This window comes from Xiphias gladius, chromosome 18 (genome assembly GCF_016859285.1).
Source record: "Xiphias gladius isolate SHS-SW01 ecotype Sanya breed wild chromosome 18, ASM1685928v1, whole genome shotgun sequence".
Taxonomy (NCBI): Eukaryota; Metazoa; Chordata; class Actinopteri; order Istiophoriformes; family Xiphiidae; genus Xiphias; species Xiphias gladius.
This window is the reverse complement of record NC_053417.1, coordinates 16247265-16391124: the sequence shown is the minus strand read 5'-3', so window position 1 is coordinate 16391124 and position 143860 is coordinate 16247265. Positions and strand designations below refer to the sequence as shown.

General features: G+C 40.9%; 9 protein-coding genes and 1 pseudogene across 12 annotated transcripts in view; 4 read left to right on the top strand and 6 right to left on the bottom strand.

The window, feature by feature from the left end:
• Positions 1-19302, bottom strand: part of LOC120803291 (leucine-rich repeat-containing G-protein coupled receptor 6) — a 37350-nt gene extending 18048 nt beyond the window's left edge. The window contains exons 1-2 of the mRNA XM_040151625.1: positions 19058-19302; positions 5026-5097 (exon numbers count right to left, since the gene is read on the bottom strand). Of these exons, the coding sequence (XP_040007559.1) occupies positions 5026-5097; positions 19058-19302 (317 nt within the window). The remainder of the gene's footprint in view (positions 1-5025; positions 5098-19057) is intronic.
• Positions 19303-39215: 19913 nt separating this feature from the next.
• On the top strand, positions 39216-42031 carry LOC120803507 (transcription factor Spi-C). The gene is made up of 6 exons (XM_040152016.1): positions 39216-39296; positions 39477-39505; positions 40315-40528; positions 40641-40759; positions 40971-41127; positions 41313-42031. The coding sequence occupies exons 2-6, from the start codon at positions 39485-39487 to the stop codon at positions 41621-41623; spliced, it is 822 nt and encodes a 273-aa protein (XP_040007950.1). The 5' UTR covers positions 39216-39296; positions 39477-39484; the 3' UTR covers positions 41624-42031.
• Positions 42032-43176: 1145 nt separating this feature from the next.
• LOC120803290 lies at positions 43177-51545 on the top strand (annotated as a pseudogene).
• An 8386-nt stretch (positions 51546-59931) lies between these two features.
• tead3a (TEA domain family member 3 a) lies at positions 59932-76856 on the top strand. Its single transcript, XM_040151622.1, has 14 exons — positions 59932-60071; positions 65699-65940; positions 71669-71733; positions 71975-72037; positions 72143-72205; positions 74030-74041; positions 74423-74533; positions 74644-74687; positions 74790-74845; positions 74934-75067; positions 75178-75348; positions 75594-75734; positions 75840-75992; positions 76743-76856. Exons 1-14 carry the CDS (start codon positions 59932-59934, stop codon positions 76854-76856), a joined length of 1509 nt encoding a protein of 502 aa, XP_040007556.1.
• Positions 76857-82778: 5922 nt separating this feature from the next.
• LOC120803494 (plakophilin-1) lies at positions 82779-98968 on the top strand. The gene is made up of 15 exons (XM_040151992.1): positions 82779-83073; positions 85907-86022; positions 90482-90673; positions 90813-91009; positions 91153-91294; positions 91604-91811; positions 92881-93049; positions 93824-93941; positions 95178-95345; positions 95440-95616; positions 95934-96087; positions 96185-96371; positions 97196-97280; positions 97833-97942; positions 98122-98968. Exons 1-14 carry the CDS (start codon positions 82890-82892, stop codon positions 97905-97907), a joined length of 2172 nt encoding a protein of 723 aa, XP_040007926.1. The 5' UTR covers positions 82779-82889; the 3' UTR covers positions 97908-97942; positions 98122-98968.
• A 3677-nt stretch (positions 98969-102645) lies between these two features.
• On the bottom strand, positions 102646-110607 carry tnnt2a (troponin T type 2a (cardiac)). Its single transcript, XM_040152037.1, is given in 14 exon segments — positions 102646-102919; positions 104114-104154; positions 104252-104342; positions 104445-104554; positions 104652-104762; positions 104855-104932; positions 105038-105154; positions 105438-105501; positions 106763-106787; positions 107002-107031; positions 108107-108163; positions 110029-110039; positions 110249-110333; positions 110474-110607. Coding segments are annotated over 13 exon segments (822 nt in total). The 5' UTR covers positions 110302-110333; positions 110474-110607; the 3' UTR covers positions 102646-102885.
• A 366-nt stretch (positions 110608-110973) lies between these two features.
• Positions 110974-119505, bottom strand: lad1 (ladinin). Of its 3 annotated transcripts, XM_040151999.1 has the most exons (14): positions 119345-119505; positions 118397-118567; positions 117515-117815; positions 116146-116219; positions 115021-115192; positions 114601-114693; positions 114217-114260; positions 114089-114131; positions 113741-113784; positions 113579-113645; positions 113302-113436; positions 112718-112807; positions 111777-111902; positions 110974-111572 (listed from the first exon to the last, which is right to left on the bottom strand). In XM_040151999.1, exons 1-13 carry the CDS (start codon positions 119380-119382, stop codon positions 111810-111812), a joined length of 1365 nt encoding a protein of 454 aa, XP_040007933.1. In that variant the 5' UTR covers positions 119383-119505; the 3' UTR covers positions 110974-111572; positions 111777-111809. The 3 variants fall into 3 exon arrangements, with proteins under 3 accessions (XP_040007933.1, XP_040007934.1, XP_040007935.1); XM_040152000.1 differs by lacking the exon at positions 112718-112807; XM_040152001.1 differs by lacking the exon at positions 119345-119505 and having other exon boundaries at positions 118422-118500.
• A 2456-nt stretch (positions 119506-121961) lies between these two features.
• Positions 121962-129588, bottom strand: tnni1a (troponin I type 1a (skeletal, slow)). Of its 2 annotated transcripts, none has more exons than XM_040152034.1 (8): positions 129557-129588; positions 124853-124884; positions 124696-124702; positions 124500-124541; positions 124128-124259; positions 123581-123670; positions 123246-123422; positions 121962-122614 (listed from the first exon to the last, which is right to left on the bottom strand). In XM_040152034.1, exons 2-8 carry the CDS (start codon positions 124864-124866, stop codon positions 122510-122512), a joined length of 567 nt encoding a protein of 188 aa, XP_040007968.1. In that variant the 5' UTR covers positions 124867-124884; positions 129557-129588; the 3' UTR covers positions 121962-122509. The 2 variants fall into 2 exon arrangements, with proteins under 2 accessions (XP_040007968.1, XP_040007967.1); XM_040152033.1 differs by lacking the exon at positions 129557-129588 and adding an exon at positions 127003-127049.
• On the bottom strand, positions 129541-133529 carry phlda3 (pleckstrin homology-like domain, family A, member 3). Its single transcript, XM_040152035.1, has 2 exons — positions 132506-133529; positions 129541-131373 (listed from the first exon to the last, which is right to left on the bottom strand). Exon 1 carries the CDS (start codon positions 132927-132929, stop codon positions 132507-132509), a length of 423 nt encoding a protein of 140 aa, XP_040007969.1. The 5' UTR covers positions 132930-133529; the 3' UTR covers positions 129541-131373; position 132506.
• A 14-nt stretch (positions 133530-133543) lies between these two features.
• Positions 133544-143566, bottom strand: csrp1a (cysteine and glycine-rich protein 1a). The gene is made up of 6 exons (XM_040152031.1): positions 143275-143566; positions 140066-140175; positions 138990-139158; positions 138775-138904; positions 138590-138686; positions 133544-134823 (listed from the first exon to the last, which is right to left on the bottom strand). Exons 2-6 carry the CDS (start codon positions 140172-140174, stop codon positions 134747-134749), a joined length of 582 nt encoding a protein of 193 aa, XP_040007965.1. The 5' UTR covers position 140175; positions 143275-143566; the 3' UTR covers positions 133544-134746.
• Between the last annotated feature and the right edge of the window lie 294 nt (positions 143567-143860).

Below are 143860 nucleotides of genomic sequence, written 5' to 3'. Positions count from 1 at the left end.
AGTCAAAACTCATTCAAACAGACTTTGACTGCGCCACGTGATGTTTCAATATTTTCTCAGAGGTGAAAGACACAGATGACAGAGAGTTGATCTTTAGTGACTGCAGAGCTTTGACCCTACAAATTCCAATATTCATTCTTTTTCCAAGGCAAAGGAGTTCAATTTGCTCTTAGATTTGATTTTTCGCTCATAAAAGAACGTGCGTACTGCCCATTTGTTGTCCCTCTGAAGACAATATGTCTGCTACTTCAATACCATTTCAGTTTGTGATATGGGACAGGCTGGTCACCAGGGAGCATTTCAATAGCTACTTTTCCGGAGGCAAGTGTTTCAGTAGGACTTGCTGAGGTCCTGACACCAGTAAAATAGATCTAAGCCTCTTATTGCAAGGACCCCTAAGTGCCTTCTTTTGGTTCCTGTTTAAATGCAATGATTGGTTACAGACACACTGGATGGAAAAAAGATATAGGTAGCAGCAAAGAAAAATAAATGTCTTTTCTATGGGGGGGGTGCGAGTAATTTAGAGTTTTAGAAAACAACCATTGTAGTTAAGGCCATGCTATGATGTGCATATCATACTGCCAGCCCAGCCTTTCTTTATTAGCTGCACCATTGGAGCCAAAACAGCATCAGAGTGGAATCATGCTTCTTTTGCCGACTTCATTTGTCAAATGGATAATTATGTCGAACGTGAAGATGGATATTGAAAAAGGAAACAAATGTTCAGACGTTCTTGATAGACATCAACAGAACACCGGCAGTTGCCACTGACCAACTATTTCCATGATATCAGTGTGTATATTTATGTGTGTATGTGTGTGTAAATGATTGTACATATGAGTGAATGTTCCACACTTAACCTCCTAGTCGTTCCACATCAATCTCATTCTAATGAAAGGCGCCTTGCTCTTGTCAAACCGTGGCTCGAACTCTTTTTTTCTCTTAATTTGATTTGGGGATGGTTCGAATTTTTCTTGGCCCCTGGACTGTGTAGATAAAAATTCCACCTCAGCATAATTCATAGATAAAATAACAGAAGCTAGTGTAGTTGAAACATATGGGAGAACAGTGGGAGGGGGGGCCTCTGGTTACAAAGGTGAGACCACCCTGCTATCAGAACTGATCAGTTAGGGTTTTACTGAAGCATACCAACTACTGATTATCCTATGTATCACCATGTCCTATTGCCTCAAAATAATAAACAAAAAGACGGATTAAAGAACTTGAGAGCAAAGACAGCATCATATTTTGGGATGCTATCTCAGGTACTGATAGGACATCATAGTGGCAGCAGGGCTAGGATGGTTGATAGGAGTTGATGATGAAAGAAGATGGAGAGGATTAACAGGTCTTATCAGAGAGAGGGCAGTTCATGTGTGGGTGTATCTGTAAGTACATATGCATGCATGACCTTTTTCACTCTTGGGCCCTCAATAGAAATGCTATCTGTCCTTCTGTCCCGAGGTCCAGCCTGAGGGTCAACCACTTAACCTGGCGTTAACCTCTGAAATTACTGGAGTAAAATATAGACGTGTGGAAACTGTGTGTGTGTGTGTGGGTGTGGGTGTGTATGTGGGTGCGTGTTTTTGGGAGAGAAAGAGACAAGCAGACAAAAACCAATGTTGGCAACACTAAAAGGAAAAGTTTTAATTGACCTAGATAGTCCCAGATGTGTTGTCGACTGGAGTATCATAACAGCCAATATTGTAACCCCTTAACCCTCACCTACGTCATACTCCTGGCCTATCAGCAGACAATCTTATCTCCAAGGGGAAGACAAGCAGGGCAGTACTGGCCTCCACTCACCACTTCTCTCCTCTTACATTTGGATTTCATTTGTGTGATAGTTGGAGAGCACCTCACAGGGCTGGAGAAGCCCAGGCAGTATGGAGATTTCAGAGTTAGAGGATACCGCTGAAATCAAGGCAGATTAATCAGAATTTCAGTCTTGAGCTGATAACAGGAGCTAGCACCGTATTCTACGCACATTCACTTAAGATGGCACTATTGTGCCATTGGGGGGTTTAAAAAAATACAGTGAGATTGTTTTACCTGTCAGGACACTATGAATGGTCTGATTTCAGCTCTGTATTTAGGAGGTGAGTGGTAGCTATAGATAATGATTAGATGAGCATGATAGACTCATTTCATACGGCTGATTATCAGGGTAGTCAAAGTAAAAAGGCAGAGTGAAATGTGATCTCCAGAGGTATGAACAGCATGGACTTTGATACTGATGACAGGCAGAAAGCACTGTCTTCTAGGGGGACAGTTTTATCTAAAACCACCCCCTGCTAGTTCCAAGTTGACAGCGCATCTTGCATATTAGAGCAGAGCATTTAGAGAAAGAGGGTGTCTTTGATATGTCAGGTGGGTGAGTAACCAGTCTCAGAGTCTGTACCTGAGTGTGGGCATTGCTGCCCTCTCATTAATCCATTGAAGTGTGCCTCTCAGTCACCTCTCTTCATGCTCCGTTGGACTGACAGTTGCGTGCAGGTTTTTGTAATTGAATTAAGAGGCGATTCACTGATCAAAGCACTAAATGAAGGATTATTAAGAGGGATCTGAGATCAATAGAAAAAAATTTAGAAATAAGGACTTAGAGTTAGAGAAAGAGCTGGAGGGCGGGGCGATTACACTTACATCTTATTATCAATATTAACGCCGCAATGAATCAAAGGGAGGTTTAGCCTGGCGAGATTTGCTACCTGTTTTGTGAATTCATTTAATAACCTAATTTGAGGTTCAAAGGGAATAGCTGTTTTTACTTTGATACTAAAGAGGTGAGAACTGAGCGAAGAGATCGGAGGTAGCGTGATACAATTTACATTTATGAGCAGTGCTTCAGAAAGATAGTCTGTATGTGGCTCTTAAGTTTTTATTCCCTCTCCTCCCCATAGTGTTAAGCTGGATTGGTTTGTAAGAACGTGGAGAGCACCCAGAATGGCACCCAAAAGTAGAAAAACTATCAAAGGCAGCATCTACAGCTTTCAATAGCCTGCAGTAAAATGGAGATGGGGGGATATAGAAATGAATTCGAAAGAAGGAAGACTGAGTGAGGGAGGGCAGGGAGGGAGGTAGAGCCCAACATCAAACAATTTATCACTCTACCAGTCACAACATGCCTGGCCCTTGCCTCTCCCTGTGCTACCAACAAGTGCTGCAGACCCACATCAAACGCTCTCTCTCAAAACGACCATGCCTGTGTTTAGAGCCTCGGTATGTTTTTCTTATTGCTATAAGTTGTTGTAATTATAATGTGTTTACCATAATCTGCCATGCTTCATCTTTCTAAACATTCTAGACAGGGTTGGATGTCAGAAATGTGCTTTTGCCTTTCTTGGAACATCATCATCATCTCAGCATGTCGCCAGAAATGGTCAGCAGGCTATAAAAATTGGCTTTGGGGCAGGAACCTCCTCCTTGGAAGAGTTACAAATCAACAGAACGTCTCCATAAAATATCAGAACATGAGAGCGATACAGAGGAAGCAGGATCAACGGAGTTGTAAAACACTGGGAGGATTATCTCTGGACAAACGCTGCAGGTGGAGCTGCATTCAAGACCCCCACCCCCTTTTCCCCAATGCAGGCAAATGTCAACCTCAATGTTCAGAATCACTCTGCATGTGGTACCGATTATTACACCATCAGTAATATCTGACCTTTACCGTTTTTACAACAGCAAGAGTCAAGACCAGCATTTCAATGCTGATGACAATAGATCGAAGTCTTGAATTTAATTCTGTAACTTCAAGGTGTCACAATTCAACATAATGGTTATCCGGCTAATCTTTTACTTTCATCATCATTAGCTCATGCCTCACAGGCTGCAGCTGTAAGAATTAGAAAAGAAAACAGTGGACTGTTCAAACACCCCATGCGGGCACACACACACACACACACACACACACACACACACACACACACACACACACACACACACACACACTCACACACACTGCAGGCTTCAGAAGTAAAAGAATCAGCTGAAGGCTGACATACACACATACTGAAAGTCCCCATGAATTACCACACACTTACACACACACATTCAAACCCCCTTAGGGCAAATCTGTGGGCTGCCTTTGTATAACCGCGTATTCTGCTGAATGATCAGATCAGATATTGGTGAGTTCGACAGAAAAAACTTGTTCAAAAAGGTCTGCAATTCTGCTAACGCGCATGTTCTTTCATCAGCCCTGTGAGGATGAAACCAGTACTCACTACTTTGAGAAGTGCTGACCAAACTGTGTCTGTAGCACAGAGTATAGAAGGCAAGAAATTTGGCACAGTGGCACAGTCAAAGTCTTAGTCTTGTTTGCTTATTTTGAGATAAGATATGCCTGGATTCAAATCATGTTTATGTTAATCTTATACAGTTTCTTGGCAACATATTGTTTATTTTGTCAAATGATTTTTTTTTTTTGTAGAAAAAAAAAAGTTTTCAGCCAAGAAATGTATAACATATCATGTCTGTTTTTGCATTTGACTCATTTAGTGTCTCGATACCTATATCAAAACATTTCTAATGATACCCAACCATACATATACTTAGTGCTATAAACAAGAAAAACATAGATCTTTGCTCTTTTCGTTTTCCCTAATCCTGTCCTGACATTCTCCTATAGTGTGTGTTTGTCTTGGCAAGGGCTTGTGTCTACATGTATACTGCTCCTGCTGAGCTGTCCAGCTGAAACAAAGTCAAGGAGGGCAAGGAAGTAGCGGTTTGGATGCTGAGCACAGAACCTGCTCTCTAAACACTTTATGGACCATATATTCACTCTCTGAGTGAATATCAGGTTCCCTTCGCCTCCCTCTTGCAAGCAGACATCCCACGATATACTAGCATACTGCTGCATGCAATTTCTTGGTAGGAGAGATCAGAGGCAATCCAGAGCCATCAATCCCCATCACTGAGGTCTGCACATATCAGGAGCTCAGGGAGCGACTGTTTCTTGTCATGAGTGAGTTGTGACGATGGCAGTTTATTAATTGACCGTGATTTAAATGACTTGGTACTCACAGTTCTGATAACAGGTGCAGTCGGTGAAAGGCTCTGGGCTGGATCTCACTGATGTTGTTCATACTCAGATCCCTAGAGAGAGAAAACAGGGAGCATCAGTATCAAAGTATCAATCAATTTCTACCTTATCAATGATCTTTTAAGGTACTCGGGACAACTAAAATTACAGATGTTTAAATGTTTTTCATATGGTGATTAATCATCAAGAGTGGGAGTGGGAGACACAGTGAGGTTAGAGGGTTAGATAGAGACGCTGGAGGACGAAAGGGAGGAGAAGGAGAGGTAGAAGAGAATTTTCCCCAATGAATCATTGTTGGGCAGCTGCAATTTCCTCCTCGTCCCAGTGACTCTTTCTCTTTTCCAGATGTCTCACACTACCTACTCTTAGACCTGACCCCTCAGTCTCCCACTATATCTATCTCTCTTTCCCTCTTCGTCTCTGTCTCTTCTTTCGTTCTCCCGCAGGTTTCTCAGGAGGCCACCTCCTTCCCCCTTTGTTCAGGGCTGTGACATGGACACACTCCATTTCTCTCTGTCTCTCTGACACACACTCTGACGTGAGAGGGTGTGTTGGGGTGAGTGTTGACGCAGCTGTGTTGCGGTCAAAGAGGGAGAAGTGCAGGATGCTTAGACACATGCATGCATGCACACACACACACACACGCACACACACACACACACACACACACACACACACACACATGCAGACATTCAACACACAAACGTAAAGTACGGGGACAACTTATGTGTCAGCCTCTGGTAGAAAACATATATAACCTTGTAGCCCCAGTCATGTAAGGTCATCTCTTTGATAAACACAATGAAAGCAAAGAGGTGTTACGTCACCCCTTCTTTGCTTTCACAGTCCTTGGGGTCTTGCATGAGTCTTCGAGAGTGAGCCTTGTATGTGCGTGTGTGTCTGTGTGTGTATGACACTAACCATTGCTCATAAAGCCAGACCACCGGGCTAGCAAGTGTAAACTGTGCTCTCAGAAGCCCTTCGCAGTTGGGAGTTTTGACACACTGGCTGTTTGTTTGTCAAGGCAGCCAAGCTGACGGGGGGCTGGATGGATCTATCTGCAGGCGTGATCTATATTCAGCTTCAGGGAAGATGTGGAAAAAACACTGCACAGTAACACTGAGTTCGCAACTTTGGGTGTTTGAGTTGCCGGTCATTTTGAGCAACTGTGACAAATCCAGTATACCGATAGTTTACCCAGTTACCTTGTCAAAGATAACATTTAACATCAGGCTATGGGATGCCTTGAGTGGGAGGACGTGCGTTCTCCATGTGGCGAGCTTGCAATCTTTACCGTGACCTTTTGCCATGAGATTTTGTAGGTCAGATAATTATGTAGTCTTTTTACAGCCTCTGCTGACATTGAATATTTTCCTTATGAAAACATAATAATGGCATGTTAGTTTCCTTGCATGGGAATTTCCTGTTACAGATGCCCCCTCCTGGGAGGTCTGACTGCAGAGAGAGGGGTTCAAGGTGTTACTCAAGGACACATATGCAGGGCGGATGCTTTCGATCAGTACTGAGGGAAAAATGGTTTTACATAACAAAGTAGGGAGTTAATCTTCCAATTTCATTGCTCACATCACCATTATTTGTACCTCATGCTCTGCTTGCACACCATGAGCAAAGGAGTGTCATTATACACAGCTAGACCAACTGCAGAGAATGGTATATATTGATAGCAGGAGCAGGTAATGTGCCATAAAAAGTTAGCAATGGGCAAATAAAAGAGGAGAAGAACGGAATCGCAAGTAAGAGTAAACAATGCCATTGTCAAAATATTCAATAAAGGCTTTGCAAATGTTTTAGCGGGTGTAGGAAATTCATTCAACTTATTTGTAAGGCTTTAAGGATCTAGTCTGGTGTGACAAATTGAACATAATCCAATCCGTGTTACAAGAAAAACTCCACAGGACACCTTTAAACATTATAGCCTCATTACTAATGTATGTTGTAGATTCTCCTTAGTTTATACTGAAAATTTTCAAGTGAATGATACATGACACGACTTAACTAAGAAAATAGTAAACATGGTATATCTAAAATATCTTCTTCCAAGTGCACCTCATCAGCTCCATTAAGCAATGTAATACAGTTCTTTTCTTAAAAAATAAATGAAAGTAAAATAATTCAGAAAATGTAAACAAATTGATAAATAATATAGAATTTATTACTTTTTACATGCGACAACCCCAAACACTGTTGCTGACTTGAAATGCTTTCATGGGACCTCAAGTCTAGCTCTCCACAAAAGTACTGTGGTGATGTCATGTAAATTATATGCTTCACGTCTGTCCCATTTTTTGGCACAAGCTGCTCAGGCTCCAGGCAGTAATTTGGGGACAAATACAACAAGTGTAATGCACTACTGCTTGATTAAAGTCAGCGGTACATATACGTGATAACAAAGTTGCCATGGAAATGACACAGCCAGCAGTAGCAGCAAACAAATTGACATAATCAAGACTGGGTGGCATCACGTGTGACACAGGGAGCACATGAACACCTCATGAACACACCTCAATCCTATTCATTGTCTGTGTGCTAAGATGCTACCGAAAAAAATATTTATATCTATTGGAACATTCAAAAGGGATTGTTAAAGCATAGCAAAACATACATGCGGACACACGCACATCATCCAGCTTCTGGGGATGCGCCCACGGATGGAGACAACTCTCCGTTATCTGGTCCTGATTAAAGAAGCCATAAACAAACGTTGTGTGAAGTCCATAACAGCGGCCTCGCTCAGACGGAATAAACATGCAGCAATGGAGAGAGAAAATGTTTAAAAATAAAGACACACAGTGGTGAGTCATGGGGAAAGGTTGAATGCAACTCAGCTCGGCTGTGCTCTCCAACGAGCTCATTGGGAAGCCGGAGAGAGAGAGAGACAGTTCTGCTGTGCAGGCCAAGGCCTCCGCTGACAACTTGACGTATCGTTGGAAGGCACTGCGCTATGGCTTGTTTTTAAAATCAAATAACAGCTGTGGCTTTTTTAAACCATGATAATTATGATTGATGACTACCACATGTGCATTGTGTCGGCTGGCGCTGTGACGTGTAGATATTTTCAACGCAAATAAACGGCCACAAAGAAATGAGAAAGAGAGCGGTTAAAGATTTTGCAGGCTCCGCAGTGTATTGGAGTTTCACAATTAGATTTGGCGTTTCTGTGTCCACATTTTATAGGCATCTCTAATGTCTCAGTGTGTGTGTGTGTGTGTGTGTGTGTGTGTGTGTGTGTGTGTGTGTGTGTGTGTGTGTGTGTGTGCGTGTCCTGTGAGAGAGAGGGAGACTAAGTGCCAAGTATGTGTGTCAATATCTATGTCTATGCGTTCAGTGCAATATTTTTTCAATTTATAGGTGGCTGCGGTATATGTGGTAAGATGTCTGTCGCTCATTTTCACACCCTTATTGTTTTCCAGTGAGCCTGCAGATGTGTTGGGTACAGTTCCTCGTTGCGCTTACACCACATCATACATGGACGCTGCGGGGCATGGAAATGGATTGCTCTGTGGATCTGTGTGTGTGTGTGTGTGTGTGTGTGTGTGTGTATGAGGGACAGAAGTCAAGTTCATGAGGTTTCCTCTCTTCATTTTTCATGTGAGTATTCAGTAGGAAACTGTCCTGCCTTATCTTGGCCATCACGGCGTCAAGAAAGGAGCCTGATATTGCTTGCAGAACAACCCATCTCTCAACCTAACAGGGGCACACAGGCCATCTCCTCCCCTCAGATCTCCATCTGCCGCTGAATGACGAACTAAAGACTCCTTTGCAGCATTGAGGAGCAAAGGATGCAGACATGGAGACCCATGCTCATCCCTCAACAAACACACCCACAAATGTGCCTCTTAACTGTTCCTTTTATCCCCGTTTTCTCTGAATCTGCAGAATGACTGACAAAGCCCCCGGTGATCTCTTTCTGTTTCCCTGGAGAGGAATTACATTTTCATGTGCGTGCATGTAATTTGTGTGTTTAAGCCCAGTAGCTTCTCTGAAATTGAAGCCAATATTGCAGCAATTGGAGGAGAAAAAATAAATGGACATTTTTCCATTCCCATTCCCTCCATTGTCCGTTGATTTACAGATACACAATGTGCTTTGATAGATCGTTTAGTCTTTCCTCTCCAAAGTGTGTGCATGCTTATGTGCATGTAAATGTAAGTGAGGAAGGTTTGGCATGAGAAGAAAAGTAAAGAACTGGATATTTGACTGCTTTATGCTGTGATTAATAGAGTAACCATGGCAAGGAGCTTGTCTTAAGGGGGGAACAGAAGCATGAAGAGGCAGAGGTACATTTCCATTCATCAGCCTTGGCCTTTTCTCTCCCTGTCTCTTATGCCACTCTATTGCTCACACTCACTCTTTCTCTCCTCATCTCTGTTTCAAATTTCAACCGGAGCATGGAGTTACACAGTCCACTAGTTACAATAATGTGATTTATCATATTTCCTCTTCGCCGTCAACAGAACTACTGAAGTATGTTATCAGGTCTGTGATCAAAGGTAATGTGTGTGAGTGTGAATGTGCCCCTAGCTCCATTGTAGCCTATTTCAAACTGGAAGCATTTCTGACAAGAGCTGGTGATTTAGCGCAGCAAAACAACTGACCACATCATATGAGAAACACCCCTGTTTATGTTCGGAGACATACACACACACACCCACGTTACATCCACAGGCACTCCTACACACTCCAGGCTCCGGGGGGCTTTTGTAGGTTGAGTGATGGACCACCCTGGTGAGTGAATATGCCCTCAGACTGGGACAGATTTGATCAGCAGTCAGGTGTCTATTTCTAGCATCAGTGGTGAAAAGTGTCAGTCAGACAAAGCTGGGCAGGAGCAGCCTGAGGAGAGATGACTTGATACATTTCACTTTGGAGAATTCCATTGTCTCAGAGTGAAAAAAAAAAAACTTAGTATGGAAAAGTTTCTGGCATGTTGTCCAAGCATAAAATTGCATGTACTATACATAACAATGCAGGAAATTGCATATGAACAAACAGGCTTATATTATTGCCCTTGAGAAGGATGTTTTTCATAACTCTCTCTCGCTCTCTCTCTTACATATACACACACACACAAAATCATTTCAGGAGAGCCTGAGGTCTTCCTTCTCACTTCCTCCTCCGCTCTCTCTCTCTCTCTTTCTTCTTGGATCCCCACCAATCCCCTTCTCGCTGGCTCAGGTGGAGACTCTTACCAAACAAACAGCCAAGAATGGCAGTGAACTGTACGACTTTGAAGGCGGCTTATCTGTGAGGAACATTACAGTAATAGATATTTAGTGAAAATCAACGACCAGAGCCTTGCCCAGAGGGCAGGAGTTCTGCACTAGCTGTGCCTGAGCCACACCTTGGCTGTCTTTCACAGTAACTATGACAGTAATGTCTTCAGTCGGATTCAGCCAGTCTGATCCTCTCCGCTTAGTTCTTTGAAACAGTTAAGGCCACGATGAAAGAGGATCTTTTATGCCACACAATGCAACTGGTAGTCAATGCTCGGGCACCGCCTTAAAGAGGGGCCTAAATGGTTGTGTTCATGTCTGTGTGTGTGAGTGTGTGTGAGAGAGAGAGAGAGAGAGAGAGAGAGAGAGAAAATGTGTGTGCGTACTGTGAATGAGGGTGAGGTGTAAGTGTGTTTTCTTTTTTCTATCTGAATAGACTGCCTTGGCATTCAGTTTCTCTCGCAGTCACACATGAGCTTGCACACACACATACACACGCAAGCACACAAAGAGTCAGGAAGGAGGGTACAATGCTGTCCTGCCCTTCTCCTTCCTCTAAAGATGTGTTTTTTTTTTCTCCCTCTCTCCCAGACTTCCTGGGAGGGGTACACTGCCCTTTGTGTCCGAAGGCACTCTCTCTTTATCTTTCCCTCTCTTATTCTCTCTTTCTCTCATTCACGGGGTACAAAGAGTGAGGGATCGGGCGAGGAGAAGTCTTTCACCTGGACAAGGAGGGCCACGGGGAGGACTCGGCCACAAAAGAGCGGAGAAACAGAGAGGGAGGGAGGAAGAGAAAAGACGAGATAACCAGCCAGAAAAGGGAGATGCTTCTACGTTTTTGTGTTCCCATGTTTTGTGCCCTTTTCCGCTCACTGCAGTTTAGCTGAGAGTGACAGGCGGATGTCTGGGTGGAGAGAACTGCTGTTTAGTCTGAGGCCATGTCATGGGAAACATATTCATGCCCTCTGGGACTTATTCATAACCTGGTATACCGCACACACACATACACACGTGCATGTACACACTCCATGTCCGTTCCTTGTCCTCCCACACACACACCCTTTCATGAGACAGAGGGGAGGGGGGGGTGAAAGGTCAAGCACTTCAGTAATGGAACAGGAAGTGTCGGAACAGTCGGCACTACACAACATACAACTAACTCCAACATGTGGACAGGACTGACAGGCAGCTGTTGTGGGTAGGACATAGCTTTGGAAGGAAGAAAGGCATTCATAGCCCTGCCCACAGTCCACTAATCTGTTGTTTGGCATGTATATTTGTCTGGCTTTCACGTATGTCTGTTACATTTCAAGAACGCAGGACAATTACAGTGCCACTGATGTGTGGAAGAGGATTACAAATATGACCACGTTTCCACACATCCTGAAAAGGTATCTCTTACGGAGATGTTTTTTCCTGCACACTGATTCGAGGCAGATTCTCAGCAGTTGATACAACAGTAAATGAAACCCGATGAGTATTAGTGTCAGGCTCTATTATGACTTCATTTGGTTGAATGGCAGAAACAGGAGGACACTGGATCCAGTTAGAAGACTGCTCAAATCCACTCCTGGCTCACCCTTCGTTAACTGCTGCACTCACAGATCTATGATCAGATCATCTGCTCCATATATTTAACAGTACCCATGGATAACATCTAGAACTGAACTTAGATCAGCACTCGATGAAATCTTACCCCATACCAATGAGGACATGTGGCTGCTGTTGGTTTAAAGAGATTTAGTTTGGACCCTGGCCATGCATGTAAAAAGTCCAGATTTCCTCTTTTGCTCCTTCTCAGACATGTAATAGAGACATAAGTAAGTCTGGCTGCAGTTGCAGAGGTTCTGCAGTGGCAGAATTCCCTCCAGCCTCCCTATACAGCAGATGGAAAATACACCTGTGAAGTCCAGTCGTAGCAAGAAGTTATACTATTGCCGTATGCTATCAGAGTGACTTGACTGCTGTTTCTGCATTCAGGTCAGTTAACCTAACTGTCTAAAAATAAGAGTTCTGAAAAATATTTTATCATTCTTTCTCTCCTGTCTTCAATCATCTTTTCACCTTATGTTTGCTACATCCCGCCTTCCACTTTCTGGACATTCCTGTGCAGTTACCCACCTTTGGCTATGCTTTGTGTGCGTGTGTGTGTGTGTGTGTGCGCGCGCCCTGGGGTATGTGCACATGTGTGTGACATTTAAATGTGTCTGTGATTGTTTCTTTGTTCCTTTTAGCGAACTCCCGTCCCAGTGGTCCATTCACCCGACCTAATCCCTCCTAGCATAGCTGTATCAGCACTGCTCTGTGGGATGCTTTGATGCTGCACAGGGGGATTGGATAGTGCATTAACCATCATTAAGTCAGTATGTGCGTGTTTGTGTGTGTGTGTTTGTGTGTGTGTGTGTGTGTGTGTGTGTGTGTGTGTGTGTGTGTGTGTGTGTGTGTGTGTGTGAAAACATGGATGGATGTGTGTAACCAGTGCGTCCATGCTTGTGCAATGTGTTTCCCAGTGTGTAATTTGCACGTGAGGGTCTTGTGGGTACGTGTGCGTGTTGTTTGTGTGTGTGTGTGTGTGTGTGTGTGTGTGTGAGAGAGAGAGAGAGAGAGGAGAGTTTGTGCACTGTTGGAAAGGGCATTAAGTATCATTAGCTCTTACTAGTCATCACCTGCACACTGCCAGCCCCACATGAGCCACTTTAGTAAGCAGGCCTGGCCAGCGATCACACAGATTGGCAGAGAGAGACTGACAGAGACGGAGAGCTATGTTTTAAACACATTGCTATCACCACTCACGTAAAAATTCTCATGTATGCCTATAGCTCATCATTTTGTTTTTGTTTTTTTTTTGTTTTTTATTGATAACAAATCTAGAAAATTATTGTGTTCATTTGAATAATAAAAATGGGTGAAAACTAAATTTTAAAAATAAAGTTTGCAGCACAATGCAATTAAGCCTTTTTTTTTCTTTTTACCAAATCAGCATCTTAATTCAGTTTTCTCTTCCTTTTTTTCTTAACTTTTTATTACCAAAAATATTTTTCTGAATTGTTTTGTCACAAAAGGAAGTAATTTAACTTTAAGCACTTTTCAAACTCTTCGTTACAAAGTGCTTTACAGAAGGTAGAAAAGAAAAAGGAATAGGAGAGACAGACAAGATGAAACAAAAACATGAGAGACACGCCAATTTAAACAAGTGAGTTTTAAGATGATTTTTTTTATTTTTTTTTAAGGTGGGAGGTTCATTTAAAATTCAAGGCGCATCCACAGCAACTGCAAACTGCCGTAAATAGCATCCTCTTTTGAATGTCGTAGACATACAATCTTAAATTTGGCTAGTGTTATGTGTCATCTGACAATGGGTGAGACACAAGCATATACTGATAAAATAGACAGCTCATATGGGTCACGGGTGCGCACGTGTATAGATCTACACATATGCATGTATATCCTCTAGTACAGTTAGGGACATTTGTCATGGGCTGGCCCAGGATAGGACAATGACTTCTCTGTAGTGGAAAAGAGAGGGCTAGTGCACTTGCACAGATTCAAGCACACACATGCACTCACACACACACACACACACACACACACGCAAACATTCCCAGGGTTGGAAAGGAGCTGAATAGGAATCTGGGTCATGCAGGCATTCTGAATCCTCTCAGTCAGAAGCAGCCCTTCACCCTTCAACCACACGTCACAGGGAGCACATTCCTAGCCCCCGTGTCATACTTGCATCACGTTGCTATCACACGAAACGTATAGATTCACATATTCAGTCAGTGAGCATGGCTCAGACCCCAACAAACACCCAACCACTGTTGTTTTTAGTCCACATAGGCTTGTGACATGCAGGCTCATGTGTGCATACAGTCCAAAGACATACTCCACTTTACTTCCCTGATCTCCACCTCCTCCACCCTAGTTCCCTTCAAGATCTTGTGTCGTGATTGCTTTCTACTTTTTTCTAAAGGACAGGATATGGAGCGGTAGAGCACACTATGGTCTCTGTGTCTTCTCTGCCTTCCGCTCCTGAGGGAATTGTAATTGTTTCCATTGTTGTCCTCTACCTGCCTACCTGCCGTCTGTCCCTGAGCGACAGTTAAAAGCCTCCCAGGTTGCTCTCAGGAAACCACAAACCACTGAACTATCCAACGCTAACTGCCTATTCCTTCTCTTCAACACCCTTCTGGCATAAATATTACTTTCGTTGCAGGCGGAAGTGGCTTTTTCTGCTGGTGTTCACCCACAAGGCCTCTAGGGAATCTAGGAGAGCTGGAGGATTTGACACTTTGAGGCCAAACAAAAAGTTTGTGGGAAGGAAGGAAGGAAGGAACAAAAGAGTGAATGAAGGACAGAAGAAATTAAGGAGGGAAATGAGAATGGAAAAAAATTTGTGCTTCTTTATCCATCTTTTTAAGCAGAACAGAATAACTATGATCGCATGTGTCACTGTTTTCTTCCTCTGCGTAATCAGAGATGCGTAACTCTCTTCCCCAACTCTGATCAGAGCTAACAGTTACTTGGCTTGTAGCCAAAACACCTCCTCCACCAACCGACACACACACACACACACACACACACACACACACACACACACACCTTGAAAACATTTACACCATTTGGCTAGGGTACACACCCTTCACTTTTCTCAGCCCACTGCCCTGAGCTATATGCATTCATTTTGAATCTCTACGAGGCACATGGCACACCAGTGACTGTACATTTACACTTAGTGCTGCATGACCAACTTCAACATCTGCTCTGAAGAGACACACACGCTCAAGCACTCAATGTATGAATTCCTCTAACTGGAGGAGGCCAGAGGAAACAGGTGAGGAAAGGAGAATAGGTGGGGGAAGAAGGATAGACAAAAACAGGGAGGGAGGGGATTGCAGTTGAGGTGGGGGGCTACCATAGACTACTGGAGCCAGGACACTGATGCTGGAGCTGATAGCTGCTGTATAGAGGACCCTCCACTGACAGTACACACACAAACACACACACACTGTTCTCTTTTCTCTGCAATTCTCTTATTTTTGTTCATTCTTTCCCCTGTGTCTCTCCCTCAGACATGATGTTTACAGTGCGGTTGCTCATGATAGGAATCGTTCCATCAACATAATGGCTAAATGACACGCACACGACTGTTACAGTCATGGCCACCACAAAGAGGCAGGATGTTGTCTCCTGCATGTGTATGTACACTGTGTGTGTGTGTGTGTGTGTGTGTGTGTGTGTGTGTGTGTGTGTGTGTGTGTGTGTGTGTGTGTGTGTGTGTGTGTGTGTGTGTGTGTACTCCTGCTCAACCTCAACTGAGTCTCCAGATTCTTCCAAAACACATTTTTCTGTCACCAATTTCTAAACCTCACCTTTCTCCTCATCAGAATTTTAACCCTTTTCTTCATCTTCCCTCCTTCCATTTTTTCTTGCTTCACCTCCACTGGCTAGAACCCCCCCCCCCCACCCCCCAGCAGTCTGGGTGGTCTTTACTCACACACAAGCACGCGCACTCACACACTCCTTGGTTTTCCTCTGTCTGGTAATGCGCTAGCTGTGGTTTCCTAGCCTGGGCCAAAACACTGTTAGAAGTTCACCGCACTCACCGCTACCACAAAGCATCACCTAATCGCTGCTCTACTCCAGCCCCAGACTCATATAGAAATGCACAAACACCCTTTTACTCTCACACAACCATGTGCACACTTTGAAGACTGCTGAGGGAATTGAAAGATGTGTAAACATAAGCACTTGATAACCTTCTAAACTAACTGTCTGTACAGGATATCACACCAACAAGATCATTAACATATGAATTATTGTAATACTTATTAAAGGTTTGCTTTAAGTAGATGTAAGTCTATCAGGGGGACAGCTAATCAATTTGCCCCTAGCTAATATTTGTGACTGATAACCTACTTAGCGTGTCACTGTGAAGCCGTCTCTTATGACAAGTTATTTTGCTTGCAGCTACACATAAACGGCACCCATCCCCGATTTACATACAGTACACAGTGTTCTCAAACTCAACACACGGTAACACATATGCACACACACCCATGCAGAAACACACCCTTGGGCAGTGTCTTTCCTTTCTAATCTGTTATCAAAGAGAAAGGTTTTCAAAGCGTCTCACATGCAGTTCATTTCATGCGTTGCCCACGGAAAAGGTTGTCATAAATCTCTTACAACATTGCCCCGAGTTGCTCGAAGCGTCCGAATAGTTCAATTCCTTTGCAGAGTCAACCTGCATTCCCTTCAGTGTTATTATATAACTGTGTTTTTCTGATTATGATTTAATTATGTTTCTACCTATATGGAGTGGGATCGTCCAAGTGTGCAAATAAACACCAGAAAATGGATTGAATTATGCATTGCCTGGATTGCCCTCTCGGTCGATATATGATGTACAGTTGCATTCACTTTGAAGAGCTCTCCGATGACACGGGTGAATGATGTCATATACTTTCACAGCATTGTGTGGATGTGGTTTGTAATGTGGACTGTTCCCGAGCAAATCCCTGTGACCTCGGCAGCCTACAGTATGTGCCGAGAGGCTAATCCATCCTCCACAGCACAGCGGGGCGTGCTGGACGGTTCCACAGATCCTGGTGGGGATTGGACCAGCTCTCTGCTGTTGTAACCTTTTACACTCCAGGTCAAAATGAGAAACTGTAGCTTGCTGTGCTGGGTTATGTGTGTGTATGTATGTCGGAAGGGTTTGGGAGAGGATGTTTTTTTGTTTGTGTTTGATGATTTTTATCAGTCAAGGCAAAAGAGAAATCTGTGATTCTTGTGTGCGGTATCTTAATTTGTTGCAGCATCTCTCCTGCTGTCCCACATTCCCTTCTTCACTCGTCTGAAGTAATGTGTATTTGTGTATGTGTGTGTGACTGTGTTAGTGTGTGGGCGTGTGCGGTTGGTCGCTGAGTTTATTTATCTTATTCTAAATCAGCCCTCAAACTCACTAATTGGTCCGGTTACATCGTTAGGTAACGAGGGGAAATGAACAATTACTCTTGTGTTTGTAGGGAATGGTGTGTGTGTGTGTGTGTGTGTGTGTGTGTGTGTGTGTGTGTGTGTGTGTGTGTGTGTGTGTGTGTGTGTGTGTGTGTGTATACTGGCTTAGTTGTGTGGCATGCCCCACTGTTGGGCCGACCGCCTGATGTTCTCATAGGTAGAGTGATTCCTGGATGGCGTTAGAGACTGTATATCACCACCATAAACTCTACATGTGTTTTAACTTTCAGATGGACACAGTGTAATCTGGCTGTCGCAAGCTCCCTTGACAGCCAAAGGGTCAGGAACCATTCCACTACAGTTGTCTTTTATGTGTCTCTTTAAAAGTCGTTTGCTACATAAACTGTCTTTCCTCACTCCCTCCGAATTCTGTCCCTCCACTCTTGTAATACTTGCAGAGCCCCTAGTGAGCAACTGCTCTATCACACCCTGTTTCCTGGATTTGACTTCTATCACTTCAATATCAGTTATCACAAAGTGTTTCTAATCTGTCCTCAGAGGCTTACGCAGTGAAGCAATTTGAAAGATCTGGCTGTAAGCCACAGCAGGGTGGTGTAAGAAACTGCTAAGATCTCCTGTCTTTTCAATGATATAAATCTAGAGCTTCTCTCACTGCCCTTAAAAATTCCTGGGGGTGAAGTTGGCTTAAATCCTGCAACTCATAACTCATTACTGTATTAGTAAAATATTGTTGATGAATAATGTTAATAATCATGTTTTTAATGGTAATTACAGTAAGTTTATTAATGTGTCCTGTACTCTAGCTGACCTTTCAAACACATCTCACATATCATATCTAAAAATTATGTTAAATTATCTTCAGTCTTTTCAAGTAAGTCTTACAAAGAAATTATTTTGTTAAGTTATCAAACAAAAGAAAATAGAGAATTAAATTACTTTTCCGAGTCAAAAGCCAGCTATTCTTACCCATTTAACTGTTGAGTTTTGGTATCATAGAACAGTAAGATACATATATGTGGAATAAAACTGATCATTGACGCTCAAACACATTTAGGCGTCTGTGTTCAAACACTTCCTCATTTACACACAAAAACATACATATGCTTGTGTTATGTGCTTGCAGCTTACACACACTCATATATATATATATATATATATATATATATATATATATATATATATATATATATATATATATAAACACACACACACATATATATATATATATATAAACACACAAGCACATGCACACTCGACATGCTGGGTCTCCAGTTGGCGCTCGGAAACCTGATACTGAAAGAAGTGGTCCACTCATTTTGCTATAGTGGTCAGCACACACACATTCTCCTCACACACACATGTTCCCACTTGGTCCTGCTGTTTCCTGGTCACACATCCAACTGACTGTTGCCTACTACTCTATTTTTAAAAGAGGATGAAATCCCAGAAACAATTCTGCAGCATAAGTAATAGTTTTCATCTATTTGGCTAGCTTTTTTCATACAAAATTAATGATCAAGACTAATAGTTTAGACTCACTATTAGCAGTCACATTTTCATTTTTCATATGAAAGGAACTGGCACTCAACCATGACTAATGAGAGGAGGTTCAGGGATCAAGGGGAAGGATTCAGGATGACATAGAAAGTGGTAAGATGGGGAAATAATGATTGGGGTGAAGGAAACAGTCAGGACACAGTCAGAGGCCTGGAGGTGGAAAAGTGGAAAGGTGAAGACGAAACAGGACAAGATAACACACCATGGAGGTCCCTAACTGTTGTAATAGTAACAAGTTACTCACAGGTAAGTGGTGAGAGGGCTGAGGTTGGCTGGCACAGACGATAGTCCCAATTCCGAGCAGTCCGCCATGATGAATATCCCATCTTCCTCGCACTGGCATGGAGACGGGCACAATGAGGCCGGTGGCCTCTGCCTGTCTTGGATCTGTCCATTCCCCCACACTCCAGGGGTGGACCCCCAAACACCTCCAGTCACGGAAAGAAGCAGAAGCATAGGCAACATGTCTGACTGTCCACCTGTCTGCATCTACACCTGTTGAGTTTTCCTGTCACACTCTCTTTGGTTCTCTTTTGTCCCCCTCTGATGCCTTAAGAGGCAGCTGTGATAAATGAGGTGGTTCCAATGTTTCTTCTCTTTTCTAAATACTCCTCTATTGTCTCTCTTCAAAAGCCCTTTACTGCCTTTTTCTTGACAAAACTGTAAATCTGTTCCTGTCACAAGTTCTGCCTCTTCATCTCTCCCCTCTCTCTGACAGTCACCACTTCATTCCCAGGGGTTAACTTTGTTGTAACTTCTTTCCCCTCTCTCCTGTCTTTCCTCTCACTCTGCCCTCTTCTTTCTCACCGTCTTTCTCCCCCCAAACAGTCACTCTTTTTCCCTCCCTCTCTTTCTCTCTCCCTGTATATATCTCTTCCTCTCTCTTTCTCTCTCTCCTTACCTATTGTAGAAGGACTGCATGAGTTGTGAATGAGCCACCCTCATTGGCCCACAATTTAGGGATGGGCTGGAGCATCTCCGGAAAGTAGGAGGGGCCCGCGATTCTCAAACTCTTCCCTCTCTTTCTGCCTCTCTTCCTTTCGCCTGTTTTACTTTGCCTACAACCTCTCTCTGACGAGAACGAGCAAGTGTTCAGTTAGAGGAAGTGGAAGAGGAAAGGAAAGGGGGATGGCAATACAGTACAGTGGTGTGAGACTAGATTTCTCCTTGTGGGTACCTTATGAATGGAGCTGAGGGAAAAGGAGACAGTGTTTACAGCTGAAAGAGAGAGGAGGAAAAAAAAAGCAGGCTCTGGAGGATAAGAATGAGGGCAGCAGAGTGTGTTTGGCTGTGCGAGCGAGCTTGCAGAAGGTCAGAGTGTGTGACTGGGAGTGACTGTTTTTAAGAAATTGGAATTCTGACACTTCAGCACCCCTCAGTCCCCAGAAAGAGCAGAATCCAGTGTCTCGTAAGTCACACCTTCTCAGGTTTCTGCTGCTGGAATGTTGCGATTGCACACACACACACACACACACACACACATACACAAACACACACGCATGCATGGACACCCATAGAAAATAACAGATTATGAGCGCCAAAGGAGTTTGCATATCCATTTCACACACACAAACACGTCGGTCTATAGAGAGAAGAGTGTGGATTTGTGAAGAAGTTTCAGCTGCCTTGGACTAAAGCCTATCTGTATTTCACAGTCAGTCTGTGCTTACTCAGAGTTTTTCCACAGAATCTTGAAAATCATCTCATCCAACTGCCCTTTCTCTTATTATAGCACATAAATCTCGCTCGCGTAGACTTAATGTTAAAAATTAAAACTGAGCTTTTCCTAACTCATTAAGGAGCCCATAAACAGCAGGACAAGAATGCTGTAAAATTAGACTCGAACAGGATGCATACAACTCTGCTTCATATGTTGCACAATTAAGCTTTACATGCTGTGCACCTGTAAGTACAGGATGTTGCCTAAGAGCCTAATGATGCATTCTGTAATTATAACAAATCATTGAAAGAAAAACTGGCTTGCCATTCAAATGAGGCGTTTCTCCCAGCAGCAAGTACTAACCAGTTAAAAGCTGCAGTAGGGAGGGGAGATAATGAATATTTCCAATGAAAGAAAATATTACAATAAAACACAGTACCAACTGACGATCACAATACAATTGAGAAATTGAGCAGAAATCCTAGATGGGGTTAGGATCTAATAACACCTCATAACTCCAGTTTAGGTGACTTTGATGTTTTACTGGAGGGATCACATGGTCTTCCACAAGTTGATAAAATCTGACAACCACTCGGGCTCATAAAATCTTTTCAAACCCCAGTGGATTAACTCAAAAATGCATGGTAGTCAATGTGGACAACAAGGCTGTTTTCTTAGTTCCTGGAAATCCTGAGGCTTGAGGAACGGAGGATTTAGTTCGACAGCAACAGTACGTTATATGCACGCAAATGTGCACATGCAAGGCCAAGAACAGAGATGCAACATGTAAATTTATGACACATAAATTCCCTAAACGGGCTGTGAAAAATGCAAAAGTGCATAGAAACAGGACCTAGAATAAGTGCACACCATGCTATCAGAAACATAAAACTACACAGATAAATGTCTTTGCACCCGGTTTGAGTTTGTGTACCCCTCCAGCCAGTCCGTCTGTCGCTCCGTCTCTCTCCTTCTCTGTCTTCCTTTCTCCACCATTCTCTGTAGGCTGAATAGTTTCTCATTAATTAATTAACATTCCTATGCCACTGTGTTTTCTGAGGGGCCTTTGTTATGGCCCCACAAAAACTCTTTCAGAGCTGTTCTTCACATAGTCTCTCTCTCTCTCTCCCGCTCCCTCTCCCTCTCTTCTTCGTCTTTGTAGTGGTATGTCTGTTGTTGCTTCCTCTGTCTATTGTCAGTTAGTAAATGTTGTGCAAAATGTTTTAAGGTTTTTTTTTTGTCTACTCACTTCTTCACTCGCACACAGGCAGATATACAGACTGTTCACAGGAACGCCTTGTTTGATATTAAGGAACGCCCACGGGTAGCACAGACTCTCATTCCCATGGGCAAACAGGCACATATACAAAAGCATGCACATGCTCTTCATACACCTGCAAACCCTTCCACTCCCTAGCGCTCCACCTCTCCCCTTCTTGCCCACAGAGCTCTGTCATCTTTTTAAAGATGACAGAGCTCTTTAATTGTCTTTAATTGTCCAGCCCCGGGGGAGCCCTAAAACACACATACTGTAAAAACCTGCATGTCTGGTCTCCTGCCTGTCTCTGTCTCTTTCTCTGTCTCTCTTCCTCTCTCTTCTTCTATTTTGTTGTCCTTCTTCTTCTATCCTCCATCAATCACAAACACAAACACAATCATGCATGGCGGTCCTTAATGATAGAAAAGTAAGCTACGTATTTGTTTTCATTGCACCTGTTCTGAGACAGTTGTGATGGATGTGTGTGGGGTTAAATGTGAGTCACTGTAATCCAGTCTTCTGCAATGGGAGAGAGTGCAAATTCTCATATCTGTCTAACATCAGCTGATTTCACTTCATACAGCATTTTCAGACAGAGAGGAGCAATTAGTTGATAAAGTAGTTGGTTGAAGATGCGTGTACACTAAGGTGCAGAGCTTCATGATAGTTCAGCAGGGAATTTTGTGCTTTTATACATTTAAAGAGTAGGATAAACCCACTTATGCCTCTAAGCAATTTATTTAGGGGGTTAAGTAGCAGCTCCACTCGACAGTAGGGTGTCACTACACAGTACACTACTACAGTAGTGTTAAGGGCAACGCACACCAGCAGCATCTTGATGAGCTGTCACAATATGTCCCTGTACTATTTCCCAGCATGGACACAGATCAGTTTTTCAGAGAAGCAGCAATTTTTATCACAGTCCCTCCCGCGATTCGCATATCCCAGCTGCTGGACCTGGCTACTGCCTCTAGCTCTGCGATGCATCTGGTGTGCAATAAATGCATTGAATGACGTGCGGCAAATGATTCGAGCCTCCTCTACGTGCTTTACGTGGCTCCAAAAAAGGCTTGGTCCGGAGCTGCATTGAATGTATGGCTCAAATACACACACAATTATTGGCAAGTGTGCAGACATTTGTACGTGCCACGGAAAAACTATTCATGCACTTATATTCTTTCTCTCTCTCCCTCTTCTCACACTCCCTCTCTCACTCACACGCATGCTATCAAACAGTCTGCATCAGATCAAAGCCAGTGCTCTCTCCCCTCTCTTCCCCCTTCCTCCCCCTCTCCACTGTGCTCTCTGGGCTGTAAACACTATCCAAGCAACGGCAGCCTTGAAGACACAAAGACAAGTAGCTACCTGACACCTGACACTAACTTGAGATCACTCACCGTGGTCTACAACACACAAACACACGCTCACACACACTCACACACACACACACACACGTACACAAGGCTACCTGAGCTCCTTGCAGCGAGAAGAGTACATTCAGGGAGAGAACAGAGAAAGTAGCCGTGCAATCAACCCCCCCCCCCCAACACACACACACTCCATCCCCCCTCACCTCCTCGCCCCTCACATCCCCTAACTCACCATAGCCCCCTCAAAAAAAAACCTCTACCCCACCCTTCCCCCAGCACTCCAGCACATCTCTCACCTACCAGCCCCTCTCCAATCTAAACTTCATACCAAAAGTTGACATCAGTGTTTGTATATTTGTGCACACCTGTATGTGCATGTCGATAGACGCATTTGCTCACAAATGTGCCTGTGTCTGCATTGGTGCATGCCCGGGCCGTACACGCAATTGAAGGCTAACTCAGGTATATTCAGCGGAAGCAAGTGAGACTTAGTGGGCCGCCAGTGGCGGCAACCTAGGTGTGTGCTCTGGCTTTTCATGTGAAACCACCTGAAAGCCAACAAAAGGTCCCCCTCCTTCACTCCATTCCTCCCCCCGTCCCTCTCTTCCTCTCTGCGTCTCACAGTACAAAGGAAAGGAATGAATGAAAGAAAGAGCAGCAGAGGAAGGGGGATGAGGTAAGGGAATGGGGATGCAAGGGTGGGCCATGGGGGGGGGCTGTAGAAGAGGGGTTGCTGGCGACTGGGCAAAACATGGTTGGTGGAGGTATTTTCCTGTGTATTTGTGTGGGACAATAGTCAGCCTCATGGGATGTGGTTAGTCGTGGAGTTCAGCAGAGCACTCCATCATAGGCTTGAGAGATAGAGCTCCTCGCCTCAGCTGGAGGGACGGAAGTTTGTGTCACATATTAGGAAATATGCATTTCAGCAATATGGTGTCTTTTATAATAATCCAGATAAACACACGATTACATCATATTTCACAGTTACCTCACATAACCTTTAAAATGATGACTGACAATAGCCCTAATGCCCCATCATATTCAAGCATGTGTTTCATTTTCATTACCAGCGATATCTTGAAGCTAATGTTCATCTGCAGTCAACAGCACTAAACAAACATCAGGACAGAACACATAATAACAGATTATACAAAACAGTGCATCATGTCGACAATAAGTGTGAGTTAAACACATTAAACGCAAAGATATTTGAATACAAAGAAACAAAAAGCTACAAACTGTGACTCTATGTCTTCTGGTAGCATGTTTCACACAGAATGCTGAAATGCAGGGCAACAAAAGTACGCAAAACAATCTCTGTTATGAAAGATATTCTTAAGGATTTTACCAAATTTGACAAAACAAAGTCAGGTAATGGAGGAGGAGCGAAGTCCTGTATTTACACAAGACACAACTTTAAATATAATCTAAAACACGTCGAAGCTTAGATTATTCATAATATTTTCATTAGTATATGATGAAAATATTACATTTACATAACACATGATATCAGTATTATAAGAGGGTAAATTAGAGGGTAAATTATTATTTATTTATTTATTTTTCTTTTTAAAGTAAAAATATGCAACTTAAGTATCTGGACAATAACTAACATACTGTAACAAAACATCTCCATGAAAATGTTATACTGATGCTTTAATATGTTTCTACTCTCTTTGGTGCAGCAACTAACAACAAACATAAGAGGGAGCCCCTCCTATACTGCACACTGTTTTATCAGCAGTGACAGAAAAAGAGACAACATACCTTATTTCTCCCTTCAGTGAGGATTGACTCAGTATGAAGTATTGAGGTACTCCTGAAGAAGCTGCTGATGAAAAACTATTGTTGAAAAAGGTTAAATAGTGGCAGCCAAAAACATTCAATCTCTGTCACCACAAACTGCACAGTCAAGTTTTTCTATAAATTTGAATGTTCTTGAATGACTTTCATCGTATTTCACTTATTTCACAATTATTAAGATAATGTTGGTCACCGAGATAGTATCAGTCATCATACTACAGACATTTTCACTGATACACATCAAAAATTATATCTGTGTGTTGACCTAAATAATAGATTCCATCCAGAGTGTACTATGTTTGTAAACATGCACTTGTTAGCTGAATAAAATATTTTAAAAATGCTCTTGATCTTAAGAGGCCAAGTGAATGTATATGCACTACACCCAAGCACACCCTATCCCGGACAAGTTGGCTTTACGTAAAAAACTGAGGCGACCAATGTCCTCAAAAAAAGTGTAAGTAATGGATAACGGAGAAACAAATTGGTTTGAGTGAAACTGACTTAAACGCTGAATAGATTGGAAGCACCATTAAGTTCAATTCACTTGACTTCAGACAACTCAAAATGCATCTCGTTTATTAACACACAATGCAATACATTTATCATTTTGTTATTTAAAACAACACAACAGCGATAAAACACACATTGTTGTTGACATATAAAACATTCAATGCACCGTTCCCTTTATAAAACAAAAGTTATACGTTACGTCAGAAGAGGCTAGTCCTACGCTTGGAAGCTGATTTTGTAGATTAGGAATTTTGGGTGTCAGCTCACTTCAGCCCAGTTTCTGCATCACCTGCTGAATGTAATTAAAATGTTTTTGATGCACTTTGGCTACTCCAGGTGCAATTCATTGGAGGCACATTGCCCTCAGTACAGCTAAGACAATGCTGCCTTTCAAGATGATCCCTGCTTTTGATACGTTCGGGCAAGGAGAAGCCAGGTTTTTGGGCACATTGTCCTGAAGGCGGAGGACAATGTATCAGTATACCTACGGCGTGAGCGACACAAGAAGGAAAGGTCATAATATTATTGGTTAACATTTGTAAGTAGTACTCTCATTTTACTGGTGAACCAATGATTTGTTTGCACAATCTGACTAGAATCACTGAATATTAATAGCTTAAAATGTCAAGTAACACAAAATAAAATAAAGCTTCTCAGCTACTCTTGAAGAAGTTAGAGGCACCTTCCCCAAAAATGACAGGACACCCATGTGAGACAGAGAGAATACAGAGTACACCACACTTATGATAGCTTCAGTCCCCCCCAACAGCGACAACAAAAATGTACCCAACTTTGTCTGTTGCAGTAATAAGGCTAACAGCTGACTCGTGCAGCCTCACTTCTTTAAGATCCTCCTTCTGCCTCAAAAAAATTAAAAAAAAAAAGCCAGGGTTCAAAAAGCACAGTCTGAAAGAGGCTAATATTAATCACAGTACTTGAATATGGATATATTAATCCAGGGATGTTATTTAGTCACATTAAGATTCAAACTTAAGTAATTTTGAAACAATTTGTCCATTAAAGTGGCAATCTGGAAAATTTCCGTCCAGGTTGATTTGGCAACACCTGTAGTTATTGGTGGTAACAGCAAAGACAGACAAATACTACAGGTCACAGAATTCTGGGGGCAGCAAAACAAACTATCATCATTTCAGTAAAGAAGTCAGTCAATAATTGGCCTTTTTCCATCATTCTGCGAGCAAGCGTGATCTGATTTGATGCTACAGACGGCTGAGTGCGTTATCAGCAGGGCAAAGTGAAAGGAGCTGGTTATCTCGCTGAGAAGTTGGAGGTGTTCAGCCTGTCGCCAGCAGCTCTTCATCTAACAGCTCACTGTGGCTGCTCCTTCTTGTTCCATTACTCCCTGCAATATGTCAAACCGTCCAAAAACGCCCAAAATGACTGTTGTTTTGTTTTGTAGATGCATTTTGTATGATCTATAGTGGAAAGCGCTTAGCTCACTGACAAAAATGTTGCATTTCCCATGCCTGTTTCACAATAAAAGTCAGCTCGTGTTTCACGAGTTAAATGCTTTTAATGTGAAGCTGCAGCAGTAGGAAATGTTTGGTTTGAATTAGCAGTAACTTAATACAGCATTTTTTCTGGGAATGTTGCCACAGACACCCAGTTTGTAGTACTGCAAATATATAATTCATCAGTTGGCCATAGGCTCAGTCACTATTGTTTCACATCATTCGGCGATAGATAGTGACTTAACCATTATTTTCACAAAAATCTTTGAGATTGACACTTTTAAGCCTGAACTGACTGAATTTCATGATATTAAAAAAAGATGATGAAAGAAAATGTCGTAGCCTCCTTAACTTCATTGCAGTTTGCAGTCGACCAGTTGCACATTCGTTCAATGATGGCAAAGAAAATGTTGAACAGAGAAAATGACTGCGTTTTCGACTGCAGTTAATTCAGCTGAGAGGAAGGTGCCTTCAGTGAAATATGGACCGACGACATGAAAAAAAGTGAGTAGAACAAGGTAGTTGTTTTCTTTGTCATGAAACAAGCTCTGATCATGCCCGGGCAAGTTGGGTGAATTAGCCAATTAGAAGCTGGCAAAGTGCTGCAATGATAAAGGGGTGTGATCCTGGATAAAAATTGATGTATTAAATCCTGTTCAACTCAAAGATGCGAGTGAAAACAAAGGTTCCTGTATAATAGTGCAGTATACTAAGACTGGTTATGTAATGCAATCAAACTCACTATTTTTGAATAACATTTACTCAAAATGTTTAAGTAGAAACTAATTCCAGGTCAACAGCGCACTTTCCTTTCCATCAAGATTTCTCTCATGCGGCACATACTGTCGTACCAAGACAAAGCTTTCCAGTGTTTTGATCTCCACTCTGCTTGTTTTCTCTGCAGTGACAGTTTGATATATGAGGGTTAATATGGTGAAATAGGCTGACTAAAGCAGACAGGTCTGCACCTGTACAGTGCCAAAGAGAGACGCTCCACTCTGTTTGATGCTATTCTAAGCGACGCCACTGGCGCTGCAATCAGGGGGTGTGTGTTTTTGAGTTAGTTTGTAGGTGTGTGTGTGTTTCTATGTGTGACTCTTACAACTTTACACTAAATACTATCTATAAAAAGTTTATTGAACTGGTAATAAAGCAGGGATCACTGTGGCAAGAACTGCTTAATCATGCCTCTGTGTGTGTGCGTGTGTAATTCTGCAGCGTTGTTTGTGTGCATGTGTATGTTCATGTGCACTTGTGCATGCATGTGTGTGAGTGTTGAATGCTTGTGCCGTCTCCGTAGTCATACCCGGTTCTGCATGATGGTATCGGCCGTGTCAGTGTGGAGGGAGACTGATGTGGAATGTTAACAGTGACTGAAAGTATTGGACTGTCTCCATAGAGTCTCATCCATGCAGAACCTAGATAAGACTGGCAGGAGACTCAACACAGTGTAGTGAGAGATTAAGAGAGGAACCTTATTATTGTAGGATTCACACCAGCCTCGGAGAATTCCAGTCATCAGAAAAGTACATGGCAGCAGCTGAAAGATTACAGCTATTAAAACAAAACTTAGGCACCTGGGAAGTTTGAAACGTATCATCACCGAAAGCGTGATTACAATAATCTTATTAAATCATACCAGTATGCTTTGTGATCCGCTCTTTGTGGGACCCAAAGCCGAATTTCAAATTGGCTGATGAAATGGCGCCATCTTCAGCCAAGAGACGGAACAGCATCAGTGCAGCAGGCCGGGAACTAAACAGCCAGCGGATGGCGACAAACCTCTTCCCTCGCTGCAAGACCCAGAATACACTGAACTGTTAAAGCTCCCGTAGTATTCAGTTTTTTAATGATTTTGGCCTTTGCTAACATTAGCATTTGTGAATGTCTGCGCATGAATAGGCGGCTGAATTCACAGGAGACACACTCACATTGGACACTGATGGATATAGCAGCTCTTTGAACTAGTACAAAAACATGTCTTCTCTCATTTCTTTTAAAGCATTTCTAGCTGCAATGTGTTAAATAAACAGCAAAAGTAATTCAAGAAAAAAAATTTTTAAATCAGGATGAGAATCTCAAAAATCTAAATCTGCGTGACTATAAATAGTGTATTTTTTAATTCCAGTGATCAAGCCCCTCATTTTGTTATAGACCGAGCGCATATTTTGTTAAGAACATTAAATATACCAATATTACCTGTAATTCCATTCATATAATTAACATTTTTGACAGACAGTCTTATCCCGAGAAACTTAAAATACTTAAAAGTATTGATTATTGAAGGCTCTGCTCACCCACACAGTTGTTTTCAGGGTGCTTGGAGCATATGCACTTATATGGCACCAAAACTCGAAGTGTATTTAATTAGAATGGTAAAGGCATATTTTGTTCCATACAGCAAAGCCAACAGGAAAGTCATGGAGGCACCAATCCAGCGCAGTCTGGATTATAGTCCCGAGAAGAGGTCAGATGAACCCAAAATTATTCAAAACACCTGTGTGGGATCACTAAAACACCACCATCAAATCGGATGATGAGAGACATTTGGTAGGGAACCAATAGACTTTTTTCATTGATGACATTTTGACTTGTCAGAGTAGGAAAAGCACAGGTCTAAATAATAATCACTGTCCCACTTTCACGACTTATCGGGACACTTGAATAGAACTGTGCTTTTCCTGCTGTGACAAGTCAAAATGCCTGCTGTGAAAAGGGCCTGCCTTCATCTGCAGTGATGAGCCGACTGCAAGTGTTACAGGTACAAATGCATTCGTCAGTTTCAAGCTATTTCACGACAGACATTGACAAGTAATACATCACGTGATACAAGTGCACTATTAATAGTGAACTCTAAACAGTGAACTGGGAATTGCAAATAGCTTCCTTCTTCTCAAATATACAAGATCTAGTGTTAAGTACATGTCATGTCATGTTATGTTATGTTATGTTATGTTATGTTATGTTATGTTATGTTATGTTATGTCATGTTATCTCATGTCATGTTATGTCATGTTATCTCATGTCATGTTATGTCATGTTACTGACCCAATTTACATTCAGTCAGAACTTTTTATAAACCCCAACCAATAGCTCATCGAGGGCCAATCAGCAGTAGATGATTTAGTATCTGTGTATATGCTGGCAGGTGAGTGACCAGACATTGCAGTGCAGAAATGCCTAATATAGTATGTCACCATTACATTAATTTATTCTAAGGAAAACACCGACAAGTTTAGTTTTCAACCCACTCACTACATGTCTTGATCACAAATTTTAGGGATCCTTATCAAAAATGTTTGTTTATGTTACATATTTATGTGAAAAAAAATGAATATATAGATTTGTTTAACTCCTAAATATCGATAGTGTTATCTGTCTAAAAAATACTGACACAGTCAGGTTATATTTATTACTGTACACAAAAAAACTTGCTAAAGTTTTCCACTATGACAGGTTAGATGACAGAGGAGGAGTAGAAATACCATTTTCTAGAGGTGGTTTTTACTTTGCGTCCACTACTTCAGTCAGCTGCCAATTGAAAAACATCTAAGTCTACACCGTCTTTACAAAGAATGTGCTCTCTCTCTTGTTTTTCTTTAGTTGGTATCTATTACATCTGTGATTTTCCTGTGGTCAGAATTTTTCTCTTTTTGCAGAGGAAGCACTTTAATGTCCAGCGTGATCAGGGTCTTTTGTTCTGAATACAATGAACTGTATTCCATAGCATCATACACAGAAGTTGATTGCTGATTGTGCAAACGGAGAGCCCCTTTCAGGATCCAGTCTCTCAGATTGCGGCACTGATTGTGAAATTTTTACAGTCAAACTTCAAGCGTACTTTAAAGTAAGTACACGTTCTTTAAAAAGGTATTCTTTGATAAAAGTTTCCTCTTCAGCATTAAGGAGTTTTTAATCCTAATTAATAATCATAAAGCAAATAATTCTAAACCACTGTGATTCAGTGTTGTAAAACAATAAAGCATGAAAAAGTCCAAGAGGGGTTTGTAGGTTTTATGAGAACTGTATTTACTCTTCAGGCTCAAACTGCCCTGTCATTTTTTCTGCTGACCACACTCTGGCCATAGAAGGTTTCAGCAAACGAGAAGTGATAAATATCCAATAGTCACTCAGACAGTGACATGGTCTTCTGTGGAAAGAGGAAGCCTGTCCCCTGCCATAATATCGCAGGCTATCTTTAGAGCAGTCATGCTAACCCTAAAGTGCTGTATACGTGCTGTCACAGATAGCCTGAGATAGCCTGGGCACTCCTAAATGTACAGAAATCACAGCACAAAAAACCCAACTGGATGTAGTTTACATGTATTCAACATCAGTTAAATAAAACTATTGTATGCATTGATAGGATATGTATCTTTTGGAATTTTTTCCTTCCCTTTCTGATGACTATTTCCCATATAATTTGTGTTTTATGTTTTCTTCAACTGAAACCTCGTACACCAGAAACGTGAACTTATGTCAGACTTAAGATGTAAATTTGAGGGCTTAAGACACAGTTTCACAAAAGCATTCATTAATTGCAACTTTACTTGACCTGAAATAGCAACTTATACTTGACTTGAAAGACTTGATGTCGCCACTAAGTCCAAAGGGTAAATATCTTATATTCTGGGCATATTCAGGAGCAGAGCACTCACATAATGTCATATAATGAGGGTCAGTAGCACTTTTATTAATGAGTTTTTAAAGGAATCCCCGTAACTTTTATGGTAGGAGTTCTAGGTGGTCGGTATTGACTTTCTCTTGAAAGACAAGTATAGTGAGAAAAAGTTATCGTGGGGTGAGTTTGAATTGATGCCTTTTGCATACAATATGTTTTTATGTTCTTATGTTTACACTACGTGATTTGTTAGCAGCATGGCTCTGGGGATGGAAATGCGAGTTGGTCCATCACTTTGGTTCAGACTGAAATATTTGAACAAGTATTGAATGTGCTGCGATGAAATTTCGTGCAGTCATTCACGGCTCCCAGAGGAGGAATCCTAATAACTGTGATGATCCAATGATTTTTCTTCTAGTACCCGTACAGGGTGAAATATTTTTGACAACTATTGGATGGCTTGCCATTTAATCTGGTAGAAAACATTAGCACGCATACCTGCTAAACATCCGCATGTTAGCATCGTCACTGTGACCATATCAGCATGCAGACATTAGTATTTAGCTCAAAGCACCGCTGTGCCGAAGTACAGCTTCACAGAGCCGCTAGATTGGCTGCAGACTCGTAGTCTTGTGTATTGTTAACTTCAAAATCAGTCAAATTCCATGTCATGTGATTGCAAAACAGTTTTTGTTTTTCGTTCTATGCCAGTTTCTCTATCAAGGCTGTCCCTCCCTTATAGTAGAAAAAAATACAAGCACAATACTAACTACAGTATCTCTCTGTTGGGAACTGACTGATTGAATGGGACAAGTTTTACTTGTGTTTATGACTTCACGTAGTAGTAGTCATGTTATTTTTTTTTTCATGTTACAGTATCAGTATCATTTACCAAAGAAAAGGGCAGAGGACAGCAAAACATTTTGTTCTGTAATGTTAATATCATTGTTCAAGCACCATCACCTTCTGAAAGATTCATATACCACATAAAGCAGGACAACAGACAGATGTTACATGTGAGTCTGTTGCTAATGAGGCAACAAGCTCAGATGTGGGAGGCTGATAGAAAAGACAGTTTGTTTTCGTCGACCCTCCCTTCATGACAACAGCTGTGCAGTGGAGGTGTGGGCCTCCAGGTGGAGGATACACTGTGATCTGGTCAAGCTTTACAGAGACATATGCATGGCTTCGCTGAGTGTGGTGTGTTTGGGCTTTCCTCTGTGCAGCAGGGACTTGTTTCAAAATGGCTCATCAAAGACCCTCAGGCCCCTTATTGTATTCTTTGAAAGCAAGATGGAAAATCTTTTGGAGATGTTACATTTTATCCTCAAGCCGCAGATAAAATTTCACTCTCTTTTGCTCAGGCTTTCTTTGCCTGTGCTTATCTCGTTGTGAAATAAGATGATTTATGCACAGTCTTCGCACTCGATTTTATGTGTTATTCCGATAAGGCCTATGGGTTTGTGTGTGTGTGTCTGTGTGGTTTATGAGTGTTTATTGAGACCACAGATTGCAGGACTGGAGGACACTGTCTTTCGTGGGAATGCAAAGTCCCACCAGTTCCCAATCCCATTCCTTATCTCCAGCATTCCCATATAAGCGATGTATATTATCCTCCTGAACCAGGACCACTTGACCGCTGCACTGCTAGAGACCATTGATGTGGCATTGATGTGCATGCTACATAGTTAGAAAAGTTCAATTAAGATGAAAATCTTGAAAATTTAGTAACGCTGTAGAAAGTAAAGCACTTTTAAAAAAAATAAATAAATTGCAACTTGCACATGTATAACAAATATTATACTAAAGTGATGGTTTAAAAAATGACAAAATTACGACTGGGAACTCAAAATATTAAATAAAAAAAATAAATAGGTTACATTTTTGCAGCGGAAATTCAGAGACGGTGAAAGTACAGAAAAATATAGAGAGACAGAAGTATATGAAAGTGACAGAGAAGCGCTGGAGGTGGTGATGCTGGGGTCAACCTCAGGTTTTGCATACTTACCCGGGTCTCTCATACACAGAACGTATGCCAGCATCACAATATGTCCAACTGCCTCCTCACCTGCCAAATTATTCACCTGACTCACCTGGGTGTGAACATCAAACAGATTTTTTTTTTTTTGAAAACTGTTGCTCTTCATAAATCATTCAAATCATCATCAGGTTTACTGTCAATCCCCCACAAATATGTACGTTACGTACAGTAACACAGTGACACATAATAAAGAAGTAATTGTGTTTACCTTTTCAACACACCTAAATTTAATTTGATTAAATCCAATATGTGTAAAATGGTGGCTACTGAAAATTGATGGTTGGGGGGGGGGTTATGGCTATATCACTTATCACTTGACAAACACACAAACACACACACACACACACACACACCCCAACAAAAACACACACACACACACACACACTCCGTTTAGTCCAGGCGTTTGGGGATTTCCCAGTAACCTCCATGTGTGCTGGTGATTTGCGTATGTGCACTAATCTAGGGGGTTTGTCTATAACTGTAAACCCACTACACCTGGACACACACATAGACAAACACACACACACACACACACATACACACACACACACACACACACACACACACACACACACATACTTACTCATCAGCAACTGATGACCATGTTTATAAGCCAAATAAAAACCCTCTCCTAAGTGCTGCAACACTTCACACACTAATGGTCAGCAGTGTTTGAATGTGTACGTGTGTACTTATGAGTCAGTTTTTCAATTCACCTGCTGTGCTGTGACCGTTAAACCTCACAAGTGACTCTGATGCACTACAGGTAGACAGCTGATCAAATCTCTCACTCTCTCATACACACACACACACGCACACGCACACGCACACGCACACGCACACCCACACACACACACAAACACACACACACACTGGTAGACACTGTTACTATATATGTATATATCTTTGGCATTTGTTTGGCCCCTATTGCCAAATGTTTCATAATATCAGCCGCAGATTCAAAATCTCAACCTATCCTCTGTGAATCTCTTCACTGCCAGTTTTTTTTTTTTTTTTAAATGCAAACTTTTATTTTTAGCTCAGATCTATCCACTCATTCTTTCAAAGGAGAATTACCAACATTTTTACAGCCGTTCCAAAATCACAAATCAGATAAGTATAATACCTGCATGCCATGGCAGGGCAACAGTTGTCAAGTTTCACCTGCCTCTCTCTGCGTTTCTGACTGCGAGTGTACAATGTCTGTCTGGCCTTATCAACTTGTCTGAGTCCTCCAGGTGCAAGCTCAGTTATAAGAATCCTAACCGTCACCTATTTCATTCAATGCTGAGGGTATTCCCGAGTACATTTATCAAGTCTTTTCATAAAGCTGAGAAGTACTGTACTGCTATTACCCATGCCACTACTACTACTACTCTTCTAAAACCTAAACTAAACTGTTCCTTAAACCACACAATACCTTTCCTAGTCTCGCCTAATTGTAATGTTAGACAGTAACCACCCGTGTGTATGAACTTAAAGCAAACTCTTGATCAGTGAAATTCCTGAGCATTAAATTTCCCCTAAACACTGTGAGAAAGCACAAGGCAGCCTCAACTTAATTTAAACCTATAACCTAGAGTGAGGCTAAGTTAAGAAAATCACTGAAAAGAATAAAATGAGAAACATGAAATCTTTTTACCTTGATGTCCAATATTTTTCAAAATTTACTAATGTAGTCAAGTCTTATTATTTATAGGAGGGTTATTATTTATTTTCTACCTGTAATTATTGATGATTATAAAGTTTTTGTTTTTTCAAAAAAAATGAGTTTTCTCTTTAATCTGTACTTACAACTATCAATATCATTAATCAACTGACAAGCATTAGAAAAAATTCATGTTCTTCTCACATGTGCACTACAATCATCAGTCTAAGACATGGAGAACCACTGAGGGTTTTATTCAGATTTGCATATTTAATTACTGTACTGAGATCCTTCTAGACCTCAAACTGCTACTGCTTTATGACTCATGACATCTACACTGTCTACTGCTGTTGTACTTGTTATTAAATCCATCAAGGAGGTTATGTTTTCACCTGTGTTTGTTCGTCTGTTTGCTTGTTAATTTGTCAGCAGTATTATGCAAACACTAGCGAACCCATTTGCACCTTACTTGGTGGAGGGAAGAACCCATTACATTTTGGGGCCGATCCACATCATTTACTATAATTTTCATTTTTTCTCTGAAGTCTGGTGTATGTTGTTTGACATTGGCCTTGGCGGAGGTCTGCGCTCTACTTACTGCCATTCTAGTTGGTTTGTTGGTAGAGTTGTTTATTTGACAGCAGGATTAAGCACAAAGAACTGAAACGATCTGCACCAAACTTGGTGGAGGGATGGACCATGAGTCTGGGAAGAACCCATGAAATTTTGGTGTGGAGTTAAAGGGAACAGACCCAGGTTTTTTTTTATCATATACCTCAACATTGCGAGATAGGGCATTTTTCGCCTTCGCGAAGGTATGTGCTCTGTGCTCTCTGAGTGACGGTCTAGTTGTATTGTTGTTTCTGTTTCTTCAACTTGCTTGTAGAAAGAAATACTCAAATTCATAGTAAATGATTAGATTTATCAATCCAACCAGAATCAAAATATTTGTGCACAGTAGGTTCTAATTGTTTGTACCTTCACGTGAGTTAACATGCACAGGGTAAACAAAACGGTGCTATGTGCATACAGGAAAAGCAGTAACCTTTCACAGTGCATGGCAGTTTATATACGTATGAATCTGTATATGTGTTTGTTTGTGTATGTGTGTGTGTGTGTGCGTGTGTGTGTGTGTGTGTGTGTGTGTGTGTGTGTGTGTGTGTGTGTGTGTGTGTGTGTGTGTGTGTGTGTGTGTGTGTGTGTGTGTATGTATGTATCAAGTTCATAAAGACTGCAATATTCCAGATGGTCAGCCTGTCACAAAGAGGAAAATCACTGGCACTATTGACTCAGCTGCTGCACTGTTTCAATCACTAGGTTTCACACATAAGTATGTATGACTGGACACATATATGTACATGTGTACACATTTTTAAAGGTACAGTCCAGAACCAGAAGGAGAGAAAATTCATAACACTTAAGTGGTACAAAAACCATATAAAGTTGTTTTTTTTCCCTGCAATTCTCAAAACCAACCAAGTAATTGCTGATAACATTTTGATATACTGACCTTCCATGACCCTCCAATATTTCCTTGTGTACAGTGTAGGGGCCTGTAGTAATATTTCATTGAGGTGAATTGCTACACTAAACCTTGACAATTTGTAAAGTTAGTAATGTCATTCCTGTAAGCACAGTTTGAGTTTTTATCATGTTGACATGATAGCCCAGGAATAAAGCACAGGTTGTAAATACCCGCTGCCTCTTCCATTATATACATATATCATCCATTTCCAGGGAGGTCACAGGCTACTGTCACTGCATTTGGATTTATTATAACACTGCTTATCAGGCCATAAATACCTGTGTCAAAGGTGTCTTTTTAATAATGTTCATAGCTGTTTTGTTTTATATCTTGAGTATTAAAATATATCAGTCAACATTTACTTACATGTTTCATCCCAGCGAGCAAGGCCTGGATATACTCGAGACAGGTCACCAGTCCATGACAGGCTTAACACATTAACACAAAGCCTCTGACATTCCCATTCACACCCACTCACAATGAACTATTAGAGTTTGTTGTTGACCTCGGTTGTGTACAGGAAAATGTCAGTTCCAGCCATCAGTTTTTACATCTCATGGTACATCTTATCTGGAGAAAATAGCGTAAATAAAAGTCATGGTTGAATAGAAAGTAAATCAGCCACTGACAAAGTTTCACCTGTGACTCCAGGTTCATTCGTGATTTTTTGATCGAATCATCACCCTTACTTTGAGCGCTGAGGACTGTTGTAGAAGTTGAATTGGTTTAGTGCTTCATTTAAGTCCAAAGCCCAGTCAAATGCTCTTGTAGGTTGACTAGTTTGTTTGTTTTGTTACACTACAATATCTCTGCTACTTCCCTATTAATGTCTGAGCGTCTTAGTCCTAGAAAGATCTGGGGAAATCCCCAAAAAAAGACATATGTTGCACTTCCAGTTGTGCACTGGAATCTACGAGAAAAACACTAACACACGGAACATCAATAAAAAGGAACATGCTCACTCACGAGAAACAAAGCAGCATTTATTGAAAGTGAACTATGAATTACATCATGTGTGCCATTCTTGGGGTGTGATGCAATATCTGAGACTATTTGCTCATCCACAGTGCTTTATGAAGAACAATGTCATGTTTATGTATCATCTCTCAGTTTAATTAGGAAGTTGATTAAAAAATGCTGTATATCAGAGCTACAATTCTGTTCACAGCATTGAGCCTGGGAAGGTAGGGGGAGGGGGAGGGGGAGGGAGACTTACAGTATAGGATTTTTATTCAATAACTAAGTACTTAGTAAGCGATTCTCCAAAACACTGCTCTAGAAAAGTAGTGGATTATCTATGAAAATAAACAGAAATCAGACGAGTATATGGCCCTGCGTAGCTGATGATGATCAAGCCTGCTAAAACACTGTCAGTACAGCCGACAGGCGGAAAAAATGTTACCGCTAACTGATACATGGGGTCAAGGGGTAACATTTCCATTTAACCTACCTATTTAGCATTTATAAGCACTATATATACACCGAACCGATGGTTTTTAACACACTGTAATGTAGCTGTAAGCAGATACAAGCATTTACTGATGTAGCTTTCAGCAACTTTATCTCCTCCTGTGAAGCATTCATAACTAGATGCGTGTATATAAACAGATGATGAAAGACAATATAACTCATTTGTAATTATATAAAATATATCTTAATGGGAGAAGTTATAATTGTTGAAAATAGTGAACATAAATAAAGCCCTAAATAAAAATGTCCTTTTAACGCTATATCGTGTTATTATATGTTTATATAGTGCGTATAAATGATAAATAGAGGGGCTAAAGTAAGTTAAATTATTGCTGCCTGAAGGCCAAAGGTCCCTGTCACAAACATGATCCTCATTTGGTCTTTTGGAATAAGTTGTATGTTTTTTCTGGTTTGATACACCAATATATAATTGTAAAATTGATAAAATCTTGAGAGTATTGTCAACTGGCTACTCCGATGTGCCTTCCCTCTTCATCCCATCTTCCCCATTCCCTATATTCAATTATCAAGTCACTATTCGGTCTTTCAGCAAATGTGTGTCCTGTTTGATTCCAACAGCATTGTAAAGACACAAATATAAAGCCACACGATTATCTTCCATAGTACTGTGGCTCTGCTGTGGCAAATGATTGATAAGAAACCACGGATACACCACAGGTTGTGATTCCCTGAAAAAAAACACCACAAGATAAAATCATTCACTAAAACTCTAAAACTCTAAGCTCTCTTTTTTACCTAAAACCCTGCTATTGGACATGTGTATTTCTTATTGTCATAATATGAGGAGTTTGAGAAAATAAGAGCTCACAGTAGCTCTTTTTTAAACAATTAAAATAGACTATACTATATTATTAAAAAACAATAGCCAGAAGTACCCTTTATTTTGTAAACCACTCCCACTCTAACAATACTCTTGTGCAAAGGGGCTTGGACAAAAGTTTGCAAAGGCTATATAAGAGACCTGATGTTCAGGTGGAGCATCATACAGGAGAGCATTCACATTTACATGTCTCCACCCGCTACTGCCTGAGGATACTAGCTCACTGTCCCAGACACAGGAGTCCACCTCAAATTTGGCAAGGTACAGCTGTCCTCTTCATTCTGCTCATTCATTCAGGTTCTGACTTTGTTTGTCATATGACTGTCTTCAGCCTCTGGTAAGTTAGAGAAGTATGTGTGACAGCTTCTTTCACTTCTCGGTTCATGCTGTGAATTGTGAGCTTTGATTTTGGTGTCTCATGAGGGTGTTTTCTCTTTACAGATTTAAGTATGTTGGCAGAAATGGAGACAGTGAGTCTGATTTTATTTTTCTGTTAGTTTTTAGTAATTTTTTGTGTTTGTTTTTTCAAGTCAGCCAATGATTGACAAAGAAAAGGGTTTATATTTATAAAACTGGGTATATCAGTAATAGTCTGCTCAAAAAATATTATCTTGTTAAGTGTGGCAGATGTGTGTAGGCTGAGGGTAAAAGGTTATTTGTGAGAATAGCAGCTAAACCACTCAACATTGTCACCTAAATGTTACCTGTGCTGCTGAATGCACACAAACACTTGCATAAATTTGCCAGTCAAACTAAAATACACATGATCACAGTGTTGTTGCCTGGCTCATTTCCAAGACACAAACATTACAACACACAGCGAGGATCAGGTTAAATTTCATACAGTTGACTACAGCATGTAAATGTCATTAGCGTTTGTCTTTTGACAAAACTGTAATGTGGGGAAAAAATAATTAATAATCTTACAAGACTGATCTGTGCTGTTTTTCTATCATGTAGAAAATAGATGATTCATAGACAAGTCGAACTTCATTTAAAATTGATGAATGAGTTCATCCCCCACTCTTCAGAGCTAAATTATTCACTGTACATGTACCAATAGTGCGCCACAACAAAACAACAATGGGTTATCCTGAAAAAAGAACAGCGGGTGTGTGGTCTGATAATAACAACACCTCAGGCTATGACTGACATGAGATAAATGCCGCCCATCATACAAAATGTTCCTGGCTGCCAGCATGGCAGAACAAACATGCCAAAGTCAAAACCAGAGTGTGTATGATTCCTGACAGCTGTTGTCCTGCTCTGTGTCTGTCAGATGGCCTATGTGGCTGAGATCAGGCTGAGTGGAGGTCGGGGGGCCTGGGGCGGAGTGGCTCCCTCCTCCTGCCCTGAGGTGGACCTGGAGGTCATCGAGGAGTACCTGCAGGAGCATTCACTGGAGGTCCAGCCTGCACACACACCTGCATCACCTCCGAGCACCGTGGGGCAACAAACGCACACACATTCCCACCAGGGCACCAGGATCATAGGTTAGTGGGATGATAGCAGTGATGATTATCAAAAGGATGGCGCCAACGATGTAGGTGCTTGTAGATTTCTACATCTTTTATCTGACTGCATCTGTGGCCTGTTTCTCCATAGAGAATAACTGGTCAGGTCAGCATGCATATGAGTGGCACTGTGGCTCTCACACTCCAAACAAGGACTATGGAGAGCCAGCCCTGCATCCAGCCTGGCCCAGTCCCCATGACAACCAATGGGTGAGTAAAAGGACCTCAATCTCTTCATAAAATAAGGCTTAATTACCTCTTTCATAGCTGAATACTACAACACATCACTGGGTGCAACACATTTCAGCATTTTGAGATCGAATTTAGACTATCACGAGAAATTTAATTGGTTTTAATTCATAATTTATGAAGATAGTTACACCTGTGAATTATTGATATGTGTTATATGTTTTTTCCTTAGGACCATATTGCATATTCATATGAGCCACCTGCATACACTGACTCAGACTCCCAGTCCAGTAGCTCCCAGTACCAGGAATACCAAGATTCACCTTCACCACTGTCTGACAGGGGAGGCAGGAATGACAGAGACTCCCTGCCTCTTGCCCCTTTGTCAGGTATGAAAACATACACATGTAACACAAAACTCTCAATAGCCCTGAACTTGAACACATCAACAAACACCAAATATCTATGTATTTACCCAACTGTTGGGGAAAAACAATGCATGCTCACACACATACGCACATGTATGAATCATTGTCACCTCGCATGTGTATTTACATCCCCTTCCTCTCTTCAGCAGGAAAGAGGAAGGAGCGTCTGTTCCAGTTCCTGTTCGAGATGCTGCAGACGCCATCGATGCGAAGTTGCATCTGGTGGGTCCAGTCCTCCTCTGGCACCTTTCAGTTCTCCTCCCAAAACAAGGAGCGCCTGGCGCAGCTGTGGGGCCAGCGAAAGGGGAATCGCAAGACCATGACCTACCAGAAGATGGCACGGGCGCTGAGGAACTACTCCCGCACCGGCGAGATTCAAAAGGTGAAGAGGAAGCTAACCTATCGGTTTGACGAGAAGACACTGATAGGGCTACAAGGAGACGCTAATACAGTGTAGGAAGCATGATGGCGAGTTTACATAAGCAAAGAAATGTAATGAGCACAATGGATATTCAGAGAAAATCGCTGTGGAGGTCCTTTCTGCTGATTTGAATTCTGTCATGTGGAAACAATTGAATACTGAGTATTTGACAAGGCTGAAGATGAAACACTGTCAGTCAGAGCTTTCTAGAGATACAGAACCATACTGGAGTTGGTACATGTGAGGGGCGAACTGGAAATGATGATATTGACTCAAGGATGCAGACTCCAGGCACAGGCAATGTGTGAAAAGTCAGCTGGCATTAAAAATTATGTAAATCGACAAGGTTGTTAGATAATATCTACTTTATAAGTAGAACCTAAGTCCTTCTTATAATAAAGGTTGTGGTTTTCTGTTCTTTTTTTCTGATTCTGTATTGAAGATAATTAGCAGATATAAGATTATTTTATAGATTTCTTAACAAAATTAGGTTGAACGTAATGTGTGTGTTGAAATATCTTTTTTTAAGATGAAATAAATAAGAAAATATTTTCAGAATATCTGATACATTTTGTCTGTCTATATATCTGTTTATTTATCTGTCTATCTATCTGTAAGAACAATGACATACTGTGTAATGCGTATCAGCCAAGCAAATACAGATGTGCTTAGAAACTGAAGCAAGCACACACGCGCACACACACACGCGCACACATACGTACGCATAGCCAAAATTGTATGCAAAGTAAGCATGCCCTGAAAAACCGCCACTAAAAACAGACGTGTTAATCAGTAACATCTAAAAAGTCCCCTCATACACATAGAGCACACACACTGAACACACGAGATGCTGAGTATGGCTTTCTTGTTTGAAATTGCCGAAATAAATTATTTAAATTTTCATAGTCAAATGGGGTCATATACACACAAACACACAAACACATATATATATATATATATATATATATATATATATATATATATATGCTAAAAACAATATATGCTGCTAACACATTCATGCATAAATAACAATAACTGAATTTAATAACACTTATATATATATTATATAGCACTTTTACCTTTGTTTAATTTGATATAGTAAGTTCTGCTAATAATACTTCTGTACTTAGAGTTGTACTGGTAATGCAGTACTTATACATTGTAGTACTACTACTTTAGCTCTGCTACTTTAAAAAAAAAATTATCTTAGTCAGTTATAACGAGCACACTTGTGTGAAAAATGCGACATAGCTCATTCAGACATCCGCTCCTCTGAGGCTACTGAGCCACATTTATCAGTGAAAAAACATTTTCACTCACAGATGAAATACAGATGGTGTCTCCATGGAGTGCGCGCTTGTTGTTGCGTGCACACAGAAGCACGTGCATGTTTGCATATAAAAAGCATCTGCTCAATGCTTTTTCTGGTCATTTGAAGCCAAGAGCTGAAAGCATCAATAGACTATCTCAATCAATAGACTAACAAACTCGGAATTATGTTGGATTTTACTCTGCTGTGGAATTTGTTTTCAAGGAAACCTGCTCAAACTTCATAGCTTCTTTGTCTTCCCTGCTCTCCGTCTTCACCGATGGCTGAATGGAGTTGGTTGGTTTACACAGTACTCGAAGTGCAGATTGCTGTGGCCTGTTGCCTTGGCAATGTGTTGGTGGTGTGTGCAGTGTGTGTTGGTATCCGGGCTTCCCTTCGGGAACCAACTCTCTGCTTCCTGGTTTCTTGGCGGTAGCTGACTTCCTAGTGGGTGTAGCTGCTGTGCCCCTGGCAGTAGTATTGGATGGCTGGGTGAGCCTAACCCCTGCCCTGTGCCTGCTTCTCAGCTGTGTCGTACTGGTGCTGAGGTGGGCCTCTGTGCTGTCACTGCTAGCTATCGCCGTGGACCAATACCTGCGGATACACACACTACTCAGGTGATGTATGCGCTCTGAAACACTGGTTTACATGTATAAGCTAAGTGGGTAATATGCTTCCTAATGATTTGTAGAAATATTCCTCTTCCATTGCTTCTTTCTGTTGTATCCCTTATTCTCAGATACAAAGCCCTGGCCACACAGAGCCGCACATGGTTGGCTGTGTCTGTGTGCTGGATACTTTCCTTACTACTGGGGTTCACCCCTCTGTTTGGCTGGCACAACTACTCCTCTGTAACATCTGATTCCACCAATACATCTTCCTCTTCCTTTACCTCTCCACCACGCACCTTCCTCTCTGTTATTTCCCTCCCCTTTATGGTCTACCTCAAGTTCCTGAGATGCATCCTGGCACCCCTGCTGGTCATGACGCTCCTCTACGTTTGAATCTTTTGGAGCCTGCAGGGCCGTCTAAAGGAGAGCTGTCCTCAAGCCCAGGCCTCTCTGCTCAGGGAGAGGAGGCTGGCCTGCTCTCTGGCTCTGGTTCCCATTTTGTTTGCCAGCTGCTGGATCCCTCTGCACCTGATGAACTGTTTATTGCTGTTTCAAGGTCCTCAAGCTGTCACACAGGGGACAGTCCATACAGGCAGGTGACAGTAGCTTTACTAGTCCTTGCAAAGACTGCAGTTCGTCATTTTGTTGTTTGTTGTTCTGTTGTTCATATTCAGAGATTTGTTTGCATAGTTCTTCCATTGTTCTGATTTATTTTTTTTTACATATGATGTTATCACAGATAACAATACTTACCAGATCTGACAGTGAAAAATCCAATTCTCCAGGTATTCTCCTGTCTCATGCCAAACCAAGCCATCAACCCTGTGCTCTATGCCTACCGCATCCCAAAGATCCAGCAGGCCTACAGTCAAATATGGAGACGATTTCTGTTGAGGCTAAACTGTTCCAATGGGGACAGCAAGTTCAGCGATCAATAACAAGCAACCAAGCCAATCACACAGACACGTGTGGATCAGGACAGAGGACCACACCCTACGAAAGGACCACAGGGTCATTTTTAAGTGAAGTACGTTTGAGGTTTGAGTTCATGGGAGTATCACTGTTTCCAACAACCATTTAAAGCTTTATCACAAAAAAACATCAAGGCTGAGGAAATGCAGGCAGCTTGTGATTGTTTGAATTTGTAAAATCCCAACTTGTAGTGTTTGGTTCGACTGAAACCCTGCATATTCCCGTCCGCCATGGCATTTGGCTGCCTACCCCTGATCTGCAAACTTTATTCCAGTCAAAACTATCTCCTGTGTCTCCACTAGAGGGTACTCTGCACTAACAAACTCAACAGCTGCTGTTGTACACAAACCATGAAACCACCAGAACGCAGTATATGACAAACACACAATTTCAAGACCCAGTTCACTGATTTTTGAACAACTGTTTTGAGGCAAGTATAACTTTATTGAGATGTACATATATTTAAGCAAGTCATGTGACAGGTTCAATCAATTCAACACTAATCCTTTGCAGCACATATGTACCTGATCATTTTTACGATATCGAAAAATAAATGTGATACTCAGCCATGAGAGTATGTTGAACATTGATGAGTGTTCAGTGAGCTCCTCAGGGAAGGCAATAGACTGTATAGTTATCACCTGAGCAGGGTGTAATCCCACCCACCAAACTATACAACCTACTACCTCACCCTGACAGAGCCCAGAGCAAGCACAACACACGTTCACCTGCTAGGGAACACAACACCTAATTTACCTGCTCTAGCAAAAAAAAACCCCAATGCTTGTCACATTATTGCATAATTTCATTTGCTGCACGCGTATGTTTTGATTGGACGGCATGATTGCTCATCTGGAGATGACAGTCGGCGACTGGCTGACTCAGCTGTCTCCTTGGGAAAGACAGTAGATTGTATAGTTATCTCAAAAAGAGGTTACACAACCCCACAACTATTCAATCTACTACCTCAGCCCCAAGGACAGCATCCATGTTGCCTCAGCAGCAAAGATCCTCAAAGGTAAAACTCCTGCAATGGCACAAAGAAAAAGAGACAGAGAGGGTTATCTTAATTAACTAGTCTTTTCTGTAAAATACATGCAAGATAAAACGGGATAGGATTGTCACTTTAGAAGTGGATATTTATTTAACATTTTTGACTGATGTGTTCAAATTCAATCCCTGCAGAAAGAAGTGTAATCGTATTTTGAGTTTTATCTCTGTGTCTGATTCTTTGTTTTCGCTTAAATCGGCTCCTGGAAATGAATCAAAATCCCGACTTATGGCAAAAACTGCTCGTGCTTCATGACAACAAGTCTTCACCAGCCAAGATTTGGTGAAATGTTTATCACTTCTTCCCAAAGGAGGACCCTCTAAGATTTTGCATATTGGCACATCCTCACCGATCAACCAAGCTTTTTTTTGTTGCAGAGCAGAATGTCTTTAAGAAATCCGTTCCAATAACATAAATCAAAGACAAATAATTTAACAGTAAGCAGACAACGGAAAGTGAGAGCACTAATGTGTGAAAGCCCACCAAACAACTCACTGGCTTCCTTAGACTCTGGCATGTGATCGAAAGAGAAAAAAAAAAGAACTGCTCGACTCTGTGCCAGGAATTCGTTTCCGTTTTTGCCAAAAACTGAGCTCATTCCAGTGGGCTATCCCTGTGTAGGCTGGCTGCTGCTTCTCAGACGGAGGTACACGCACAGATGCCTGCAAATATGGCTTCCACCAGCTGCCTCTGATTGAATACAAGGCTGGGATTCTGCCCCCCAAAACACAACAAGGAAACACAAAATGGCGTCTCGCGCATCGGCCATTTTAGGTCTGCTTAAAAACACTATGAGGTCTAACTTTCAGGTTTTTTCCTGAGGCTGCTGTCTCACGATGAAGAAAGAGCCGCTGTTCTATCAAGAGTGATGGAGAATCAATCTTGTGCCGAGCAGTGAGACGCAGCCGACAGACCCAGACGACACACTCTATCACGGGTACTGAGTGAGACTCTAACATTTCTTATCAGACAGCCGGAAAGTTCACAAAGAAAAAGCATTATCAAATACAGCATGTCCATGTTTCTGTTATTTTCCTTGCGCCATTAACAGTTCAGTTTTGGTTCAAACAAAAAAATCCATAACTATGGCACTCTCACTGAACGAGTAGATTGTATTTTTGGTCTCTTGCTTTCATTATGAAAGATGTTGCTTATCCTCAGGTCGTTATACTCTTCTGGGATAAAGGTTGGGATGGGCCAGCAGGTTAACATGGCAGCAACTGAAGGGTTAATGACTGCCAGACTAAATGCCAGACCTAGGCCTCAGATAGACAGAGAAGGGCTAAGGAGGTACACTGCTTGCATAAATTAGCATACAGCCACAACCCCTGAGACTTGGTCCAGACCAGCCCATAGTTAGCATGCAGTAGACCCTGCTAGTCTGATTACAGAAGACCAGACAGACAGAAGGGGGTGGGGGTGCGTTGGCATGATGCCCAACTCTGCCACCATGCCAGTGGCAGATCTACAAGCTCTGTTTGGTCGCCAAGAAACATCCCCTGACTGGAGCTGTATTTGGAGGACGAGAGGAACAGACTAATAATGATATGACATGGTGCATTGGGGGAAATGGGTCAAATTAATGAAGATTTAACAGGACATCTGAGCATGGCCCCGAATGAAAAAAAGATTTAAACATTAAATACTTATGGGGAATTCTCTGCCTCTGGGTTAATTGCAAAAATTGCTGTCCCATTGCCTGCACAACTCCCGACTGTTTTGGAAGCACTGAAACCAGACTCTGTAGGTCATGTGAGCCCTACTGGGCACTGTTGTCTGTGATCGTGGACTTTGTCTATGGCACATAAAAGGAGCACGCATGGCTCTGCCGGGGCAAATCATTGTCTCTGTCAACAGCTTCAAAATAAATGTGCCTCAAGTCTGTGGGGCATCTGAGAGGATCTTAAAGAAAAGACAAGAAAAGGCAGAAATTTTGCCTACTGAGTTAATCTCATCTGCCTATCAGACAGTCTGTCTGTGCATCTGTCACAGCAGAATTATGGCAAAATGGTCGTAAATTCACATTAGCAGTATTCTACGTAAGCCAAGAAATATGGACCTTGTCCTCTCTTGCCCTCAGATAATGCCGCTCTGCTGTGACCAACCAGGATATGTTTTTCTGGAGACAATTTCCTGCTTGAGTATGTTAATCTTTCTCTGGGTGACAGTTACATATGTTTCTTTTGGGTTTTCCAAAACCTCTTGTCAGTGATAGCACTGGGAATTTTATATTTTTGAATAGTTTTCAAACAGATGTTTTACACTTAACCTGTTGTGTCTATTAAGCGATACTTGATTCTGTCACAAACATGCAATATCAAATATTTGTTTTAAAAAAAATCATTTTTATATTACTGCCACAACTACAAAAGAGGAAGGCCTTTTAAGGAAATTTAAAAGGAAACACTTACAAAATAATAAAGACAAGTCATTATGATCAAACTATCTACTAATTCTGCTCTTTTGTAGAATAAGTTGAAAGAATAAAATCAAAATGGCTGCTAAACAGAATTACCAGTGTTTATTATGCAGGCTTTACAAACTTCCAACATCGACCTAAATCTGTACTTTCAAAACACACGAAAAGATTAAACTGGTCTCTACTGCCCCATCTTTAACAAATAAAAAGCCATGCGAAAATTAATTTGAAAAATATTGTGGAAACAATAGGCCCTAGCTTCCTCTCCTCCACTGTGAAAGGATGCAGGATTCATCGGATTTACTCCTCACCCAACGCAAACGACGTAAACAAACAAATTAATTAGCAAATCCCCAAACACACACAGCACACTCAGATGCCAACAAAACTCCTCAGAATTGGAGCAGATTTTCACAGGAAGCAGAGGCAGGGAAATACCTATTGGATTGCCTGGTCCCTTGGTCCGCGAGACAGGATGAATGCTTGGCACAGACAACGGTGGGGGCACCAGACGATTGGTACAGGTTCTTGTGTGTTTCTCTCTCTCTCTCTTTCTCTCTCTCTCTCTGAGCTTTGTGCCAAGAATGGGCAGTGTCTGTGTGCCAGGCAGAATTTCAATGAGGGAGGAAGGAGGTGGCGATGGTGGGCAAAGAGGAGGAACGGTGGGGGAGCTGGAGTTGGCAGAGGAAGTATGCCACACAATAAATGGCAGGATGAAGAATTCCCACAGTTAAAAATATACAAACGGATGTCTTGTCTTACTTGTGGCCAGTTTTACTCGAGAGAAAAATACAAATACAAGAAACAGGGCTGATCCTCAATAGAGCGCTATGGTTATTTTATGGTTCCTGCTTTTTCACCTTCCCCTCTCCCTAAGGAATGCCTGGTTCCTACATTAAAGGACGAAGGACAGGAGCACTGAGCCTTCTCCGTGCCCACTTGGCATGGTGCCCACACTGATGTTCTGTATATCCTCATTAACCAGACACAAACACACAGGGCTCATGCTCGCATGTATACTGAAGTACGCTGCCATATGCATCTACTTACGCACAACCACACACTGGTAGACACAACACAGCACAGTTGCTTGACTTGTGAACATGAAAAAGCTCAGCCTATCTTATCCTGATTTACTAAGTGGTAATTAAATGAAAATACTTCCGGTCCTTTGCCATCAACTTCTCTATGTTGTGAGATAGAAGGCTGCACAGACAAATGTTGAACTCACAGGCATAAGAGCTAGGTAAACATGCCAGGAAACGTGTTTGATGAAACGACAGTATGACCCAGATAAGGCAGGAGTATAAGGGAGCCATTGTGTTGACTATCGCAATGTCCAACAATCATTTCAGACATAAATACATACACAGAGAAGTGGAGCAGAATTGAATAATCAGTATTAAAAATCCAATTTTAGATTTACACTTAATCAGCTCAGGTTAGTTTGTTGTGACATTAACAATGTATTTGATGTATATAAATTGGTTTCTTCAGTTATTACCTCATAAATGAAAAAAGAGGATAATCATTGACCATAACTGGTGTATTAGTTATACACTCCGACTACCCAGATGGCCAGTGACCTGAATGAAGAAAATATACATCAAAGGTTTCTTTCCTCCTCTTCATTTGCTCTCTCTGTCCCCTCTCCTCTTTTCTACTTGTCTATGGTTTTGCTAATGTGCTGATGAGATGTGTGGTTACCATGGTTTCAAACGTTTCTTATAGCTCAGATGCCTGGCCTGGCATGTTGCCACACGCTGCCACACGCCCACATGTTACAGCATTGACTAATGCTACACAGAGCACGCCACACACACACACACACACACACAAGCACATCCACACACACTTTTACAGCATATGGACACAAATACGTGGAAAGGTGTTTCCTTTCAAAGAGGGTGCGCGTGAATATTTGTGTGCATGTATACAAAGAGTATGTATGCAAGAGTGCAAAGTGGTATATGTCGCGGTGAAACAGCTGCAGCTTCCTGCATGAGAAGAGAAACTTCCTGTTGCCTCGCTGCAAACCGCGGCCGGTCAGCCAAGATATCAACCAATCAGCTATGTTGAGGCTGAATGCAGGAAGTTAGCCTGACTGCCTCTAGGAGAAAAACTCAGAAACATTATGAGGCAACACGATAAGTTCATCTGAGGATAAGAGAGGGGCGGGGAAAGAGCTCTCCCACTCCTGCCTCTCTTTCTGTCTCTGTAACCCTTGTTCTCTCTATTTTTCTCCAGCTTCTTTCTCAATATTTTCCTCTCATCACTGTCACATGTCAATGTACTTAAAAAGAGGTTCCTTTGGTTCTTTTTTCTGAATTAATTCATTGCTTAATGCCAAAGCTGAGTGATTTGAAATGACAGTGGCTGATCCAGACGAATTGGGTGTAGTTTACACACAAAATTGTGAGGGGTATGTTGAAAGGGTCTGCCCATATTCACTGTTTCTTAAACACGTGGCACGACGGCGCCATCTTACCACCAACCCCTATTTAGAACAAGATACAGTGCTGACAATAAGCAGTCCAGTTAGATTACTAATAGTACATAAAATATGCAGATATTTTAATATAATTCAATCAGTATTAAATTAACCTTCTAAAAATAGGTTGAATGATCGAATCGGTTGTCGGTTAATTTCCATACTCTGTTTTGTTAAATTCGGAAAGCGCAACATCGATATTTTGCTTTTGTTTTATGGCATTCTGGCCTCTGACATTAGGCTGTAGTCGAAATATACAATGTAATATGGATAACGTGATAAGCTAAGCTAAGATACACATCAATCAGATAAATGTTACTGTTTACGTTTACATTTTTTTTTCTTTTTCGACGCAAAATCAGACTATTGATAAAAAATCGACCGCTTTTCTGATAAAAACGTGAATGAACTACTGAAGAACACCAACATTAAACCACATTTTTTGCTTAACAATCTGCCCTTTTCTCTACAGCGTTGTCTGTTTGTTTTTCCTAACTCAGTGCGTCCTCCTGAATGGTTCGGTATCGTATACAGTAGTCTATGATGCAGTGTGTCAAGACAAACATTACAGTTGCCACCTTTTACAAACTGTCACGCCTCTAGATCACAGAAAGATAAAACTCACGCACGAACATAAATGATCCTGTGAAACAACTTCCAGATATTTGAGTTCTCATGGCGGCAGAAAGTGCAAACAGTGTGTGAAGGGAATGAGAAACACAGTAAATATTGCCCTCGTGTTACCTATCACAACAGCTCTGGATGATAGGCGACCTGCCAAGCACCTCACTTGTCCTTTGGATGCAACTTTTCAACATTGGTCAGCAGCTAAACTTATACTGACCTGAACGCAACAACAGCTCTCTGGCTCGGTCGACACTCTGAGGTCAGAAAGTAGCGGAGAAGGCCTGTCCTTCCTCCTGCCAGTCTACAAAGAGACACCTGTTCAGTACGGAAAGCCACAGAAAGACTGTTTACCACCCTGTCAGTGCGTGCTGTCCTAGAGCAGATAGGGGAGAGGAAGAGGAGGACAGGGAAAGACAGGAATACACAAATGAAGGAGGAGAAAGAGGATGGTGAGCAGGGAGTCCAGGAGTCCCTCTGAGCTTTAGAAAAGTTTCTCCTGTTATGTCCATCGAGCCAAAATGGCGGTGAGCGGAGTGCGGCGTGGCAACCGACGACGATAGACACGTTTACAGGAGGACGACCATGATGAAGGACAGAGAAGAGGGCGAGAGGGACTAGAGGAGAAAGATTATAGGGCAGCGAAAAAGATGGGAAGAGGTGTCGCAGGATAAAAAAGAAAAATACCTGGAGCCTGTATGTGAGCAGCGGGCTGGGCCGAAGGACTGGAGGAGAAGAGGGCCGTGATGGCGGGAAGAAGGGAAAAGAGAGGAGCAGAGCACACCCTCTGAGAGCTACACCCCCTTCCCACAATCCCCTCCTACTGGCGTGAGTGCGTCTGTCCGTACACAGGGTGACAGAGGGACGTCTGCTCACACACAGCTCTATATTACTCACACACACACACACACACACACACACACACAAAAAACACACACAAGCCACAGTATCAAACACACTATGCATGAGAAAAAGAGAAGAGCTCTAAAACAGAGTTACAATAGACTCACAGGACATCCAGTTGTGTATGATCAAAACGGAGACAAGCACGCGAACACACAGACACAGGACAGTTCAAAACACAAACATACACATAATCAATTCGCCAGCCTTTGGATCGCCCTCTGCTCTGCCCTGTGCTGTGTTTGCCTCGGTCCGCCTGCCCACTTTGGCACTGCTGCCAAGAGGGAAGGAGAGAAAAAGGAGGGGGGGGGGGGTTGTAGAGACACAGAAAGAGGAAGGGAGGGACATGCTGTAGCAAGAGAGGGGGAAGAGAAAGAGGAGGAGTCAGAAAAAAGAGTTAAGAAAGACAGTGAGACACAGGAAGACAAGAAAAAGAAAGAGAAGAAGCATGAACTGTGCAGAAACGATGACACAAAGCAGTGGGACAGCAGCTGGGAGCACTGAGAATTTGTAGGCCTATGTTAAACATAACATGTAACATCCAAAATACAGCTCTCGCCTTGCACTGCCACTGTACATACTATCCTGCAGCAGCAGACAGATGGCGAGAGAGATAAGCAGATCCTGACACTTCTGCCATATTGTTCCATCTCACCATATTTCTACAATCAATAGATCAAAAAAGCCCAAGCTAGCTCGAGACTCAAACTCTAAGCTGTTGGACTCGTCAAGTCCTCTCGCCCGAAAGAGGAGACCTGGGACACTTGACGTCTTTCTTGACATCTTTATTCTGCCTGCTTTTCTCCACATCTTCCTCAGTCCTTCCCTAAATTCGTCCTCTCCCTCCATCGGGGATAATATCACCCCTCCTCAGTGGGAGGGGTTTGAGGGAATTCAGCTAAATGAATCAATGAGCGAGGAGGGTGGATATTTCAGAGAATGTCTTTTTTTTTTTTTTCTTTCATACATTGGCATCTTTCCCAGGTCTCCCCTTTGATTTCTCACACAAGCAAGAGAATTGAACACCAGCAGATTTTGGATCAGTGAGCTGTCGCTTCTAGATTACCTCAATCAATAGGAGAGAAAACATAAATCCATCTGTTCATAAATGGCCGACATACTCTATAGTCTGGTTGTGGACCAATCACTGGTGTTTGAGCGGGTATCCCAAACTGAGCCAACCAATGAGAGCTCACATCTGAGCTGATGTCATTTTTGAAAATGTTGAGTGTAATTCTAAAAGGCAGGAATACTTCTTACTATTAAATTGCAAACAAATACTGCTTCTCTTCTTTTAAAAGTCACATCAATTACTTGAAGAAAAAAACAATCCTTGTTCTGTCTTTGGCAAGTGAAACAGTTAATTCTTCGTTGCAGCTGCTGTAATACCTGAGTTATTGAGTCCTCAAACCCAACAAACACACACTCTCTCTCACACACACACACACACACACACACACACACACACACACACACACACAGGAACACACACATTGGGAGGGTGTTCCCAGTCCCCAAACACTCACCGCCGAGACAAAACAGACCACAATAGTCCAGCTTGCCTGCCTAAACTCCACATGAGCCTTTTCTCGAAGATAGGACAATGGACACACACACACACTCACACAAACACACACATACAAACACATTCATACTGTACACAGGCACACACACAGACACACATGTGGTGCAAACAGTCCGGTTCTTCCATGGAGGCTCAGATTCAGCCAGCAGGTTGGACAGCCCCTCAACCTGACGTCACGTCTCCTTTGTTGTTTATGAATTTATTTCTCTCCTCAGCTGAACTCTCTGAACCCAAAGCCCCCCCCCACAAAACCTCTTTCCTCCCCTCCCGTCCTGTCCTCCAGCCCCACACTTACCCCCTGCCAACGAAGGCGGGCAAATACAGTATGGCTTTAACAAGGAATAAGAAAAGAAAGAGAGACAAGCAGACACAGAGAGGAGAGAGACAGGGAGAGGGAGAGAACGAAGCTCAGATGTCTATCTCACTTTTTCTTTTCCTCCTTTTCTTCTTCGATCATTCCCTGTGTCTCTTCCTGCTTGGCTTGTAAAAGTTTCAGCTGCATGGTGGGGCCGGCCCCTTTTGGCAGCCGTCCAACTCTTGACTCTCCTGTCCCCTTGCAAGAGAGAGAAGGAGGGGAGGACAAATATAGTCACAGCTAGACTGTTCTGTACAGTTGTGGAAGCTCTGAATGCACAGTGACCATTTTTATTTCACATCACCCCACACAGGAAGAGAGCCGTTTTGTCGCATTCCTCCAGCATGTATGATGAGTTTTCAACGGAGCAACATGCAGTGGCTAATGTGTAAAATACAAGCTAATCATTGCCCGGGACATCCTGCAGAGTTTCAAAAGGCTGTACCACAGTTGTGTTGTTAGTCTGCCTTTAACTGAGTGTCACAGCTGAATCTGATAACAGTGTGTTTTACTGCTCACACCCAGTTCACACAGGGATACACTGACTTTGTCGTTTCTCCTGGTATCAATAACAGGAGCAGGTCGGTTGCATGTATGCACAGACATATTTACACATGCACACTTGAACTTTTAAAATGGCAAATATTTAAATTAATTAATTAATGGGCCTTGTTTCAGTGCGTAGGTGCGCACACACATGCACACACAGACGGAAAGAGAAGATAAGACCTACTCACCTAACTTGGTGCACAGTTAGTTAAAGTAATTCTGTAATGGTGAGGCAGTTACTAAGAAACAGTATCCTAATCATAACTATGCTCTGTAAATTAGACTAATTACAGGACTAGCATTAATGTCTAGGTGAATAAATAACTGACTAGGCTTTATCTGTCGGTGACTTTTTACTTATCCATGAAGTAACATGGAACAACGAGCATCTCCATTCTTTTAAGCACCATAACACTATTCTGCCATAATTGTTAAAGGCAGTCAGCTAATATGCAGATTTATACATAATATATTTTCAGTCCAATAAAGCTTATAAACTAAAATACTGCAAAGGCATTGCTCATACATTGTGTGCATTTTCAGTAGTTCCATAGCTACCTAAATCTGATTTATAATGTCCATAATGAAAGCATATTTACATATAGCAGTGGTGCTGTTTGTGGCTCATCCTGAGGTGAGGTCCCTCTTCATACTTTAAATAATATAGAATAAAAAAAAAATTAAAAAAATTCTGAAGTAATTATTGGGGGCCACAAATAGAAATGTATTAAATTTTGTGGGCTTTGCGCAAATTCAGCTTAGGTCTTGTGTGAAACATTTAATAAAGAAGAATATTTCACTTATGTACTCAATTATTTCTTTAGCGGATCAAGCAATACAGTAGGTCATGAAGGGTTAATTCACATGCAAGAAGACCAGTATAACTTGTTTTCTGCTGTGGCTCAGGACAAGAATAGCCTACTGATCCTTCCTCAGATGTATTGTATAAGATTAAATTATTGAGGCTGAATGATTTTGGAGTCCTGACACATGGCAGCCAGACCCAAAACATCTTCTATACATGATTGTGGACACTTTCCTAGTAGCTAATGGTACTAGCTAATAGCTAAGAGCTTGCCCAAATTGAAGGATCTTACCAGATGTTTACCGACTTGAAAAAAAAAAAAAAAAGTTTTTTTGGGAAAAACTTTCGAAAATGCAAAACTCTAAAGTAAACCATCCAATTATGCAAAACAAACTTTTCCAATCCTTTCATTAGAGGCAAGGTGTCAGCTGACCTTGCTGGGATGTTTTTGTGCTGCTCCGTGTGTCTGTATTACAAATTTGTTGAGGTCTGTGTAAGTGACGACCGAATCAATGTAGGCCCACGACTCCTGTCAGCGTTAGACGGTAAGTGCAAGTTTTCCGCATTAGCTGTTTAAGGACAGCGACGAAGCAGCACAGTTTTCACTGTAGAAAGATGAGGCGCCCCATCTAGCGGCAAACCTATGCAAATGCAGTTTCTGGGACACTTCTGCACATACTGTTATTTTATTCCCCTTCATTTTCTTTAAAGAGTGCGAATGACTTTTATATTAGAAAACTTGCATATTTTTGCTGTAATCTACAGAACTATCTCCCACTGAGAATGGTATCTCCCCAGCAGGTATATGTAGCAACATTTGACATTCTCTCTGTATATGTGATTCTCAGTTCTGTTGTATGTATATTGTTGATACCACTTTCTAATAAAGCACAGTTTATAAAGGTTTTATAAACTGTAATTAATGGCTTTATTAATGGTTAATAAATTATTTACTGAGGTTTTATAGATCAGTTATAAGCCATTAATAAGAACAAATTTGGGGTTGCCGGTTTGTTAAAAAAAAAAAAATCCTCAAGTACATTCATTTTTAATTAATTAAAGAGACCCCACCAATGGACTGACATTGACACCTATCTTCTGGAAAAGGGCTGCAGGAGATCTGGACCAAAATCAATTTATAAACTGCTTAATAACATACAGTAGGTAATAAAGACATAGGAGACGAGTCAAGTAAAGAGTAGGGGGGAGGAAGAAAGAAGAGGCCAAAACTCCACAGTAACACTCGCAGTATAAAGGACAACTTTACCGTGAGACTACATTATACAACAGACTACACACTACAAAGAACATTTAGATAAGATAGGTATGAAAAAAAACATTTTAAAACAGGTTGAAACATATATAAAAGACAACCAATCAGCCAGTGGGGAATCCCCCCAAAAAAGGAAGAAAGAGAGATAACACACGTTTTAGTAAGTTATCAGGAGGTACAGGGCTAAGATTAGATAGTTAGATATTCTTTTTTGCTATGCAGATGAGTGCAACTTCGAACATGTGTGTTTTGTAGGGCTTTGGACAGTCATGATTCCACTGTATTATAGCAATGTTACTCAATGTATCCTGGTCATTGTTACTCAATGATCAAACCGTCTGATATCAAGTAAACCCTCTTGCCTACGATACAAAGTCAGGCAAAAGTGATGACAACAACACAGAAGTGGGAAAGAAAGAGAAGAATGAAGAAGGAAGGGAGCTCTGGATTGACCATTCAATTTCTTCTTCTTTTTTCCAGTACGAACAGCCGCCTAGCCACTCTGGAGACTTAAAGTCATAATCCCAAAGAGTCTGCCCTCCAGCCAGCCCCTGAGTGAGTCAGACAGAGCTGGAAAGTATTGAGGGATAGGAGAGATAGATTGAGGCTTGTTCCCTATTTATCCTCTGAAGCTAACTTTAACAGGGCAATGATAGAAAGGAGAGAGGGCACCTCTTTAAAATCCATGCCAATGCCAAGATGCATGGTAGCCATTATTATTTCTCCATATCCACCCTAAAGTGTTTCTAAAACCTCACTGGAGAAGTACAAGAACTGTGTATAGGCAGGTTGAGATATAGACATGTTTGTACATGTCAAAACGAAACCAGGTAGATCCAGCTGATGTTACTCAATCTGTTTTGTACTGTACATTTCACTCTCAGGCACTTTTGTCAATAACCAGTAAGCAGAGAAGTAAGTCATCATTATTAGCATAATTATCTTGATCAGTTTGTTTGTTCCAAACATGTGTGTTTTGTTTGGTTTTTTTTTTAAATATTGAAAAATTTGGTGAAGTCATTTGTCTTAATCCAACTAAGAGATGAAATGGACCGTTGTGTTCTGAGCAGCTTTCATAAACTCACAGGACCAAAACAAACCAAAAAGTCTTGCTTGTTGACTGTACATGTCACCCACTTCCTTCATCCGTGGATGCCTTGTTGACTATGGCCTACTAGGCCTCTGAAACGCGAACGACTAAGGTGCTACTGCCCTCCAGTGGCCCTATGCCAGGACAACATCAGCCCAATAGGATGTTGAGGGGTTGACCTTTTTACACCGGCCTGCCTATTCCTGTTCTTCTCTCCATTCCCAACCACTACGGTGACTTTTGTCTGGTCCTGGCCTGTCACTTTTATAGTCAATCACATTTCAATCAATCAGTTCAGAGCGTCAAAGAAGCCATATAGGTGCAGACATGGCAAACAAGTTTTAAAGACAGTGTTTGCATCAAACCTCACGGACCAATACTGATCGGACCTCAACTGTTGAAAATGAGGGAAACCGGGAGTCTTGCAGAATTCAAGTACAGATGTTAGCCTTCAATCTGTACCATTAAACAGGATCTAATTGTCAGCAGTTGAGGGACATGTTGAGAATGAGAGCATTTAAAGTCTCTTTGTCTGTCTTGTGTCATTTTGTCAAGAGGCCATTACATCTCCTTTTACAACAGAATCACTGTTGCATGTCGGTTTGCATAAACAGAGCCTTTTCCTCTAATTACTCTCACCTTTCAATTAAGTGTGTAGTAAATCATTAATCAAGACTGACCTAAGCCCATGTGGATCCCTGAGCAGTGTTTGACAGAACCCCTCCTCTAGTCTCCCAGCATCACCATGAACTGTATAGTTTCACAATGTTGTGGGATACGTGGAAGCACGAGTTGGGACTTCATCACGGAAAGTAAGAAAATAAATTAATCAACCACATCAACTAAAACAACAAACGTCTCTTCTCATGTGAAGAATGTGACTGTAAAATTAGTATGAAAAATACCTGCATAGATATTTGAGTGATGAAAAGATTTACTTAAATCCTCTAAGTGTAACTTCCCATTCAGTGCCTCAAGCCATAGTGTATAACCATTTGAAAGCAGCAGCACATAAAAACACGCTCCATGTATATTTGTATTGGTATATTGAATTAAATACAACTGGAGATGACAGGAATGTAGAAGCTTTGTTTGGTTCATTAATTGATATGAAGAGAGAAATCAATGAGGTCTCACGGAGCCCCGAGACAATTTTGATCATTCTCATTAAATGTCGTTAGTTTGTAGTCGCTTGGTTCAATTGTCACAATGGTCTCCAACCTTCTTGGCTTCTGACCATTTAAAACAAAGTAAAACAAAGCACTTTGCCATTAAACTACCCAGCAGTCTATAAAGTACCTAAATTGACTGGCAATTTTGATAACTGATTATTCGTGTAAGTCTTTTTCCAGGCAAAAATGGCAAAAAGTCACAAGTTCCAGTTTTCCAGAAGTGAATATTTGCTATATTTTTTATATTTTCTGGGCTCCAGGGCAGTTGCCCGCTTTCCCCAGTTGGTGACCCAGTTTTGACATTGAGAAATTAAACCATTAAGTAATAATATCCAATAACACAATATATTGTTAATAATATAACACTCTGACTGGAGCGTTTCTGTATAGTGAGCAGCTACTTCTACCATGGATACTTTAATTTCATTTTGCTGATAGTATTTCGCCTTTACTTAAGTGAGATTTTGAATGGGAAACACGCATTAAACGTAAATTTTCAGAGTCCGTTTCAAAATGATAGCCAGGTGCCCATATGAATACTGAAACGGGTTTTTGCTTGCTGCAATCTTCCCTCCTTTTTTTCATACTGGCCGTGAAAGCATCCGTTCCCGAATCCGTTCCAATGCGAGTGACGGGGACAAAAACCCACAGCCCTCGGTCTGCGTCAAAAAACATGCCCGGGTTTTATCCGACGCTAAGACTGAGGCTTCGGCAGTCTGTGTTAGACAAATCAGGACGATATCTCCCGACGTTTCTTTTTAGTCTTTTTAGTAAAAAAAATTCCCTCCTTGTGTTACTATTCCTCCACCGCAGCTCGGCATGGAAAGACTGCCAGCTGGAACAAAAAAGGGGGGAAATCTGTAGTCTCACGTTGGAAAAGATCCACTGGATCTGTCCAGCGGTGACTGCAGGAGTCCCGCATTAACGTCATAGGAACTGTGGAAAACATTTTGTTTGGATTTTGTCCCCACAATGCTCATATTAAGAGTACGTTATGATGGGATCTCCTAATGGTCAGTATGAACAGGAACCCTGGTGCGAGGTTCATATGGGCCCCTGGCTGTTGTTTTGAGACAGACTTGAAAATCCTTTGGGGTCCCCGTGCTAGACTCTAAAGACACAATATTCAGCCCGTATGTTTGAGGACAATAACATCGACATCCCCACCTTTCCCCTGTCCCTCTCCGCTCCCACCAGGAGTCTGATGTCATGGGCGGAGTTTGCGTTGAGGACCCACAAAACTTTTGCTTGTGCTGGCTTCGACGCCACGCCTCTGTGCGTTTTCCTCCGCGCGTTGATTTCATACCAAACTCATACCTGGCATTCCGCCTTTTTTTTTTTTTTTTTTTTCTGTCAAACACGGTCGTTTTTGCCGAGGAAATACTCGCGATTCGGAAAGGAAAACCGCCGTGGAAGCAGAAGTAGAAGGAGAGGAGTGTGTTCCCGTAAGAGCGGGGCAGCAAAGCCGTTGTAAGGTGAGTGCGCTCTCAGATAGTTCTTTGTTGTGTGCACTAACTTTCACGCTGCAGCAGCTGCTTCGCTTCGTGTGCGCTCGAAGTTTTGGGATTTTTGACATATTTCGCATTTTCCCGCTGCCGCTTTGCTGATTCAGAGCCTCGCGTGTTTAGCAGGCTGTTCCCCTTGTATTTATGTTCACTTGTGCTGCAATGGAAGTGACTTTTCTCGGCGTATCTCGGACTTATTTTTGAGTTTGTTGAGGTATTATTAGCCCGCAAGCTAACCAACTAGCATGTCAGCTCGAGTGTGTTAGCACTGGCTTGTGTGAAACATATCCACCGAAGGATACAAAATATTATTTCTCCTTACACTTTAAAGTCGTTTGTTCAGTGTTTTCGCAACTATTAGCCCCAGCTAGATGGAAGTTTTTTTTTCGCACTCGGGATCAAAGGCAAATTTTGCCAACTCACAGATGGCTAAACGGCTCCCCACCGTTGAATGTGATTTCATTTTTTCCCTCTACGTGCTAGCAGATGGGATTCATTTCTTGTTATCGTCAGAATTTCACCAACATTTGAGACTGGTTTAAGGGGTTCAACAGAAGTCAAAAGTGAAATAGATAACAACCTTTGTTCGCTCCCCAACACCGGTGCTCTGACTGAATTATCAAATTAGTGAAAGACGTGTTAAATTAATCTGTGTGAATAGAGCTTGATAACTGTGCTGTCTAAAACCTACAAAGGTCTGCAGTATTAGTATTAGTAGTAGTAGTAGTAGTAGTAGTCAGCTACAGTGTGAAATCTGAAAGTATTGTGATGAAATCAAGCTTGGATAATCATAATGACACTGCTGTCCCCGTTGGAGAAGAAAGCAGCCCGTGATGTGCATGTGTCTTGTCAGTGTTTGCTGAGCTCATGGCTTTATTTAGCTCAATGCCCTGCTGGCTCCTTACTGTTCTAAACACCTGACCTTTTGGCCACTGGGAGCTATGCTGAAAATGGCAGAGCGGCATCTGACTTTGGTGAATTATGCCCTAACTTTGCATCACCATTAGTCTGTTAAATGTTAAATAAAGCTGTGGCTGGGACACCTCAGTCAGTTGCATGATTTCCCAAATCCTATCCAAATTGCTCAGCGGTAACCCGACACTCAGTCTTGTTAAACACTTCCCGGCCACTTTATTTGGTGCACCCATACAATGCTGTGCAATCCAGTAAAATTGATCTGCAACAAATTCTACATTTATGAAGGTGATAACGTTCAGTTTTTGTCAAAACTTCCCAAGAGGTTTTGATTCAACTGTGTGTTTATTACTGATGTCCTAGTCGTACTCTGGTGTTGCACTGTAATGCATTAAACTTTTATTAAACTGAAATTATATGCACTGTATTATATTAAAATTTGCCTCTAATATGTTTGTAAAAGGGGTTGGCAAAACGTACGAAAGATGTTGCAGTATAATGTGGTCCATTTCAACACCACTGCAAACTACAACTACAGTCATAAACATTGTTAATTAATACCTCTCTCACAGTGCCAGTCAAAACTAAACATTATCTTTGCAAAGGTGGGCGTTATGGCTCAGCTGTTGTATTGGATTGCATTATAGTTTACAGGTGTGCCTAATAAAGTGGCCACTGAGTGCACAATAGTATACTATTTACTGTCAATAATGTATATCAATTCTGTCGATGTTTGAATTAACTGAATGGATTTAATAAAGGTTTACTCTTATGTTTTTCCTTTAAATATTGTTTTTGTTTTTTGACTTTATTAAAACCCAATATGCAGCAATGTACTGAATAGAGTACTTTCATTCATTTGCCACAAACTGAGCCTGCACATTTGATTAGTGTGACAAATTACAGAACATAACAGAAAGCAGTGTCATTACACCAAATAAGGACATATTTGATGTTGCCTTAACAAGTTTCATGTTTATTTCTTGTTTTGTCTGACCAACTTTTCAAAATCCGAAGATATTCAGTTTACTATCATGTAGGAAAAAGAAAAGCATCAGATCCTCAGATTTGAGAAGGTGGAATCAGCAAATGTTTGGCATTTTTTACTTAAACGGTGACTAAAATTATTATTCCCGATTCATTCTCCGTCGATTGACTCATTGATTAATCGACTGATCGTTTCACCTCTTGTGTGGACATGAGCTTCGAGTTGTCCACCCAGAGTGGAGTATTTCCGTTTTAGAATCTTTCATTTGAATGGTGTTTAGAGGCCTGAAGAGATGGAAGTATCCAGTATCCCCTCCCTGATAAATTAAATTGGTCTAAAAATTCCTTAAAGCAATTTTCATAAAATTAGTCACAAAAGTCACAGTCATAAAGTATCGAGGTGATTAAAACAACGTTAATTGTGTTTTTTTGAACTGTTAAAAGGGGCCTGACGTATCAAGGATCCCAGACAGAACAATAGGGTTAATCAGATCAGTAAGGACAAGCAGACAGAGACAGACAGGCAGACAGAAAACATCTTCTGAGTTGCCGACTTCGCACACTAAAACTTTCAAGACTGACACATCTCCTCCCCTGAAAATCAAAATGTTCTCTTAGGCTTTGCTCTTTCCTAACCATCTCACCAGGGTCTGTCTGATCTCTATGGCAACAGCACAGTCCCGTCAGCAGTGATTGAAACTGGGACGGCCCTGTACAGTGTGTGTCCAATAAGGCCACCACAGCAGGGGAAGCTCAGCGACCACACTGATCCTCTGTGGTTCTTCTGTGGCAGGGACCATGTTAGCCACACTCTGGAAAACATTACACACCAGGCAGCACTAATGTTGCATATGTGTGCCTGTGTTTGAGGAGACTTGGAGCATCTTCAACAATAACAAAAGAATGTGTAATTTCCTCATGTGGCCCAGGCAGCAAGGATGCAAGCTTCTGAGAAGTTCGTATGATTCAAGTATTGCCTTTTGAGCTAGTTTCTCTAGGACAGTTAGCTAAGAAAAATTATTAACTGGCCTCACCATCACTAACTATAGTCATCTATTTGTCACCTATCATCCTTCCATCTACTGTTGTAAACTCAAAAGCTCAACCAACTGGTAGTGTCTTCATTGACCTTGGACAGTGTCTTTATAAATTTACAAGCTCTTAATGTTTTGCCATTTTGTCTGTCAGGTCTTTAACCCTGGATGCCAGGGCTATTAATACTCCCTGTACCCATGGAAGCAGTAAACAACTTCATATGAATCTGATCTCGCTCTTGGTGAGGTATGGAGACATTTGGAGTCAAAGAAATGTTCCACCATTCTCAGCAGCCGTAAAGTTAATCCGGGTCCTGTCCATCCATCACAGTGTGTCTGACGTTCAGGGCCACTCTTGATTTTCTTGAACTGCCCGTCATTGGGCCTCATTCATAAAACTCACAGATTTGATTTTAATAATATTTTAAGTAATGTTCTGAGGTTTCTGAAAAGTTTGTAGGCAGGAACAACATTTCTGATTGTTCATCACCACTAATAGTGACAGAAGTAAGGCCCTTTTCTAAAGCTGTGTTCAGCGTAACGCCCATGAAATTTAAAGCGTAAGGTTTGCTTAAAAAGGCACTGCGCAAATAAACATGTTTTTTGAGCTGTTAATTATATGATATGACTGCACTGTGATGAAGCACATCAGTGCTGGTGTTGACCTTTCTTATTTAAGTTATAAAAATCAGCATTTCAAGGGTTGAAAATGGCTCAAGACGCCATCTACTGTTTTAAATCATCCTGAACCTTGCAAGGTCAATGCTGACATAGTCAACTGTTTGGGACACATTTACGTCATGATATTTATATTAAAAAAACAAAATAATGCTAACACCCTCTCATCAGAGGTGGACGGAGCGGCTACCCCCGGGCACTCATCATTCACAGGAGTTTACACTATTTTTGCTAAAACTCTACTTTGGCGCAGTGGTTAGGACTTAAAAGCACCGGACTGCATTCTTTCCCTTCAGACCCTGATATGGCTTAGCAGTGGTTGCAGATGGCAGCAGGTCCCTCGATAGCAACATACTGCTATGTACATTTGCAATCGGCAGTTTTCACAAGATTGCTTTTTTTAACTACATGCTTGGGTCCAAAAGCTCCGGCTCCAGGCATTACTGGGGCTGGAGCCAACGGCTCAAATTGATATGGCTCGGAACCACCATGGTCCTCCACCATGCTAATGTCCACTCCAATCGTTTCTGGAGGGGGAAAAGACCTCCACCTCAAAAAAGCCCTCAGGCACAGGTGCCTAGAGATTCTGTGTAGCTGTCCATTTTTCTCTGGCCTGGGGATGTCTCTGACCAACTCCTGCTCAGATCTGTTCTGCTCCTTGGTTTGCAACATTAATACCCACAAAGACTTTATCTACCCAGAGATATATAAATAAACGTTACCATGGTGTATATGGCCTTGCAAAATTTCTGAAGATTGACAAATTTAGATGTTTTTCTCGTAGAATATATATACATTGCCAGAGCCAGTTCTCAGATTTTACTTGTTAGGGAAACCCCTTCTCCCCATCTCCAGGCTCTAATACTTTGCCATGATTTTATTGCTTCTAGTTTTAAATCAAACCACATTTTATAACTCTAGCCCAAGTGCAGTTCAGTGCTGATACAGCATTCAACTCTGCTTTGACATCCTACCATGCTCTGTATTGCTCACAGACCATTTCTCCAGTTCTCACCTTCCAGAATAAGGTATTTTAAAAGATGTCCAGTCAGTTAAGGTTTGGTTTAAGACTTACAAAAAGTTTCATATGGACAACAACAAAAGGTGTTTTTCAGGAATCAGATTCAGGGTTTTCATATTTTTTCCCCTCCTAACCAATGTAAGAGACAAAATAGATTTCTAAGCTGCTATCGTTGTGGGTAGTTGTGTGTGTTACTTAATTTCAGCAGTTGGTGAGTTGAAGAAAAAGTTAATTTCTCTAACCGCAAAAATGCCCTTTGTTTATTATTACCAGTTCACAGACTATACACTTTAGGGTTTGTATATGTTGCTTTAATAGATGGTTTAAAACTGTACTTAGTTTTCAAAACATCCATGAGACAGCTGCATTAATTTCTTTACCCTTGCTTTTTTTTTCTAAATTCACCGGCTATCAAAATAAATACTGCTCTGCATTGTGGTAGATATTTTGTTCTAATGCTTTTTTAATGTGGAAGAAAGCCCAAGTTTAAACCTGGATACAGAACAAGAATTGTCATTTACATTAGTTCCTTTTTTTTTTTTTTTTTTTTGATGCTCCGTGTTGGAATTTAACTTGATAATTATTGCTTGTGTTTTACTTATTTTTTATTACTACAATTAATAATCACCAATCAAAAAATTTTTTGAATGTGACGTGTGATCATCATGTCAAATCCAGTACATGATCTGTTGTAGCACTTCTCTCTAAAATGTTCTACAGCACCACAAAATTATTAGAAACGTATTGTCCTGTATGTTCAAGGTGTGTTGTGGCTGGAGCCGTCATCATTGCGTCGGAGTGGAGTTGCCGTGGCAGCCCTGACGGGGCGCAGGAGGAGGGTGGCAATGGAGAGGGACTGGGCGATGGGGCGGACCGTGGATTGGATGGTGACCCTGAGGGAGTGTGGAGTCCAGACATTGAGCAGAGTTTTCAGGAAGCTCTGGCCATCTACCCTCCCTGCGGCAGGAGGAAGATCATACTTTCAGACGAGGGGAAAATGTATGGTGAGGAACACAACACGTTTCTGTGCTAACGTATTGGGTGTCATCCAGCCTTCCTATTATCTCCTGCCACCTCCAGTCTCGTTCTTCCATATCTAATCCAAAGGCCAAAGTTGAAGTCTATATGTCTGTTAAATGCCCACTGAGATTCTTTACAGAAGAATGTTAAGAGAAATCATTCTTATCTTGTTTGTAGAGGGTCTTGACCAAACATTTTCTGTCACAGACCCACAAGCTAAAATATTTTATCATTTGCTCACAATGTCAGAATTTTTTAGAAAAAATTTGCACTATTTTTAAACCTTTTTTTTTTTTCCATAACTTGGGCCTAAATTTTTGTAGTAATTGTATTCAGAGTTCACTGCACAGATTGTGGGCACAGGGTCTCTGTGAGGCACAGCTTTTATAACTGCATCTACAGGGCAGAATATATAAAACAATTTGCCATTCAGTTTTCAGGAATGGACTGCATGTACTTTTGTTGTTTAAAATGATTTCTAACTTACTTTGAAATTACAATATATATCCACCATTGCATTTGTAAGGTAATCTACAGCATGTAAAACCACTAACCATTGCAAACAAAACATTATTTACACATACATTAAGTTTGTGACAGTGAGTATTTAATTGTGAAGTAGTGCTGCAAAACAACTAATGTTTTAAATTGAGATTTTGTGTTGTTGTATTTAATTTTTCACTTTTCACCTCTAAATGGTTGGTTGGTTTTTGGCAGTTTAGATAACAGTTTTAAATTTTACTTGTTTTAACCTGTATATTTGTTTAAGTGGGGTCCCTGTCTGCAAGCTGTAAAGTGACACCAATTAGTAAACATAGCTAATAAGTTTGTGGGCAAAAATTACCCCAAAAAAAGTCCCATATCCCGTCTGTACACACTCTCTATCAACTTCAGCTTTCCAGAATAATATAAAACAAATTTTATTCCTGATGTTGTTTGGCTGTCCAAGGAACCACCACAAAGGCTTGTAGTGATCTGCTGCGTGAACTTTGGAAGCTAGTGGTTTATTGATGCTTCTTGTGAAGACCTCTTAGTTTGTACCGAGGTGATCTGCTTGCAGTAATTTTAGGAGATGGCTTTTGATCTTTGAGGTCAAAGGGGGCAGCCAGCAGTGACATGGTCAAAGGATAGATCAGGTTGACATTTCAGGTCCGGTTAGGGATAACATATGCAGAAGTTGCTTGACTGCTCATTCCCCTGGGGCACTAGTTACTTAATGACTGGTTCATATTGGTCTATAGGACTGCATAACCAGCATTGTAGTGCATGCACACATGCAGTGGGACTTTTCTCTGTTTTTAGTAGGACCTGTTCAGGATGGTGCCTGCAAGTAGAGCTTTGATGTAGTTTGACCATTTCTTCCTACCTTATTGAAGGCCTTGGCTAGCACCCAACATTCCTAGCCCTTTTTTTTTTTTTTGGCTGAGCGTTGGCATTCCCACCTGCAGCAGTCTGTGTCATGCATTCGTGTATGTGTGAGTGTCTGTTGTGAGGGAAACAGGATATGTGATCCCATGCGACAGAAAGGGAAAGTTTGTTTCAGCATTGTGGCATTTTCTCCTTTTGTGGAAATGTGGGCTCACTGTGTTGACCACCCCCACTTCTCCCTCAATAAATGAGGATAGTCTCATTGGGATAAGCATTCACACGCTAAAAAGCTATACTGACACTTAGAACATAATACCCATGCTCCTATTAACCCACCAGTCTCTCATTTTCAAACCAGTATGTAAGGCACCACCCCCAAATTTTTGAGTCACTGCTTCGTCATACAATTTGGAGAGACTTTGAATAACCCTGTTTTGTTTTTTCTTGTATAAATGTGTAAAATTATTTAATTGTTTTCTTTAATTAATTAATTTATTTATTTATTTTATTCAATAGGAATTTTAAAATAACTGTATACTATATATATGTGCTTTTTTTTTTTTTAAATCTTGTGTGTGCCTTCTAGTAGTATGACTGCTTTTATTCAAATAGAAAATGTTACAGAAATTTTATTAACTCCAAAATTGGCAGATTGCCAGAGCAGCTTCTACAGACGAAAGAATTTAAGTCCCCTTTCAAACACTGAGCCAACTCACAAAATTGGCAGAGCATTTATAGATTACCATTCATGTCTGCAAATGGCTCTGTGGATAAATATGGATATCACGGTCAAGCAGTTAGAGCCATTTAATGCTCATTTCATTTAGCTAGAAAGGTCAACTTCAGAAATGTATGTTTCAGATAGCGCAGCTGTTAAAACCAGGAGAAGACAACATTTAAACTGTATAGGGATTTTACAATAACCAAAATCCCAGACTATACATACTCGTGTTTTAAAATATCAGATTTACCTCAATAGATGTTCTAGCTTTAATGTACCCTCTCCTCCTTAACTAGGCCTGGCGTAATTGAGCTCAGCCTCTGTGTTGTATTTGCTCTCAGTCATATGTTACAAGCATGATGTCACCCTGGATTATGGTTTCAAGCATGTATTCCCAAATTAAGATGATCAGAAGACAGATCACTTGCTCCTACACTCATAGAGTGATACATATAAAACCGAGGCAACTTGTTTTAATGATAATATTTTAGTAACATTGGTAAATACAAGGGCTGGACAGAGTTTCATCAACATGTGCAATCTCCTGCAACAAATAGGCGTGAGTGCATTAAGACTGTGTCAGAGAAGGTATGTGTAGGTCATATATATCTAAATACTTTGTTGTGGTGTTGTATTTGATTGTATTAAACTATAAAGGATTCAAGAGTTTTTGTCCCCCATACACGATTGAAACGCCTTTTTGACCCTCAAAAATTACCAGAGATGAGTGACACAGACTACACAAAAAAATCAAGCTTTTTGACCATAATAAAAAATCTAGCTCAAAAAAATCAAGGTCATATTTTCTGCAGGCCTAGTTTTGGTGGATAGCAGTAGACTGCATGGATTTTCTTGATTTGGCCCCCTCTCTTAAATTACACAATAGCTGGGCCCATATTTACTTACTTCTGAGAACTGCATTGAATAATTCTCTAAAGAACCAACTTAGGTAGAATTTTTTTTCACTCTTGAGTGTGAAGAATAACACATTTCACAAGCAACTTACTGCTGCTTGTGGGAAAGTGTAGGAGTATCATTTAAGAGTAGTTCTTATGTGAACAAATGTATACTCAGAGCAGGAAGACCCAATCAGAGACAAGGATTTACGCCACATCCGCTGCATTCTTCAGCTTTAAATTAAAAAAAGAAAACTATCCTTACATTTTACAGAGTGAATTTTTTTCTGCCACAAAAATGCTATCTAATATATTTCTGACATGTAAATATACAAATAGAGATGAAATAATAGGACATTTTTTGTAATGGAAACAAACAAAAACAAAGCCATTCTGAAATAAACATTGCTAACCTCTGTTTTTGTACTGCAGCCATCTAGGATCTACTCTGAACCAATGTAGGGGACCTTTAGGGCTCTCTTAAATTTAAGAGCATTTTTAAGTCCAAATAAATTTGCTAAATAGCTTTTTATTAAGTTTGCTGTAGGTATAAGAATCAGTAATTCTATTTCTAGCTTTTTGATACACAGAGGCTCCAGTGAACAAAGCTTAACACTTAATAAATCAAATATTTTTGGGGATGTTGTTGAATTTGTAAAATACATATTTGGCAGGGAATCTTCACACCCTGCTGCGAGAAAGTCAGACTCCAATGGTTCTAAGGGAGATATGTGTCACTAATAAAATTTTGGCAGTTGTGTTTTATTTCATAACCCTGTAGATAATGAAATAAAGACTAATTGGAGTTTGTTTAGTTTTGCTTCATGCTAACCCACTCTATTGTCCACTGTCTTTCTTTTCTCTTTTCTTTTTGATGAAAATTTCATCTCTACTTTCAACAAGGAATCAAATGGCCAAATGCTTCATTTATGTGACAGATAAGGGTAGAAACAGAGGACAATTTAGATGAAATGACACGATTTTTGAATGAGCATAGTTACTTGCTAAGGAACTTCATCTTGCAATGTGATACCATGTTTCCTAACTTCCTCTCTTCCTGATGGGTTCTCATTTTAAAGTGTGAATTATCCCCAGCAAATGGAACATGAGTTGGGTTCTGATTTAAAACAAAAAAAACAAAAAAACAAAAAAACAAAATTAAAAAACAATTGTGGAGTAGTGGTAGGCTGTAGAAAAATGCATGCGTCCTGTTTTGGGAATTGGAGCAGACTGCTGTGTCTGAGTCAGCCCATTTTGTTGATTCTGGGGAATTCTGTGTTCTGGTAACTTCACATAGCTGATGTGACTCAACTTGATGTGACCTAAGTCCCAACAGCATCGCACCACTTCCCAGAAAGAAGGATGCTGATGTTGATGAAGTTAGTGCATGTGTAAATATGACTGCAACAGGGGAATCAGTCTGTAAGGTTTCATTTAATCACTTTTATTTTTAACCTCTCTTCACGCTTTATGACATCTGGAGCAAAGTGACTTGAGAATTGCTCACCATTTACGATTACAGACACGTAGATCATCAGCTGTGGGTTGGAGCTGGGGGAGGCAGAGAAAGAAAGGGCTGACCAGGCAATCTTTAGTGATCACCTTTTGGAAGTCTGTTAAGTATATGATGACCTCTCCTCCCCCCTTTTTTTTTTTTATTTTTATTTTTATTTTTTTTTAACCTCCATTCCTATCACACTTCCATTTGCTTAGGAGCTCTGCAAGCCAGTAAGACCAAATCTGACTCTGAGAAACTGAAAAGGCTTGACAGTCCGTGTAACTCTGTGTGTGTGCGTGCGTGCGTTTGTGTTTGTTTCTTTGTTTGTTTTGTGTGAGACCTCTCATACTAAACGTGCAGTCACATTAAACTTTCATATTATCCTGGTTTCATTTTAAAATCATTCTGAGGATGGAAAAAGTGTCCACATCATCTTCATCTTCCTGTGCTTCATACCAAATACCAAAGCTTGATCTGTGAATTCGGTACAATTTAAACATACATTTGACAAGTTGTAATCCCCAATGTCACTGTAACCCCTAGGCCGAAAAACATGAAAGACTCATGGTCTTGCCATGTTTGTTATGATTGTACTTAAGTAGATTGACTCTCTAAAATACAAACCAAAATAGAGACTGTGTGGTTTGCTGTGTTGTAGTAGAATAGAGATCCAGTACTGATTAAGTTTGACTTAATGGTAATGTATTAGAGCACTCCCTCTTGTCATCACTGCCTCTTAGGTTCAGTGAACAAATGAGCTTGGTTGCAACAATAGTTAATGAGAGTGGTGTAATTAAGAGCATGCAGGCCTTTTGTGAATGTACCACAGAGAAAAACTAAGGCAGGACCTTTGGACATTGACAGCTCCGGATGCATGCCAGTAAACAGTGTCATACATCAGCATCAAGCATCTTTAAATTTGGTCCAGAATTATGGCTGTCGTGATTTTTAATGGTAATTTTTAATGGTTCTCTCTGTCACTGAGGTAAATCAAGGCTGCAGCCACTATTTGAAAATGTACAGTATATTAGGTGAAGTGTAACAGAATTATTAAAATGGATCACCGATCCTTGCAGATTGTACCAGCCCCATCAGTGTCTTACTCTGTCATCATAGCACAATACATTTGTTCTGCCTGTAACTAAGGTGTTACGATGGCTTTTTTTTTTTTTTGTTTTTTTTGTTTAAATGCTCCAGTCTGATTTTACATATTACTTGTTCAATTCTAGGACGAAATGAGCTGATAGCTCGCTATATCAAGCTACGAACAGGGAAGACACGTACACGCAAACAGGTATGCACAGTTGTTATCAAAGACTTCAGTGTTTAAATGTTTAATACAGTATAATGGGATTTGCTAGGTGCAGCTTCCATATGCCCTTACGTGTTTTGTTTTTTGTTTTTTGTTTTTTATTTTGTTGTAAATTCCCCATTCATCTTGTTAAAGTGATTATTAATGCACCATTGTTGTTTAAAATTGCAAAAGTCATCCAGTGAACGTGTATGTTTTCATGTTGGTAACCCCGGCTCCATAGGTGTCTAGTCACATTCAGGTTCTGGCACGTAAGAGGGTACGAGAATACCAGGCGAGCATCAAGGTGGGTGCCTGCTAAAAAACCTCCCCCTTCCTTCTGTAGTCATATCCCCTCTTCTTTTCCTTTCCTTTTCCTCTTTCCTTTTTCCTTCATCCTGTCTCTCCTCAGGTCTCTAGTCACCTGCAAGTCTTGGCCAAGAGAAAGTCTCGTGAGATTCAGTCTAAGCTCAAGGTACACATGCTCACTGCCTTTGCCATGCTAGCTGCTTCACTCTGCATGTGGCCCAAATCCAACTTAACCCATTGAACCAGCAGGGATGTCTTTCTCAGAGCTTATGAAAGGTTCATACTTCTCTTTCAGGGTGTTACAGTATCTACCTTGGAAGTTCTTCCATGGTTGACCTGCACCTCCTCAAAAATGTAACAATATGTCATGGGGTACAGGGAATATGTGGAGATCACAAGAAGTGGTCATTTTGTTTTCATTAATAATAGAAACATTTAAATGATAATGCATGCTAGGATGGGGTTATTGAATTCAAATCCGGTATCAAAGCCCCTTATCTGAATCCAATTGTTCGTACCCCTTATCGAATATTACTAGGTTTACCCTCCACCATTTTTAAGTGACTAAAATAACTACAACTTAAACATGTCTAATCAACTTTTGTTGGCTGAGAAGGCAGAAAAACTACAGTTTTTAGTGTCAGCCTAATTTATGTTCACAAACTGTATCTACAATCTGAAAATGAGATGATCGATTAATAAGCTATATCCTACTGCACTTCAAGAGCTATGTTCTTTAAATACTGAAGGTTCTGATTCAGTTGTGATTGAAGTTGTTTAGATTAAACTTTTTTTTTTTTTTTTTTCACAAACAGTCTTTGGCTGAATACAGAGACCAGCTGCAGAGCACCCATTAACCAGAGAACACCCCAACTTTTTATTTGAGACATTAAGGAATTAACATTAATTAGCTATAGCTGATTTAATCTGCTACTGGTTATGTCTGTCAGTTTAAACAATTACCTAGCATTATGCCAAAGTTCCTATACTAAACCCCTAAGGCAGGACCACTGGAACACCTTGATGGAGAAGTACAAATCCAGCTTAGGAAAAGTTAGGTACGTGATCGTAATATCATTAGGGCTGAGTGCACTGAGATAGTGTTATTTAAATGGTATGGGAACATGGCCTGGCAGGCTAAGGCTTTGCAGACTCATTATATTATCAGACATTTTATTTGGTTGCTTGTATGCTTTAAAGGCCTCATTCATTTGCTTTCTTTCCATATTTGAAGTTGTGTGGCGTTGCCCTGTGTAAAAGCCAGGTTTTTTTTTTTTTTTGAGTGCGTTTATGTATCATAATTTGTGGTTTTTGTTATAATGCATGGCAATAATGTTGGCTTGTTTTACAGAGTTCAACAGATTTGTGGCCTTGGACAGATAATTGCATGAGATTCAGTAGCTGGCATGGGTGACCCAAGCATGTAAATGGCTGTAGTAATGCACATGAAGACCTGCATACACAAACAAGCCAGGATTTTTTAATGTGCCCCTCATTTGTGTACACACTTGTGGAATTTCAGTTTTCTCCTTTGATACATTTCTGAACTCCACGTTCTCACTCTTGAACATTTCCCTCAGTTCTTTATATCCTTTCTGTTATAGCACTTCTCTTGTGGTTGTATCATACCCTGTAATAAAGGCTCTTTGTGACATCATTTTACACCAATGGCATTTAATTTGCTGCTCTCTAATACACATTTGGAGAGGGCCACTTGTTCAGATTTCCAGGTCAGTATATTTCCTGGTATAAATGTCAGAACTCACCTGTAAGATGGCACAGATTAATAGGATGTAGCTTGTACTGTCAATGTAAGATGAATGTTTTTGAGCTTAGCATGTGGGACGAGGCAGGTTTTGTAGTGTATACACTTCAGAAAGTTATATGTAGTGAGCAAGGTGTTTTCCCTTATTGCCTAACAGTGATTCTGTGACCTGCTTTCCTTTTGAATGTACTGAAGTTAATTAATATCGTGTCTTTTTTGCCATAGGCCATGAACTTGGTAAGTTTTGGTTATACAACTACAGTTTCTTGCTTCAGGCTTTGTGCTTTGTGGTTGGCATCACATTACTGCTAGTCCACAGTACAGTTCTTCTGCCAGACTGAAAAATCCTGCTCATTATTCTTTTGTTTTTAGTGGCTTTAGTTAAATACTGGTGATGGCTCCAGTTAGCTCTCCTAGCCTGCTAGTGTGGTGCCCCCCCTGCTTTGGCATCCCCCTGTATCTGCTTTGCACTCTGTCCTGTCTTCCCTAATTACTGCATCATGGTGAAGTAAGTTGGCTGGCTTGCTGTCTAAACTGGCCTTGAAGTTTTGCTGAGTCTGTAATGACCAAAATTTTGCTAGGTTTTTCATTGTGAATTACCTTGTCTTTCTCATTCAGGACCAGGTATCCAAAGACAAGGCACTTCAGACAGTAGCCAACCTCTCATCAGCCCAGATTGTGTCTGCAAGTGTGATGAAACCCCAGACTCCCTTCCCTCCACCAGTTAGAGTGAGACACAAACACACAAATATGTGTCCTTTTCTAATTTCTGGGTAAAAGAAATTAGAGTAAATTAGAGTAATACTATCTGCACTGTTTCCCTTCTTTCCTTTGTGTAGTTTTGGCCCAGCCCTATGCCAGGACAGCCTGGACATTCTCAGGAGTAAGTATCACTGGCAGATTAGTTGGTTTTGTTTGTTTGAATTGGAGAAAGTTTTATGATTTTTGGTTTCCTGCTCTTCTGTTTTTTATCCCCAATTTACAGCATTAAGCCCTTTGCACAGCCACCATACACTACACTACCAGCCCCTGCTCCTATCAGTAAGTGTGAACCCAAACTGAGGGATTTGTCTAATTACTGTGATTATTGTCATGCTAATTGTGTTTTCCTGGTTTAAATGTTTGGCAGGTTACGAGCCCCTGCCACCCCCTCGCCCTGCAGCTATAGCAGCTCCCGTATGGCAAGACAGAACCATTGCCTCAGCAAAACTACGGCTACTGGAGTACTCTGCTTTTATGGAAACCCAGAGAGACAGAGAGACGGTACGCATATCCAGGCATTTTTAATGAAAAGTGAACAATATACAATTTTGCGTCTCTCTTTTCCCCCCGTTTTTCTTGTCTTTTTTACCATTTCTCCTTTCTTGCAAAAGTATAAACACCTTTTTGTACACATTGGCCCATCGAACCCGAGCTACAATGACCCTGTATTGGAGTCCATAGATGTGAGGCAGATTTACGACAAGTTCTCTGAGAAGAAGGGAGGCCTGAAGGAGCTGTATGAAAAAGGGCCAAACAACGCCTTCTTCCTCGTCAAGTTCTGGGTCAGTACAAAAGCTAGAGTTCCCTTTGAGATAAGACTTTTTTCTCTAGTAATGTGGAATTTTGAGAGGCATTTTTGAAGAAAAAGGAATTCAGTGAATTTGACAAATTATCATAAGAAGGCAGTGGATCATCAGGGAATGTTGTTTGTAATAAGTGCATTAGTCTTTGGTAGTCTCATTATTCTCTACTCCTCTCTCTCTTTTCACACTCACTTTCTGTCCATCTTTTATTTGGGTTGTTCTAGGCGGACCTGAGCAGTGACATTGAGGAGGGTTCTGGTGCATTCTATGGTGTGAGCAGCCAGTACAGTGGAACAGAAAACATCACCATCAGTGTCTCAACAAAGGTTTGCTCCTTTGGTAAACAGGTGGTGGAGAAGGTTGAGGTGAGAAACTCAACCCAGTATTTTTATATACAAAGTATTTCATATCAGACAGTATCAACATGTGTTTTGATTGTGATGCATGTGCCTGGATTCTTCCCGATACAGACAGAATATGCACATATGGAAGGAGGAAAGTACGTGTTCCGCATCCATCGTTCGCCCATGTGTGAATACATGATCAACTTCATCCACAAACTCAAGCATCTGCCAGAGAAATACATGATGAACAGTGTACTGGAGAACTTCACCATCCTACAGGTGTGTGTGTGTGTGTGTGTGTGTGTGTGTGTGTGTGTGTGTGTGTGTGTGTGTGTGTGTGTGTGTGTGTGTGTGTGTGTGTGTGTGTGTGTGTGTGTTTGTGTTTGAAGAGTTGAGTTTATTGCCATTACAACGAATGTTAGTAGCTTGCCTTGATGAGCTCATAGTACAGGACAACATTCAACGCAGCATATTAATAAAGTCACTAGTATAACACCTTAAAATACACAAAGTACCATGGTTATGAGATAAGCTAAAAACAAAACATCCTTTAAAGTACCAATGGTTTAAAATTCAAGAGGCAAATAATCTAAACATTTTAAACACAGGTTTAAATCCAGATAATTAAAAAGAAAGCCCCGAAACTCCAAATTTCTTGGGCAAAAAATATCATCTCTAAAAAGGCAACCTTTTTGTAAACAACTTTTTGTGAAAATTTCTCTACCAATTCAAGGTTCGCAGAGATAACATTAATATTTTCAACACGTTTCCCAGCAGGTTCTAGACATAGTTTTCCACTTTCCTCTCCCCTGAAGTCAATGATATTATCTTAGTTTTTTCCAATGTTCAGCTGAAAGTTATTATCGCTGCAAAAGATGACCAGATTACAGTTCATACCTCTCTCCTCTACGTTCTCTTACCTCTGTTATTTCCATCATCTCTGCGTCTGGATTGGTGTTTGTCCACTTATTATTTATTATTAAATCTTGACCCTCTACAATATTTTCCTCTTCTCCTGTCTCCTGCTAGGTGGTGTCCAACAGAGAAACTCAGGAGACTCTGCTGTGCATCGCCTTTGTGTTTGAAGTGTCCACTAGTGAACATGGAGCACAGTACCATGTTTATCGACTAGTGAATGACTAGCAGCACGTTGCGTGCATGCAGAGACTCTCCACAGACTTTTTGATACATAGAGCATAAACACTATTTCCAGCTCAAACACACAGAAACCCCACTCCTCTACTCTAAACACACACTTGTTTTAACAGACCAACAGTCCCGCTGTGGTCACACCTTTTGTTTAATGTGTATGTATTTCCATTGCTGCAAACATGGCCCACATCTCTACAACATCCCTTTAAAAACTAAAGTGAAATTTATATTTTGTAGGTTTCAACCAAAACATAGTATCATTCTTTGCATAATTATCAGTGAGTGTTATCCAATGTAATTACTCAGTCACAGAGAGCATCGGATCAACGGATCATCTCACAATGTCAGGCTCAAAATAGGCTTCTTCATTTTCATGAGAAAGTTATTCCATTGACAAACATACGATAAACATCCTAAAGGAAACCATCAAAAGGGCTAATTACAGTATATCAAGTTTAATATGTGATATTCTTCCATTGTATACAGTGGATTTGTAGCTGTGATGCACTAGAAATGAAAATGACCATTTCAGGGAATTTTTCATGCGTACACATTTACATCATAGGTGTGACTGATGTGAGACGAGTTTGAATATAGGTTGGCAAACAAATCATTTAATCAGTGTTAATGTTACTCTGCCACAATTACTATTTCTTGTACAGTTTGTATTGTCTCTAAGGTAGGAATTGAATGAGCCTACATTGGTGTATCTTCTATCACTTCTTAAAGTGGAGTCATGATCTTCAGTCTGTTTAATTAAAACTGGTAAGGATCATGTGACACAAAGTATGAGTGTGCCTCTTCTCAGATTATAATGCATTACATGTAAAGACCTACAAGTCATATTTATATTTGAAACAGTGTCAAAGTGTAAAGAGAGCCATCATTTTAGGCGTGTTTGCTTTCAAGGTTTCCAGTGGTAAATGGTGTGGAGGGAAAAATTTTGATCAAATCTCAAGGTGGTGTTAGAAAGTTTGGCTCGCTTGACTTTGGAAACAACAAAATAGTTCACAGCCAGTTTCAGATTCAGTTCACACTTGGGTGTCAGCAGCATTTTGAATGAAAGAATTACCTTACTGTTCATAGACATGATACTGTTTTTACTCTGACTGTGTGGGCTTGCTGCAGTATTTCTACCTCCACGTGAGTTGGGATAAGAATGTGCTTTGGTTCAAAGCCTTAACCTGAGGAGCACTGATGTATAGGATGTGTACACTACACTTGTAATGGTACTGTTTTATAAGCCAAAACAAGGTAAATTGTTTCATTTTTTGTATTTCACCAGCACAGCTAGAAGTGTTACACTAAACATCATAAATGATGGGTGTTTCAGTTTTTTCTTTTTTGATTTATGCAAAATGATGTATGGTACAGACCACACTAAGGTCACCCAGAGTGCACTGGGGTAGATTTTTTTGCCTGATAACACTAAGAAACTGTTCAACTGACACTTGCTTTTTTTTTTCTTTCTTTTGTTCTATGTAATGTTTTTGATTTCTGGTACACATGGCTACCAGCATTTTTTTTTTAATCATTATTATTATAGTAAATCCTATTTTACGCAAACGCGCACTCCTGGCCGGATCATTTTTAACCATGTGGAAGGTAACGATGATTTGTTTTGTGACTTTGTATCATGGAAGAAAGAGCCGACTGGTTCAGTTTTAAATAAGATCTTCATTTAATATTCACTGTGTGGTCAGCCAGAAGTGTTTTGTTTTATTATTTCTTTCCTGTCTGTGTACTCTGGTTGGCTGTGCCTCATCACTCCTTTGGTCAAGTCTGCTCGGTGAATTAAATCTGTGCCTTTATGTTGTACCAATAAAATCAGATGGTGTTTGCAGAATCATGTACTCTTTAGAGTCTTAATAGTAATAGTTTGACAGCTGCTTGAAAGAGGAAACAATCATTAATAAAATCTAAAATTCCTCTAAATTTTAACCTATAATACCCTAGTTCGGTGAAATTCCATATGCGGTACCAATGGGGGCTGGATATCCAACCTCAGTACTGTGCAAGTACCAATTCATATGTATCATAAAATATTGATCTGTCAGGTAATCAAAGTCGTCACAAATGCTTAACCGCATTCTTAATCTTTTTATTTTATTAGGATATTTAATCACATTTTCTTATGTAATTCATAACTCTGCTAGATTAAGACTTTTATTTTTGCAAAATTCTTGTACAGGTACTTGTGTGATGACAACATTTAACACTGATGCATTGAGAGACATTTTGTTAACTCAAGGGAAAGAAAATCTCAAAATAAGGTATGAAAGTGTCATTTTTGTACCTATTACAATATAATTTTAGCACTAGCATCATGAAAATATCCAGCCCCCATCCTAATTCCTAAACCTCCAGTGGGACCCCACTTCTGTGATCTCAGTTTAATTACCCTCAAGTTGTCATTGCCCTTCACCCACACTGTTAAAAAAGTTTTATACCACAGAGACTGCGGTTCTCGTTTGGCCTGCCAGATGGCGCCATTGCCTCAGTTTTACCACAATGTTGTAAGCTTGCATATGTCAGTATGGAGTTAGGTGTGATGTATCTAAACCCCTCTCATGCAGAGGCTTTACCCTCTCCACATACATAATGCCCCCGACCAGTCCGTGTTCCTCTTCTCTTACATGCTCGCGCTCACTCACATCATGTCTTCCCTTCACAGTTACATATCACATTTATATAACAGTCGTGTCTTCACAGATCTTAGTGTGTACTTATGAAATTATCTATGTTACAATAAATTACTCATTTTATGTGCTTGGTGGACTTTGCTAAGAGCACTTTTACCGAGGTTTGACTTCACAGACAGACATTCTAGCAGCAGTCCATATTGTCTACATCCAGGCTACAAAAAGGGTAGTGACAATGCTCACTTCACTTGACCTTTTGCTTTGAGGTATTTTTTGGCAAAGTGAGAACAATTTCTCCTTACAACAACAATGAGCACTTGTCCACTTGTTGGTGTTCACCGTTACACATAACTGCAGAAAATGTGACAAAGCTTCAGATTGACATTTGCCTTCCTGCAGATGTTCTTATTGTCATGGTTAACCATTCAGGCGCACACTCTCCTTTGGCTCTTTTGTTCGCAGACATTAGTCAGAATGTTATCTGTCTGTGAAGGCTCTATTTACCAATGCCATACTGCCAAAACTGCAAGTGGTAAACAATGACACGCACACAAAGCCGTCGGGCAGGGTGTCGTACCTTACCACTTCAGTCGGCCAACCCAGTACAAGAATATAGCTGACAGATAACAGCTTACTCATTGCCGTATCTCACCTAAAATCAGTAATCTACTACATCCCATTTTCCTTGTTCTGGTCTTCAGCTATTAAATCTAGTCAAACAATACGGCTTTGCCCAGAGGCAAAAATATCACCTACTTGGATAGATTCACACTATCAGTAAGAATCAGAGATTTTTAAAAACATATCTCTGACTCCTGTTTCTCCGTCTCTCTCAGATAAAAACTCTGGTAGGGATGTGCAAAGACGGGCTAAGTTTATCTGCACCACCTGTGACTTACTGTACATTGTCATAAACACACACACACACACACACATACACATGTATGACAGGGACATTACCCACATGACTTTTGTTATCTTGGCAGAACTGAGGTGCAGGGTGTGGTGGGAAAAAATCACCTGCAGAAACGTATTCAAAACAATCCGGTTATGCAGAGTGTATGTGCTCATATTATCGTCTCCTTTTTTCCCTCTCTCTATCCTCCTGGTCTTTCTTAAATCTCGTTTATCCCTTTCGTTCTATTCCTGATTCCTCCCTTTTTCTTTGCTCCCTTCTCAGGTCAACTTATGCTTGCCCATGCCCTGACCTCTGTCCTCAACAATCAATCAGATCGTAAAAAAAATTAGTTTTCCATACTAATAGATGGAAACGATGGAATAGATGGAAAAAAAAAAGATAATGATAGACAAAACCATAAATGTTTATTTGTGTATGGATTTGTATTTATGTACATGGGTGCATGTATATGGTATGGATCTATGTGCATGCAGATGTACGTGTAGATGTGCTCATGTTGGTGTGTCTTTTTTCTTTTTTAATTGTTTTTTGCATTTTTTTTGTATGAGTATCTTATTAAAGTATTTTTGTTTATATAGCAAAATCATAAAATCACAAATCCTTAAAAAGTTATAAATTTAAAAAAAAAAATTTTATATAATTTTGATAATACATCTATAAAGTCCCAATTAACTATTCAATAAATAGTAATAAAACCGTTCTGCAATTATTTATAACTTATCAGAAAGTTGTACCCAGCATTTTAATGTTGTAGCTGGTTGAAGTGAAGCTAAATTTAACTACAGTGTACAGTGTTTACTTTACTTAAGTAAAAATAGCAATACTGCAACATAAAAGTCCTGCAATGTAAAGTAGCCTACAGTATCAAAAATGAAAGTACTCTTAATGCAGAAAAATGGCCCGTGTGATGGGTACACTATTATATACAGCTGTACGCAAAAGTTTGGACACCCCTGGGCAAATCACATATTTTGCTGATTTTTTTTTTTTTTTTTTAATGAAAAGAAGGTCCCTACAGCAACCAGACATTAAAAATGAGCCTTTCTTCAAATGATAATGGACTCTTATACAAAAAAAAAGAAAAAATTAAACTAATTGTGGCTGGATCAAACGTTTGGGCACCCTACTAAGTCAGTATTTAGTAAACCCTCCTTTTGCAGATGTCACAGTTTGCAAATGCTTTTTGGAGCAGCTGAGTCTTTCCCTTCTTGATTAAGGAATTTTCACTCACTTTTCTTGCAGATCACCTCAAGCTCTGAGATGTTTCTAGTTCCGTCTTGAACACCCAGCATGTTTAAGACCTACCCATAGATTTTTTTTCAATAATGTTCAAATCGGGGGCCTGTGGGGACCGTTCCAGAAGCTTCAGCTTGTGTTTCTTGAAGTAGTTCGTGGTGGATTTTGAGGGTCTGCTTTGGATCATTGTCCTGTTGTAGAAGCCAGCCTCTTTTCAGTTTCACTTTTTTGACTGACTACAGGACATTTGGATCCAGACTTTGTTGATATTTATTGGAATCCATTCTTCCCTCTGTCTCTACATTTCCTGTGTCACTGGCTGTCAAACAACCTAAAAGTGGATATTTCCATCCAGATTGCAAAGTGTTGCAATGCTGCTCCTTTTTTTTTTCTCCAAACGCACCTTTGACGATCGTGGCCAGAGAGCTCATTTGTAACTTCATCTGTCCACAGAACGTCTTTCCAGAGTTCAGTTCACTTCAATTCAATTTTATTGATATAGAGCCAAATCATACCAGACGTTAGCTCGGGGCACTTTTCATGGAGAGCAGGTCTAGACAGTCCCCTTTGTAATTATATTTTCAGAGACCCAACGTTCCCCCATGAGCAAGCACTTGGCGACAGCGGCATGGAGAAACGTCCTTTTAACAGGTAGAAACCTTGGACAGAACCCGGCTCATGGCGGGCGGCCGTCTGCCTCGACCGGCTGGGTTGAGAGAGAAGGAGACATTTCACTATGACACAAGAGTAAATGCTGGTTGCTGAGGGCTGCGGGGACCCCGGCATTCTCCCTCCCTTCACAGCAAAAAAAAAAAAAAGCTGCTTGTGCTAATCCTCATTTGTCTCACAGTCGCGCAGATATCACACACGTTCCGCCGCGGCCCCTCCTTTCACACCGTACCTGCATGTGAACCCTCCTGGTCCCACCTCGACGGGGCGCGGTCCCGGTGGGTGGAGTTCAACGCCCCAGCTCTGGGAACACTAAGCCTACGTACATACTTGGCAGATTCGCAACGTCCACTTCGCTGAGTCCGGCCACCGCTCATCTCCTCCGGGCCTGCACTTTGTGTGTGTGTGTGTGTGTGTGTGTTTTTTTTTTTTTTCTTTTTTCTTTGCTTTTTGTTTTTGCTTTTCGTTTTTTTTTTTGTTTTGTTCTATTCGCTTGGTTCCGTCTTTAGAAACCGATTGAATCGATCCGTTCGCGGGAAAAGGCACCGATCCTGGAAGATGATGGCACCGGAGCCGCTGCGATCGGCGATGACCATCGGGGGCGCGGAGGACACGTCGCTCGCGCTCCCCTCCGACGACAAGCTGCGCTCGGGGCAGCAGCGCGTGCTGGATCAGGTGCACACCATCAAGAGGAGCAAGTCCAAACCCGGGAACAACGGCTCCCTGTCTCCATCGCCTACAAGTATGGAATAAAATCCCTTTAAAACCACACCATGTTATGAATAATACCGAGTCATATCCTGTGTTGTAACCTCCTCATTTGCCATGACCCGCGGTGTTGTCTTTCATGCATCCTAACATAATCACGTTTATACTTGTTAACTAGCTAAGGCACCAACATTATACAACTGGTGTTTCCTGCGATCCGCGCGAGTCACTAAACTTCCCCAGAAGCAGTGGTTGCATCCTTCAAACGGGATGACCACGCTGTTTTCCTGTGCCGCGTCTTTGGCCAACAAATCTCTCAGGACCAGACCGTGAGGATAAACCGTTTCCAGTCCAAGCTCGTTTGGTGTGAGAGACTGACGACTTGGGAAAAAAAAAAAAAAAAAAAGGGTAACAGCTGGGGAGTCGCATTTTTTTATTTCTCCCCTGCTGCTGAGCAACAAAGTGAGTTCTGTTGGTGTGAGCTCTGAGAAACAGCACTGGGAGAGACACGCAGCGTTGATCCTGTGCGGTTCAGGGCTGTTTCTCGCTGTGAGTTGGGAATAAAGCCCAGGGGCTGGCAAAAGCCCCAACACACACACACAGACACATTTTCACAGTTACAGTCTGTCCAAACAACCCTGGTATTTGGCAAAATTCTGAAACAAATAATGTATTTTTATCTTGTGAAATGTGTGCATGTCCCCCTGTTGAGTTGAGATGTAGTGCATGGTTGTTATAGGGCAATAGAGGAATTTATCAGTACTTAGTCACCTGCGAAGTAGGCTATCTGTATCTTACTTTCCTACTTTACTGTCTTACTGACCCTGAAAATGCTTAGAACTGATTGTGAAATTTGTGATATGCATGATAAGGACACCTCTGGTGGGTTTAAAACCTTCAACAAGTGATTGCAACTGATAGTACACACAGAAAACTGTAGCCCGTATGGGAGGCACACAGCCAAATCCGGTAACAACCAAGTGAAAAAAAACTTTACCTCAGACTCTGAAGGTTGTGCCTGAAGAATAAATGTTTATCGTCTCTGCTCCACTCCATGAATAGCTTCAAAATGAACTCTTTACAATGAAAATTGAAATTGGTTTCTCCCTTTAAGTCCCTATCTGTTATTCTGTCCTTTGTTCTAAAAAAAAAAAAAAAAAGCTTAAGAGCTGTCCGGGAATACTTTGCTCAGGGAAATTTCTAGAAAACAAACAGCAGTACATAGACACTGAATAATAAGAAACACAGCCACAAGGTTAGAGTTGCACACACCCCTGAGATTATCCAGGTACCCGTAGCTTTAATACTGGGGCAAAAAAATGATCAGCGGAACATTATTCAGAGTTTGAGACTCATACAGTCATATTAAAGTAATTATTCTGTTCGAAAAAATCTGTTTTACTTATGTTGTGTAGTGACAAAGATGATAACGTCAGACATTAGTTGGACACTCGCCACTGTGGATTTTCCTGTTAAGGGCCAGGACCAAGGGGCAGGTCCAACAAATTACAAAAAGGCATATTCTCTCACTTATCCTTAGTGCTGTCATGACATGCAGACAGTTCTGGTTCTATGCGCTGAGGCTATGAGACATATCGCCCTCTGACGTTTCTGCTGCTGCCCCAACACAATGGAGCTGATTGCATTTTTGTTTGTGGACTGCCGTAATCCTGAAATGGTGAGGTCTCAGGGCGAGCCTCACATTCACATGAATCATCCAACAAGACAGACAGTGGCAGAGGTGCTAAACCATGCTCCTACGTAGTGGCTGGATTTTCCTCAGCTCACAACACAGTATACATACATTTGATCAAACATGTTACGGATTAAAACAATTTAATTTAATTAATTTAATTATAATTAATTAATTTAAATCAGTCCACCAGTAAATGGATCCAGTTGAACAGTGTATCGACGAAGAAACACTCATGCACACTATCAGATTAAGGTGCACCTTTGGGCTCAGATTTACCAAGGCCAAAACAAAGCCACCAAAGTAAAAATACAGAAGTGGCGAGTGAAAAATGGAGAACAAAATTGTAAATCACATTGCAAATTGAAAAAATCCACCTTTTAAATTTCTTTTATATACCTCTTAAACATATCTGTGGATTCGGCTCTTTATTTCCCTTTCTTAAAATGTAGTGTAGTAATTCCCAGATTTTTTTAATTTAGCTACTGAATATTTGAAATGAATCTGATATAGTTTAATAAGTTGTTTGTATATCCTTTTTAAGTTTGATTTATGTATTAGTGCATTACTTTATTCATCTGTAGTCTTCAAACCCCTCTTTTAATTGTCCGATGTCAGTTAACGGATTGCGTCTATAAGAGATTGTAAGGCCAGGGAAGCAGGGAAGCAGACGCTAGATGCTTATCGAGTGACACACACCTGAGTCAGTCTGACACCTCTGTAACTGATGATCAGCCATGTTGGGTGTGAAATTAGGGTTGGGATTTTACTAAATGTAATTAAGTTAAAAACTTTTGTAAAGGGAGTATTCAACAGTAGTGCAAGTCTTTGTGAAGCAGAAATCACCACACACACGTGGACGGATATTTTATATGAATAACAACATACCTCTCATAATAATGAAAAGGAAAAGTCAAAACACACATTGTTGAAATGATCAGTGTGATGGAAACCTGATGGAAACATAAAGACACCAATTTCCTACAACATCCTCGTGCTGCCTTGCCAGCATGTTTGATGCTTACTGGAGGTTTGATTATCACCTTTACATTTATCCAAATAGGTGTGTTTCAGTTTGCTGGTCATTTGTCAATCTACCCTTAGTAATGTCTGTAGGATTAAAAAAAAAAAGTCATCACTGGATCAGTTTTTGTCACGTCTCCTCTTTTAACAGGCCCGACTCCACAGACAACATATGTCCAGTTCGGACAGTTCAAGTTTGCTCCATCCAAAGCAAACGGCACCTTCAGCCGCAGCAGCTCCACTATGTCAGCAGGCTACTACAAAGCGGTAATTGTTTTTCTTATGTAACAATTCCATGTCTTGTTGTAGAGATAATCAGAGCACAAACCTTTTCAAAGCCTCTGGATTAAAGGACCATATCTGTGGGTTTGTTTTTTTACCATAATTATTGGTACTTTACATTACTGCTCCGGCTGTTTGTTTCAGTTCATTTTTTAGATTATGAAATGAAACATGCTTGCAGTAATCCATCACTTTAAATAGGCCATAAGTATGATATACCTGCATTCGTTTTTGTCCATAAAAAAGTTGAGTGTGTTGTGTGGTAATACAGATTAAGCTTCTTTAAGGAACCTAACAACTGCATTACCATGCGAAGATAACACAATTTAGACAACAATAAAATAATGAAAAATATTAATTGCATAGAAGTAAAGAAGAGTTTAAAGGAATAATTTGTTGTTTTTGTTGTTAGCTTACCATTAAGACTGGAAAGGTAACAAAATCTGCCTACCATTACTTCTAAAACTCACTAATGAACACGGTACATCTTATTTTACTTAGTTACTTAGACAAGTTGTGGTTTTACAAGGAGTTACGTTATGTTACTATTTCTCGGTTGGGCACATTGACTTCAGGCAACCAGCGGCGAGTCCAGGAAGCCAAGAAATAGTCTGGCACGTAACCTAGAGGTACCGGCAGGCAGATTTTGTTACTTCTGGACAGAGCCAGACTAGCAGTTTGCTAAACTAAGCTAACTGGCTTCTGGCTCTGGCTTCATATTGTGTGGACATACACAAGAGCGGTATCAGTCCTCTCATCTAACTCTTGGCACAAAAGCAAATAAATGTAAGTGTAAATGTAAAACTATTCTTTCAAGAAAATCTAAAACACTGACATACGCTTTAAAAATGCATTGAAGAATATATCAATTTTTTTTTTTTTTGTAAATGGACTAAACCTTCAAAAAGAGATACACCCTGATGTCAAAAATGCCTTATAGCTCCCACACATGCCAAAATCTCCTCCCAGCTGACTTTCAATGTTTTGAAACTCAACTGTGAGCCGTTTGGTATTTTGAGGAGTGTATGAATAAGTTTAGAAGTCTGTGTTAATGCCAAATGGGTGGGTTCACTGGGTCTCTTTCTCTGTGCACTTCTGAGCACACACATACACACACACACACACACATTTACTTGAATTGAATATGTGTTTGCTCATATAACTTGTAACATGATTTTTCTCTCTGATTTCAATCAGATATTTTACTTTTTTTTTTTAATTAATAGATCTCTTGATGTGATAGATTTTCAAGAAAGCATTACAGGAAAATAAATGTGTAAAAACCTGTAGGTAGTATGCTGCTCTGTTTGAACCACCTGCCTGCTCTGAGCCAATTTCACATTTCACCTGAGATTCTGTAGCTCTGTCTCTCTTTCAGTTTGTTGATGTGGGCAACACAACTCGGGAGCTTCATGACAGAGCGCAGCGACGCTCAGTCTTATCTTTAAATCGTGTCAAAGGATTTCTTCTTCGTCTTTATTCAGCTGCTGAACTTCTGGCGATAGATCTTTCACTATGACATCAGGCCCCATCTGAGAGTGTGACTGCATTGCTCAGGCTGCGGCTGACAGGATTTTCAGAATAAAATGATGCCTCACATTAACAAACAAAGGCTGGACAAAGCTGCGGCTAATTTACCTTATAAGTAATGTTCATGTCCTAATGACCCATATGCAGTAATAACTCTGCTCTTGATCCACTCATGGAAAGGGGGAAAGATGGCATTAGATAGTAAATATCTCCCACTAATTTCAAAGAAGATTGATTACAGAATATTATTTCAGTTAACAGAACATACTTTTGTATCTCGCAACCAGGTGTGTGTGATTTCCTAATTTTTTGAGTGTCACTCTTAATTCCAGTCTTCTCACTAAGAGTCACGGTGAGTTCAGCTCATTTGCAGTACTGGACTAATCCAAATTCCACAGAGGAGTAAGGTTGACTTCATCAGTGTGGTTTTGTGTGTGTGTGTGTGTGTGTGTGTGTGTGTGTGTGTGTGTGTGTGTGTGTGTGTGTGCTTGTGTGTGTATGTGTGAATATGTAGCTCTGGGTTAGCCAGATCTGACCCACTGACAGTGAGTTGAGGCATTTCTAGTGTGTGTGGTGATGTGTTCTTGCTGATGAAAGTTCATAATCATATGAACAGCACTCTATACATCTCTGTCATGTGTGTGTTGATTCTGCCACTTCATCTAAATTCCACAGGCAAAATTAATACTTGATTTTCTCTGTAAAAGATGCACTGCAGAGTGAGTAACGACAAATCCTGTCTCGGTTCGTGGCAAGAGCACTGACATCTCTCACCACTTTTATATTTCAATATTGATGCACTGTGGCCACTTTATTAGGTGCACCTATACAAACACCTATCAATATGTTGTAGTCCAGTACAAGACCATCTTTACCTGTGACCCCAATAATAAATATATAATTGAATTAAGAAATTCCTGAGAACGTTACAAAAATCTGAACATTATAAACTTTACATTGTAAAAATGGAATTTATGGCAGAACCGTTGTATTAGACTGCACTAGAATGTACAATTGCATTTCACAGTAAGTTTAGTGGAAATCCAATTGATAAACTAGATCAAACAACTATAACTAGATGGAAATATCTGTTTTTGGATATGCTAGTCCATTATATACCTGAAAAATTGCCTGCAATGGACGAATACAACCGGGAATATCAAAGAGATATCTAACTTAGTATAAATGAGGTAGAACATGACTGACAGTGTATCTGACCAATAAAGCAGCAGAGCCACATCTCAACTTACAAACCAAATGTCAGAAACACAAACCAAACGGCAAGCAATCCAGTCACATTTTGCGGTGCTGCAGTTTTGGGTTGAAGACATTTCTTTTAACTGTAATAATGGTTTCCGTGCGGTGTCAGTGTGTCTCCTTCCTATTGCTTCACCATCACTTCGGCTATCGTCAGTCATGCTCTCAGTTACGATATCTACATTATTGATGGTGGTATTTTTTTGCGGTACACAAGTATACCCTGCTCTCCTTTGTGGTCCCATCAGAAAGTAATATCTTTTATTTATAACAAAATGTATGTTCTCTAATCAAACACAGAAGCGTCCTGCTGTTTGTCTGTGCTGCTTGTATTTTCTCTGCAGAATTTTCATCCTTTCATGTCCAGCCTCTGCTGTAAGAAAAGCCCCGGTGGCTCAGTCCATCTGTACCCTAATGAAGGGAGCATGCAGCACGTTGCGAGTAAAAATGCGGTCAATTCTTATCAAGCATGTTGTTGACAGATGTCTCCTCCATCATGCTTTTGCTGCCTGGTAGCAGGCCTGATGTATGGCTTGTAACTGAGCAACAAGTCCAGTTTGAAACAGGAAAGAGGGCTGTTACACGGACAGAAGACGGGGTAGTAATACTGTCTGTGTGTGTGTGTGTGTGTCTGTGTCACCCGCTTCCCCATTAGCCAATATCCGTTCCTGATAAATTCCACAAATCCCAATGTCAACATGTAAGCTACAATGATTAACCATGCGAAAACTGTTCTTGTGAGTGCTTAAGCTTTAATGTTTATGATTTTTGGGCGAGGAGAAAGGGAGAGCTTTTCCTTTCATTGTCTCACTGGTGCAGACTTCCCTCCTTACTAACGTTCAGTGTGTTCAAAGAGCAGTGGGAATGTTTTACTCTTTCATAACTCTCAGATTTTACTGTAATTATTCAAACAAACTGACAGGAGACAAAGGTTCAATAACGTGCTTAATCGTTGAAGGATTAGCAAGACATGTTCTGTCATTTTGCTCAGGATATGACAAGTTTCTTTATTCATTATTTTGTGATAATGCTTGAATAGTCTGTTGTGTGCAATCACACGCACACTAATCCAAAAAATATCCAAGCCAAAGTAAATGGATACAGTAACAATAGACAGTTACGGGTTATTAAGCTGTTCAGTGACATCAGGGTTGTGAACATTAATGGGTGCTGTGTTTGACTAGTACACACAAGGCTCCTCTATGAGAAACTTCTCAACTGCCCCAGCAGTGTTAAAATACACATAGATTGAGTTTGTCTCCAATGACAGATATTATGTTACTTTGGTTTAAGTGAGTGTTTGGTGCATTCTGCTGCCTTCACTGTGAAGTGATAAGGAAAAAAAGGAGGTATGCAGTCAGGTCAAATTCCTCTGCCTTGATTAACAGCGGATGTCTTTGAAAACTGCTCTCGTGGGTTACCAACTTTCTTTTTGTCTGACCTGGCCTGGTGCTACAGAGAAGCCCTAAGGTTATGCAGTGTTTTAACAGATAGGCTACAGTTAAGGTACAGTTTTCCATGACCGGTGTTATTCCATCTGACCTGGATAAAGTGCCTTGTAGGCCCTGCCATTTTAAAACCTACCATCCTCTGGAGCACCTCGAATGGAATGTTTTATGTAAGTAAATCTCCTGAGCCTCACATTCTTTCTTCTTAGATGAATCCTCAGAGGAGTCACACTCTATCCGCTAAAACCATTGGAGGAAAACATTACAGCACCTCAGGCACATGGGAACAGCAAATCAGTTCCTCCAAATGGCCCCAGAGTCCCAACAGGCTGAAACCCAGTCGCAGTGACCCTGCCTTGGTTCCTCCATTTTCTCCTGCCCCTGCACCTGCACCTGGGATGGTGATCATTTATTCTTATTCTCATTCCTGCAGTGTCACTAAAGTACCTTAACATGCTATGCAAAACATATGTGTATAAACATACGAACTGAAAGTACTCCACAGCACCAAATTAGCATTGTAAACTGCTCTTTATTTAGAGAGCCAAGGGGCAGACAGCCCAGAGCCAGCAAACCGTCCAGGGACGAGTAAATAGAAGCAGCATCTATTACATTACCAGCGGCACTCAGATGACCAACAGCCAGACACGCATCGTCCAGCCGCCCTCTGCCCAGTCCCACACTGATGGCAAGATGGGTACCATCAAAACATCTAAGATAGAGCTACAGCAAACGGCGTGAGTTCCCCTGGCTCCCGAGCTTTCAGATGTCGATCATTTTCTTTCAAAGGCATCAAAAACTATTTTCTAGATTAAATTAAATCCATGCTGTTTACTGAACTCGTGACATCAGTTTAATTAAGTATCTAATGTTTCTCCAGGGAGAACAGTGGGATAAACATGTCAGACCTGACCCTAAAGGAGGCTGTAGAGTACCTGTCTCATCATGATGAAAATTTCCAACAGTACGGAGCCACCTTCATCCAACACATCACCTTCAAAGAGGAGCGTGCCAAACAGGAGGTCTGAGCTCTCGCACACACACATGCTGTAAACGTCTCTTGTATAGACACACCCTGGAAACGTGCACACATGCACACACGGACTTTCACATTTGTGTGAGGATTGTCCTGTACTGTACAGATACAAGCAGAGTAAAGCTCTGTGTGGATTGTTGTGCAACCTGTCCTGGGGGAAGGAGAGGAGAAAGCATTTATCGTCGCACTTGGCTGCTAGTTATGGTTTCCAGGAAAAAAGTGTTGTCAATGTATTGCCACACCTAAAAAGTCTCAGATTTTCCTCACCCGCCCCCTCCACATTTCTGTGTCGCAGGTTTTCCAACTAGGGGGTATCCCTGATCTGGTGACCCTGCTGTGGAGCCCCAACCCTGGGGTGAACCAGGCTGCAGCTGGGGCTCTGAGGAACCTGGTGTTTAAAGACCAGAACAACAAGCTGGAGGTTCAACACTGTGGTGGTATCGCTAAGGCCCTGCAGCTACTAAAGGAGACAGATTCTACTGAGACTCAGAAACAAATCACGGGTGGGACATTTTATTGAGACAGGACCTCAACATATTAGGTGAAAGTGAGATTTAGCGGGGTTTTAATCCCGGGTTAAAACATCATCCCTAAACCTCCCAGGAAAAATCTCACATGTGCTTTACAACATGTTTTTTTTTTATTCTTACTGTTTTTTTAATAGTAACCTAAAGACTGCAAAAATAAATACACAGAATAAAATAACAGAACAAAGCAGGTCACCACGGGCAATACATAAGGTCATACACAACACAGGTCGGTTTACTTTGTGTTAAGGGTTACTTTCACAATTTTCACATGGAAAACAAGTATACACAAAAAAAAAGAAAAAAAGAAACAAAAAAATTAGGTCTTCCTGTTCTAGTCAGATTTACCTGTTCATCAATACAGGTCCTCTATATAGTTGTAAAAGAGAAAAATAAAATGATAGTAAAAATAGTAAAATGAAATACAAAGAAAAAGAAAATAATAAAGGGGAGTAAGATGTTAAAATAAGACCATTTCAAGTTTATCAGTTTCTTATAGTCCCCAGTAGGAATTCAAAGAAGAGAACTGATCTTGTAGGAATACCCAGTTTTCACATGTCCATTATATTTACAGTTCCTGCTTTTACTCAGTAGAGAAGGAAGAAATAAATGACGTAATAATAATAATAATGATACAGGCTAAAGACAGACTATATCACAGGAGGCCTGTGAGAACACTGAAAAATGGGGGTTGAGGTAAACCGCATATGTAAACAGTAGGAAAAACCAAGGTCTAATATTCCTCCTTCTTGTACCTTATCCATATCCATGTGCATTTTGTCCAGTATTTCATAAATTTATCCGTACTGAGTGTCAAAGACAAAGTCTGTTAATAGTATGAATTTCTTTTGCAATCACTTTCACTCTACTTTTGATGGAGGTTCTCTGACCATCCATTTCTTAGTCACAGCATGTTTTTAAGAGCATTCTCAAACACCAAGGGAAACTACATGATGCATGGATGAAATGACTCCTACTATAATCAGAAAGGCACAGGAGGATTTTTTTCAGTCGCTCGTAACTTCAGTCTTCTTGCAATATGTAGGCCTGCTATGGAACCTGTCGTCCGCCGATGAGCTGAAGGGAGAACTTACAGCAACAGTGCTGCCCGTCCTGACTGAGAATGTGGTGGTACCATTCACCTGCTGGTCAGACAAGAGCACCAACAACAACATACACCCTGATGTCTACTACAACGCCACAGGGTGCTTGCGGTGAGAACATGTCATTGAGATCAGTGCCTCCAGTGTGTACCTTTAAGTTATATTAGATAGAGCAACATTTTTTATGATGCCAGTGATCAACTATTTGCATTATTGATTAATAATTTAAGTCATTTTTTTAAGCAAAACTGCCAAACATTCTCAGGTCCGAGCTTCTCTGATGTGAGGATTTGCTTCCTTTCTCTGTTTTATGTCGTTGTAAATTGAATATCTTTAGGGTTTGAACTCTTGGTCGGACAAAATAAGACATTTGAAGACATCACCAGAGACACTGATGAATGCTTTTCAGTATTTTCGGTCATCTTACAGATGACATTATTAATCAGTTAATCAACAAAATGACTGTCAGATTAATTAATAATGAAAATAATCACTAGTTGCCGACCTAGTCAAAATATTGCTCTATTGAATTAAATGTATTGGTACCTATCAGTGCAGGGAGCAGCTCTTTCTTCTGATTTCTGCCTTCAGTTTGAGTCTTTTGATTCAGCACTGCAAAAGTCTCAAATGTGATATCCGTGCTATACTATACACTTCACCTCAATTGAAGCACCATATGCGTCTAATACACATATAATATTAATGTGTATTAACAACTAAACAACTAAAGCAGCTACCTAATACTGGCAATGAAAAATCATGCTTTGGAAACTTCTGTGCCTGATCTGCCCACAGTTCTGTGTCTGTTATTATGTTCTAGACATGTTAGTGTTTCCACGCAGATGGAAACACTAACATAAATGAATGACTGAATGATGTGTGTAGGAACCTGAGCTGTTCCCAGCAGAGTGGGAGGCATGCAATGCGAGACTGCTGTGGCCTCATCGACTCCCTCATGAGTTACGTCCAGTCCTGTGTGGCAGAGGGAAACCCTGATGACAAGGTACACCCCTGAGCCCACAGTTGCAGTACCTCTCTTATCCAAAAGAACCCTTTCCCATCCACTACTAATGTTTGTAAATGGAGACCATAACATTGTAGGGCTCTGCACTTCAGAAACTATATTCTTTTCTTGTCTTTTTTAACCCCTCCACTCCCCTGTATACCACCATCATCATCACTATCAGTTAAACTGACAATTAATAAATAGGTCAAACAACAGAAACTTAATCGGCAACTGTTTTTAAAAAATATTTGGCAAAAATGCCTAATATTTCGACTGTTGGTTGGAAAAAACAGGGCAGTTTGATGACCTCATCTTGGGCTTAAGGAAATTCGGACAGACATTTTTCACTATTTTTGGATATTTCATAGAACAGTTACTCAGTTAATTGAGGAATTAATCGTTGGTTGCACAGAGAGGAGCTGGCATTAATTACAGTATTGACATCTGTAAGTACAGTGCTTATGGAGATACTTGAAGTTACAACATCATTATTTTAACAGTTGCACCACTTGCCTTACAATCGTGGCTTATTTGTCCACGCATACAGTACAAATACAAATACACATACACATACATTCCCTTCAAATGGTTATTGTCGCGCTCACACATCTGTAAACACACACACACACACACCCACCCACGGATAAGTAGGTAAATACTGCAGGCGGAGCCAGCATGTGTATATATTTAGTGTGTGCTTATATGTGTACCTGCTCATTTGTGAAAAGTTTTGGGTGTGGATGTGTGCTTAACACCATGTCTGTGCTGGCACTGTTTACACAGGCTACTTTAATGAAGAGTATGACTGGTGTTGCATGGCAGTGTGTCGTCTGTGTGAGAGACTGAAACAGAATTAGATTTGTTTACTTTATGTCAGCTCTGCAAAGGTGAGATGTTAGCCTCTTGTGGTAAACTGTAACAGGAATCCACGTCGTTATGGAAGTTGTTATATTTAATGTATATGTGTAGCTTTGTCTCTGGGTTTTCATCATTTCATTGTGTTTCAATGGCTTTTTGAGTAAGGATAATTTTAGAGTTAATCGAGCCTCATTAACTAAACCTACCTCAGTTTCCTTAAACTCTTATATTTTTTTGTCAGCATGTTAATGTTTCTGTAGCGTTTCTAGAAAAGTTCATCCACTTCCTGTTAAATAAAAATACTAGCTGACACTTTCTTAAGACCTCGATGAATGTGTGCCTAATCAATAAGAGCCATGTCTGTCTCTCCTCTAGTCTGTGGAGAACTGTGCATGCATCCTCCATAACTTGACCTATCAACTGGAGACAGAGTCCCCTGAGTGCTTCATCAAGTACAATCCTCAGACAGAGGAGCAGTTTGGGAGTAAGAAAAGCCCCACAATTGGATGCTTCAGCCCCAAGAGCAGCAAGGCTCAAAAGCAGGTGGGCTCACCTCCATCTGTGTTTGTTGGCTAAATCATTACGAAGCCTTCAACCCAAGCCCCACTTCCATCTTCCTATCTTCCTCTCTCCTCAGTTTTCGTTTGACATGGAACAGGCAATGCCAGAGGAGAGTAACCCATCAGGTAAAAAGTTGTTGTGCCATCCCAAAGCTATGCAGACCTACCTGTCTCTGCTGGGCTCGTCTAAGAAAGATGCCACCCTGGAGGCCTGCTGTGGTGCCCTGCAGAACCTCACTGCCAGCAGGGGACTGGTGAGTGCAAAGAAGATGATTATTAGGCTTACCATTTGTGTGTGGGGTTAACGGACACTCGGGATTATCTCAGGTTGTTTTAGGAGAGGAGAAAAGCAATGGAGAAAGAGAGGTGGTAGGATTAATGACACAGCAGCAATGTAAACAATAAGAATGGGTGGAGGTTCTGAGGAACTGTGAAATAATTACAAAGTCAGCTGGGATGGATTTCACAACACAAATATGGGATAAATATGGACTGCTACAGTGAAATGGGAAATACAGCTGATGTTTTTTCCTCCTTCTTTCCCTCTGTGTTGTGCTGTTTTTTGTTTCAGGGCTCCGTTGCCATGAGTAAGATTCTGGTTCAGAAGTTGGGTGCTCCGCTGCACATTTCCCCTCTGTTGAGGTCATCTAACTCTAGCCTGCAAAAGACCGCCATGTTCCTGCTGAACAACATGTCTCGGACCAGCAGTTTGCAGACCTCCTTGGGTAAGAAGAAACATGAGGTGTTGAGAATGCCTGTCAGTTCTGTTGCAGGTACATAAATGTAGTTTCTGATTTACTGTCTCCTCTGTCTTCTCTGTAGCAAAGCAGGTTCTACCTGAGCTCACAAGCCTCCTGTCCTCTGGCCCCCGGGGGATGGGAAAATGTGACGACACTATAGCAACAGTTTGCAACACAGCATGGACTCTGATGCTGGCAGACATTGAGGTCGGCAAGAAAGTCATCAATAATGAACTGGTGACATCCCTGGCTGACCTCAGTGAGAACGGGTGAGTTTTTATTCTGTCTTCTGTGGTGTTTATCCATGCAGATAGTTTCGAGTTTTATCTGTCTACGTTTTGACATCTGTCTGAGATTTTTTTTTTATTCCACCATAATACAAAGTCGACTAATGTAATCTTGTTTGTGGTGCTAACAGCACCGACAAAAATAAACATTTAAAACATCAACAGCGACACCTCAAACAATCATCCTGTTACTCTGGATAATTCAAAGTCACTGTCAATAATTACAAAAGAGATGTTGCTGTCGGATCTTTAAAATATACTTTTCACTGCTCTGAACATTACAAACTAAATTACATTCAGCTCCGCTGTATTGTACTTTTCCCCAACACTTAGTTTTGGTTTTATTCAACCTATCTCCATGGCAAGATGCCGCTGAGGATAATTTAGAAAACGCATTTCTATTTTATAACTTACGTGAACCATCCTATAAAGGAACTGTAAGCAACAAAAAAATCTTCACAAAATGCCGATGTAGTAAAGTAAACAGACTACGCATCCTTCCATATTTTACAGTCAATATATATAAAGTAACTTTCTACCATCACTGCTGCAGTTGCTATTGCAGTTTATTTTCAAAGGGTTATTTTAGCATAAATGAAACCTCTCAGTCAACTTTTGCGTTCTGCAATCAAAGTATCTAAAATGCCAGTGATATCATCAGTACCTTAATTGCTCCTTCTCCTCGCAATCCTTTCTTGTTTGTCGATGGTTGCCATATTTTTTTCATCTGCTCTTGTTTTCCTGTTGTCTTAGCTTGTGCTTCTTAACTGTGCTCTTTCTTAATGTCCTCTGCCCTTCCGTCCTAGGTCTTTCCCCAAAGGCAGCAGGGCAGCCTCACTGCTGCTCTACAACTTATGGAATGAGAAGAATTTGCAAGGAGTTGTGAAAAAGGTAAATTAGACAGAAGTGAGTAAAAATCAAGGGAGACACACCACAGACCTATCGTGCTGTATTTGAGTGTCAGGTTAAAGCTTAGCACATGCTCGCATGGGCAGTGGGACGGCTCCACTGAAATGTGTGGGTGTTTATTATTACTCCTCTGACTTTCCTTTCCCTGCGACCACACCCAAGAGTTCAGTGAATTCAGAAACAGTCACACTGGAATCCTGGCAGACTGGTTTTCAGTGTTCGATGTCTATTATGGGAGGAGTGATACATGTTAATTGGAAGAGAGATGAAGAAGAGGCCAAGACAGTGATTAAGAGGTGCACAGGGTGGAGGACAGACAGAATACATGAAACATTGCCTTGAGATTTGTGTATGCCTTGTGAGTATGAGCAATTGTTCTTATCATATGAACATATTATAATTTAAGAAAGAAAAAAAGTGACAGAGAAGTACAGCTGGCTCACAATTAGTGCAAGGGTGTGTTGTGTGTGTTCGTGGGCTTGCATCTGTGGGACACCCTTCACGGATATCTCTTTAACTGGTTTTAATCCACAGCTGGGATTGGCCAAATCGGTTTTTGTCAATGACAACAGCACAGCAGTGCACAGGTCGGTGCAGATTATCGAGTGAGTGCGATGGAGGAGTGGCACCACGCAGCCTGAGAGGTATGATTTGTTTCTGGATGCTTGCAGCTGCATGTATTCAGGGTTTAAAGGCGCAGTGGGGCCAGAATGAGCAGAATTTGTATCAAAAGGATGAAAACTTTTTCTATGTGCCTCTTTTCTCCCAATTCCTCTTTTCTCTCTTCCTCTTTTCCTCCCTGTGCTTGTGTGTGTATTTGCAGATGGAAACCAGCATGTTTAGACACTGCTGTGGCCACACCCTTTGCTACGGGGAGAGGAGAATTCTTCATATAATAGCCTTGCCGAAAGATTCCTATCAATTACAAGTCAATCATATACTGTACATACTATATAGAAAATAGAGCTTTTCATTTCATGAGCAATCCTGTGGTGTTGTATGTATTTGATTTGCATATGTTTCTGTCTGTGTACATAAATGGGTGAGTTTGTTTTTGGTACGTTAAGTGTGCGTGTGCTGAAAGTGAGTTCTTACAGCCTGTGAGGCACGATACACCAGACAACATGGGCAGACAATGTTATCTGCAGTGACATTTTACTGAAGACATGCAGTGATTATTCAGATGGCATCGCCATCAAATGTCTCTCTGCAGAGGCTAAAAGATAAAACATCTATTGTGGCCTTTAGGAACGAGCATCTGGAAATAAAAGTAATAAGAAAAATATATGAAAACCTAAAAGCTTGCTGTGCTGGTATAAAGCAAAATAATTACATTTTTTAAATATCATTTTTTTGTTTGTTTTGTTTTATTTTTCCATTGTTTGCTTTTTCGAAGTTAATAGGTTAAATATGGTTTAATACGTTGTAATGTTGCACCCCCTAATGTTAAAGATTGTCAGATAAAACCAGATTAACAAAATGGCCATTTACACCTACAAGTGCCAGCGGGTAAAATTTACCCCTATAGAGAACACAGTCATATCACTACACCGCAGTGGAGCCTATTGTTTAGAAAAAGTGATCATTGTACATTTTTTCTGTTTAAAAATCTACCTTGATTTTTGGAATTTATTAGAATCGTTTATTTTCAATAAATATTTTCATTTGGACTTGTAAGCTTTTGTATGTGTAGTTGTTTGGATGCAAGCGTGTCCGAAAGGAACAAGCAGGAAGAACCCCTTTGATTCTTATTCTGCATTATTATTATGTAGGCATATAAGAACACTGCAACAGTCAATGTTTTTTCTAGATTGTAGATATTCTGCATTTTAATTCAGACTGTTTTGTCAAGGTGCTTAATGTTTGCGCAAAGTGTGTTTGAACAACGTGTGGCAGAAATAATAAAAAAATGAACATTTAACATTTTTTAACTTTATTTTATCCTCCCATCTTTTATGATCCCATGTGTGATCCCTTGTTTTTATTTGGATCTTTAAATGTTTTTTTTTTTAAATCTGTGCTGTTTTATTTGCTCTTTTTAAACTCGTTAAGAAAAGTAGTATATAAATAAAGTTCTTTATATTATTTTTACTGTCATATTGTCATTTTCCTAGTAGCATGAAGGGACTACAACCAGCATTTCATTATACAGCCCTGTGCTTTAGAATGATAAAGAAATGAACCTTGTACCTTGATAATCAGTGCATTCTAATAGCTGGTCAAATTTTACTTGTTGGCTGTTTTAGGTATACAGCGACCCCTGACGGTTCTCGTGTTAAAGAAAATATGTTGCTTTTGGTCAGAGCCGCGCTAGCTGTTTCCACCGTATTCCAGTCTTTCTGCTAAGCTAAGCTCGTGCTAGTGGTAGCTTCACATTTGGTATCGATTTTCTCATCTAAATCTCGGAAAGAACGCAAATAAACTCTTTTCCCTGAGGTAATGGCAAACTGTTTCTTTAAAATGTAGTACTAAACACCTTCTTCTGTTATGTTTCCTTGTCATTCACTGGCCTATTGAAATCAATAGGCCAGTGAATGCAAAATTTTGTTATGTAGTTTTTTTTTTCACTGTTGTTTTCTTGCATAAACTAAGGAATTTGGGGACAGAGAAGGACTGGAATATAGTCCACAACATGTAACACCTGGTCACAGCTGGTGCCTATTCACTGTGCTTAACTATGTCTAAAAATTTGGAGCAATACACACAAATATTTAGACCATGGAAAAACCTTAAATTTGAATTTCTTAAACAGCTAACATATCCACACAGTCAGCGTTAGCTGCTGGCTGCACACTGAGAGTCTTTTAAGTGTTCTTTGATCTAATTCAATAGAACACCGAGGAGATAATTAACGGGCTGAGTCCTCGAACATAAGTCTAATGAATTATGATCTGGGTGCTCTACCTCGGTTGAGAGGCCCACATTCAAATATACTGACAGTGCAGGGTACTTATACATTACAGGGTGTCTGCTCTCTTAACCGAAATCAAATTTAAAATGTTTTTCAAAACTCAAACGCTTTTTGAAAACAAATCCCTAAAGCATCCTTGCAAAGAGATGAAATGGTGGGGAACTGTGGGGATTCCCCACGGTCCCACAGTGCACTGCAGTGGACTGTTTTTATGCTTGAGACACGTAGTCATGCTGAGGTTCATTTCCCTGGGGGAAGATTGATGTCAGTATTGCTTAGAATGTATTTTTTGGAGAAATGTGTGTGGTATATGTTTCGGAGCCTTCCCTGTGATTCAGTCTGTATGTAGAATATATAACATACAGCATATGCAGACAAACATTGTTTGGGGCCGGTCTTTTCTTCAACAACCAACTAAGCTAATTCACTATGCTAACAGAAGGTACACACTATATGCATATTTGACATTTACACAATATGATCCATGCTGGAAGATACTGGAATCTGTGTCCATTGTTTCTTGTAGATTTCTTGAACTAATTAAGCTCCAATTTTTCATTCCAGTAGGGTTTTTGTGGTGTGGGTGTGTGTGTAACTGCTGTTCTCTGGCTAAGAGAACAACAATGAAAACAAAATGAGAAGCCTTTCGGCTACATTTTTTAAATTATATGTGAGGGTCTGACTGAAGCATCTTTGGTGAGATTTGATTTAGAAAATTTGATTGTGAATGTGCCCCCCCCCCCCATTGCACTGTTTTCACACAAAAGTACATTAATCATTAGTTTCAATTATTCACAATATACTGGAAAAGACTTTACTGTGTTCTGCATGATTTAGATTTGAATATCTTTTTTCCCTGTGCCCTTTTTATCCTATTCCTCTCCGCTAGAGTTGACTGGTTAATGGGACCAGCAGGTTTGATTTTCAGTGACGGAATAAACTAGACTGGCACTCAATAGAGTGCATATATCCGCCAAGGCGAAAAAAAGGACTTATCTCACAATATTGTGGAAAGCGATTAAAAAAAATTCCTGAATTTTCCCCTTTAACTGGATTCCTCAATAAACAAACTAACCAACAAACAACTCAACTAGAATGGCACTAAGTAGAGCACAGACCTCAACCGAGGCAAATGCCAAAAAACATACCAAAATTGGAGGAGGGATGGGGCAAGGGGCAGGAAAGAACCCATTAAACTTAGGGGCAGATCAAGATCATTTACTATGGATTTTAAACTTTTTCTGTGATGTCTGGTGTACCTGTGTTGTTTGGCATAGGCCTTGGCAGAGGTATGCACTCTACTGAGTGCTCTTCTAGTTCATCTGTCAACTGCTGTCTCTGTTCTGTTTCATTCTTGCCGCCGGTGCTGTGTGACAGGTAATGAAAAGTAGTGAGAAAAACACCAGATACAGCTTGCTGGCTCACTTATCACTGTCTTCGTGGGGTCTGTTAACGAATTATCATCCACACCGCGAGAACAAGGAAATCCCCAGTGCCTCATACTATTCTAGAGGCAGCTAATATTTTTCCATTCTTTCATTATTAAAAATCACTTTGAACCAGAAGTATCCTGTTTAATTTTGATTATTTTAGGATACATTAGATTTACAACTTGTCCCTTAATACTTAAAAGTGAAACGGAGCATCATAGAGACACTGCAACTCCATCCTTAGATCAGGTTTGTGTGTGTGTGTGTGTGTGTGTGTGTGTGTGTGTGTGTGTGTGTGTGTGTGTGTGTGTGTGTGTGTGTGTGTGTGTGTGTGTGTGTGTTTGAAGTGTTTTAAATAATTGAGATACAGTAAGTTGATTAAAATCTGACCAAAAACTCGTAAATCATACATCCACTGGATGGAATGTTTATCTCATTACAAGTTGGAACTTTCCCAGCATCTAGGATGACTTAATTGCTATACAGTTTAGCATCTGCATTTCTGATCAAAACAAAGAATGCCGTCATTAAAATTCACTTTGAGATGAGTTTTTGAAGTTGAAAAAGAAGTTGAAAAATAAGTGGAGAAGGAACATCTTTTTTCACTGCGAGGATTTTCCCAGATGGATTACGGTAAATGGAAGTGATTCATTCTCTTCCAGCGTGTGTGTGTGTGTGTGTGTGTGTGTGTGTGTGTGTGTGTGTGTGTGTGTGTGTGTGTGTGTGTGTGTGTGCGTGCGTGCGTGCGTGTGTGTGTTGGGTGGAGTTGTGTGTGTTGGGTGGAGTTCTGGGTGTTGGGTGGAGTTGAGGGTGTTAGCTCAATGTCAGTCCCAATCGTGTCAGAGCCTGTTTCTGAGTAGGAGGATGTCTCTTCCTGTCCTTGCTTTAGTCTTTCTGCATTCATCTCTTGGTTGTACTTTGATTGTAGAGTCTTAGTTACTCTCGGTGCAGTTTGGTGTCAGTAAATGAACACATGCACCCAAGCTGAAAGAGCAAGAAGCAAGTGTTTAAACTGAGATAGTTTTATTTACACCATTAAACACAGAACATCTAGTTCAAAGGATGGGAAAAAGAGGAAAATAATAGAGTGAGGTGGAGCTGGAAAACTGGTTATAAATGGTATTGTAGGTGGCTGTATTAGTGTGACAGGTGGGACTGGGGTGTGGCTGGAAAGCCAGGACTTGGTCTCAGGTTATAGCTGCAGGACAGGGCTGATGGTTACACTGCTCACTCAGCATGTCAGCATCTATTTCCTTAGGCCTCTCTTGGTTCTCTTGGATCTGTTGAAAAAAATAAGGGTCCCATGAGACAGACATTTGGCCTAACTCGTTTGTCCACAAAAAAGCATTGATAATATACATTTAGCTGACATTTAGAGGTTGCACAATCCTCTAAAATCCACTCCAAAAATAACAAGGCAGGCGGCACACGGCATGAGACATACACAGCCTTAGAAGACTCTTTTAGACCGTTTGTGACAGCTATGACAGCTGGCATGGCTGCCTGCCACACCCAGCCATTCAGCCAGCTTGCTCAGATTGAGTAAGTTACAGAGCCTCAGGGGGGGCTCATTCACTTTTGGGGATGAGCAAAATCAGAGCGGGGCTGTGACAGGGAGGGGACGGGGCGAGGTGCTTTTTCTGGCCTCAAAACCCCATTCAATTAGTGATGAGCACCCAAAGGGCCGCTACATATCCATCCCTCCACACAACCGTTTTTCTATGAAAAAGGACTTGCAGAGTGGCATGCTGTAATCAGTTATAGCTTCTTTACAATTTAACTGTTGTTTCTGTGACTCTATTACATTTCTTCTGTATTCTTGGAATATGAATTACAAGACATAATCACTGATATTTGTCATCTGAGCCTCTGGCTTTACTTAAAACTTTGAATAATGGGCATGTGCATGAACTTTGAGGGGCATTTGTGCCAAATTTGGCACCCTGGTGTCAGGCCAAAATACAAGCTACACAAAATATTAACCCGCTTTCTCCCGGTAGCCTAACTTTAACTATAACATTAAAGGGACACTCCGCCAATTTCACACCTAAAGTTTAGTTTACTTATCAAGCGGAGTCCTATTACACCTATGAAAACTGGAGGTTATGCAAATACCAATGTTCCCTGAGGGGAGTAAACAAGCTGGGAGTCCTTCTCTTTATCTGTGAGGTAATTTCTCTTGACAGGTGGAAATAGAGGTTTCTGTTAGCTAGGCTAAATGGCTAAGGGAATGCAGATAGATAGTAAGCTAAACAAGTGCTGGAAAGCGCCAACCTGGGTAGAGAGGTAATTCACCTCCTTAATTCACTTCCTGCTGGAAAGTGAAATTCCTTTCAAAGCGTCCTGCGTTTAGTCAATGAGGTAGACTAGGTACATAGTCTGTGAGGAGGTGTCCATATTAGTGGTGCGTCTGTGTGAAAAAATGTATGTGGCATCAGAAAAAGAAAGAAATTATATTCAGAGTTCATTCTCACATTTTCTGATGATCGCTGACACGATTCCTCAGCACATTAATCTGGAACAAAGAAAACATGCAAATGTTACTCCAGTGAGGTCCATTAGACCCCATGTCTTACTTCAGTGATTTGTGTTGTGTATCTTTGCATGCTAACCTCATATTTCTGTCTGGTGAACTGGTACTGCAGCTCAAACTTCTCTGCCTCCAGCTGGTACATCCACTCCCAAAGCTCCTTAGCTTTCTCCCTGTGAGACGAAAAAAAAAGGAGATTGCCTGGTTGTTGCTGTCATTTTTGACAATAAAATGTTTTTTGATGTGGTATAATGACATGATATTTCTCCACCCACTTGAGCTTTTCCTGGCTCAAGTGCTCAATTTCCAGAGATTTGCGTCTGTCACTCAGGATCTTCTTCTTCTTCTCTCTCTCAGTCTGCCTCTTACCACTCCGTTTCTCTGTCTGTGGGAAAGTGAAATAATTCATCTGGTATACATCCCTCACATTTTACTACTCGGACTTCTTAGAAACCCCCACAATAAACCCTTCAGTTTCTCACCAGTTTCTGCATGTACCCTCCAAAGTGGAGGCTGGTCAGGGTTTTCTTCTTCTTAGCATCATCCTCTGCTCTCCTCTTGGCTTCTTCCTCCTCCTTACGAGCTCTCTCCTCCTAGAAAACATGGATCAAAAAAGAAAAAAGACCCAGAGTGAAATGTAAGCAGCTGTATAAATTACATCACTGCAGCTGGAACAAGGCTTTACCTCAAGGCGCTTCTGTCGCTCTTTCTCTCTCTCACTGCGGATTCTATGTTGCTCTGCTCGCTCAAACCGGCGCTTCTCCTGCACAACAAATCATCCCATTTTAACAGATCTTGAAACAGATCTTTGACTTTATGTGTGGGTGGATAGGTTTACAGTAGACTGGCCATAGTATTAGGCACTCACAATCCTCTCTTTGAGATGAATGAGCTCCTCTTCTTCCTTCTTTCTGCTCTCAAAGTGAACCTCAATCAAAGTCTGAAGCTCCATCAGATCCTTCTCCATCCTTTTACGATGTATATCCTACAGAAAAAGGGATTTGGGTCCATGTTTCATTGGTTTCAATATTACAAAAAAGACCGGATGCGCATACTGTATTCGCTATTCGTCTCTTCTCTGGGCACTCACTGAAAAGTAGATCAGAAAATGTAAAGAAGGCCTTCTTATTCTAAATAGGGACTCTAGAACATGTTTAACATCGACGTGTCTCTCTTAGTATTATATACCCTTAGGCAGAAAACTTTGCACACTATGTACTATACGTAATCAGGCAGTCCTCTGTTCTGATTCCCAGTCTGTCACTCACATCAAAATCCACCTTCTCTCCATCTGGGATCTTGGGAGGGATGAGGTTTGGCATGATAAATGGCCTGGAGATTGAAAACAGATAGGAGGGTGAGTGAACGAATCAGTGAGTTATAATATAGAGTAAGCAATTTAAAAAGATATATCAGTAACTGTCACTCTGGAGGTCAAATGAGGATCAAATAAAATCAGCAGTTTCAACATGCCAAACAAATGTTCCTGTAACGTATCCATACATGTCTATGCCTGTCCAAATGCTGTGGAAAATATACAGAAATGAGAACAAGTCATTGTTTCGAAACACTGATGACTTATATTAGTATAGTAATTATATATTTTTTTGGAGGGGTTAGTCTTAGGGGCCGGGGTTACAGTTACACAGGGGTTTGGTCTAAATTTATGGTTGAGTATGAGAATCTAGCACATGGGTTACGTGAGGTTAAATGGGGGATTATAGGTTGAGGCTTCTGTGTAGGGTTAAAAGTTAGATGAGAAGACTGATACCACTCTCATATCTGTATGCTAAATTTGAGGCTAATTATCACTATATTGATACCGAAGAGACCTTAAAAAAGTCATGATTCTCAGACAAGTTCTGAAGTTATAAGGAGCACCTTTATTTCTATGATTTCTACGAGTTATAACTCAGAAAAGGAGATTGATGAGATTGAGAATTATTTTTGACACAAACGGCTGCTGAGGGTTAAGTAACTTAACGGCCTGCCTTAGTTGTGTGTCACAGCCACTGCCACAGCTGCCAACAATCCCCATGAGCGGGCCAAGTCAGCCAAGCTACAGTAACTAACCTCACTTTTCCCTTAATAAAACCTGCGTGTACCTGTCCCTTTCAACTCATGTAGTATCCTTTACTCACTAATTAAGATGTTATATCTTGTTTAATTCATACAAAAACTGAGGTGTAAATATGACAAGTTATGTACCACACTATTCCTTGGCCGGGTAAAGTAACTCTGTGCGGAACAAACAAACTTATAATGTGTTAATTAGTGAGCTTAAGAGATGCCCGTGGAAGGATTTTGATACCTTTGTACATAGCAAGGCTAGATGTTTCCCCTTGTTTTCAGTCTTTCGTGCTAAGGTAAGCTAAATGGCTGCTGATGGTATGGTAGTACAGACATGAGAGTGGCATCGATCTTCTCATCTAATTCTCTGCAAAAAGAACAGATAATTTCCCAAAAACTATGTCTTTAATTCAACAGCTTTGTTTTCGGGAAATAGTATTATCTTTATCATACATTTTTTGGTTTCCAAAAAAGTACTTTGGAAGAATAAATGTGTCTGTACACATAAGTGAATGTTACTCACTTGAATTTTGGTTTGGTTTCCTCCTCTGTAGAAGAAGAAGAAGAAAAAAAAGGATAGACAGAGATGAGCTCGTCCAGACCACAACACACAATCTCTCTCAGCAAGGACACACCAAGCTGTTTCATTATAATCGCACAAAGAAATGCCAGCAAGTTATGCACCCAAGAAAAAAAGAAAAGAAAAATAGATTCACCATGTGGCAGCATTCATTTCGATGCAGTTTAGAAAAAGAGTGTTACCTTCTCCTTCTTCGGCTTCCTCTTCTCCATCTGAAACCAAAAAACAAAATCCTTAAGAGGTTTGTCTCTGTTTGTGACTGTCTGTGTCAAATGAGGAACAGTTAGCATTTTGGAACAGTAAATTGTAGTGTTTTCCTGCTGACAGACAAAATGATAAACTGTATGAGAGCGTATGGAAAAATGAGAAAAACCAAGACACAGCACTGAGAAAACCAGGTACTGTTTGCTTGTCTGTGTTGGGGTGTGTCAAAAGTGAAGGGCTGCATGTGTCATATATCATAAATAGCACTCTGGAGAGGTGACAGATGATGTCTATAGAGACATGTCTTGATAATAAGCAGTTTCTCACCAAGGAACATTTGGCTACTGTGACCTCTGAATGACACCCAATAAACAACAAAAGCCATAAAAACTTCAGCATTAGTCTCTCAATTATACAGTAGCAGCAGGATTCCGATTAATGTTTTTGTTTACTTAAACAAGACTAGACTGTGGCTAACGGCTGTGTGAGGCCAAACTTAGGCACAATGGTGCTTTGAGCTAAATGCTGATGTCAAGTCCAAAAAAAGTCACTTTCTCCTGGCCATTGTGTGTGACACATCCGGTGAAAGTTCACAGGTGCTTCATAGGGCGTTTTGCTGATTTGAAAGCATAGATGAGAATGAATCTGACTAACATCCCTGCAGTATCATGTGAGAGAAACGCCTTAACATCTCTGATGAGCTGTGATAGCTATTCTGACTATTGAGCAAGAGCTTTAGGCCTGGGAGCATTAGCAGGCTTGAGGATTACTCTGAGCCAGTGGCTGTGTCTGGTATGACTAAGAGACAGAGAGAGAAAGAAAACATGTACGTTTGAGCTTATCAAGTAACTGCAGACTGTCACATACCAAAGTGAAGTGTGACTGAGATAGCACATCATTCCCAATCTATCTGTCTGATGGTTACGGACAGAATAAATGAATCATCATCACTTTGCTGTCAACACATACACAGCACTACGCATGCATCTTGCTGATTAAACACTGACACAGTAACAACACTGAGCAGATGTCTGCACTCAACAACAACCTGGCCACAATGTTTTCCATTTTATAGCCCCTTACCTTGTTCTTCACCGGCCTCCTCCTCTGCAGCAGGTCCGTCTTCCTCCTGCACGGTCTCTGGCAGAGAAAGGAGTTTTTGGGCAAATAGTTAAATGTCAGTGAGAAATCTTGACAATAACAGGGTGTGATATTGACTCATTGCCTTATTCAATCAATCACTCTCCCTTGTCAATGACCTGCCATTTTTCACAAGTCCATGGTGAAAGGAATGAGACGAGAGAACAGCTGCTAATCCTAATTAAATAGTTTTTTTTTTTCTTCTCCGAGCTTATTTACACTTTTTGAAGATCCAAATTACGTTAGTTTGAAGCACTCAGTCTCCCAGAGTAGGATAGACAAAAGTTTGTTCAAACACCATGGAAAACCTTGCAGAGAGATAGCAAGTGGCCAGTTCAGAATGAGCTACCCTCCTCTGGCATTTAAAGCGAACAGCACCGAAGAGCTGGTGAAGGTGTGTGTGTTTGTCCATGTGCGTGTGTATTAACCTTGACTCGAAATCGTCAGATTCATGTGATAGGGCATTTAAGAACAAAATTCCACCCACAAGCTCATGAGCAGGTTGGTCAACATTTGGGAACATCAGAGAGAGAGAGAGAGACAGAGCTAAGCCACAAAGTCCAAAATGTATGATCTCATCAGGTGGTACTTTGTGAAATATCTCCATTACCGACAGCAAAAAGAGACTGACTTTGTGAACTCAGACAATCTTTGTTTGGGCATTTGATATTGTACCATGCTAATCCAGAAAAGTTTGAACTTCAAATTCTTCAAATAATACTTCAAATTAAATTTTGTACCATAATTTTAATGACCAGTTATTGCCCATGTGCATCATCACCCTAACTTGTTTCTGATTTAAGGGTGGAGCAGGGGAATCAACACTTGGTACTTGCTTCATGTCACCAAAATCAGCCAGATATTTATTGTCTATGGAGAGAGAAGAAAGTGTTTTCAGCCTGAAGCTCGAGCGGTACCTTCTTCTGCCGCCTCCTCCTGCTCCTCCACCTCCTCCTCTACCTCCTGCTCCTCTGCTGAGCAAAGCATAGATGTGGTTAGTGCAGCCAGCCAGCTAGCAAAGCAGCCAGCAACAATCAGACACACACGAGGAAAGAAAGAAATAAATGAGCATGTGTTTCAAGCTTGGTGAGATGAAGCGTGGCTAATTCAAATATCATCTCAAATATCATCATTCATGAATGTCGGTCATAGCCATCTTAGTTTAAACACAAGCACCCTGAGCGCCAGGACTGATTGAACCATGGCCAAAAATCATTCATTCATGACCAAGAGCTTTGTTTATAAATGTCAGTGCTAAAGCTTTACTGCAAATATAACAAGTTCCATACCTTCAACTGCCTCCTCTTCTGAATTCCACAGCCAGGGAAATACAGACAGAGGGAATTTACAAATGTGATCACATAATGAGAAATGCAAACTGTGGTTTATAGTACATCATGTTATATATATACACACACACAGCTACTTTTGCTGTAATGCCACTAATGCTACACCTAATTACAAGCAAAAGAAGAACAGGAAGAGGACATCACCGTCAAGACCCTGAACAAATAACTTTTACATTCTGCGGGTTTTCCCAGTAATCTAGCGACTGCAATCTTTGACTCAACAAAGAAGTCTCTTTGGCGCAAACGCACTTTGTGCTGCATTGTGATGAGCCTCAAACGGAAAAAAAAGCAGAAGCCCTGTTAATTATGTAGTGCTGTACGTTGCTCATTTACATTGTGTACACATCAAGATTGAAAAGTCCCTACCTACATAGTATATTATAGTATCAGATTACTATGTTAAACTCAGTGGATTATTTAAAGAAAACATTAGTCTCAACAGCATGGCTTTAGTTTTAACAGTAGATCACATCTTTCAGTAATGCACTGATGGGGAGTCATGATTAGAGTTCTTACCTTCCACCTCCCTGTGAAATTCAAACACATAGATGCATTACTATTCTGATCCAAGATGCAATTAAATAGCAATCTATCATCACATTACAATAAAATGCAGCTGTCACTACAACAGATGTACAGATGCTACATGTCTATATATGTGCAATTATATAACAGGGTGCTCCGTATGTTTAGGCAGAAATAGTAGACTCTTTTGTATGGTACATGAAAATGAAACCTAGCTTCAACCTACTCCTCATACTCCTCCACCACTTCTTCGTTGTCCGACATGGCAGTGAGCTTCCAGGTGTGCAGCGGTGAATCTGAACGTCAAAGAGACTCCATAAATTCACCCAGAAATCATGTTCCCCTTCACATTCTCGCCAATTCATTTACAGCCTCTCATTTAACAATGTGCATAGTCTATTTCTAGTTTTATCGTCTTTTCATCAGTGACACTTACCTGAAGATCAGATGGACTGATGGAGAAAGAGAGCTCAGTGTGCAGCAGAGGAGAGGTCCTCACTTTCTCTAGCAGGAACGTGAGGTGAGTCTCAGAGGGCAAAGGGACGGACTGTGTAGCGGGGAAAAGGCTTAGGGTCCCTTGTTGTGTTATTAATAAACTTTTAGATAGCATGTACTCTCCATTATCACCATTCCCAAAAAAGGCTTGTGTATGCACGGCTGCAGGTTGCAATGCCAGAAAGATCCAGATAAGTCCACAGTTGCTCACAGACAATGATTCATGCACACGCACAAACACAAGCTCTCTCTCACCCATGCATGGCACCCTGTTGCTGACAAAACACAGGCACACAGCTCTTATCTACATTCTCCCTCCTCTGAGATAAGAGATGTGAAAGAGTACATATGCATTTAAGACTAGACACTGTTTCTGTGTTGTGTAAGTGAGCAAAAGAAAATTTATGGCAGACACATGTAGGAAAACGTTTTATTCCTCAGACAGGCAGCATCTTTCCCACAAAGACACACAGAACCTACATTATATTTTGGCAGATTAGACAAAAACTTACATTTAAAACTCCAGAATTGCCACTACTCTAATTCAATAAAAATGGGTATTATTAGCTTTAAGACCTTCACCTGTTTAAAGTGCTTAAAAAATTACACAAAGTTAAGGCAAACAGCTAAAGAGTTTTAAAACAAACAAGTCACTGCCCTTTCTCTTTTCTATTACTTTTCTTATCCTCTGTATACTTTGCTTTTCACTCTTTTCCTCACTCAGTTGAACATCTTCCTGTATTTTAAGGTTTTAATGTATTTTAATGTTTGCAAAACGACAAAATCATACTTTAAGAAGCAGTATAAAAATGTATGATAGAAGCCTCCCAACTTTAAAAGCAGATTCCTCCTTTTCAGTCCTCTAAAGCTATAACTCAGCTCACTTTTTTTCTCCAGTTCTTCTGTCTGTTCCACGTGTGTGCTTTGGCAGTGAAGGCAAAAAAAAAAAAAAAAAAAATTAAGCTTGAAGAAGCAATCAGTCACTCATGGCATTTATTAACCTTCCAGTTTCTTTGTCTCCTCTAACCGTCTTCTTAATCCTACAAATTGAGGCACAGAAAGGCAAGAGATTATTAATGAAGAAATACTTTTTGGTTTCATATTTAAACGTGACGTCGTGTCAAAGTTGCTGGCAGCCTAAGATCTGCTTCATTTGGGTTATGTTACGCCTGTTTTCATAGTCATATCCCGACAAATAAGTATTACTGTATGTTACTACATGCAGTCTGGGACACTAATCCTACCTGTTGCACATTCTAAATGGGGATCCCTCACTTTTAGATTTTTCCGGGGCTGGCTTTTGAGACACTGTCCTCTCCTCTGTTCTCAAATAGGCTCCTCTTACCGGTGATGTCCACATGTCTCAAGTCCTATAAATAGAAAATACAAATATGATCACTCTTATTTCTAAAAGGAAATTAACCCTTGACAAAGCAGTAAAGCAGGCAGAAAAGAGAAAAATATGTATACTCTGTATACATATTACAAAATGTGCTTATGTCTGATATGCCTCAGATTCTCTAAAAAAGAAAAACCAAAAACCTCTTGTTTTTGCTCAGATATGAGAGAGATGACTGTGTCCCTGTAGCCACAGATATCTTACTGTTAAAACAAACAGCGATCCGTGTATGTCATAGAAACGTATTTGAACTTACTTATAACTTCTTGACCAATATTTTTTAATTTAAGTCAACCGGATATCCTATTAAACTCTGAGCTGAAGTCTCTAATCACCAGGAGTCAAACATTCCCCACAAAATAAAAAGAACAGAATAAGAACAAGCAGAGTGAATGCTAACTTAGAAATTATAAGAATAAAAGCAACCAAAATTTCCAATGAATGTAAATCACAAATAATCATAGTTGCTGGAACTAGAAATCTTTTTTTAAAAACAATGAGGAACTTAATCTGAGGTGGTTTGGTAAGGGTTGACACTCCCCCAGCCCTGAATACAATCAGTGAGAGCTACGTGACCAAATTCTGCATAAAGACTGTAAAATGTGAAACTAATCAAAAGTAAGCAGCAGGAAAAAAAAAACAACCCAAAAAAACATCCTGCTCAGAACGCTGAGGCACATTTAACCGAAAGAGTACTACTGCCCTCTAACTTCCAGATTCTGCACTTGTAACCAGTTTTAGTAGACACGTTACAATGCAAATAGCCTGGTTAATAGGTGACCATACAGTAGGACTGTGTGAAGGCCCAGTTTGGTTGGTCTTGTTGAGCCAGCGGCTGATCCGGTCCGACATTCCTGATGTGAAGCTCCTAAATTCCTGGTAACACCAGAGATGTAAAATAATTAGATCCCATTTTTGCTAATGGTATGAGTGCATAGCTGTAATATTACATGTTACATGAAGTTAAAGCTGAGGCTGCTCAGAATTCCCCCTAAGCCTTGGTCAACAGATCATCATAGCATTAATCCAGACCTAGTATGTGCTCTATGTCCACGCATATTTTATGAATATCCACACAGTTTGTGAGAAGTATAATAATGTGGTGTGTGTACAATAGTATATAACACCTTGTGTTTTCACAAGTGCAAGTTTCGTTTAATTGCTGACAATCCTGTTAATATTAATATATTTTGTTTATTTGTTTCATTTTTATTATTTGTTTGTTTGTTTATCAATCTTTGTTTTATCTATGTATTTTTGAATAATATATCTACTGTGTTTTGTTGCCATTACTAAAAGTTAAGTGCAAGCATGACAGCACATGTGCGTCTAACACAGAACATAAAGTGGATTTTGAGCAATGAAGGTACCTGTCTGGAAACTCCAGGGCCGGTGGGGGCCGCTTCCTGCTGCTCCTTCTCAAAGAGACCTCTCTTCCTGGACACCTCCTCCAGCAGGAACAGGGTCCTCTGGGCCACGTCTGGAGATCGCATTATTTCTGACTTCTACGCACATATAGGAAGCAGAGTGCGGAGAAAACACCATCAGTAATACTGACAATTGATGTGGACTAGAGTAAGAAGATGATGGCTACTTTTGCTGCATTGGAAGGCTCAGTTATGATGTTTTGCAGGCTGAGAGTCTGACCTGTGCAGCCTGAGCCAGTCTCTCCATCTTCTCCTGGATGGACCTGGATGAAATCCTCTGCCTAGAGCTGAACAACACAGAATCCACGTATGCACTTGTCCAGCTGTAGTCACTTATTTTGACTAAAATTGGACTAGAAGAGGTACGCAGAAATCAACTCACTTTCTCACGAAAGATGATGGTTTGTCTTCATCTTCATTTTGGTCCTGGTCCAAACCCAAGGATACTTAATATTAGACACACTGTGAATAATCTATTTTAAACTTCAAAACAAATAACATTTTCGTTTCGATGACACTTTAATGCACTTCACAATCCCAGTCAACATGTGCCATCTTTTTATATTCAAAGAATACCTTCCTGTTCAAGTTACAGGTACAGTTTTGTTGATTTTTCTTTTTTTTTTTTTGATTGACTGATTGATTGAAGTGTTATACAAAAATCATTGTTCTTTAAATTATTTATTTATTTATTTTTGTTACTTCAGGTGAAAGTAAATTGTCATCTTACCGTGTTGGATTCAAACTTCTTGGTGGCCATCCTCACACTCGCACTACAACAGAATGAAACCGTTTGCATTTAACTTAAGGTGGACAGATGCAAAGCGACACAAAATGAAGACAAGGGTGTTTCCTTACCTTCTCTGCAGCGGCGCAGTCTCTTCTTCTTTCTTCCTCATCATCTGTGGAGGACCAAGAGTAAGACAAGTGTGTGTTAGCAGACCTTACTGTCGTCCAAATGTCAGCAGCTCATGACCAGCGCAATCATACTCTCTCTTGGGATGTGTTAGGGTGTTAACAAAGCAACTAGTCAGCAGTCACAACTGGTAAATATTGCTTTAGCTATTAGCATAAGCCCAAAGCTTGAGCTGCGCAAGCAAATTATACTCAGTTGATAGTCTGACAGGTGATGCAAGATTAAATCATAATTTAACAGCCAAATAAGCGAAGTTAATTTTAGCATTGCCTTGGGGCAATGTGTGCATGTATTCTTGTTTGTGTGGGCTGGGTTGATGCGTTTACCCTGAAGGATACAGTCCTGGAACTCTGTCTGACGAAGGCAGGTTTGGTCGTCTGTTCAAAGTTGCCGTTGGAGGAAGAGTCATTCTCGCTGGTCTGAGGTGAAGCAAAATAACTTAAACTCCAGTGCTAAATAGGATTAGATTTGACTATCTCCAGTCAGAAGACGGTGCGGTCCCCCTGAGCCATCTCTCCTACCCTTCAAGATGGCTTAATTTGTGCAGGCGGCAGCAATGGAGCTTATACCAGTTTGTTATTATTGGCACAAAGAATGTGACTTTCACTCATTTAACACTAGATGGAGCTGCTGTTTTTTTTTAATTAATGGGCACCGACGTCAGCACTTTTCAGCACTTTTTTGTGTCCTCTGACAGGGTATTTGTGTGTGTGTGTGTGTGTGTGTGTGTGTGTGTGTTAAACTACCTCCTGTGTGTGTCCGTTCTGAACAGGGCTTTGAGCTCCCCTGGGAGAGGGGCTCTGACAGGGCGAGGGCCAGTGTTCTCGAGGTGACAAGGGGGTGGTCGGAGAGCCAGGGCTCATGGGAGTTGTGCATCCGCTGAGAGAGGGACTCTTGTCGATTGAGATGGAGACAGAACTGCAGCAGAAGAAACACAAGTGAACCGAAAGGTCAGCTGAAGAAACGCGTGAGAAGGCAACCAGTGATCCAGGACAAACTCACAGTTAAGCTGCAGAGTAGTAAAGTCTTTATTGCACCCTGCTCACCAGTCGCCTTTTGAAGTATTGTTTTGAACAATCTATCTCTACCCCTCCGAGCCCATTAAAGCTACTTAAATGAAAACAGATCAACATGTCAAAACAATCTTGAACAGATTTATAACCGTGTGATCAGTGAGAATAACAGGCTAGCAACATCATCAAACCAACAAAAAACCATCTTAAAAACACAGTGACATAAAACACCGTAATGATATCACTCATTAAACCAGGCCTCTGTTTTTTTTTTTAAGTTCATGGAGGTCTGAAGAAATCCAAGCAGCAAAAAAAGTCAGGCAGGAAGAGCCAGAGTCACAGCAGGATGTCATAATGCTTCAAACCCATGAAATGATCCTACAGAAAACCAGAGATGCAGAGCTGCCTCACTCTCTTGTTATCCCAACTCTTTAGACGATATTTTCACCTGCTATCTTGCCAGCTGATCCCGTCTGTGTATGTGATATTGCATAAAACAGTTTATATTGAATTAATATTGGGGTGTATGTTAAACTTCCAAATGTGATATTTAGCATTTAGAAATTTGACATCTAAATCTAAATAAGTAAATCTCTAATAGACTGGTTTGTCATATGGTTGCCTTGATATGGTTGATTATTTAAACCATTAACTAAGCCATACAGTACAATCAATTTCACTTGGCCTTCGGTTGCTGTTTCACTGCTCTACTACACTGTTCTCTGCTGCTGCATTTTGTTTTCCTTGTGTAGAATCAATAACCTTCATCTTATCTTAAAAAAAAAAGTTGTGACCAATATTGGATCATTCCCAATGACTAACCAACAAACACAACAATAGAAAATTCTGATTGTTAACCTGACAAACTTCTGAGCCGGGTTGGACGGTGGCCTGGGATCAGGGTCTTTGCGCAACGACTCGCTGTGTTCATTCTAACGAAGAAAACAAACAGTAGAGACAATCGTCATAAGCACATAGCATACAAACTTTTGTACAGAGCCACCCGAGACAAACCGTGCATTACGTAATGCTGTACTGTTATGGCCCTCATTTGCAGATACACTGAATTACAGCAGCATGCAACTGTAATAAAAGATAAAGTTCATATTATGACCTTAACCACACCTTATCAAAGTTCTTTAGACGATTTGCATGGTCACTTGATTTACTGGAAGAGTGCATGTCCAGTAAAATGACAGGAGATGAATATACAAACAGTATTTCTCGGTGTTTCATCAAATTGTATTATTATCTTATTTTATATAGTATGTTTGTGTCCTCAAAGGAAATATACCAAAGTTCTTTATAACTAGCATCTATGACACACATCTGAATAGGTTTGAGAATCATACATCTCTCTTTGTGTCTTTGTTCACCTAAATAATATTGGTAATGTACACTGAGTCTTTCCATCTTTACAGAACACTTAACGGTAATATATTTCCCTGAGGGGAAAGACGTCGGTGAGTTGTTGTCGTTGTAGAATCTAGAAAATTATTAACATGGCTCCCAGTCCGTGTGGGGTAACACTTAACCCCACTGCAGGGTGACGCTACTCTTAGCACTGTGTTACGACTCAGTGAGACATTAATAGCTCGAATTTTCAGTGATGGTTTATTGACTGTTTGTGTACCTGTCTTGTCAAAGGATTTGTCTGTCAGTTTACGCAGTTCATACTAAATGACTACATGTCATTTTTGGCCATGCTAGCGTGGCTCTGGGGACAGAAATGTCGGTCTGTCGGTCAGCCCAACACTTTGGTCCAGACTGAAATACCTCAGCAACTATTTGATGGATTGCAATGAAATTCTGCACAGCCATTCAAGGTGCCCAGAAGGTGAATCCTAATGATTTTGGTGATATCCTGACTTTCACTCTATCACAACCAGCAGGAAATGTTTTCACTTATTCCATGAAATATCTCAACATCTACTACAGAGATTTGTTCAGAAAGTTGCACAGAAATTCATGGTTACCAGACGATGCATCCTAATGACTTTGTTGAGCCTCTGAGTTTTCATCTATGGTTGGGTCTCATTTGTCCAATACTTTGGTTTGTTGTTAAAATACTTGCAAAACTAACGAAACTCACATCAGCCCCAGTTGTACTTTGTGATTTGTTATACTTATTGTCAAATTACAACTCCACTAGGTTTAATAGTCAACTTGCAAAATGTTTCTCTAAATTTTTCTTTCACTGAAAGGTAATGAGTGACTCCAGTCTTACTTGTCTCTTTGTGATGTTAGTGCTGGTATTGCTGCTGCTACTGCTGGGACTGTAAGAGGCTGTTTTTTGGGGTAGTTGTGGTTTGGATGTGGTTTTCACAGAGGGAAACACGCTGCCCTGCTGCTCATCCAAGTCCCCCAGTAACTCCACCCTGGCCCCTCCTCCTTCTCCTCCTCTGCTAGCCTCTGCGTCATCTTCCTCTTCCTCCTTCTGTCGTCTCAGCGTCTCCACGTGTCTCATCCTCCGCTTTTCATCACGGACTCGCAGCATCTCCACAAAATCCAGCTGGATTTGCTCCACGCTGGAAATTATTACACACTTGTGAATGACTGATATATATGATGGATAGTCTCTAGAAAGAGGTGAAAGGACCTGTCAGTCCTGTGGCTGATCAGGTTTCTCTAGTGAAAGGCTCTACAGTTACTTTCTCTCTCTGAAGACTGCTTCTGCTCCAGGTACTCAGCTGGTGGTGTTTTTGACAGCTTTTATATTTTCTATGCATGGTATCAGGTTTTTTTCATATGTTTGCAAGGTATACAGACTCCCAAGGGGCAAAAGTGTAAGAATCCTCTCTGTCTGCTTCTGAAATCCCACCACTAAAAAGGCATACCATCAAAGAAGATGAATTCTTAAATACTAGAATCTGTATGGCCTTCTTACATACCAGAAACAAAGAAAAAAAAAAAGAAGAATGAAAGAGAGAATGGAAGAAAAAGACAAAAGAGGAGAGATAGTAGTAAAAATAGCAGTTGGCAAACAAGCAGGGACAGGAAGAGCAGAGCACACACCTATTGGAACGGCAATCATGATCAGATAATCTATAAATCAAGCTATGGCAAGTACAAATCAATAAATTCTGTTTTACTAAATTGTGAGAATAACCTGCTGAGTCCCTGGGACGTCTCACTTGTGGAGTCTGTCCCAAAGGAGCTGCCGCTGGTGGGTGTGTCTTTAGGTGCATCTGAGTCGGCGGCGCTGCTTGAGCTCTTCCCCCTCCTCCTCTTCTCCCTCTCCACCTCCTCCTCATCCTCCATCGTCCACTGGCGCGCTAGGCTGAGGGCCGAGTCACAACAGGGAACATAATAATCAGCAAACGTGGACATAAAACAGAAAAATGAAACAGAGGCAGAGACAAGGCCTGACAAAAATGAAGATACGCATGGCGAACATTTGCATGACAGTGTTCAGACAATCAGTCTACTTTTGAATCCAATGAACTGCTCGTTTTGGTTGTTGGAAAGGCGAGATTACAGTTATAATAACTGTTACACAAAACCTGCTACACTTGTTCAGTCAACTGTTTTGTTAGTAAAGTCACAGTTGGTTGCTTGTCTGAGCAACTTTAAATCAACTATTCAGTCTAGTATTGTGCACGATGTGTATAGAAGCATTTATTAGTCTTTTAGTGCAGGCAGGTACAGTGCAGTACGGGGCAGATGTTCCCTCTGGAAAAACACATTTATTAAAGGGTAAAACGGTATAAATAATGTAGTTATTTCTAAAGTTCATAGCTCATAATTCAAACATCACAGTAAAGGTAGAATTGCCTGTAATGATAACAATAATGACACCAAAGGAAATAGAAAATAGCGCAATGTTTGAGAAGGTTATTGCAGGTTCACTGTGCTGCTGACTACAGATAGTACAAAGTCCCTAGATGAGTATTATAAAAATCATTTTTACCCAAGGGTAGGCTGCAAGAGTGAAGCCAGCTCAGGGAATAACCTTAAACCCCATAATACTGTCAAAACTTAGCAGCTGCAGAAGGAGCTCCTAACAACAGGTGTCATATTCTCTTTAGAAAACTCTAAGTGCCAGCAATAACCTTACCTGGACAAAGCCGACCAGTTTTTCCGACTGAGGGACATATTGGACAAAAATAAATAGCCTAAATAAATAAAGTTTTTCCGAATGCGCTTCGCTCACAGACCTACAGGCACTCCGAGGGCGGCAGTCAAATTGCAGTCAGTGCGGCACAAAGCAGTCCACCTTTACCCCGCTGGCGTCACATGACCACAAAGGTAAGCTACCCCACCTGGGGGAGAGAGAGAGAGAGAGAGAGAGAGAGAGAGAGAGCGAGCTTCTCCTTGTATGGTGCAAGGGAGGCAGTGATGATAGCGGTGACACGAGCTGATATTCTGTTTCCTTGCTTGGATACGAGCGAAATAAACTAACCCTGTGCGTTAAAGCTGCTGTAAGGCCTTAAATGAAATAAAAATAACGACAAATAATTTAACAATACCCGAGTAAAACTGGTGTATGTAAATGGTGGCGATGCAAATGCTCAGCGGCTACTCTGTAATTTAGTATTTGCCGAGTAAAATTAAACCAGCTAAAAAGTTTTAGCTGATATGGCACTTTTCAGAAACATATGGAACGCAACTGAGCATTGAAATAGGATGAGGATGAAACAAAAAAAATGGAAAAAAAAAAGACCATGCCCATCTCATATAAACATTCTTTATAATGTGTTTTATGATGACCTTGAGCGGAAACACGGTGGTCTGACAATAAGGTCGTTATGAATACTACAAGTTTTGCTGATTTTTTTTATTTTTTTTTGGTTCCATTCTCTATGTACCTTGGAAGTAGGTGAAGTTGGTTCAGAATTCCCCACTCTTCATCTAAAACAATAAGCTCAAAATACCAAACTGCCAGGATCGTAACAAGCACGAGAACAACAAAACAGAGTTAAATATTTGCAGCTAATACACACAAAACAATACGTTTCCAACTGGGTTTTATGTTTTGTTGCACTTGGCAGTGAGTCCCTTTACAGTGTTAGTCAGACTGTTTGCTTTGCTGGGTGGTGAGGCCACACCTTTTTCCTGGAGCCCAGTGTGTAGGACTCTGACCCAGGCTAAGGCTCAGTCCAGCACGCTCACACACACACACACACACACACACACACACACACACACACACACACACACACACACACACACACACACACACACACACACACACACACACACACACACACACACACACACACAGACGCTCTCCACTTCACCTGGCTTTTATACCACACCTGTACCTGCTGAATTCTGTGCATTCTGTGATGAGATCACAATAAAAAGGACGAGGTGCTATCATCATTACTGATATAGTGAAATGCTTGATTCTCATCCAGATTCCTCCTTCTTTTGTGCATGTGCAAACATGAGCCTGCTCCACTCATATTTGGAGAAGACTGGCTTATAGCATGTACCATTAAGATGCTATCTTATGGAAGCAATTTGCTTGTCACTCCCTGGCCAAAGAAACAATGCATGCATCGGTGCAGTTTCATTCGAAGCACTGAAGCGTGAACTTTCTGTCTCTGTGTGCGTTTGTACCAGTGTGTTGACATGCAGTGTTGAAATGTGTTACTGCACCTAAACCTAAAATCAGCCTTACATTTTCGGGGAAGACCTGGCCACATAAATAAATGGAAGCGAAACAGACTTTCCCTCCACCCATGAGGGAAAAATGGCTCTTCAGGTTCTTTGCATCCACTGGGATAAGGTGGTAATGATCTCAGTACCATTATGGAAGCCCTTTTCGGAGTGTGCTTTATGAGTATGCAAAACAGACTGCGGCAAGAGAGGACTGTTTTACAGTTGCAGACAGCTGGCAGACATAAGCATATCAGCAGAGATGTGCAACTTGACGTGTAAACTCTGTGAGCAGGTAGATTTCTTAGAGTCTGAGTTTCGTTTTGTTAATTTTTCTACATTCCTCTAATAAAAAACAACAATCCACAGACATAAGCTGTATGCACAGTGGTGCTTTGAACAAGAAGAATGCCAGCATTTTACTAGCAGGGACCATATTTCATTTGGGGGTTGATGAACTCCAAGGCAATTCATGTAATAGCTGTTGAGACATTTTAGACTCAGCTGAGGGACTGCCCAGCTGAGACATGCTCCCAGCATGGGCAAAAACTCTAGAGGCAGTGCAGCCTTTAATTCTGTAAGGTGTTTTAGTGGCTGTGACAGAGCAAAGTCTCTGTTGAGCCCAGGTGGGAGTGGTAAGAATCCTGTTTGATTTAGTGCTTAGTCCTCTTACCAAAGGTATCCCAGATAGTGAGATTATTCTGGCAAATACCTGGGCCACAAATTTGTGTTTCATCTGGCCCGATATACACCTGGGTCCTCGGCCTGTGTCTGGCCTATATACAGCACGAATGTCAGATGCTACTGCTGGGCCCAGTGGCGGTTAACAGCCTGAAAGATTATCTGTGTGTGCGCCGGAATTTTTCTATATCGACTTAGTGTGTAAAGTGGAAGAATGATATTTATGCTGTATCTCTAACGTATGAAGCTTGCACTACTACAAAGGGAAGACAGCTGTAACGAGAAGACTGTCACCTTAGTGTATTGAAGACTCACAGATTTCTTTTTTAATTTAACTAAAGCCATTGTTCATTGAGCACACATTTGCACAGAAGAAAGCACAAAGAAAATTAGATTAAGTGTGTGTGTTTTATTGCTGTGTCAGTTTTCATGTAAATACATTCGGTGAAGTGTACATTATTTTGTTACTGTTCATAAAACCACAACCCATGCTTACAGTTTATCCCCAAGCAAGAGTATTAAATATTCAATTTCATTTGGCCAGATCATTGGCTATAATATCATTAGGCCTGCGGATGAAGCAACGATACTATCCACATTTGTCTATTAGAGATACAAGATGCACATTTCTGCGAAAACACAAGAAGCGTATATAACTGGGGTTCTGGTGCAATATCAGTAATGTTAATGATATTAATAATTATACATGGCACATATGTAGATATAGTCATTTTAACACCTCGTCAATGAACAGCAAACAGAAGAGGACAAAAACCTTTTGGGAGGTTGGGGACATCTTCTCACCTCCAGTGCAGGAGCATACCCAAAGGTGAGAGCATGAGACAAACAATGCAGAAGCTGATAAAAACTGTAACAATATCAAGTCAGATGCAGGAGGAGTGCTGGTGTTCATGTGGCACCATCCCACCTTCTGTGTTCATTGGGCAGGACCTTTAGCAGCATCGAACATCTTCTTCCTTCCTTCCATCCCTGACATGGCCTCCACATTCTTCCTCCAGTCACTGTCTTCTACTGGCCTCTTCTGCAGATAGATAAAGTACAGAGATAGATGACGTACTAGGTGGTCATAAAAGAATGAGAACAGTCTTTGTTGTTTTTTTTTTAAAAAGAGACTTAACTAGAACAGGATCAGAAGTTTTTGTTGTGACTAAGCTTTTGAGACCCATGTTGTCAACTGGGAACCCCCTATGAATGACTGTACTTGTATAACTGGTTCACAGTTCCTACTACACCCAGAGACGCAAGCATCTATTCAAGCACACACACAGATACACAGCGCCACCACCACCACTTAATCAGCACATGTACCCACACACACACACACACACACACACACACACACACACACACACACACACACACACACACACACACACACACACACACACACACACACACACACACACACAGACCAGATAGCAAAACCAGTCACAAAAGCTACACTTCTGTGTTTTGTCTACTGCACTTCCTCTCTCACAAACACACACACAGTCCCTGCCCTACAGTGTGTTGATGTCATATGTGTAGCTGGAACTTCATAGCTACCTTGCATGCTTGCCCTAAGGAAGGTACACAGCTTGCTTGGGTGGGTTTGATTGTGTTATGTATCTGTGTGTGTTTTTCTTTTCTTTTTTTTAAACTTCTGCACACACCTTCTCGGTGTCCTCTTTCTTGACAGACTTGAGGTTGGCTCGGAGGTCCATGGAGACTTTGTGCTTGGAGCCCAGCAGCGAACGGAGGATGGCGTCAGCAGACACACGAACACGTCGAAGATTAGGCCTCTTGAATTTCCCCCTGAGGTCTAACACCTTGATGTTCAGATCTTTAATCTGGGCCAGGGACAAAGAACTGTAAGAGTTTCTCACTGTGACAGTTCTTCTGCATCATAAAAGCAGGCTTTTTAAGATGTCACATTTATAAAGATGTTTACATGCTGAGTTCTATCTATAACACAGGGAAATGGGCTGGGAAAATAGAATATACCCACCTCACGTGTGTTGAGCATGACTTTGGCTTCAATGTCATATCGCTCCTCATCTACCACATCTATTTTAGCATGGAGCTCCCTGCAGAGATCCTATACATATACATGCACAAAAAACATACACATCAAAGTTAAAAATAATGAATGTATGTTATAAGACTGATACTTTTGGAACGGCTGATTTAGCTGATTTCCAGAGCAACTTCAAATTCATGCATTTGGAAAAGTTTCAGTTTTTAGAATATAATCATTAGAGGCAATATATATAAATGAGCTATAATGCCATGGATTCCCTTCATTTGAGAGACTTGACTGAATTTAAAAAAAAAATTAAAATTTGGAGGTTTATTGATTTTAATTAAGTGGGCAAAGGAGAGACACGGGCACAGTTCTTGAGAAGATCCATGTTTGTTATCGATCAGCTTGGATAAAAATGGCCTGCAGTTGCGTGGGAGATGCAACTTCTACAGCAGCTTTTACTGGTTTTGAATTTCTGGGAAGTGGGCGGAGAGAGGACTGGGAGAATTCTGAGAACTTGTGGACAAGTTACCTGTAGCTGTGCAAGGCTCAGTCCGCTGGTGTTTAGAGGAGGAGCTCTCTCTACTAGATACTTCTGTTTCTCCTCCTCTTTTACAAGGATCTCCTGCTCCAATTCCTCCTTGGCCTTTGCCACCATCAGACTCTGCACAGACATGAATAAACATAATATGATAATGTATTACAGGATGCTCTTATCTGCTAAAGCGGTTTTTTAGATACAAAATGAAATCTTCAGGTCTCGCAGTACATACTCTGGATATTCAGGCTTATCTGAATATCACAAGACATGTAACTGTACAGCTACAGACAACATGACCTCTGCTGCTCTCCTCTGGTTAAACATGTGAATTACAGAAAAATGTAAAATCATGAGCTCTCCCACCTTGAGCATAAGCTTCCTTGAAGCTGAGATCTTTGGCTTCCTCTGGATAGAGAACATGATTCAGGACATTGCCAACACAATTAAAATGTTAGTACGTCACTTGCAGCTTCAACAACATAACATCTGAATTGCCGCTGTGGAATATTTTTGGCAATAAGAGAACGTTTTGTAACAGTCAATGGTAAATTGGACTTACCTCTTGCCTGTTAAAGAAGGATGGACAAGATTTAAAGGAGGAAAGACAAAAGTTTAGAGATAATACCTAAACCTGCAAAATATGTGTTTTGTATGTGTGTCTATGTGTGTGAATGAGTAAATAGTCTATAATAAGAACACAAAGGCTGATCACTCACACATGCTCAGGCATCCTGCTGATGAGATCTCACTGGAGGGGAGACAGATGAGATTAGACACAAACACTCACACACACATTGAACAGTTGTCAGTGTTTGTTCATCGGCTTTTGGAGGGCCAGATCATCTTTCCGCAATTTTCTATGAGCCCTCTCTCAGAATGTGGAGTCAGTTACAATATATGTAAGCTGTAAGCAGGCCAATCATAGAGAACTCTTCACATTGACTTCCACCCTCCCGCTGGTCAACACTCTCTTGACGCTTGATTGTCACACATTATAGAAGTGTGGCCTCTGCTTTTCATGGCTCGCAAAAGAAAAATCCCTGCATCTATATTCTGTGTAACACTGCGGGACTTTCCAAAAACACTGGAAATTTGTTGTGGAAACATCATAGCTTCACAGAGGGTACTTGAAGAGTTATTTTTGGGGTCTGTGGAAAGATTGCGGAGTAGCTCAACTAATTTGAAAAAATAGATATTAAAATTTGATTTTAAAAGTTATGTATCTACACCATATATACGCTCTGAGTCAGCCATAACACTGAACACCCTGTTTTATACATGAAAACTAGTTAGCAAGCAAGCAGAGATATTGAAACAGTTAGCTAAAAATATAGATAAACGGTTGAAATAGTTAGATGAAAATAATGAATATATGGTTAAAATATACAGCTAAAAGTAAATAGTTAAAAAAGTCAGGTTAAAGTTATTGATATACAATTGAAATAGTTGGATAAATATCGTCAGCTAAACGTAATGCAATGCAATGGATAAAATGTTGAAATACAAAGCTAAAATTAATGTGGGACAAAACGGGGGGAAAAAAAGACATCCTTAGCATCCTTAAATCCAGCTGTAAGTCTAGTATTAAGGCCATTGAGGTTTTGACAGGTGTATAGAATTTCGTTTGTGGTGCATCTAAAATTTACATTACAGCAACTCAACAGCAGCATGTCTTTCCAGGAGTCACTGTCTCAGTTTTTCAGAGGAATTCTCAGACCTTGCTGACTGTGGAGTGGAGCTTCACCCGGGGAATATTGTCTACCAAATGTAGAACATGAAAAGTGTGACACATTTAACAGGGCTTTAGGTGAGACTGCATTTTAAGTTACTTAATTCGTCTTGTCAACTCATCCCTATAGTATTGTTTTCATTTTTGTCATCACTGTATCTTCCCCTCCTCACCCTCAGTCTCATGCCCTCCTGGCCTTTATCAAATCGACAAACAATTAACAGCACTCACCCCCTCTCTGCCTAACATTATCTCATCTTTTCTCTCTTTATGTCCCTCTCTCATTTTACAAGTTGGTTTGAGTTGCGAATAACGTCACCTAAGACCTCCCAGCATGATGGGGTTACAAGCTGCTCCAGCGGATTAGGAAAATTCCAGACTGATAGCCATCCCTCATCCAACTCTCCCGTCTCTCATCCCCATCTTTCTCCTCAGGATTATCTGAGAGAGGAATTTAGAGTGGTCTGGCTCCCCAAATAGACCAGGGGACATCTGATAGACAGCTGTGGAGGGTGATTGTTCTCTGGGGTGCCCAGCCTGGATCAGGGGTTTACCACCAGTAGCTCATGGATGCTTATGAGCCTCTGTGGTGCAGCCAACTTGGCAATGCAAAAAAACAGCCCAAACTTTTCTGGAAAGTTCATGTCAGCCTTGGATTTGAACAGAGCTGCTCTGGCTACAGATTTCAACCACCTAGTTTGTATTACTTCAGTTAATCCGAGTGTTCTGGTTAATGCAGTTATGGTTTAGGAAGCGTTACAGCCCCAAGGTCTAAATCATGCTACTAACAAAATTACATTAAAATACTTCAAAGTTTTGTACACCTCTATTAATGTCCCTGTTTACTGGACTGATATTATATACTGTACCATGATCCCCCTCAAAGAAAAGCAGTCTGCACTTCTGCTAGATCTGTTTGAAGGCAACTACATTTCCATTATATAAACAATTAAATCCAGAATTATTTGAAGATTTTGTTAGAGTCTACAAGGCATATTGTCAGCAAATAAATGGTTGGACCAGACAAATGTATATCTATTTAAACTCCTATTCATTCAGTTTGTGTACCATATATGCACAAAAGGAAGAACACCACACCTGAAAAGCTTTATAGACCATATCATGAAGGGACCTTACCAGTGTCAGAAGCAGGAGATAGATGCGACAGCAGAGGCAGGATGGACAGATCAAACATGAGGCCAACAATTTGCTGTCTCTCTATTTAACTGCACCACCCATTGTCTCGTTCTCTCTTTCTCTCTTGTTAGTGGAGGCTATTATTAGTCGAGCCCATCTCTCTTACTGTCTAATCTTGCTCTGTCCATTTGTCTCCCGCAGATTTATTATAAACCAGGGCCCAGCAGTTACAGCCTGAAGCTTTGGCCTCGCACAACGCAGGAGGATGAATGCAAATTAGATGATGAACTACAGGCAAGAGTCTGTAATGTTCCTACTGCTCAAAGATTGTCTAAGAAGGGAACTGAAACTAAATTAAAATGTGAGAAGAAAGCAGATACTTAGGAGGTGCTGGAAGACAAAGAAGTCACAATGACTGCAGTCCTCTATGTTGTTATACATTATTTTTAGCCACAGTAGTGGCATGTCTTTAGGGATGGCAACTTTGGTCTATCGGTCCATCATTTTTGTCCAGCCTGAAATATCTCAACAACTATTTGATGCATTGCAATGACATTTTGTACAGACATGCATGGTCCCCAGAAGATGAATCCTAGTGACTTTGGTGATCCCCTGACTTTTCCTTCAGCACCTGCTGCAGTTTTTTTTTTTTTTTGTTATCCACTGAAATATTTCAACATTTAATAAATGGATTGCCAGTAAATTTTGTAGAAACATAAGTGGTTCTCAAATTATTAATCCAAAGGATTATGATGATCACTTGACTCGTACTCTAGTGCCATCTTCAGGTCAAAATTTCACTTTGTCCAGTACTTTTGTTTACAGTCAAACATCTGCAAGACTAATGACATTTCCATCAGCCTCAGAAGTACTTTGTGTTAATTGCTAATTAGCAAATGTTAACTGTGCTAACGTGCTAACATGCTAAACTAAGATAGTTAACACGGCGAACAGTGTACCTGCTAAAAGTCCAGCATGTTAACATTATCATTTGACGATGTTAGCAGGCGGACATTAGCATTAGGTTCAAAGTATTGCTGTGCCTAAGTACAGGCTTACAGCTCTGCCAGTGTCAGTGTAGACTCTTGTTTACCCATACCTAAATCTCAACGGCCAGATCAAAATGCAAGTGATGCTTGTAAGGACACCCTTGGGAAAATTTGGCCTTGTATTAAGCCTCCCAGACAAACACTCTTGACAGACAAAATGAAACTTCAGGACACCGCCTGCGACCCAAATGAAAATGAAAGGGTAGCCTCACCAACAAAATTCAAAACACAGGATTGGCAGCTGCTATACTTCCAAATGACTGACAAATATGCAATACTAAATTAAAGCTGTTAATGCTTACTGATAAGGTGTTTTTCCACCTCTGATTTGCAAACATAGTGATACACAGACCTACATTTTCAATTGTAATGAGTTGAGACACATACAAAATGCTCATGTTTCATCTAAGAGTCAAATTCCCAAAGTAAATATTTAAATTTAGCTGCAATTTACATGGTCAAAAAGGCTTTTTAGACCTTAACATCTGCAAATGAATAGACCTGAGTAGGGACAGTTTGCGGGGCACATTTTAGCCTGGGAGGACATTCGACCTGGAAGGCTCAGTCCAAGAGAGCAATGTTCTTCAGTGAGGTACAGCATTGTACCATGATGGAAAAAACTATACGGACATGTCATGTTACGTGTCATGATGACGGTTTGAGGAATTTTCTTCTTTTCAAAGGGATTGTCACTAAGGGAATTTTGTAATTTGTTCTCTGATGCACCATCACGACAGTGTCACATTTATATGATGTGGTGCATTTTCTACAACAAAAAGTATTGGGAGCATATATCATGATGTGCATTTAATAAATATTTTTTAAAAGTTCAAGGTGTATGCTCAGTGTTTAGTTTTCCTAGCTATTAAACTGGGCTGTTTTATTATGCTAACAGGTGATGGGATTTTTACTGTACTATTGTGGTAATGACCAAATTGCCATGATGCCATTTATAAGATGTTATCATGATACTTTTCATTTCATGCATATTTTAACAAGACAGTTCTGCTTTTGTTGTTCTTTTGTTTATATTTCCTGTATTTTTTTTTTCCACTTCTGCTGGGTTTTTCAAGCTGTCTAATTTTTGTCTGCTGAGATTTTTTGGCTTTACCTTTTTCTAGACTGTAGATCAAATTCAATGCTTATAAATACAGTGAATATTGTGAGAATGTGGCACATCTGAGTTAACAGATCAAGATCCAACAAATTCCAAGAACTTTCAAGAAGAAAAACTATGAGAGATTTCCCATCGATATGGTATTTCAACTTTATAACTAGTTAGGAGGGGGTAAAGTATATGTTAGTGGGATGAAAAACACACACACACACACACACACACACACACACACACACACACACACACACACACATAAAAACACACACACACACACACACACACACATATATACTCATGATAAAAATTACGTACACAAGACAACCGAGATGTTGGCTTAGTTAGTTTTAATCATAAAGCAAAAAGAATCCTGCACTACATTAAGACTTACCAAAGACCTAGATGTGCAAACCACCAAGGAAGTCTCGCCCACACACAGAGCCATGCAGGAACTTCTCTCCACTTAACAGGAGAGAGACAGACCTCTAGTGGTTTAACACTCACACAGCAGACAGCAGCTCAGCAGCATTTTGAAGATTATTTTTGAGTCCTGGTCAAAGAAGTATGCACATGCATTTCCTGTTTCTACAAGCACTGACCAGCTTATCAGGGGACTGCCCTTTTCGCGACAACATCGGTGTCAAAATAAGGCAAACATTGTCAGTCCTGTTCTGACAAATATGCAATCAACTCTAGATTGGCCCGTGTTCAAGCATTTGGTTTATGAAATTGCAGGTCAGTGTGTGTGTTTATCTGCTGAGAAAACCAGATCCCCTGGACATGATGTTTAGAAAGGGCATTCCACTGAGTAGTGTGAGCACACAAACTCTGTAGGACTGGAGTTTTAGGACGCACTGCACATAACCACAAACGAGCACATACACACTCACATTTTTCCACAGTTCTCCTTCACATTCAGTATTCTGTGTATTTACACCTGCCTACACACACACAATGTTCAGTAAAATGATCCATCACTGGGTGTCTCTTTCCCTGCAGCGCTCCTGGCCCCCTTGCTGACTCATGCGGTGTGGCTAGCTTTGGGGTTTTCCATAGCAACGAGAGAAGTCCCTTCACAATCAGCCCTTTATCCGTGACCTGCACTGAGCTCCACAATCACACACAGCTCATACACAGACTGCCATATTCCTGACACACACACACACAAACAGAGCTTGAATGAACATTATATGCTAGTCCTTACTAACGAGTGTCTGCTGATGCTGAGACCTTGCTGAATTTCATGCTGGGTGTGGGTGTGTGGGTGGATCTTGGTGTGCACATGCCTCAGGCTCACTCAGCTTCTCATTAGTCGTCCACACCGCTCAGAACAAAAGGTGTCCTGGCCACAGTGCGTGCGTCCATGTGTCTGGGGTGTGTGTATTTTCCAGAGGCTATAACAGTGTGGTTACACCACAACTGGAAACACATGAGCTTAGCAATTAATGGTCTGAACCTAAAATAAATTGCAGCTGACTGTTTTGCTCTGAGAGACATTATATGCTCCAGTGTATAGAACTGAAGCATTGCACGAGAATAGGAACTTAGGTAAAATATGTCAGCACTTTGGGATTACTGAAAAAATTTATTTTGTCTTTTTAAGTGCATAATGCTATACATGGTTTCAGCAAATATATAGAATACAATGTGCAATGAATATGAGCAAAATACTTGTTCTTCATGTTCAGCTTTGGAAAAACATCCAGATCTGTTCAGTCTACAAAAGTTTTCAAAGCCAGTCGAATGGCGATGTGTTTCTATCCAATGTAAGACTGAAGAAACAAAGTGACTCCTGTTTCAGCAATGTTAGAAATTGCTGGGAAAATATACCCAAAATAGGAGACATTTTTGAAACATCAAGGCACAGGTGTAAACATTGTCCTGGCTCCACAGTTTCTGTCCAAGCAACGCCATCTTTTCCTTATGCAGCAATCTCCACATTGACCTCAAGAAATGGGGTCATGACAGAAAAAAAGATATCCATGGTTACAGTATTTCAGATTCCTGTGCTTTCTATGACAGTGTAAATAAGCTCATAGGAATACAAGAAGAGTGTCTGCAACACTTGTTCTCAGTCCATTAATCCATAGTCACTGATGGCCATTCTGTATATCCCATCATGCCGTGCACCACAGAATCAATCCGATGGATCTGGTGTCTTCTACCCCTCTCCACTCTGATTGGTTTACTCCCAGGAAAATAGAAAGTCTTGGGAAAGAAAAGCAGATTTTTAATATTCAGTTGTCATTTTTTACATTGGGCACTGATGATGCTGATGGTGTTCTACAAAGTGCATTTGTAGTGAGTTATATTACACTGTTACCACAGCTACTAAGTTAATTTGGGCACTACTGCCGCTCTCTTAAGGAAGCATCGCTGGGGATTCCTGGACTGTGAGCTCATAGTTCAGACTTACACACTCAGTTCATGCACATCTGAGATTTCAGTAACCAGTTTCAGCCAATAACACTCTTGTCATATGATGGCATGATTTCATCCTAAATATTGAAGAGCTGAAAAGATATATGGGGCACTTAGCTCAGTTGAAACCACATGGTCAATTGTCCTCATGTCAGTTAAATACATAAGAGTGTGTGTGGGGTGGCTATGTGTGTATTTGTGTGTGTGTGTGTGTTTAAAAATACTTGGCTGCCTAGTGAGGGAGAGGCAGGCAGATGTTATTTTGGAGGCTCGTATTGCATCGTAATTATGTCTTCAAGTGAGGGTGGGTTTGTGTCCCAAGGAGACTGCGGTGCGGTAAAGCCATGACCATTGTAAGGAAACAGTGACATGACTTTGACTCCACGGTGGAACATCTAAACACTGAAGTGCTACTCGTAAATAACCTTTGGCATGATTGTAACCTGAGGCTTATTCGCTTCTCAGCCATGTGACACCTCATCCCCAAGAGTCTGGATGTTTTCATTCCATCCAATCACTGCACCATCTTGTTTCAGCCATTAGCAGCCCCACTCAACCACAGAGGGGGAGATATCCACTGCTGCACTATTTGGAGTCTTTTGAGTCTTTGATAGCAAATGGTTGAGAACCTCTGGCTGGAAGGGAAAAAATATGCCTTTACCCTTGAGGGGTTTAAGTGATGCTTTGACATGTGTTTCACTGTCGCTCTCAGAGACACAAAGTAGGTTCCGACAGTGTACCTGAGATGTCCCACGCTGAGCTACGGGAGGGTGTGGTGTTACACTGTCCCCTAAACCCCAAAAATAACATTTAAGCCTTAATACGGTAAATGAATGGAAGAGCCCTCTCAAATCTATAGGCTACATTTTAGGACAAAAAGCGTCTATTCCACCTTTCACCTTCCCCGTGGAAGACCTACCTCAGAGCTCCTCATCCTCCCCAGTGCTGCCCAGGTGCGCTGACGACAGGTGTCGGTTCCTCCCGGTCTGCACGGCCTGCAGGTTCTTATAGCGCACCAGTGCCAAAGCGATCTCCGCGTTCCACGCCGTGCCGTCCTGGGGACACCGAAAGTCAATTTCCTTCCCCGTAGCCATGACCACGGTGAAGTACACCAGCCCCCGCTTGTACTCGACGCAGTCCACCGTGACCATGCGCTCAAAGCGGAGCTCCTTGGCCTTGGAGGTCCACGCCAATCTTGGAGCATCACCGTCGCCGCCTTTGCAGCTGTGCAGGCGCAGCCCTTCCTCGGTGAGCACGCAGCGTTTCTTCTTCCACAGCTGGAGGAGCCCGCTGCTGCGCTTCTCCAGCAGCCCGTCTCTCATCACTTTGGCCGGGAGAGACATGGCCGCGCTGAGCCACAGTCCTCAGACCGAGCCAAAACCTTGAGAGTCTTAAGCAGGGGTGCGTCTCAAGACCAATCGCTTAAATGCACATCTCGTGTGTTATCAGTGTGATGTGTCCCTCAGAAAAAAAAACACGAAAACGGAACAAAACACATCGGTCTGAGCTACGGCATTGGTAATGACAGCCTACATAAGAACTCATATAGTCTGTGTGACTAAATCCAACCCGTGCGCGATGACAGTGCTCCGTGGAGCTCGGTAGGCTGGTCTGCCTGGATATGTTTGAACATGCCCGGCTCTTCTGTGGACCTTCTCCCCTTTCAACCATAGCACACCGCCTCCTCCCGGTGACGGCATGAGGAAATCCGGGCGGGCTGTTGACGAGATTCCCTGCCTGTGTGTGTGCTTGTGCGTGTGTGTGTGCGTGTGTGTGAGTCAGTCGGTGAATGGTGTTTTTGTTTTCACAGAAATACAGGTAGGTGGGTTCAACCCAGCTCCCCCTTAGGTCCGAGTGTACCTGCTCAGGAAAAAAGCTGCTACACACACTTGTCACTATTAAAGAAACTCAAAGAAACAAGTTAGTTAAAGCCATTTTAGCTCCAAAGAGTGTTTATGACAAGCTGCTTTCTCCTGCCTCTCCTTGAGAGCTGGAATGTGAGTGGGAGGCAAGGGTGGATAAAGGAGTCAAATTTTTAATGTGTAATTGCACTTGAGTGAGTGCGAGAGAAACAAAGTGCAGGGAAGAAATGTTTTTGTTGAGCAGGTAGATGGATGAATTATCAGTCAGTTACTAATCATCTCTGTTTGTTAAACGTTTCATTTGTTTAGTGTATCAGCAAGGAAGTGCTGGAGGCTGGCATTTCCTTTTCTGTGCCATACTGTATATACCGTGTCTGAACCTGCTGAAAGTAACGTGAATGTCACAAAGGTAAAAGCAGCATTAAGTGGAGAAACTGGTTACGTTTTCATAAACAAACTTCAAAGCCCTGCTGATTCCTCTGAGGTTTCAATTCCCCGTAGCCTCTGCACGAGAGAAAGCTTAATGACGGCGTTTTAAATTCTTTTTGTCAATCTTCACATCCTTGATGGTGAAATGGCTCTAATGTGACAGATGAGCTCTGTGGGTGGAGTGAAGCATGGATTCTGCCACTTTTACAATATACCAGACTCACCTCACGCAGCCCCGGCCCCAGTGTGTCACTGTAATGTTATGTGGGGAATGGATTCAACGAACACGTGTCCTTTCGTGAAACTTAAACACAGAACATCACCCTCCAAACTACTTTTCTTCCCTGTTCCTTACTCACAGATGAACACACAGTTTCACTCACATCTTCTTCTATAATTTTTTGCACGGGTTACGGAAAAAAACTGCCACTAAAATCATTATCTTTCCATTTTATTGATTGCCATGCTGTCTGGAAGGCGTAACATAGAAACGAGCAGCATTTACTGTATTACACAGACTGTTGTGAATCTTGCGATACTGAGATTTCATGTACAGAGAGGAGAACAGCCTCACAATAAGAAGAGGATGTTACAACTCAATGAGAGCAGATAGTGCAAAATAGCAGTGCAGCTTTGAGTAGATAGGTAATGGAGTAATAAGTATGGTGCAGGGGTAAAGATTTACTGTAACAGCACGAATAATCGACTAAGATGGTGGTATCTTTTCGACCGTACAGTTTATAAATCGCAGCTTTTCAATCAAGCGTGTGATTGTCAGGTGTATGTTTACTGGCGGCAGTCCGCCCTCTGCAGGAGGAAGGCAGTAGTGCAGCGCTCTGGAAACCAGCCAACGGGGATCCCGCTGGTCTCTACTGAGTGTGCGCCAGCGCCCCGGCGCCCAGCCCGTATCCGAATCCCTTGGGACCAAAGTTTTTGCCGTAACACCCTGGAAGAGAGAAAGGTGATGTAAAAAAAAAAAAAAAAAAAACACGCTTTGGTATCAACATCACACCGTGTCTTATAGTCTTATAATTCACATTATGAGTCACAGCCAGCTAACTAAGGCGATTTCACCACTTTTTCCCATCAGGATCAGGTCTAGATCAAAAACTAATACACTTAGACTTTAAAAAAAAAAAGGTAAATCTGAAACTGTGTTTTAAACAGTATTTTGCTTCTCAGGGTTAATCTAGTTAAGATATTGTGTTTTTGAAGTGGTTCTGGTCTGATGTGGTCTTGATGGAGAAAGTAATGGTTTTCTTCTCTCTCTCTCTCTCTCTTTTTTTTTTTTTTTGCCTTCACAAATAAAATAAGGGTTTCACAAATCTGAAAGTGGATTTTAAACAACGTTGGGGCTTTATAACTATGTATTAACACCCATTCACGACCACAAGCGGTGCGGAAAAACGGAGAATCTGTCGCTAAAGATTGTCATTTAAGTTTACCTGAGCTTTCCCCTTAGAGTTACCCGGATGCTGTGAATCACAGGCTACCTTCAGTGTTGTCTTCAGCAGAGGGAAATCAAAAGTTCTTTTTTATACCCGTTATCTTCTTCTCCACAGTCATGTATCCACAGCAGGTGAACACTAAACTTACTGGCCCACCGCTGCATTGCGTTGTTGTTGTTGTTGTTGTTGTTTCTGTTTTTGTTTTTGTTGTGAGTTTTCGCGTCGTCGAAAAAGACTCTAACCGTGAATGGGAGTCTTTGAGGACTCTGGACATAGCTCCAGAACAGCAGTAAGTGATCTTAAACGACCTTCTGGGCTTATCAGACATCACTGGTTCATTATTTGTTAGAGGAGCCGATAGTTTCCTCTGTGACTGGATGATACATACAGCCTAATGCATGAGAGGCACAAACTGGGACAGAAATGGGACTATTGTTAACTATTTGTTTTTCTGAAGGGTCGCAGCTTGGTTTACGTGTTAATCTTATTTTCATCAGACAGAAGAGTGTTTGAAGATTCTGCAAATCGTTCTGTGTGCCTTTGTGGTTGTCTTGTCTCCGGAATAGCTTTGCCTGTCTTTGTTGTCTTCCAGCTGAGCACCGTGACTTGAAAACAAAAAATCTGAAATGTCATTTCATACAGAGGCTGTGGCCCACGGGCCCGTGCCTCATGGGTCTGTTCAGTAATCCATACATGCGTCTGGGTCGTATTAATTATATTAGTAGGAGTTATTGTTATATACAGCTGGGAAGTACTGACAGAAATTTGATACAAATTTCAATAACTTAATGTACATAAGAAGTCATTTTAGGCCTTATTGTTTGTTTTCCATCATTCTTCGACCCATATACCCGTGTAACAGGTATTGAATTACATTCTACACTCCTTGAGCACTTTTTTAGGAACACCATACTAATACTGGGTAGTTCCTCCCTTTGCCCTCAAATCCGTCTCGTTTCTTAATGGCATGGATTCCACAAGATGCTGGAAACATGGCTTTGAGATTCTGGTCCACGTTGACATGATTGCATCACATCATTTCTGCAGATTTGTCAGCTGCACATTCATGCCGCCAGTCTCCCCGTTCTAACACATCCCAAAGGTGTTCTATTAGATTCAGATCTGGCAAATGGGGAGGCCACAGAAGTTCACTGAACTCGTTGACATGTTCATGAAACCAGTTTGAAACGGCTTTTGCTTCATGATATGCTGCATTATCATGCTGGAAGTAACCATTAGAAGATGGTAAATTGTGGCCATAAAGGGAGGCACATGGTAAGCAACAGCACTCAGACTGTGACATTCAAATGATGATTGATTGGTATTGGTATTAAGGGGCCCAAGGTGTGCCAAGAAAACATCCCTACACCATTACACCACCACCACCAGCCTGGACTGTTGACACTTGGAAGATTGGGTCCATGGATTCAAATTCAGACCCTAGCATCTGTGTGCTTCAGCTGAAATCCAGTTTTTATCAAACCAGGCTGGTGAGCTGGTGCCTGCTGCAACGTCAGATTTCTGCTCTTGGCTGACAGGACTGGACCCTCACATGTTCCTCTGCAGTTGCCGTCCATCCTCCTCAAGGTTCAACGTGTTGTGCATTCCGAGAGTCTTCTCTGCTCACCACAGATGTAAAGAGTGGTTATCTGAGCTACCATAGCCTTTCTGTCAGCTCCAACCATTCTGCTCATTCTCCTCTGTCCTTTCTCATCAACAAGGCGTTTCCATCGACAGAACTACTGCTCACTGGATATTTTTTGTTTTCCACGCCATTTTAACTAAACTCTTGAGACTGTTGTGTTTGAAAATACCAGATCAGCAGCTTCAGAAACACTCAAACCAGCCCATCCGGCACCAACAATCATGCCACAGTAGAAGTCGCTGAGATTATGTTTTTCCCCATGCTGATGTTTGATATGAACAATAACTGAAAGTCCTCACCTGTATTTTCATGATTTTCGTGCTGTCACATGATTGGCTGATTGGCTAATTGCATGAATAAGCATGTGTATGGGTGTTCCTAATAAAGTGTGGAGTGTATGTCTTAAAAAGTCTTAGATTTAATTTGGTGAATACTGCAAAAACCCTGGTGGGATCACAAAAAACCCCAGTGAGACCAGGAACCATAACAGATATGGGAAAATGTCTGCTGTGAAAAGGGTTTATGAACTACCCAGCAATGTATGATATCCCTAATTTATGTATAAAGTTTAAAAATGTCCCAAACTAGGCGTAGTATAAAATCCAATAAGATACACCAGGTTAGTTTGAAAAAAAAAAAAATGTGACATGAAATGAACCAACTCCCTGAAAAAATGCTAAACATCAAAATGACAGGTGTATTCTCCCTATTTGTCAGCTGACTGCAACACTGCAGGCTATGTAGGCAAAGAAGTTCACCTCCGTAATGTTAATTAATATTTGTTTGAAGGGCCGAGCCAAAACGATCAGTATGTTCTCAATGTAATATAGACAAAGACTTTAAGGAAGGAGTGTCACAAGCTTGTTAGCTATATTGTGTTATCCCTGACAATTTTATTGTTGTGTACTTGAGGATATTTTTCTGTGTTAGTGGGCCCTCTGCTGTATTGTTGTGTTTATTACAACTCAGTCATCAGCTCACAGGCCACTAACAAAACACAGCAGTTAATTTCCTTGCCAAAGTCTATGTTAAGAATGGAAATTTTGGTATTTCATCCGGTCACCCCCCCAGTTTAAGTTGTGCAATCTTGCTCTTTTAGTAGTTACACTACATTACACACCACGCTACAGCTGATGACGCAACACCTACATTTTATCTGTTTTAGACAAATGCAGCCTGAATGGATCAACATGGGTCAACCTGCCTGGCTTCACCACTCTGGACCAGCATTGAAAATAGTTGTATGTGTATGTTATTATGTTTCTAATAAGAGACCAAAGTCAGAAAACGAATGCTAGAAAATTACAAAACCTTTTCATCTACAGTGTTAAACTTGCATTTGCACAACAGTGCAAGTCAACTACTTGCTCTAGAAAACATATTTATATTAGGTCCCATGTATTTGTATGGTTAAGCAGTTTAGAGGTTATGTCTGGAGTTACAGTTGCAGGACCTGGGTCTTCTGTTAATTGTGACAGCCATTAAACCACGACAGATCAATTGTGTGTTGAAGAAGGCTTGTTCAGTACCAGATACACGGTTTCTCTGTAACTGTGTAGCAATACTATGATTTCTTTGAAGTCATTCATGTATGGGAAGTGACGACAGTCAAGTTTTACCTTTGCAGTAGATTTCGCCATCCTTGTCAGCTAGCGTGGTCGACTCGAGGCTCTTCCCACATGTAGCACAGGTGAAACATCCAACCTTATGCCACGCCTGCAAATAAAGAGAAGATCCATTTTAAGAGGGGCATTTTTTTTACATGCTTGTGTGTTTTTTTTTGTTTGTTTATTTTTCCCCTTACATTCCCAGCTCCAATCACTTTCTCAGCAGCGTAGACAGACTTGCTACAGCGAGGGCACTTGTCTGTCCCTCCAAACTTCTGAGCCAGCTTGGATGGGTTTGGGTTGGTGGTAGGACGATGAGTAGCAGGTCTGATGGAGAGAGAGCGAAAACGTGGATAAAGTGCCTTCAAAAGACATTAAGAAGTGTGTGTGTGTGTGTTGGTGTGTTACTCACTCTTGATGTGTTATACCCAGAGACTCTCCCTTGTCCGTGCTGAGCGTCCCTGCTCCCTGGCCGTAACCGTAGCCTTTTGGCCCGTACTTCTTGCCGTAGCATGCCTTGCAGTAGATTTCATCCATATGAACAGCAACAGTTGTGCTGTCCAAGTTCTTCCCACACACCACTACACAAACAGACACATGCACACACACACCCATATATCACTATTTTGCATATTTGTGCACATGCTTTATAGCACATTCTTGTTTTTAAATAAGTCCCTAGTGTTTTCCTTTTACGCAACAGCTCTATTAAAAAGCATGTTCTCATCTAAATTCCATCTCAGGAATGTTTGATAACAACTCAGGAACAAAAATAAATCACTCAGAACCCCATGAACCCATACATTTTTCAAGGCAAAGAGAAACTTTGGCTTTGTGGTTTATTTCATGATATTTCTTTTAATGGACGTAATTTCTTATAGTTATGTACTTACATTAGAACTTTTTAATTCACAGGTGATGCATATGGTTTTAAGATGTAGAGAAAAAAATTCACTCAACTGTAAGTGTATGTAAGTGTATTTGCTGGTGTGCTTTTGTTATTCCCATGCCTTACAGGCCAGACAAAAAGAGTACATAGAATATAAGAGTAGCAGCACAACTATAATGGTGCTTGTTAGATTCTTTAAAAAAATCTAACTCAATTACAGAAAATGTCAAATTTCAGCCTCTGAGAATCAAAGAGGGTTCAAATTGAACACAGGAAAATTTACCAGGAGTAATAGACCCGGATGCAAAGCAGCCATGCTTCCCCCATGCTTACAAGTATTACAGCATGTGAAATTCAACAACACTGTCTTGGTCTTGTTTTTTTTTTTTCAATTTTTTCAATTTAGCAACCAGGCATGGTCCCATATAAACACATTTTCTATTAGGATGCTATTGCTCTCTCCACCTATGTATGTATACATTTGTCTTTAGGAATATATGAAAACCAGTCCACATTAGGTTGTGGCTATAATGACAAGTGACAGAAGTTCAGTAGTTTCCAAATTGACAATCACAGGAAGCAGCAAAGAGTTGACTCACTGCACAGGAAGCAGCACTTGTGGAAGCTCCGCCCATCACAGAGTACCTCCTCTGCAAAGTAAACAGTCTTCTTACATCTGCCACACTTGTTTCCTCCTCCTAATGGCATCCTGTAGTAATGTATGCAACATGAACACAGATATACACACACGCACACACACACACACACACATAATGATTAGTCTGATGTGTAGAGGACTTTTTATTTTCTCCAAAAGCTTGTCTATAAAGATAATCACTTGTTCAAAGAGAGATATGTCCAACCGAGAACGTTTTATCTATGTTTCAGTGGGGGGGCTGATAGTGATGGTTAAATGGTGAAAAAAGTGAAAAACTTGAGAGAAGCTTCAGCTAAGAGTATCCTAAAAGTCTTCCAGGGCATAAAATTTGAATGTTATTTTATTTACCTGGACTAAGGGCCTTTAATTTAAGTGTGGAACTAGGCCTTAAATAGAAAAGCAAAAGGATCAACAAACTAACAAATTCTGTTACATGACCATCAAGCAAACACATTTACAAGAGTTTTTGTTGTAAGGAATCCATATAAATATCCATATTTGGTTGCCTGCAATTTTAGCTTTGCCAAGCCAGGCCCAGAGACTGTAATTTCACTCCAGCTTGAGTGCACAAGGGCCAGCAAGCCAGCAGTGGGGGAAAAAAGATGAATTCCTTTCTATGTTAAAGGGCAAGAGATGAAAGTTGCTCTCTCTTTAAAACTTGAGGCAGCCAGGGTGGAAAATATTTGCAAATGTGATTTTCTGAGGAGTCTTAAAATTGTAATGATGTGAAAAAATCTTGGCATTCAGCCTGTTTTTCTATCCAGTGTGTGTCCCAGCATGACCCTCCCAGTCCATTCTCGTGTAGCCACATTCCTGACCTTGTAAACCCTCCCACCTCCCTGCCCCTGACTCACACCATCTACTCCCTGCCTGTCTGTCTGTCTCGTTGTGCTTCACTTCTGCAAGCCTCTTAATCTGGATTGCACGTGTGTTGTATTAGGCAGGAAATATGTTGAGGAAGAAGGTGCTACTCTCCCTGGGTCAACTTTGTTATTTGTTTTTAAGTGGGTGGAGCTAAGCCCTGTCCTATCACCCTTGGACACGCTTCCTGTTTTTTATGTTTTTCTTTTAGCAAGTCAGAATACAGAGTGCAGTATAAGATCCCGTGGCTCACCCAGAGAAACCTGGCCATGCCAAATTGTCTCTCTCTCTTCAAAAGTAAATGAAACACTGCTCACCGCTTCACTGCTGACACCACAGTGGTACTTACTGTGAATATGAGCTCATGGTATGATATTACATCATAGCCCAGAGTGAAGTAATGGGTTGAGCGGTTTGTGTTTGGCTGCTGCTGTACAGTGCCTTTCCATCATTGTGAGCCCTAACAGATTCAATCTATGACTGAGCTTTATTCATAGGCCAGATGGTGAAACCTAATGAGATATGGGAATAATTGAATGCAAAGAAAAAGTAATGCAGTTTTCTCAGAATAATTTCTAGGATGTAACGGGGGTTGTACGTGAATATCATCCCAGGCGATTCATTCAGTATTGATACATTAGTGTTTAATATAAATTCTTTATACAGTATAATAAGAGCTTAACCTACACATTTATCAGGATTTTCATGTATAAAATTATTTTGTACGTTGTCTATTACATACAATAAGTGCAATAAGAGTCTTTGGCTTTGTTCTTTCTGCTGTCACGTAGCTTTGGGTTCAGGGTCAGTTAAAGTGACAAAAAATGAAATTGAAACGATGGATACAACTCAAAAACAACTAGCAACTAGCGTAGCCACATAAGTCTGAACTGAGTAAGGTTCAGAGAAACAGCATCGAAGCAGAAGAAGTACAAGAAGTGAAACATGGAGTAAAGTGAAAGGCCGTGACTATTAATGTTCTGCTGGGGAGGATTCATATTAACGGCCACACAGTCACCAACGGGCATTTTCAGGATTATTTAATGTAATGGTTCGCAGTTTATGTATTCTACAGTCCTGGAAACAAGACTGAGTGGCAATAAAAGCAGAAATGACTGGAATGTTTTTGTACCAGATAGAAAAATATCATTTTAGAACTTTCCAGTGGCCCAACTAGGAAAACATGAGTTGAGTCAGAAGTCTCTAATAACAATGTAACTCTTTTGTGTCATTTTACAGCAATTTTGGAGGCAAGACCATCAATGAGGAGCAGAAGAAGAGGGTAGAAGCTTGGACAGGAGCTGAGTGTCATGATGTGAAAAAGTCTCCAACTCCTAGTTCCCAGACCCAGGATAAAGTACATAGAGCACAAGGTGAGAAAAATGTTGAAGAATATGACTAAACATTTTATTACAGAAAAAAATGGGGGAAGTGTTGTCACTAGGTATTTAGATTTGTACAGATAAAGGCTGCTCTGACTTGTCGTGACTAGTAATCTCACAGGATTGACAGGATATACAGAATCGATGGACAGAACTGACCACACAGGCAAATGCATAGAGAGGTGAGGGAAGGTATGAAGAGTATTCTCCCTTGACAGACTGAAAGGGGTATTAGAGCCATAACTTAGATCTAAAACTGGGGCACTTTTCTGAGAAAAAATAGGTTTATGATTGCTGGCTTAATAATCCAGGTTTTCGCTCAGTTATTTGTGCAGTATTCTTGAGGATGAATTCCGGTACATGTTAATGGTGGCCCTGCAAGTTGAGGCATGTGGGGTTACAGACAGTTGTACGGGAACGCTGACGTAAAACAGAGTGAAGGAGAGGTGAAGAGCGTAAAATTAGTACAGATCCTGAAGTTTGTTCATGAAGTAGATGTAACTGCATGTGACATTTGTGTGCTTTAGGCTTAGATTCACATCAGTAAGACTTGCCCAGTATTCTCCTTCAGCTTCTACACCTTTTTGCCTAAAGATCTTTGTGTACTGGATTAGTTTTTGTTGTAAACTGTAACACATTGTGTTACTGTTTAACTGCAAGCCTTCCAAGCCAAACTAGCACGTGATACCTCTTTAAACTTCAATACATCATAGCTTTTCAAACAAAGACGTTTCCTCAGACCTCACTTGCACCAGAGCTTAACGGAGAATAAATTTACAGTGTGGCAGAGGGCTTTTCCCATCATACATCGGCAGAAAGTTTAGGAAATTAAATACAGCAAGAAGCAAACAGAAAGCAGGAAGCTTAAGCAGTCTTCCTCTTACTCTAATATATTAACATTACTTACCTGCTGTTAGTCGGTTCTGTCAGCCAGTGATGATGGACTGGTTAAAGTTTAACTCGGGAAAGTTTGACTCCCCGATCTGAGTGGCGTTAATGCAGCGCCAAGGTGTGTTCAGAAAAGCAGCGGTCAAAAGTTCGGTGGAGGAGCTGAACTTTTAGTCTGCAAGAGAAAGGTATCCAATTGTATGACTTTGTCCTGCTTAATCTAGAGATACAAATAGACTCAGATAGACTGCCTCTCCACTCTTCGACTGTTCCAGATGTGCCGAAAGGGAGGAGCCTCTGTTGTTGCTGCGCCAGTCTGCAAACTTATTCTGTGCTGAGGAGCATGGGAAAGAGAGAGAGAGAATGGGGAGGGAACTTGGATTGAAAAGCTGTCTTGCACAGTAGAAATATTTTATGCCTACAAAGAATTGCTGGAAGCGCAGTGAAAAGATAAGATGATAAACCATACACAGAAAAAATATAAAGTAGCATAAAGAAATGGTACACTTTTCTATCGTAAATTTTTCTCCTTGGTTGCAGGCTTTACTTTACTTGAAATCATGCATAAGGCCTGACCTTAGAGCTATAAGAGAGGTTTGCAGGAC

Coding starts and splice junctions, on each gene's coding strand:
- LOC120803507 (XM_040152016.1), top strand. CDS start 39,485: ATGTTGGCAGAAATGGAGACA. Junction 39,506..40,314: donor TGTTGGCAGAAATGGAGACA/GTGAGTCTGATT, acceptor TGTGTCTGTCAG/ATGGCCTATGTGGCTGAGAT. Junction 41,128..41,312: donor GCCTCTTGCCCCTTTGTCAG/GTATGAAAACAT, acceptor TCCTCTCTTCAG/CAGGAAAGAGGAAGGAGCGT.
- tead3a (XM_040151622.1), top strand. CDS start 59,932: ATGTTTGAGGACAATAACATCGACATCCCCACCTTTCCCCTGTCCCTC. Junction 74,688..74,789: donor CAGCCTGGACATTCTCAGGA/GTAAGTATCACT, acceptor CCCAATTTACAG/CATTAAGCCCTTTGCACAGC. Junction 75,349..75,593: donor TCTTCCTCGTCAAGTTCTGG/GTCAGTACAAAA, acceptor GGGTTGTTCTAG/GCGGACCTGAGCAGTGACAT.
- LOC120803494 (XM_040151992.1), top strand. CDS start 82,890: ATGATGGCACCGGAGCCGCTGCGATCGGCGATGACCATCGGGGGCGCG. Junction 90,674..90,812: donor CTGCACCTGCACCTGGGATG/GTGATCATTTAT, acceptor CTCTTTATTTAG/AGAGCCAAGGGGCAGACAGC. Junction 95,617..95,933: donor TCACTGCCAGCAGGGGACTG/GTGAGTGCAAAG, acceptor TTTTTGTTTCAG/GGCTCCGTTGCCATGAGTAA.
- lad1 (XM_040151999.1), bottom strand. CDS start 119,382: ATGTCCCTCAGTCGGAAAAACTGGTCGGCTTTGTCCAG. Junction 118,568..119,344: donor AACTGGTCGGCTTTGTCCAG/GTAAGGTTATTG, acceptor CTCGGCCCTCAG/CCTAGCGCGCCAGTGGACGA. Junction 114,694..115,020: donor AGAACGGACACACACAGGAG/GTAGTTTAACAC, acceptor GCTTCACCTCAG/ACCAGCGAGAATGACTCTTC.
- tnni1a (XM_040152034.1), bottom strand. Junction 123,671..124,127: donor TGAGCCTTGCACAGCTACAG/GTAACTTGTCCA, acceptor GTATATGTATAG/GATCTCTGCAGGGAGCTCCA. Junction 123,423..123,580: donor TCATGCTCAACACACGTGAG/GTGGGTATATTC, acceptor TCCCTGGCCCAG/ATTAAAGATCTGAACATCAA.
- phlda3 (XM_040152035.1), bottom strand. CDS start 132,929: ATGTCTCTCCCGGCCAAAGTGATGAGAGACGGGCTGCTGGAGAAGCGC.
- csrp1a (XM_040152031.1), bottom strand. CDS start 140,174: ATGCCATTAGGAGGAGGAAACAAGTGTGGCAGATGTAAGAAGACTGTT. Junction 139,159..140,065: donor CAAGTGCTGCTTCCTGTGCA/GTGAGTCAACTC, acceptor CTGTTTGTGTAG/TGGTGTGTGGGAAGAACTTG. Junction 138,905..138,989: donor CTGGGTATAACACATCAAGA/GTGAGTAACACA, acceptor TCTCTCCATCAG/ACCTGCTACTCATCGTCCTA.